Here is a 144,179-nt window from a genome sequence, read left to right on the forward strand (position 1 = left end):
AGATTTAGTTAACTTAAATGTTAAAAGACCCAAATAGTCATATCATTTTTGAAAAGGGATAGATTGATTAGAGAAATAAAATTAGAATGAAGTTTTACAAATTTATACCTTCATGAATATCTTGATTTTATATAAAGAAACAATTGTTTAATAATAGTAACAAAAATAATTCTATTTTATATTACCTTCTAAGACCATTTCCCCTTAATTTTGTTTTCAAAAAATAATTTATTTTCTTTAATTGATTGAAGTATATTAAATCTGTTTTTGCCAACGATTAAAACTAATCACTTGTTTGAATATTTTCTCTTTCCTTTAATAATATTTCCATTTTATTTTAAAAACATTTAATCATAAATGTTCATATTTATAGTATAGACTTTAATTTATTTAAAACAACTATTTTAGCATTTATAATTGTTTAATTTATATTAATATTTATTTCCTCAAAAGCATTATTATATATACCAGGAACAACAGCATCATTTTTTTCTATATGTGATTTAATTTAGTTTAAATATAAATAAATAAAAATAATTTAAAAAAATAAGATAAAGTAGAAACTCTAAAATAAATTGGCAATTAAAACAATTATTCTAAATTAATTTTTCATGGAATTTATACACATTACTTGGATTATCTTATTTAAAGGCAAAATCAAACTTATTATATTTTGCAACTTATAACACCAACATTTAATTTTAAACTAATAATTCTAGAAATTTATTACAGCATTATTAAAAGATGCAGATAAATTTTATATCTAGATTTATAAATATAATCTTAATAAAGTATCATAAATAAGCATTTTAAGAAAACAGTAATTTGTTATAATTTGCTAAAGATTAGGTATCTAATAAATATACTATCTTTCTGTAAGTTCAATTTTATCGGTAATAAAAATTTTCCTAGTAAAATTTTCCCACTGATATCTGATCATCTATTAATATTAACTTAAAATTTACTTAAAAAATTTTCTAGAGGATATAAGAAAAATTCCCAAATTTTTGTTGTTTTATAGCGATTTGGAACGAGAACCCTTTGTTTATAAATAAATCTAAATTTTCAATTTCTTGCAAAACTATATTTTTATAAAATATGTTAATTCCATTGCATATTATATTTAATTGGAATTAATAAACAACATCATATGATGGGAAAAAATGAATTAAGAACAATTTAAAATAAAATATATATTAACCCAACTACTGATGGAAAAAATACGTTTTTAAGAATAAAGATCAAATTATTTTTTAAATAAAATAAATTCTTTTTTAAAATATTTTATAACTATTTTATGAAAAATATAATCTATAAATATTTTGTTGCAAATATCTTAATAACACAGTTTCCTTGCGTTAAAATGGTATTAAAGATTATTTTTTTTGATTTTTTACATCTCTAATCCTAGCCCATCTGAGTTTTGACGGTTATTTATTATTAAATGCAAAAATTAATACTTATCAAAATTAAACATTCAATTGGAAACTTCTTCCAATAATGCCACTTACAAAAAGAAAGTTTATTAATTTATATATTAAATTGTTTTAATAAAAGACTTCCCCGAGATATCTAATTTTCAGACTCTGGATTGATCATTCCATGTCTGCATTAAATATTTATATTTTACATTCTGCTTCAAAATCCTTAAAGAGGGTGATATATTTTTTTTAAATTTGTTTTTTAGTTTATTTATTATCTATATTAATAATTGTAAAACATTTAATTTTAGTTTAGCATGTATATAATATAATATCATATATACCTGTGAAAAAGGAATCTTTAAAAAAAATTTATTATATTTTCAGGGTAAATAAAGTTATCATATATAAGATATTTTTAATATAATTTTTTTAAATAATAAAAGTTTATTTGCAAATTGTGCCAATATTAAAAATCTTTGGAACAAGGATTAAAATATTAAGATTTAACGCTTGCGTTAAAATAGAATAAATGAATAATCTTTTATTTTTTTACATATATAACCCTGGCCATCTGGGTTTTAGGGAGATTATGGGAAAATAAGATTAATTATTTTAAAATTTTGCGAAAATTAATTGGATAGCTGAAGAGCCTATATCTATAGAGCCAATCCCTAATTTTCACAGCAAAATTAATAATATTCAAATGGAAACTTCGTCCAATTATATCACTTGAAAAATATAGTCTATTGGTTTATATATTAAACCTAGAGACTGCGATGAGATAATCTATCCTTCATTTTCGAATCTGGCCTTTTAAATTAAATATTATTATTTTACATTCCTCTACCACCTCCTTAAAAAGAGACCTCTATTTTATATATTTTAAATTTATTTCTTAGTTTATTTATCATTTACATTAATAATTGTATAACCTTTATTTATTCTTTACCATATATATAATATTATATCATAAATACCTGGGAAAAGATCTAGAAAAAAAATTTTGTTTATTTTTTAGGGTAAATAAAATTATTATATATATATGATATTTTTAATATAATTTTTTTAAAATAATAAAAGTTATCAAACTTTGAAACAGGAATTAAAATATTAAAATAGATTTATTTTTGTGTTAAATTTAATTATTTTACTTTTTAATGATTATTTTAAATATTCTTCCTTTGATAAATTATTATAAATATGATATTTAACGTAAGCTGTAGAATTGAATAACGTATAGGGAAATTTTTATATTTTTTAAATTAAAAATGATTTAAAAATAAGATACAATAAAAATTAATAATATATTCAAATAAACTCAAAAATTTTTAATAAAAAAATTGTTCAAAAAAATGTTGAGAAGGTACTTTTAGGTAATGTGTAGATGGATATACAGTATGACTTAATTTAATTTGAATTTAGCTGCCTTAGATAAAAATATATCTTAGAATTTTATGAAATGTAATTTCACACTTTACAGGAATATAAAAGCCTAATTAATAGGAATAATGGAACTAAATGCAAATCAAATTCTTAAAACTTGGACAATTCAAAAATATGACAAGCAATTCCTGATATTAATGTACAAATATATTATAAAAGGATTCAAATTATAAAATTATTCTGGTTCGTAAAGAGAAGAATTGAAATTAGAATGCCCTTTAAATATGCATTTTTTTTAATATTTGGATCTAATAATTGATAGCCTATTTCCCTTTCTACGAAAAATAAAATGTATATAAACTTCTTTAAATAAATAAATATTATTGTTCTTCATATGTATTTGAAACCGAGATATTTGGATAAGCAGCTAGATAGTAATCCTTCCTACTCACTAAGATTATTAAAAAGTAAGTTTAAATTTGTATATAATATAAGAAGATCATAGGAATATGATTGCTCGTCTTCCGACTAAACCATAAATACAGGGTATGGTTGACATTACGAAGTCATAACAAACAAAATGAGATTACACTTAAAATAATGATGATTCGATGACTTTCAAGTTTTCATTTATAAAAAAAAATACAAATAGGCCGCATTAAGAACAGAAAAAGGGTGCACTACAAATCTATAAATAAACAAGGTCTTTACACGTGCTACGACATCCTTGGAAAAATATAAGCTTAAGTTTTTAAAAATAATAAATAACTGGTATAAGAAGTTGGTATAAATTAGTAGTTATGGCTAGAGAGTATTATAATTTGCGCGCTACATTTATATTAATTAATAGCAAATATTAACCGTTCAAATTCTGCTCTTAGGAGAAGGGATAGTAAATAAAATTAAAAATCATATAAATTGCGAACTTGCTAATGGATATGTTGCTCCCACAGCGAGTGGGATAATTGCCCATTCCACATCTTCTACTACAAATTTACTGTTTGAGACTTTTCCTAGACTTGCTGAAGAACCTAAATAGAGTAATAAGATATTTACAATTAATGTCGAAATTATTATACAGATCTAATCAAGGAAGAAAGGCAAAAATGAGTTAGCACATAGAAAAATATTGCTGTAATAAATATTCTCACGTTATCAAGGACCAAAGAATTTACCAATAATTATATACTTTATATAATTTAATATTGAAATTTTTAAATTTATAAGACTTTTATAATTTTGTTAATAATTACTTTAGATAGACAAATGACACACCCAGAGATTTTTTTCTACTATTTAAAGAAAAGAATATTTTAAAGGAAAATGATAGCCCATAATAGCTATTGAATAAAACATTAATGTTCCAGATAAAAGTGCATTTTTTTAAAGCGACTAAACAATGGTAAAATGTAAAATAGAGCTGCTAAAAAATAATTAACTAGAGTTTATTCAATTCTCAAAAAAAGTTTAAAAAAAATGCTAATGAATAAATTACAATGTTTTGCCTTATATTTAGACCCTCGATTTGAATCTAATTTGAACGAAGATGGAAATAATAAAATCATTTATTGATATTATTGGGAACATAAAAAATTTTAGAAAGAAAGTTTAACATAATAAGTTATTCGGGTAAATTTTGTTCTGAAGGAGGAGAGGAATATGACAGGAAAAATTTGTAAGATCCAACAATAAAGGAGAGAAGAAAAAAAAATGATAAAACAATTAAGATGGATGAGACACATTTATTAAATAAATTTAAACGGAACCGTCTGAATCAAAAATTTACTAGAATGCTAGGAATTCAAAATAAAAAATCTAATTTTTGTTATGAAGTGGCTCATATCGCATGCAACCAGTTAAGCTATCTATCCTTTTTGGCAAACAATTTCACATTAACAGTAGGAATAACAAATTTATAACTATTTTCTAGAAAATATCATTATTGCTTCGATAATAAATGTTATAAATTTTATGGTCAAATATAGATAAATGAATAAATTGTCCTGATTTTTAAAAATATATTACCTTAAATATTTTATAGGAAATTCCAAAACCTCTCATAATCTCAATAGGAACTCGAACATTTTTAACTATAACCGAAAGATCAAAATGGATAAGCCAAAATGCTCTTGTTCCAAATCCCCTATTTACATATATTTTATTTGTGATAAATTTTAATATAATATTTATATTAATAAATTATATGCAATGGATTAATTACCTATTCTATAAAGATATGGTGGAGCATTACTTTAATGAATATAAAAGAAATAATGAAACAAATAATAAAATGGCGAAAATATTATAAAATATTTGATTGGTATACAACTTAAAAAAAAATAATATAAGAATTTGTCATCAGGCTATGGTGGACTTTTGATAAAATTTTACTTTTCGGGCTTGATTTATCGTAAAATTGCTAAATTACTTAAAAAAACTAAACGGGCCGGATTTACTGTTCTCTAATTTGTATATTATATTTTTAAAAATTAAAAATAGTTTTTAGAAAAATTAGATAAAGTACGTGTAAAAAAAATAACGTAAAATACAACCACGTATTAATGTTAAAAATAAATAAACATAAAAACTTTAACATTTAAATAATAAAATAAAAAAAATGGTTTATTACCCATTAGAAGAAGTTATAACCAAATTATTGTTTGTACTTTTCATACGACCCATGTCTAATAATATATGTAAAGAATATAAGTTTAGAATAAAATTTCGTATTCGAAACAAGTAATTTTTTAAATTTTGTTTAGATTAATCATTGGGGTAGTCGCATGATGTTGAATCAAATATTCGTAAAGACAAAATACCTCCATATATAAAATAATGAAATAGATGGGATTCCACGTGATATTGAAAAAGTATACATATATATTTTTTAATTTTAAATTTAAACAAAAACGGGATAAATGAGAGAAACATTATATATTATTCCAACTATGACTAACTCTTTAAATTTACCAATGAAGAAAATTAACTGATTGCTTAATGGAAGTTTCCATATTAGTGTAAGTGAAATAATTTTTAAAAAAAAGAAATAAAATAATTAAGAAAATGATATTAATAGGTCATTTCATTATTCTTTCTCTGCATTAAATAATATTGTGGCTTAGATGGTTTTAATAGTTGTAAAATATTCTTCAGAAGAAATAGTTTTGCTTAAATATAAGACCTGTGGATCATTTAAAAAAAATATTTTTGGAAAATCGTGCCATGGTATTAGCTAATTTTTTAATATACAGAGTTTTCCATTGTTTCAAACAGAAGCCACAATATGGGTCATATAAGGCGTAAACAATATTTATTTGCCCAGTTTCATTTTGAACGTCATAGATACAAGAAATCAATATGTCCATACTCCTAATTTTACCTTTCTTTCGAACAAAATCTATTTTAAATTGATTTATTTTACGGTAAGATTATCTACTTATAAATTTATCTTATTGATTTTTATAATTATAAGAAAGCTAAAAAAAATTGTAAACATAAATTATTTTGAGCAATCAGGTCGGACTGCAAAATTAATCTTAAAAATTTTAATTTCATGTTTAATAAAAACAATTAAATAATAGATTTGACAATCAAAGGTGAAAAATTTAATGTATCCTATAAAATATTACAGTATTATAGCATATATATATTATGTAAACCTTTTAAGCTTCCAGTGTCAATTGTTCGCCCCATTGCTCCGCTCCAAGTCCATAAGTTAGCATATATAATTATGGGGATGAAGAATATCCTCATGTTATTAATCCCAAATATTATATTCATATTTTATATATTTTTTTTAAATAAAAAAAAATTTAACAATATATTTTTTTTTAAATAATTAAAATTTTAAATAATAAACTTTTTAAAAAATAATGAAATATATAATTAACATATTTAATAAAAAAATTTCAAACATTATCTATTATTTTGTTTACAACATAGGGCAACTTGTTATATTGTTATAGTGAGCACAAATTAAGTGTTTGCGTTTTTCCGTACATTTTTTTTAAAAAAAACCTAACAACCCTTGTTTTTATCGGATGACTATTTATTATTAAAGTCGATTCAAAATTTTAACCTGAATTATAAAAAAGAATTTGGTTTATGCCATTTTATTTCATTAAATATTTCATGTCTTTTTCTCATTATATATATTATTAAATTTAGAATAAACAAAGGACATTATCTGAGTAACAAGTTATTGTCGGTTTTCAAACCTCGAGTTCTTAGAGTATACAGTGTAGACTAATGTGCAAAAAGTAATTAATAAAAAAGTATTTAAAAAGTAAATCAGTTTGCGTTTTTGAAATGGTATCTAATGCCAATAATTTGACCAATCTGCATGATACCATTTAAACGTATTATATATACGTTTGAAACGCTCAATTTTTTCGCACTATTATTCTTTGAATTAATTGTCTTATAAATTTTTCCCAATTTTTAATTTCTGAAGAATTAATAACAAAAATATGAGCATTTTTATTAAATATTATGAACGTTCAAAATTATATAAAAATTAATCGAATTTGAAAGTGTATTAAAATTATCTTAATTAATAAAAGTTCAAGCTACTAGAAAACTGTTGTTTATAAATTATAACATAAATATGAGATTTAAACTTTTATAATATGTTTACATTATAAATCAATTATAATTTAAAATATTATTCACCTTATGAATAAAAATTTATCTAAATTTCTAAAAAAAAAATAATTCCTTTATTTTTAATTAAAAATTTCTACAAACATAATTTTATATCTTTTTTTAATGCTAATAAAATTCTTCATAATATTTTACTTTAATATGAAAAATCTTTTTTGAAAAAACCTTAAATTCATTAAGGCATTAAATATATTTAAGATAAAACTAATTATTAATATTTTTAAATATAATTTATTTTCTTCTTCATTATAAATATCGCATTAAATAAAACATATAATATCTGTTAGTATTTTGTCAGACATTTTATCTATGGAACCAACAAAAGCAATATATTTCTAGTTTTTTAATTTTTTTATACAATATAAAAAATTTGATTCGGATTGCAAGAGTATTAATAGCATAAAATAACGTTAAAATAAACTTCAGGGCTTATTACTAGGTGCACTAGGAGTTATTATTTAAATTCAATGGCTTGAGGCAAAGGCATATTTTTAAATGGGGTTATAAAATAATATGTTATTCATTTATCACAAACTATTTCGTTTTATTTTAATTAAAATATTTTAATATAGAGTGTAAAATATTATGTCGAATAACCCTTTTTTTCCATTATACTCCTACTAGCTGATAGCCCGTCAAGAATGACGAAGAATTAGAATTTTCTCTCTTATTCGATGATGAATGAATCAGATATTTTTCCTTTAGTTGATAATAAATGATCCAAAAATTTTCCTATCTTAGACGGTGTAATTCAGAAATTAACCTTTATTTTGATGAAGGATATAAAATTTTCCATTATTTTTACAAAATATGTTAATGAATTATAAATTTAGTATGTGTATAATAAAAGATCTTTTCATAGAAATTTTTATTCATTTGTAATAGTAATTTATATAACTTAAAAAAATATATTCTTGCTAGATAAGAATCTTGCAATCTATATTTTCTATTTATTGCTCCACAAAACATTCTAGCAAGAATACATTTTTTAGGTGATAAATTACAAGTACAAATGAATAAAAATTTAGTTTAAAAGATTTTTTATTGCGCATATAAATCAGAAGTATAAAATATTATACTTCATTAACATATTTTATAAAAAAATAATGGAAAATTGTAGAATAACCTTTCATCAAAAAAAAATTAATTTTTGAATCACACCATCAGATTCATCCATATTCAAATAGAGGGTAAATTTATTATTCATCCATCAAAGAATAGGGGAGTAAAATTCTGCTTCAGAGGGCCTAGTATAATAAATGTATATTTATAAAAATAAGTTGATATTTAAAAAAAATGCATGTAAATATTTAACCATATTTAGCTCATACTGGGTATTTAAGAAAATAAATATGGCCTGGGCACTGTTCCCAGACTTAGGGCAGGACCTGCACTACTATATAGCTGAAATACATGTAATGAAATTATATTCTTCATGTATATTAAAAATATATTTTTTTTAAATCTTTTTAAATATAATACTAATCTACGTTAAACTGCATTACCAATGGGTCAATTGTTGCTTAATTTGGTGTTTAACAAATATATTTTATATAAAACCATGTATTTAAAAAAAATTAAGCGGGTTGGGCAACTATTGCCATTTGCAGACCTCTGATATACATTACCCTTATAAATATGAAAAATGTATATTTTTATAGCTATATAAATGTTTCGTACAAAGTGAGATATTAGATGAAGAGAAGAGTAGAGAAGAGTAGAGAAGAGAAGAGAAGAGAAGAGAAGAGAAGAGAAGAGAAGAGAAGAGAAGAGAAGAGAAGAGAAGAGAGAAGAGAAGAGAAGAGAAGAAGAAGAGAAGAGAAGAGAAGAAGAAGAGAAGAGAAGAGAAGAAGAAGAGAAGAGAAGAGAAGAGAAGAGAAGAGAAGAGAAGAGAAGAGAAGAGAAGAGAAGAGAAGAGAAGAGAAGAGAAGAGAAGAGAAGAGAAGAGAAGAGAAGAGAAGAGAAGAGAAGAGAAGAGAAGAGAAGAGAAGAGAAGAGAAGAGAAGAAGAAGAGAAGAGAAGAGAAGAGAAGAGAGAGAGAAGAGAAGAGAAGAGAAGATCTATAAATTCATTTATCGGAGACATCGAGTAGTCGTCACCCTCTTTCTAATAAAGAAATCTTTAACCCAAAAATATTAAATATTTCTAAATTTTACAGTCTTTGTAATAGAATGAATGCAAGTTTGATTAACTTTGCCTGGGGAGTATTTTTCTTCATGTCATATTTTTATTTTATACAAAATGTTAGTTTAAATTTAAAAGCATGATATAATCAGATAAATAGATTTTTATAAAAAATTATGATTTAATCAAATAAATCTATTGTTTTAAAATATTTTTTAATAAAATAATTTATGCCAGCCCTATTTGAGGTAGCTCCTACCCAAGTGTATAGATAAATAACTTATAATAACCACAAAAATTAAAGATATCTTTTGCCACCATTTCACATCCGATGGTAAAAATCCGAGGATCAGTAGCATACACCTCCCATCCTGGATCCGAAATGCTAACCTTCGGGATAACGTCACCTTCGAAGCACCTTTCCCGTTCGACTCTCTCGAATATATACAGGCCTTACAAACCTGTGACTTGATCAGAGATCGCGATTACCTACTGCCAAATGGGGATGACACCGAGATTGGGGAAAAAGGTTAAAAAATGAATAGGATCTATTTAGGATGAAAAGAGTATGGGAGTATTTATAGTAATGAGGTATAAAATGATTATTGAATTAAAACGATTTTATAACTACAATTTGTTTTAATAAGAAAGAAGACCCCCAATATTGACATTTTTTTGTTACCGACATTGACATCTTGTTGGATTATAGTTCCACCTTTGGGCATCCTTAGGGGTCTCATCTTCTCCCTTACATCACTTTCCTCCCAAGAAAGTTTTTTAATATATATTTTTATGTAATAATTTATCATTCCTATAATGGTAATCAGATGGCATGGGCTAAATCGCTTTTGAAATTGATTAAAGCGGAGTTAGAGTCTTATAATGTAAGTCACTATGCTCTTAATTATTTTTACTGAACATATATTATTTCGGTAACAACAAAAGACGTAAATCTTTCAGGCGGCCAAAAGCAAAGACTTTTACTAGTCAGGACGGTTTACCGAAAAAAACTAATTGACATTTACTTATTCGATGTGTCTTTGAGCTCGGTAGATGTCCACGTAGGAAGATACATTTTTGAGAATGTACTGGGACCCAGCGGGGGGGGGGGCTTAAACATAAGGTTTAAAACTGTAGATAAAAAAAAGAGACAGAAAGGCAAATAAATAAACAATCTTGAAATGAAAATATTAGAAAGTTTGAATTGAAAAAAATATTATGTGTTTTAACCTCCAAAACAAATCATCTCGATAAAAGCCACCCATCTTTGATTAGTTTTTATATAAATTTTTATATTTTATCAACGTTCAGACCCGCTTATTGGTTACCAACGCATTCCATTTACTTCCCGAGGTAGACAGAATATTGGTCATGAAGGATGAGATTATAGTTGGGACTTATATGAAACTCTTAGCTAGAAATGAAGGTGTTTTTGCCGAAAATTTAAAAAATTTCATGAGTTCATGAGCGGGGTGGGATGAAACTAACAATGAAACGATTATTTGTGAAGGTCGTTTGTTGAAATATTTAAATTAAATATATTTTATATGTATACACTCATTAATTGATATTATAAGAACCCACGAAAGTATTAATAAGTAAGAAAAAACTTATAATTTTATAAATAAATACAAAATAACCCTCATTTGCACCCAAAAAGTGTTTTCCTATAAATTTTATCTATTAATTTTTTGTAAATTTATTGAGATATAAATAAAATTGGTTCAAAATGGCGATAAAAACAAAATTTCTAAGTCTGTGTATACTAAATAAAATATGGATAATTGGATATACAATCATATATATATATATAGTATGTCCTCTATCATTCTTCGAACATTCATTTTATTTAAAATTTATGTTTATATATAGAAAACACATTATTATTGAAAATGTACTAAAATGAACAAATTTAATATATAATAAATTCACTTTCAATTAAATAAATATTTTTAAATTTAGAGTATCAGAGAAAGAATGTTTCATTGTTTAAAATATTTTAAGTATTTTATGGTATATGTTTTTACAATGTGCTCGATAAATAGTTAACCATCTTTATCATGAATACTTAATTGACTTATTATTATATTTTTTTTAAATTGCCATTTACACCTAAAGGCTTGATGAATAATTCATATGGCGATGTAAATTTTGGCAAAGCGACTCAGACTGCTGCAAACGGAGAGAAGTATAGAATATTAATACTAAACAAGGACTCAACCACATATTTTTAAAATTGTAGCCACCCTTCTGATTTTATTTTTCGTTTCTGTCCAGTTCTTGTTCTTTAAGGTTTTAAACATAGATGATAGGGAAGTAAACACTTGTATTTAAATTGAGTTTTTTTTATTAATCTCTAAAAATGAAGGAAATATCACCCATATTCTTACTATAATTCCCTTTGAAATTTTTTTTGTGGGCTTCTCCTTCCAAACTCCGATTTGATGGCCAATGTATCAAATTAGTAATATGGATAATATTTCCTTCATTTTTATCGATTTTTTAATAAGCTACACAAGTGTTTCCCTAGCATTTATAATTTTAATTTCAAAGTTACCTTAAAAATTCTAGAAGATATAAGCGAGATTCCCAATTTTTAGCTATTTAGAACCTATCCCCCATCTGAATTCCCAAAATATTTACATCTTTCCCATTCGTCATATAATAAACAATAAAATAATCATAAACAAGGGCGAATACCAATGATTCATCATTGCGCACATCAACCACCTTATTGATAAACAATAAGGGCCAGGTTACCTCTAAAACAGAAACCTTAAGAGATTCATTATTAACGGTAGAATTAGGGATCCCTGGTATCGAATCTAGCGGATTGTTCAGTGAAGATTTATAAAAAGAAAAAAGCGATGGTCAACAACTGAAATTTCAGAGACTGGAAGAGTAACGCATTTAAATTTAGGGTATTTTATATTATTACGATACCATTTTTGGGGAGATTACTATATTATTTTATCTTGTACCAAGAGTTGTTTTTCTGGCTAGTCAAAACATAGTATGTATTGACTGACCATATACTATGTGTTAACTGGCCATAATATATTATTTAAGAATTATATTATAAATATGAAATATTACAATATGAAAATTAGTAATATTTTCACCAAGCAAAAAAATGTGTAACATGATTTTTTCAAAAAGAGGTACTAAAAACTCTTTTTTTTTAAATAATTTTTTATTAAATTGCTCTATTCAATAAATGAACTTAGGTAAGGTATATATCATAAATATACACATTTTGACTAATTTTGAGAGAAATCAGCCCAATAGATAAAAAGTTAGAGAGTGGTGGCCAGTCTTCACACATGGCCGCACATTTCCCCTATAATTTTTTATCATCTATTTAATGATGATATTTTATAAATTATTATCTGGATGTTGAGTGAGTTAATTAAAATGTAAAATCTAAAGCAAAGAAATTCTTAAGAAAGTCACCAGGTAAGCCAATTTTACTTAAAGTCATAAGTCATACAAGTGATAACTATTAAGGTAAAAAGAAAAATAATACAAAAAAAAATAATTAAACAAGGTAAAATTAATGTCACTTATTTGAGTAAGGAATATTTAAAGCTAACAACTATAGAAGAAAATTATCACCGGGTTAGACTTACTTTAGGGGGCTATTTAAAGGTAAAAGATAAAGAGCGAATCAAAACGAAAGGAAAAATGGTTAAAGCAAAGAAAATTATTACAATTTTTATAAGTAAAATAATTTTGCATAAGAAAATATAATTACTTCTGTTTTTGTACACTCATGCGAGATCATGTTGATTAGATTAGAACTAGATAACGTGTTGGACATAAAAATAAAAATACAAAAATAAGATATATTACAGCTTAGGTATAAAATAAAATAGCACTAAGATTGTTATATAGGAATATTTGGGATAGAAAAATAATCAGACAATAATAAAAGAATTAGTGGGTGGCGCAGCGTAGCCAAGGGATGGCAAGGGGAAATCCACCCCCCCCCCTTTCAGAAATTTATCATTTTTTGTGAATATCATTTTAAACTAATAAAAAATATATCCCTTAGTCCTCCCCCCACTCCCTGACCCCTAAAATGAATGCATATATCTTAAACAATAGAAAGAAAGAATGTAAAAGTTGGTATTTTTTTTATAAAACTATTCATCATAATTTTTACATTTTTGGAAAAAAGCATTTATATATAAAAAAAGTGAACCAAAAATATTTTATAAGAAATGAAATATAAGCCAAAGATCTTAAGACAAAAGTGAAATGTATTATAATTATTAATAATAAATTCATAAAATTACTAAATAATATAATATATAAAATATTATTTTTTATAAAGTGAGTATTTATAATTTATTTATTTTAATAAAAGTAAAATATAATTATAAAATTATTGATAAAATAAAATCATAAATTAAATAAAAAAAATTAAAGCACAATACTAATAGTGGAATATTATATGTCGGAGATTTACAGTATATTTAATTTTATCAATAATCATATGACAATCAAATAATTTTTACCAATATAGCGAATTATATATTTTACAGAAAACTATAAAATATTGATAAGGACATCAGAAAATATCTTTTAAAGACATTGTGGGATAAATAATATAAATATTATTTTTTAATACTGTTTAAAATAAAAAGATGGCGTTAAATAATTGAATGCAAAATGTTGCTATATTTATTATCAAGAGCATTGATTAGTAAATTTTGTTAAAATATTAATTGTAATATATTATCTAACTGTCAAATATGTCTGTAAAAGTGGAATTTTACCTAGTATTTTTTAACCAATTCTATATAGTAGAGGAATATCAACTATATGTACTTACTTTTTATAAATAAATTTCTTATACTTGTTTGGAATATATTATTACCATGCTTTTATATTAATGTATACGCAAGTAATTTATTATATTTTATATAAACTAATAAAAATTTATTTCATATAAACTACCAAAAATTTACTTCATATTTGTTCCAGGCTTATTTTTTTTTGTTATACATAACCTCTATAGCAAAAATATTTTACGACTATAGACAAAGGTAACCCCGAAGGCCTGGTAAAAGCGGACCTAAGGCCTGGTAAAAGTGGACCTAAGGGAGGCGAAGCCTTCAGAAATTTTTTAATTCCCACCCCCTTAGAAAAATCCTGGCTACGCCTATGGTGGGTGGGAAAAACAGCCATTACTAAACTGTTTTATTTTTATTCTTCTTTTTTTTTATCATTCTTCTTTTTTTTTATCAATGTCTGTTAATGATATGTTGAAAGGAAAAAAAAAATTCCTGAAATCCGAAAGAAAAAACATGAGATATCAGATATGTTCAAATCAAATAACAACAAATAATAATATAAAATGTAATGTACAAAAACGAAAAATAAAAATAATATAAAAAGTAAACAATAAGTTATCTAAAAAAATATAAAAATAAATAATAAGTTATCATAAAACATGTCCAAAGATTAAGACTTAAGAATTGAAATTTAACAAAATGAGAGATAAATAAATATATCACTGGCACAAAGATTAAAATAATAAAAATATAACAACAATTAGAAAGTTATAAGTTACCAGCGTCAAAGGATTAATAAAATGATAGAATATTTTTCAATTTTGGCGGAATAGACATTCTGAAGAAACAATTTATAGTTGATATAAATTACGTATATTTCATTTGAATCCAAGACTTAATAAAATTTCTTTAAGCCTTTGACAATAATATGATCAGTTCCTTATAGAAAGTGTATACGAAAATTAACTACTTAAAACTTCGTATACTTAAGGAATAACATTGTTATTAAGGTGATATAATAAATTTAAAAAAATGTGTGTGCTTATTTCCTCCATTTTATATTAGATACTTAATTAAAAGAGGTAAGATACAAATCTAACTTTAACGTTAAAAAATCTAAGATATTATACAATTTAATTAGAAGTATATATGTGTATTTGGTGACATATAGATATGTTCCTTATCTCCAACTTTAATAAATTATATCTTATCTTCTTATCTCCAACGTTAAATGAGTTTACAGGGATCATGTTAATGTTATAGGAATAGGAAACTGTTAAAATTGAAAATTAATATTTTAAACCTTATCATTTTTAAGGGTTATATTATATAGGGATGGAATAGGAAACTGTTAAAATTGAAAATTAAAATCTTAAACCTTATCATTTTTAAGGGTTATATTATATAGGGATGGAATAGGAAACTGTTAAAATTGAAAATTAATATCTTAAACCTTATCATTTTTAAGGGTTATATTATATAGGGATGGAATAGGAAACTGTTAAAATTGAATATATTAGGGATGGAATAGGAACCTTATCATTTTTAAGGGTTGATATTATATAGGGATGGAATAGGAAACTGTTAAAATTGAAAATTAAAATCTTAAACCTTATCATTTTTAAGGGTTATATTATATAGGGATGGAATAGGAAACTGTTAAAATTGAAAATTAAAATCTTAAACCTTATCATTTTTAAGGGTTATATTATATAGGGATATATATGTCTTTTTTCGTGTAAAAAAAAGAATTAAATCAAAGGAAGGAGGGGGAGGGGTATTTTTAAGAACAATTGTTAATTTTTTATTGATAGAGAAAATTTTTTAATATTTATTATTTATATGGCATCATTTCCTAATTACGTTTGCGTTATATTAGATCCTAGGATTAAGAAAAAATATTTGCCGCCGATTTTAAATGCATCCGAATACGAAAAGTTCAAAGATTGATTTTTTGAATATAAGTATCTGTGTCTAGATCCATTTAAAAAGTATCTTTTAACAACTCTGGTGATTATATATATAAAATAATAATTTGTATAATTCTTTATGAATTTGATTTCTTTTAAATATGATGTCAGCTCTAACGCTCATTGAGCCGCTCGAGTCTGAGCCGTTTTTTACGACTCCGGCTCGAGTTCAGAGTCGGAAAAAATCAACTATTTAACAAGACTAATTGTGAGTTTATAATATTAGCAGTTTTAAAATTTATTGCTCTCTTAACGATTTTATACTTTAATCACATTGTTAGAGTTCAATTAATAACGCTTGACCTATTTTTTCAATATTCATAAATTCTTATGTTAATATTTTGAATAAAACTTTATCATTTAGGCTCTTGGTTAGAACCCAGCAAGTCGCGTCTCGGAATTGGGCTCGGTATAACTAAGTAAAAATTGACCAAGCTTTAACCTAAAAGAATTGGGATGGACAAAAATATAGGCTTTGGCACATTTTGTTCGATTTTTTACTATTTGTTACACCTTGAATAATTTAATACTTTTCTAGGCTTGAGAAAGAAAAACTTGATCCCATTAACTTTAAAAATTATGAAAGTTATTCTGTTTTGAACAAATATGAATTACTGTAATAAAATATAAAAGATGGCTGGCAGTCCGACTCGAGTTCATAGGTAGTTTTATCGTATTCTTCGCTGCGCTAACCATAGCTCTCAACAGAGATAACATTAAATCGGGTCAAGCTGGACTGGCGATAACATATGCTCTTAGTGTAACCCAAGCTCTTAATTTGCTAGTTAGAATGACTTGTGATTTAGAAATTAATATAGTCGCTGTGGAGAGGGTTGCCGAATACTCTGATAACCCCACTGAAGTATTATTTTAGAAAATTGCAAGTAAAGATTCTATAAATTATGTGCCAAGAAAACAATGAATGAAGTTATGTCTTGGAATTATAAAAAGAATATAGACTCATACATTATTGCCTGATAATAAAATTTAAGATTTTAATATATGAAATATCTAAGTCATGTTTAACATTAATTTAGGACTATATAAATGTAAATTAATACAATGTAGTTGCGTTCTCTTATTATTTGAAAATATTGAAATCTCAGCCCAAGATTAATTTTGTTATTATGTACTAGCTATTGACAGATTGGTGAATTCCTAAAAAAAATGAATATCATATAATTTTTAAAAAAATATCTTTGAAGGCACTCTGGATAATTCCTGACCATAAACCGCCTACTGATTGGCCCTCTAGAGGCTCCATTAAATTTTCTCATTACACCATGCGGGATCATTCGGCGATCATGATCGCTTTTGCCCTACCTCCGGCACTCAACGATATATCCTTCCAAGTGCAGGCTGAATCTAAGGTGGGAATTGTGGGGCGCACTGGAGCCGGAAGATCTAGTATAACAGCAGCCCTGTTTCGCATAGTGGAGGCTGACGATTCTTCCACAAATTTTATGGAAAACGAAATTTACAAAGTTTCTAAAACCCCGAAAATATCTAAGATATAGTTTGATGGAATTGATATCAGTAAACTCGGGTTACACGATATTAGGAGTCGGATTACTATAATACCTCAGGTTTTCCCTATTTTAATGTATTTAAGCTTATAAAAACTATGATGTTTTTTTTTTTTAAATCATATTTGTAGGGTAAAATAATTATATACATTATAACATTATATAACTATATACCTTTTGATTCTTTATGCATTTACTTAAATATGTAAAATTCAGTCATCATATTTTAAAAATACATATTTTCCACTATAACTCACTTTATTAATTTCTGACTCATATATTCAAATATAAGGTAACAGAATGATTTAAATTTTTACTTATATATTTTGTTTCAAGAAATTAAAATGGAATATCTCCCAATTTTACATTTCAAAAAAGAATTTAGTTCATTTTAAGTTAGTTATGACTTGCATTCCTAATTTCTTCAATTACCCAAATAAATAGTTATATAAAGGTGAATTTCATAATGCCTTGAGTTCGTATTTTGTACCTTTAATATTATAATTTTAGCGACGTTTTAGACTTCCATTATTAAAACTAATTTTATTTCCAATCTAAAAATTCGAAAATATAAAGTAATATTAAATTTTTTATTACATGAAAAAATAGTACAGCTATGCAGAATCAAAAACATGCTTATTATGTCTAAATATTTTATGAACATTTGCATATTATTTGAACGAAATGTTTCTTTTGTCCACATCTGTAGCAAGAGCTAACAACATCAATACACACACGCTTCCACTCACTTCATTGTAAATTGTATAATATATGAAGGTATAGCAAACAGGGCCATCCTACCCCCTCTCCTCAAACAATAATTTAAAAGTAAATATATTTAAAATATCGGTTATAATTAGGGATGTACCGATATTTTTTATTGGATCGGATCGGGTCGATATTTCACCCATTTTAAAATATCGGTTATCGCCCATTATTGTAAAATTTTCCGATCCGATATAAAATGGCGTCTTTAACAAAAAAAATTTTTTTTAAAAGAGTTATATCTAAAATAATTTATTTTTATAAATAAAATCGAAATCCATTTTTACGTATATTTTTATTAATAATATTAATAAACATTCTGCTATATTGTTATATTTTTTGCGCATTCTGTTTATAAAAGTGTGCGATAATCTCTTCAGAATCAGTTTTTAGTGATACCGTTCGATATATTAATGTTAAATATTATTTTAAATATTTATTTCAAATTTCATATATATTTGTTTATTACTTATTATGTATAAATTAATGTGTTACTTATTATATAAAAGTGATTTAACAATAAAAATATTTTATTGAATTGAATATAAACGATAAATATATTTAAATGACATAAGTTATGGTATAGTTAAATTATAGGTGTTATAATAATAAAAAAGTATATTAAAAATTATAACCATTGGTATCTTTACAGAATATAAAATTAGATATGGAATATCGGATCGGATCGGCCTCCAAAAAGTGGTATCGGTACACCCCTAGTTATAATTTACAAAATTAGAGATAAAACTAAACAAAAAACGAATGAAACCTGTTATATTTGCCTTATTAAAAGAAAAGAAATATATAAATAAATAATTGAACCTGTAGTTGACTAAGTATTTTATTTACTTTATGTAAAAGAAATAAATATCGTGGTAACAAAGGAAAAGCTGGTCACTTTTCTATAGTACACTTTCACTAAAATTTTAATTTAGCATGTTTACCAAACATATTTACTATTTGCTTGAAAAAAACTCTAAAATGTTTAAAAATAACGATTATGACAATTGTCACTTTTCCATAGTGCATCCTAACTGAAATTTTAGTTTAACATGTTTACAAAACGTATTTGTAACTATTTACTTTAAAAAAACTCAAAAATGTTTAAAATAACGATTATGACAATTGTCACTTTTCTATAGTACACTTTCACTAAAATATTAATTTAACATGTTTACAAAACATATTTTTAGCTATTTATTTAAAAAAACTCAAAAAAGTTCAAAAATAACGAATATGACATCACTTTTCCATAGTGCATCCTAACTGAAATTTTAGTTTAACATGTAAACAAAAAGTATTTGTACCTATTTATTTTAAAAAAACTCAAAAATGTTTTAAAATAACGATTAATAGATTTATCACTTTTACCTAAAAAATTAACTATCAAAAGATATATAATAGATAAAGTAAAATATAAATATATAAAAATCATTTTAAAAATATATATTAATAAAAAATATCAATCAAAAAAAAATATTTAAAAAAATTTATTAAAAAAATCATTATAACACAAAAAATAAAAAAAATTAGCGATCAAAATATATATTAAAAAAAATATAAATAAAAATAAAATATTGAAAAAAAAAATATATTAAAATAATATATATATTAAAAAGAAATATATATTTTAAAAAAATATATATTAAAAAGAAATATATATTTTAAAAAAATTTTAAAAAAATAAATATTAAAAAGAAATATATATTAAACAATATATTGAAGTCACATTGCCGCTAACATATATAATCTTTTCTTATATAAATATCTAAAAAATAAATGACAAAAGAATAGTTTTAAAAATAGATCAATATAAAATTTCCATCAAAATTTGCTTCATATTTAAAAATTATTGAGAACATTTTTTTCTAAAATATAATAGACCAATTTGCCAGAGGATATAAGATTTGTAACCTATATAAAATTAATGAAGGATAAGATCCAGATCGTGGTACTAAATAGTCCGGGCTAAAACAAAGAGGTTGGTTAATCAATAAGGTTTCGGTATGAGGTTCATAGGTCTTGAAAGATGGCCTTCACTGTACAAAATGTTTTTTAAAAAAGGTGAGGGTTTAATGTTTTGTTAATGTGCGAAATATTTATAAAAATGGATGCGGTTTATATTACACAAAAATAATGATATTATCAATGCTAATTTCTAAAATAAAATGTTAAGGAGGTCAAGAAATGAAAAAAAAAATCACATTTATTTGAATATCAATTATTCAATGAATAATAAATTTTTAAAACATATAAATTTTAATCAGAGCATGAGTGTGAATTGAATATAATATTTTTAAAAAACAAATTCTTATATCACATGGAAAAATTTAACTTATAAAATGACAAGTTAAAAAAATTCAAACTTGACTTAGAAGGATATTAGGGAACATAAAAATACATTAAGATTTAGAGGGATTTTTAAGAAACTTTGAACTGAATTCGAAGAGTAAAAAAGTTATGATTTGGGAAAGTGAGGTGGTAGATATTTTAGGTGGCACCTTGTGATTATTCAACTTTAATATTACTGTGTTTATTATTAATGGAAATGCTACGATTGGTGAGACCAGCTTCTAGACACATGCTATAAAATCTGCTACGTTTATTTCGCAATAAATTTGAAGGAATATCGAACTCCACGTTTTTCCCGTGATCAAGCACTAGTATTCTAGAATAGTTTAATGGATAAATAAGCGAGTGATGAGATAATATTAGAGAATAATTTACTGAGAATATTAATTCATATAATTTTTCCCTTTCTTTAATAAACTCGGAAATTTTTAAAAAGTAAATTTTTCTGAAAAAGTCAAACAGGATTTTTGATAAAATTTTGCCTAAAATTCCAAATTTCTTTTGTAAAAATTATAAGTAAATAGTTTGTATTTTTATGCATAAAAATCTTATGTTTGAAATCACAAATTTATGATCTTTAAAAAAAATTTCAATTTTGTTGATCTTATATCTTCAAATGAGAATTTGAAGATTAAATTCTGTTAAACTAAACCTTTTTCTTCTCACTCTGCATTCCATTCTTTATTTTCTTCTGTTTTCAATAATATATTTTCTTCTGTTTTCAATAATATATTTACATAAATTCGCATTGAATAGCGAGCTATAAATATCCATGTATTTTGAATCGACCATAATTCTGTTTCTACTTTTATTTCACTACCAATATATACAAAAAATTGTTTACTTATCATAATCGATGACGGTATTTAGTCTGTGAGCTATGGTCAGGACCGTGCAGAGAGAAAACTTTTCAGCAATAGTCTTTTGAATGAGCTCATCCGTTTCCACGTCCACAGCTGCCGTTGCTTCGTCCAGAACGAGAATTTTAGATTTTCTCAGCAAGGCCCGGGCCAAACAAACGAGCTGTCGTTGACCCAAACTTTTTTTTAAAAAAAATGATCAACTAAATTGAATCTTTATATAAAATTTCCAAAATCATGAGTTGGAAGCTAGATGGGCCTGCATTTTTCAAAATTAATTTGGTTATCGGCCCTAAATTTGAAAAAAAAAATCATCATTTTTAAAATAATAATAAAACATGATTTCTCTTCTTTTATCAAAATAAAATAACTTAGAATTTTAATGCAATAAGGAGCAGTGATTTTTCGCTTAACTTAACAAATAGGTTTATTTTATATTTTTTAGTTAAAATTTGTGGGCCAGGTAAAATGTGACGGGGTATGGGTCTAATGGTGAATATGCGATATTCGACTCAACTCAAAATCCTGACCGGTCTGTAAAAGGTGATTAAGAATATATTACAAGCAGGGTTTTATGTTTTTAGGTTAAAATTTTATAAAGGTTTTGTTCCATTTCGGTTATTTAAAAAAAATTCGTATCGGTTCGGTTCATAATTTATAACGGTTCTTTTCGGTTTGTCCGGTTTTTATAAATTTGATTTTAAAAAAAAATTAATCATTAACCATGTATATAATATTAATTTTAGATAAAAAGCTTTTTAATTTATAATTTCTTATAACCATGATAATCTAATAGCTATTTTTATTAAACTTAGTAAATATAAAACAGCCCGCAGCTAACATTATCCCACTTTCCCCTCAACATCTCTAAACTTGTGCCTCTTTTTACTTCAGAAGAAGTGAGGAAAGCTATTCTTTCCTTTCATCGCGATTCTGCTCATGGTCTCGATGGCATAGGTCCCATCTTTCTCCAGGACATCACTTCCCCCCTCTACATGCTCACAAACATCCGTTCTTTCCAAATTAACAAACTTCTGCAACAAAATTTTAAACGGTGATGTTCCAAATTTTGTTTCACCTATCCTCTTTGGTGCTAGGCTAATCGCACTTCAAAAACCTAATAATGATATCAGACCTATTGCCATTGGTTCTACCTTTCGTCGTTTAGTTGCCAAGATGATATCATCTCGAATTATGCATGATTCTTCACGTCTCTTAAGCCCCTTCCAACTAGGTGTTGGGATCCCTGGTGGCAGTGAAGCGGTGGTACATATGACTAGATTATATCTTGAAAATTTACCCTCTAATGAATCCTTAATTAAAATTGACTTCTCTAATGCTTACAACACACTCTCCCGGAACTCTTTCCTGACTTCCTCGAGTAATCTTTTTCCCAGTTACACTAAGTTCTTTTATTCGTCTTATCAACAGCCCTCCACTCTTCAGTTTGATACCTTTAAAATTCCATCCATTGAGGGCATTCAACAGGGAGACCCTCTAGGTTCCCTATTCTTTTGTTTAGGTATTAATGGCATCATTAAATCCATTAATTCGGTCTGCTCTTTATCCTTGCATTCTTGTTAGATTGATGATGGTATCCTTGGAGGATCCAATGTTGAGGTCAATAAAGCCGTGAATATCATCAAGGAGGCCGGATCTGCTATCGGACTCTCCATTAATCCAGAGAAATCAGAATTTATCCCCCTATCAATACTATCGAACCTAATTCAAATAAATTCAAACTAACGACCCTTGATGAACTTCATCATTTGGGAGCCCCTGTTGATGGTAACTTATATGTTCCTTCCTTCAGTCTACTCTAGATACTTTATTTGAGCTGGCAGATTTATTCTCCCTACTTCCCTCTCATAAAGCCTTTTTCCTTGTGAAAATTTCTTTCATTCCCCATATTCTTTACGAACTTCGTTCAACCGCCATATATTTAAATTCCCCATTCCTCTTGGAGTTTATGAAAATGGGATCAAAGTCCTTATCGAAAATATTCTAAATTTTAAATTTGATGAAATAGCATGGACACAAGCCTCTTTACCCACTAAGATGGGAGGTTTCGGTTTCAGATCTCCGTCTGATCTCGTCTTAACAACCTTCATATCCAGTTGTCTTTTAACTAAAAACATAGTAAATTCTAATTCTTTAAAACCCGACTCGTTTTATAATGATGCATCGAATGAAAGACTCGAATTATTGTGCATCACCCTCTTCCTGAATCGAATAAGTAGAAGGACTGGGATAGGCCTATTATTGCATTCTGCGTTGAATCACTCCTTTCCAGAATGCAATTCTCTAACCGTCCCTTATTCTCCTCACTGCTTAATGGTTCAGGACATGAATTTCTTGAAGCTATTCTGTTTATCTGCAATTACAACTAAACCAAAACGAGCTTGCTCAAGCGATCGGCATTTGATTGAATTGTCTAATTACCCATCCCCACACATGTTCAGGTTGCAGTTCTGCCGTTTTGGGTAATGGTAGACATCGTCTTCACTGTCGCTCGTGTAAAGGTCGAATCGTTAGACATATTCTATGAAATTCAATCATCCTTAGAGCTCTGAGATCTTCTCAAATCCCCTCTACTCTTGAACCCTCCGGTCTTTTCAGATCTGATGGGAAACGGCCTGACGGGATTTCTCATATTCCTTGGAAACGCGGTCAATTCTTGGTCTGGGACTACTTATGTATTGATCCACTTGCTCCATCAAACCAAACTTTTAATATTCTTGAGTAGTCACTCAAAATAGCGAAATATTCTGAACTCTCAAGAATATATTTCATTCCCATCATCTCCACAGAAATATGCCTTTTCTTTTTTCAAGGAACTTGGCTCTCACATTCGTCAACTAACCGGTGAACCCCGCAAAGGCTTCTTCTTAAGTCAAAAATTCGTCATAGCGATACACGGGCAAATTATATTAGATTCATAGGTAGTTTCATTCCACAAGATGATCCGTTTTAACTCAATACTTTTTACTGCCCCCCTCTCGTTTTGTTTTTTTCTCCTTATTACTAATATATAAAATATTGTATATTGATAGTTTATATGAAAGTATTAAATATAATATCTTTTTTACTTATACATTTATAAAATCAAGATAAATTTATATTTAAAATGGAATATGTATAATAAAATATATAAAATAATAAAACATTAAAATTTAATATACAAAAAAAAACCAAACACATTTTTTTACATTTTAATAAATCTAATACATATTTATAATAACATAAATATAATATGGATAATTTTATGGAATATGATCATTATTTTTATAAAGTTTCATTAATTTATTAATTTTAAATGAGACTAAATATTCCGGCCAAAATTAATTGATGTATTTGTATTAAATAATGAATTTTAAATATATATATATATCGATATCCTTTTCATTAATTATATATATATATACATATATAATATTTTTAAACTAGACAAATTAATTTTTTTTATTTCATAAATAAGATAAAAACAAACATGCGTAAATACAATGATGAATAAAATAACGCATAAATATAATAAAATGTATACTAACGGATAACTAAAATATTTTATAATATTTCAGGATTTAATTTAGTTCTATGCGCAGAAGAGTATAAACTTAAGGCTAGAAAATACTCTTTCTACGGATACCTGCGTAACTGGAACTGCTAGCACAGTTATAGCTATTATAAAGTTCTGGCATACTATTATTATTTTCCCAATAATTCAAAAGATTAGTATCTTTTTCAAATCTCTCTCTATATTATCAAATGTCATATTCTATTTCTTATTTATTATAATTTTCTATGCCACTTATTAAGACTTTCATGCGAAATCTTCAAAATCATCATCTAAATTATCTTTCGAATGCGAACATGTAGGCATAGTATTTAGAATTTCAATATTCTGATTATTAAGACATTGTATCAAGTTCCAAGTTTTACAAAGATGTTTTCTGGCGATCTCTCTTTCTTCAAATGTTAAAAATATTATTTTAATAATAAATGTTTTATAATGACTTAAATGAATATTAGAATTCTGAATTTAAAAAAACAATATGATTATAAATATATCATTAAAATATTGCTGACCATTTTATTTATTGTCATTTAAATTCTATTATCTAAGTTTTTATAATGAGATAAAAAATAAAGCATATAATACAAAAATGAATGTAAATAGTACTTGATTTCTATTAGATGTTAGTTATTAATAGTAGAATTATTTAATTTTTTACTAAATTTTTAGCAAGTATTATTATAAAAGCTTAATAACTTATATATATAAATAATTTAGCCAAGAATAATTATGCGTGATTTTAAGATATCTTATCTAATTGACAGATAACCTAATCTCTAATAAATTAAGTATTTAAAGAAGAAAAAAAATAAACATGGTATTAATTGATATATAATGTTGATAATATAAAAATATTTAATTCGAAAAGAAATGACCAATTTAAAAAATGCCCCCAAGGAAAATTAAAATTTCAAATTTAGGTTAATAATTTAAAATTAATTATAGTTCATTCCGGTTTGGCGGTTCGGTTCGAAACCCTGATTACAAGAAATAAAAATAAGAGTGGCACATGACTCTCTTAATAAAAAAATAATGTTGTATTTTAAATGGATGGATTTACGAAGTTGCTAAAGGTTGTAGAGAGAAAACGTGAAGAGAAATGAATGAGGCCAAAAGAGAATTTTGTTAATAATCTATTTTTATTTATTCTAAATTTTAAAAAAATGGCAACGTTATTCTTGGACTTATTCATTGTGTTTATTTATTTAAAGGGACGAACCCAAAAGATATATAATGCTAAGGTGAATAATCGACGATGGATTATAAGAATAAAAATTCACAATAAAAAGATATTTTCAGATTATGCATAAGCAATCAATTTAGATTATTGTATGTCGGGGTTAAGTGGATAAAATATTATGTTTGAATGGAAATTTTATAAACTTTTTTAGACAGGTTATGTAGAGTTATCCCAAGAATTAGGTAGAAAAAATTTGTCTCCTCTAGGTATAGATGAGGAATCGGCCACGTTTAACCGACTATTCGCCAACAAGAATTGTCTGAATAGTTGTAATAATAGCCAATTTAAATTATTACAATTGACGTGAATATCTCTGGCTAATAGTTTTTTTTTAGTTATTTCCTTTAAATCAATGAGCAGATTCTTCCATATTTTTTAATTTGTTTGCAAATAAAATTATTCAATTTTTAAAAATTGTTAAATAATATTAATATGTTATTATAATAATTTTATTTACAATTAAATTCAAAAAAATATGAAACACTGTATTTTAATTTTATAATTTTCTTTTATTCACTAATTTTAAAAAAAATTATTCGCCACAGCGATTTAAAAACTGCCTATGGCTATTAATTGTAATCATTTAAATTGCCTATATTAAGTCAGTCGTGTTTTGTGATTAGAGCAAATTTCTTTAATTACTTTTTATAAGCTATGGTTTTAGGCAAAAGTGGTTATAACTTAACCATTTCCCAACTATAGGTTTCAAAAAAAAACCTCAAATTTTCCCCGTATTCTGCAATCTCGTGGTCAATTCCCAGAGGTAAACTAGATACAAAAGTGTGTAGGTGAGCGTTTCTCAAACTTTCCCATATTTCGATGTCCGTTTTTTCGTTGAAAGGGTCCAAGTTAAAGCGCAGAGTGCCAGAAAAAAGCACTGGATCCTTTATAGTCATTTTTTTTAGTATAGATGAGAAAATAATTTATAATATAACATATATTAAATAGTTCAAAATAAGCCAGCCAAATCTGGTTACAAAAATGCATGTTAAGCTTCCATTTCTGGAAAATGGTATTTAAAAATTAGCCATAAATTGTTTTTTTAAAGTAAATTACAAAACTTTGATAAAGGAATAGAATTTATTCTAAAATATAATTCGTGCCTGATCAAGTAGTAGTTCACTTTTTGGTGTATAAAATTAATTATCAACTCAAAATTTTATACGAAAATATTAAAATTTATAATAAGAAGAATAACAAAAAAAAATACTTTTCAAATATGTTAAATCAATATTTATCGAATATTCGTTACTAGCACAGGTATAGTATATTTTGTATGTACAAAAATAATTTACCTTATTATATGACAAAATCAATATATATAAAATTCATAAATAACTTACCCAATATAACCTTATCATCGTATTATTATGTATGTATAATTTGAGTTTAAAATAAGATATACCTGAGGTATGATAGTAATACGACTCCGAATATCGTGTAGCCCGAGCTGACTGATATCGATTCCGTCTATGTATATCCTAGATATTTTGGAGAATGTTTTATGAGCCCCGGAAATTTCGTTTTCATTTAAATTTATGGAATCATCGGACTCCATAATACGAAACAGGGCTACCGTAAGGCTAGATTTCCCGGCCCCAGTGCGACCCACGATTCCTACTTTGGATTCGCCCTGTACTTGAAAAGACACATCGTCCAGTGCAGGGGGAGGGAGAGAAGCGATCTGCGCGGCCGAGCGATATCGCATGGTATAATGAGAAAATTTTAAGGAGCCTCTGGAAGGCCAATCAGCAGGGGGTCGATGGTCAGGAATTATCCAGGGGGCCTGTTATATATGTTTGTTTTGGTTCGTTAATGAAGTGATATTTATTAATTTTTCTTTAGTGATCTTCAATGTCTTGTGTACTTTCCTGACAAATAAATCCGATTTAAATTTTCGTTCAGATTCCAATGGGTTCATTCATATTATTACTTACCTATCACAGGGGACAATGGTAAGAGAAGGTAATTGTATTAGTTAAGATAATTCCTTTCCTAAAATCTAGATCCAGTAATGTTAAAGGGTGACTAGACACGCTCTGAATTTTTTTCTTTGTCTTTCTTTACTTCTCATTCTTATCTTATATAACCAATTTCCTATAATATATATTGTTATATATATATATTCCTATAATTTTTAAACCTATTTTTTTTAGAGCTATTATACTCTTCTATAACATTTTATAAAATAAAACCTCTGTAGGGGTGTATGAGTATTCAGTGACCCTCTCCACAGCGACTATATCAGTTTCCAAATCGCAGGTCACCCTGACTAGCCAATTAAGGGTTTGGGTTACACTAAGAGCGTAGCTTATGGCTAGTCCAGCTTCTCCGGCCTTAATATTATCTCTGTTCAAAGCGATTGTTAGTGCGGCCAAAAATACTATAAAACTGCCTATAAACTCAAGCCGGACTGCTAGCCATCTTGCGTATTTTTGGAATAATAATAATATTATTGTTGTAAATTTATATTTATATTTATATCGTTTAGAGAGCAGATTTTCTCGTTTTGGGCAGATTTTTAAAAACGGCTAACTCAATATTTTCGCCAGGAATATATTGCCTAAAGCCTCGAGATTTGGCTAATAGATGTCCAAACCGTTGTTCCTTCCGCAGACAAAATCTTCAGGCTTGCGTAATATTATTCTAGATGAAATGTTGAGTTAGCCGTTTTTAAAAATCTGCTCAAAAACGAGCCGTTTAACAACACTACCGTAGGAACAAGTTTCTTCTCTTCAAATATAGAAAAAATGGTCAATTAAGAATTCGATAAAAAATATTAATTCAAAATGAGCCTAAATTGGATTAAGTTGACATGATATACGAATAAATATATTTCATATACAAAATGAAAGATTATTATAATACTAGTAGATAGCCCGTCAAAAATGACGGGGAATGATAATTTTCTTCTTACTTTTATGCATGTTACCTGTTATTTGAAAACAATATCCAATTTTTATTCTTCTTACCCCCCTCGTCTCTTCAGGCCAGGTTTAATCCATTAAAACTAAGTGCTATGGTTTGAGTAAAAATAAATTGAAACACATTTACTTGATAATACCAATATTATTTGTTAAATGTTACTGATTACTTATACCTAATATTTAATATTAAAAAAAATTCCCAGGCAAAGTCCAAAGCCATAATAATTATGAAAATTTCTTCCAAGCCCAATGAAAGATCATAATAATTTTGGTAGTTAAGAACTGAAATAAAATAATTAAATAATCATAATGAATTTAAAAATACAATCAAAATTCAGATTGGTTTTTTGATCAGGTCAAGCCCAGGCCTGCAAAAAAATTTGTTTTGGGCCAATGTCTGACCTATAATTAATAATAAAAAAATTCTCAAGCGTCCAAGCTCATAATAATATTGAAAAATTTTTCTCAAGTCCAGCCCAATATAATTTATAAAAATATTTTCCAAGCCCAGCCCAACCCATAATTATTATATAAAAAACTTTTCTCAAACCTGGCCAACCGATAGTAATTTAAATTTTTTTTCCAAGCCTGGAGATAGGTAAATCTCTAAAAAACCATATCTATTTTTTAGTCTATTTTAACCCAGCTCACCCCAAACAAGGCCAACCCATTAAGACTAAAAGTGAATACTATTTTTTTGAATAAAAATATATTTAAATTACATTTTACCTGAGGGCCATATAAATATCCTGTGTTAAATATTACACCTATGCCTAATATTAAAAAAATTCCCAAGCCAGGTCCTCGCAATAGGTTTTCTCAAACCCACAAAAGACCATAATAATTTTGATAGTTGAGGACTGAAATAAAATATATAAAAAGTCACAATGCATTTAAAAATACAATCAGATGGGCCTTGTTTTTTGATCAGGCCTTGCCATGTCTTCAAAAGAAATTTTTAGGCCAATTTCTTGCCCATGTTTAAAATTAAAAAATTTACAGGAATCTTGAACTATAATAATTATGAATGTTTCTCAAGGTATGTCCAAGTCCATATTAATGGTGAAAAATATTTCCCAAGCCCAGGAAAACCCAAATAATTTATTTTGATCCAGAAAAATAGGTCTGATGTAAGGGGTTTATAAGAATTAAATCTGTCACATTTTTAAATTTTGATATTTCTAATACATATAAATTGCAACAATTTTACCTTTTTTACTCTTAAATTTTAATATTTATATAAAATTTATTAATTAATAAAGTATATTTAATACCAACAAACTAAATAATTACCCTTCAACCCATGGTTTTTTGATCAGGCCTATGTCTGCAAAAAAAAATTCAGACCAATCTATAACCCATATTTAAAATTCAAAAATCTTAAAGCACCACTATTTTAAATTTTATTCAATATGATTTCCATCACATTTTTAAGTTTCTAATACATTCTCACAGTATACATTGCAACAATTTAACCTCTTTTACTCTTAAATTTTAATATTTATATAAAATTTATTAATAAAGTATATTTAATACCATACACAAAAACTAAATAATCACCCTTCAACATCTATATAATTAATTGCGTGAAACTTCAATATATATATAATTAATATTTTAAATTTATTTATATTCAAGTTGGTGCATGCGGTAAAGCAGAAGCCTTTGAAACGGGAGGCTCTAGTTCGTTTCTCGTAGAGAGTAAAAAATTAACATTACACTATATAGTCTCCTTAAATTTAAAATACATTAGGGAGATACGAAAAAGATCGTGTTATGATTATGGAGATTATATATATTAGATATATTTATAAATTAAAAGTAGGGCTGTGCCGATATTAAATATCGGATCGGGTACCTGTAAAAAACCGATCCGATCTTTCTACTTTTCTTTTTTTTGTTATTTATTTTATTTTACAATTATAATATTTTCTAAATAATTTTTTAAAATTTTATTATTTTTTAAAAATAGATTTATAGTATTTTAAAAGTTTTTTTTATAAAAATAGAAAGGAACGCCCAAGGTTTTATTTGTTTTAAATCTTTTTAAATAACGCCAATTTTTTTTATTTATACTTTAAAATTTTTTTAAATATGGTATCTGAATTATGCAAATATTTTACAAAAGACAGATAATTTTGCAAAATGCGTTATCTGCAGAATCATCTGAGTCTGCCTTCAGTACGGCAGGAGATATAGATAGTCCATATCGTAGAAGCTTATTCCCAGAAAATCTGGAGGCTCTCATATTTATCAAAAAAATCTAATATAATAATTTTATATATTATTAAATATATATTTTTTAATTATAGTCTTAGTTGTAGAAATAAAAAATTTAATTAAATTCATAATTCGTGCATAAAAAATATTGATCTCTTAATTACATTTGGTTCAAACGGGATGATTAAAAATCAGTATAAATATCGGATCGGTTTTGAAGCAATATTGAAAAATATCGGATCAGATCGGTGAAAAATACGTGGATCGGCACAGCCCTAATTAAAAGTTATAAGAAAAATAAAATTGAATGAAAGCCGAGTTTTTCTAATTTTACAATTTATTATAACGGTGTTAATAAAATTATATTTTATTACAATATCATAATGAATCAATGCTTTAAAAATAAAGGGGGGAAGAAGATCATTTCATTACCTATTAGAAACCAAACTTGGATAAGAACACATTTGATATTCGTCAACAAGTCTGTACGATTCGGTTAAAAATTTATCTGTCACCCCAAAAGCTCGTATAGTCGAAGCCCCAAGCAGAGTTTCCTGAAAATGGGAATATATGGGAGATCTGGATATGGACTCTAACCGCTTGAGCTGGCGAGATGTAGGGATGTAAAATTTCTTATTATTTATATACATAACGATAAATAAAAGAGATAGCTCCTATTAAACCTCCGTAAAATAATATGATTTAAAAATCGAGCCGGGTCGAAATATTATTTATTTCTAACAAACTAGGGACATATTTTTTGAAATAAATTTAAATTGTTGAAAACTCATTCGGTTCTAATTACCAGAGTTGTTAAAGTATCTAGATACAAGTATCTAGATATAAAAATATGGTATCTGTATCTGTATCTAGATAGATTTTTGATTAAAATATCTGTATCTAGATATTATTTTAGACGATGTATCTGTATCTAGATCCATTTAAAAAGTATCTTTTAACAACTCTGCTAATTACCCTTGAAACTATTTGCAACAAAGGGCCAGGTCAGGCCTTAGGTTTAAAAAAAATTTCCAATTTAGATGCCTCTCGGGTTTTAGATAAATAATTTAAACAGAAAATATTCTATGAATGTTTCAAATTAGAATAATGAGGCGTTAGTTTAGTCCAACAAAATAATTTAAACAGAAAATATTCTATGAATGTTTCAAATTAGATGCAACAAAGAGACAGGTCAGGCCTTAGATTTAAAAAAAATTTCCAATTTAGATGACTCTAAGGTTTTAGATAAGTAATTTAAACAGAAAATATTCTATGAATGTTTCAAATTAGAATAATGAGGCGTTAGTTTAGTCTAACATTAGTCACGTCTTATAAACATTAAGTGATTTAGGTTGGCAAAATATCCTTGCTTGTATTTTGTGCAAAGAGTAAGACTAAGAATTTTGTGAAATTATATTGAAAATCGTAATATAAAATGGGGAAAAATCACAAGATCCTCCTAATTCTAACCATAATATTTGATACATTTAAATAATTAATTTCGTTTTAAAGTAATCATATTTTTAAACGATGTGGCATAAGGTGAGGTTGGCTTAAATTTTTTAGTTATACACTGCAATAATTGTTTTCAACTATGAATCAATATAAAATACGGTGAGAGAAATGGGATGGGAGGGGGGGGGGTTAAAATTAATATTTCAAAAAATTTAAAACAAAGTATGAATGAATAGTTAAATTAAATATGATAAAGTTGTATACATACCAAAATGAAGAAGTATATGATGGCAATGGGCACGACCCCAATCAAAAACATGGGGGTGCTCATGCATATGACTAATAATGTAGTGAGTATGCTGTAAAAAGTGGTGATCCATGACCGTATGTTAGAAGGAAGGCCATTGTCTAAAGTGTCCATATCTCTGGCAAATCTGATTTAATTTTATAAATTAAAATCTTTTATAGTGTTCTATTAGATTTTTTTTTCACAATTTATATATACACATATTACATATAAAATGAACTTCTCCGGTAGTTAGAAATATTTATTCATATAAACATTCTCTTATCATTTTATCAAGATAATTATTGTCATAAAGTAATAAAAAGTATACCTATTAACTATCCTCCCAAGAGGGGTACTATCGAAAAATGTCATAGGTGAATGAAGAATGTTCCTGAGTAATTTCTGGTGTAGAGACCTGGAAGCATATACCATTGACATGGCTACCACCACAGTGCTTGCCATTATTGCGATGCCTAATTTTAAAGTGCACTTATTTTGAAAATTATCTATTGCTCGTGATTTAATGTTTTATTGATGCATCAAATATTTCTTAAAACCGAATGTCCCTTTTTTTTTATTTGCAGGGATTTACATGAAATCTTGCGATCACTATGACGAAACAAATATCTCATAAAAAACAATTAGAAAAAATCAAGGAGCGAATTTATTTCTGAAAATAGGGGGTGGCTATATTTATTATAAAATTTTGGAAATCGTCCTTGCCCCCTACTTTGTTTTTTCTTACAATAAAACCTTGTAAAAGTCCATACAGGGCGTAAACTCCCAATCGTTTATTCCTAAGAGGAATGTCTTGATAAGCAGTGCCGTTAATCATAACGAATTTATCATCGCTCCATCGACTTAGCCAAAAATTCCCGGCAGCCGAAAGTGCGTAGTAAAGGCCGTACAGAAACATGACAAGGGCAAAGATGTGGTATTTCAGAGCTTTGAAGTAGGTTAGGTACACGGAAAATTTAACCTTTGAGAAAAATATTTATAAATTTTAAAGAAAATCGCAATATAAAATGTTATTGCTAATGCTAAAGCCAAATAATATTTTAAAACGCTTTTTTTTACCACATCTTAAATAATGCTGGTAAAATAAACGGCTTTACTTTTTTTATAGGGTAACGGCGTTATTCGAAAGATATTAAAGTAACACGTTATTTCGTTACTTTATCTTTTATTATTTTTTTTTTTTTATGTTTATAATGATATAAATTGTTAATATAAAGGCATAATTAATTAACATGTTAAGAATTATTAATCATTTTTGTTTTATTACTGTTTATTGTTTAGGTCTAATATTTATATGGAAAAATTATATAATATTAAAATATCAGTTTTCATTTTCTTTCAGAGGAAGTCATGAATTACATTAGTGAGCATAATATGTGAATTATCTATATCATTTTCTTAAAGACCAAATGATAAAAAAAAGAGTATTTGGGTGTTTTTTGAGGGAAATATTGATAAATTAAGAAATTTGGAGGAAATGAATGCCAAAACTCATTCCCGAAAGAAATTTTTAGTGAGGAAGATATATGTGATGAATGATTAAGATGATATAATTTCAAAATTCTTAGAGAGAAAAAAATATCTTTAGAAAAGAAAACCATTTTCAATGATTAAAATCTTGTTTATAAAATATTGTCATATCCCATTTAACGTTCAGTAGAGCAAAAGCAGAGATATGTGATATTAAAATAAAAACTTGAAAAACAATTACCATCAATAAATTGTCCTTAAATTTATAGATTAATCATGACATATATTTAAAAAAATTCTAATTATTAATTCATTTGAATTTTGGGATTTGTGTAATATATCAATGAAAAACAATTTATTCGTTCATTTTTTATAGTAACGGTTTGATTTTTAAAAAAAATCAAATAATGAAACGACATTGCTAGTTTTGAAGAATATTAAATTAGTGTTGTTAAAGTGACTATTTACTAACTAGTTACTGATAACGATAACTAATTACATTTAAAAAAAAAATTGGAAAATTATAACTAGTAACTGTAACTAGTTATATTTTTTGGAATGTAACTGCTAAATGTAACTAGTTACTTTAAAATATTCATTAAATTATTTTATATTAAACTTATAAATTTAAAATTTTTATCAAATATCCGATTCTATATACAGGCCTTTTTTATATAGTTAATATTGATAAATGAATCAGACAGATACACTGGATTTTGGTAGGGGGAAAGTACTATTATGTGGGTGTTGCCCCATAAATTTTATTGAGGTTATATTTTATAATTTTGCTTTCTACTTTTTTTAAAAAAATTTTGAATTATGGTGGTTATTTAAATTATTAACTTTTACTTATTTTTAGAATTCTTGCTTATAGTGTGATATATTGAATATATTTTGGGGAGGAGAGGGGGGGGGGTCTTAAAATAATATATATGATGACAAATTTTCGAAGGGGGGATTTCATTTTGTCACTCCTATTTACAGAATTTAATATGAATTCTAGGATGACATTCAAATGACTCAAAATATGAAATAGAAATTGTACCATCCATTTCCAAAAGCAAAACAACAGACTTAGATGTTTAAATACCTTAGTCAATCAAAAAATATTTTGAATTTCACATAGAGAAGACTGGTAGTACAGGCAATATTACCGTAAATGTTTCCTGTGTTGTATTGTTAAACGGCTCAATTTAGGTCTAAGAATTTAGCTAAAACAATAGCCTAAAGATTTTGCGCATACTTGGCAGAAAGGTTTGGACCTCTGTTTTGAAGTATCGAGGCTTACATAATATTATTTTGGAGTAGATCCTAATCGTGCCGTTTTTAAAAGTCGACACAAATCGTGCCGTTTACTAACACAACTCCTATGCCTTTGAAAAAATAAGGTATATTTCAGCATCTGAGTCATCCACGGCAAAGCTATGGGAACACATCTTTGTAAGATTATTCCCATATAATAATTTTAAATAATTTTACTAAATTTTAGTTAGATGTACATCTTAACAAGATTTTTTTTAGCTAAATATTATATAGAATTATTAATTAATTTTAAACAACTTAATTAAAACAACTTTTTCTACAATCCCGGGGAATGATCATGTTCTTATCATACATTATACTTAGTAGCAACTCAAGATGCCAAAAAAAATCTTTTTATATAATTATAAGAAAGCATATAACGTTGCCATGTGAAAATGCCAACCTTTGTAGAATAAAATAAACTGGGCCATCATCTGAACCATTTAAAAAGAAATTAAATGATCACATCATTTTATTAAATATAAGGTTGTCCTCACGCCAAGTTGCTCCCGTAGAATGTTTTCTCACTCTAGGGAAGCTTATTTGAAGAGAAATTAAATGATCACATCATCTTATTAAATATAAGGTTGTCCTCACGCCAAGTTGCTCCCGTAGAATGTTTTCTCACTCTAAGGAAGCTTATTTGAAGAGGAAAAAGCGTCCTTTAGACCAAAATTTTTTAAAATAGTTTATTATTAAAAGGCAAATATAAATTTACTTATAAAAATAATCGGTGCATGCATATATATATATATGATATTAAGTTATTTTTATTTTGGTGTAAATATATTCTATTCTCTTGTTTTCAGTTGTAACTATATTTTTATATAAATAAATTTGTATGAATGTAATTAGTTAAGTTTCAAAAGTAACCTTTTAACAACACTAAATATAATCATACTGTTGCAATACAATAAGGATCGCAAAGTAGTCAATAATTTTTAAACGATTTATTTTTCAATATAATTTACCTGAATCCTTACACCTACTCTCCTTCTTTATAGTTGCCTTAACAAACCCAGATGGTGGAATTCGTCCTATCGTTGTTGTTATTTCCTTTAAAAGGGTAGTGGCAAAGATAGTCATCTAAAGGATTAACGTTGACCTCGTCGCCTTTTCTCCCCACCAACTGGGCTTTGCAATTAAAGGAGATTGTGATATTATATCCCATTCCCATGGAATTTATGTCAATTCTAGTAAATGAAGATAAGGTAATCTGCAAGTGAATACGCCTTCAACATTAATAGGAGTGACATTTTCCTTCCTGCTTTCTACTTTTTCCAACTTAATATCCTTTCCTTCTTAATTCTTCTATCTGCATGAGCACCACACGCCATAAAGCCTCGAGAGGGCATTAATTTGGGAAATATTTCACAAATTGTGAAATGAACACTTTTCTACGAAAACACTTATTTAATGTTGAGAATCATTGATGTTTTTAAATAAAAATATGAATGATATAGCTCGGATTCTGATCATATTCTCAAAACGCTAGATACTTGCGTGCTGATTCTAGCTGCTATAAAGATGCCGAAAGAATTAATATATTATATAATTAAAATCTATTTATCAAATTCTTTAGGATGTTCTACAAATCGTATTTCATATATATGCAGCACTTGTTAAGCTCATAAATATATATCTTGTAAGATGAAATTCCTTCCTAATTAATCTGTTATAGCAATATAGATAAGTAATTTAATATAAATAGATGAAATTGTTATTAGCAAATTTTAGTTTCCAGTCACAATATTGAAGTAAATGTTTATTTGATTAATCAAAGGCAAACATTTTAATAGTTTAATTTAAATATCAATTTATTTTACTGATATAAATAGATAATATATATACTGATCACTTTTAAAATATTGACCATTTTAGTGTGTTTATGTATATATATATAATATTAAAAAAATGAATAGTATCTTGATTGACATTAAATTATAACTAGTATGACAAGGTAATTTTAATATGTTACTCTTCCAGTCTCTGACGTTTCGGTCGTCATCCATCTTCCGCCTTCAGCTAATTTACTTTCTTTGACCTCTGCCATTTTGCTTCCTAATCGTCTCCTAACTATATCGGGCGTGTTATCGGTGTCTTCTTTTTTATCCGTCAACTCATTATTGTCGTCCAATCCCGATTCGGGTTTGATGAGATTAGATTCGAGATCAGTGATTCCCAAATCCAAAGATAATAATGAATCTGGTAAGGTTTTGGGCTGAGGAGAAAATTGGTCCCATTTATTTATTAATGAAGTATTCGAGGTGTGAAAAGATGATGAACGGAACTTTATCGTCATTTGTCTGACTTTATTATTGGCGTGTTTTTTTTTAAAATAAAATAATTTATTAGTTTAATATATTTATATAATTGGTGATAATATGTGGGTTAAGGCCTAATTTTATAATAAAACGCGTTTTGTTCAAGAGGAGTAGTATTTAACGCCGAGTTATTTACAAAATCAAGCCAAAAAAATAGGTATAATTTGTAAATACGGAGCGAAATGATGATAACGCAATGATAAAATTTGAAAAAACATATTCTGCGATGCGACGAATAAAATATATGAGATACGATTGTAAAAATAATTGAGAAATCCGATAAAGAAGTATATGATATTTTCTAAAATATAAAGTAAAATATTTTATTCTATCTTTATTTCAATAAATTATCATCGCTAAGATGAATCACAATCCATGTCAAATCGATCAAAAAAGGCACATTTTCGGCCGACCCCTTTTATTATTGTTAAAAATTTCTGGAATTATTTAGATAGGCAAATAAATGAGAAAGCAGTTAATTTTAGCCCGCTAGCACATCTGGTTCCCGAGATAATACCCACCCTGGATGACCCAAAAAAATTTACTATTCAATTTAGATATGTTAATATGCTCTTTATGCCGACAAAAATTAATAAACATTCCTTATACTTCAAATGAAAATGTAGATATCGATTCTCCCCCTCGTACAATTAATCGAGAGGCGGAAACATTAACATATCCCTACAATCAATAGGGGAATCTCCCATTAAAAGAGAACGCTTATGTGAAAAGAAATATTTGAAGAAAAAAAATATCTAGAGTAAAAAAAAATTTTTAACGATTAAAATTATACCAATATCTTCATCAAATGATGAAAACTTCGATGAAATTATAGATACCTTAAAAATCAATTTCTCAAAACTGTCAATTCAAATATAGATTATTAACATTATTACTATCAAATTGGACAGTAAAAAAAATTGTAAAAGAATTTAATATTTCATATATGGAGAAATCAAAAGATTTAATAAAAGAAAAAGAGATTCTTTCCAACACCGAATCCTAAACCCGGCAAAACAATAGATGCCGCCCACCTTTACTGTTGTCAAAGCTTTTTTATAGCAATGACGAATATAGTGGATAGATGCCTGGGAAAAGGGATTTTTGTTTCTATAATAAAAAATGGTGAAAAGATTCAAGCCAAAAAAAAGATTAATTTTAATTAATTTACGAGAGCCATAAATTTAAAGATATTTATTCAAATATTAAAATTGGACTAACTAAATTTTGTTTCAAATATATTTTAAATTATGGAATGAATATTATTTTATCTACATTTCTTTATATTAATAAAAATGAATATTAAAAAAAATTATATGAAAGATAATTATTATTGCAAATTTCTTACATAATTAAGTGGCTAATAGGCATTTTCCCACTATGCCCCTCAGTTTAATCAGTATATTTCATAGAAAATTGGCGCCAATTTGAATCATTTTTTGATAGCCCTTTATAGATTTTTTTTACAATTTGATATATTATATATCTTTTTTACTATAAATAGTTTTTGAGATATTCTAAAAATTTTACAGATTCCAAAGTGGCTCTTTTTTGCACTTTTGAGCCCCTATATCTCGAGAACCAGGTGTAATTTCTCATTTATTCGCCTATCTGAATAATTCCAGAAATTTTAAACAATTTTAAAAGGGGGTGGGCCGAATCGGGATCGATTTGACGCGGAATGGCCCAATGAGCTTTGTATCGATAGCGTTAAATAACGCACCGCTTGAACAAAACGCGTCTACTATAAATTCAACCTAAGATTATAACAATTTTTCATAGGCAGAGCAAATATATTAGAGTTAGACATAGAATAGAATCTCTCTTTATTTAATATGAATTTTAAAATAGAATTTAAATTTAAATTTTTTTAAAAAAAATAGATGAAAAGATAAATCTGGGAAAAATTTTGGACTAATTCAGAACAATATTTTAAGGAAAACTAAATGAAATAAAATTTAATTATAAATAGATTACTGAGCATAACTTTTGTCAAAAACTGAAAATAATATATAGTCTTGATCAATTTATATAGGAATTTAAATATCATAATTTAAAAATTAAAATTCATTCATTGTCAACACTCAATTTAAAAATCTTGGATAAAGAATTTTCGTACTGATAATTATTCCTCTGGAAATAAAAGAAGAATGGGATGGAGGGGTCTAAGGAGTCGAAGTAGTGTTCGAACTATAAAAATTGATAACGTTTGTTATATTCTACAAGGAATGTTATTTGGAGTTTAATAGCCGTAAAGAAGCTTTAAAATATATGAGAAAGAAAATCGAATCGACAAAGAATCTTCATTTTTAAGTTATCTGCCGATTCCAAAGCACTGGTAAGGCTGCCTATCCGATATGATTACAAGAATTGTTCCTCCCTATAAATTCGAAAATAATAACCTTGATTTTCTGATAATCTGATTCGCTTTGCCAAGATTGATGATGTCGCGATTTGAACTACTGATCAAGGCTTCGGGCGCGAGATCAAAGTTTAAAAAAAAAATTAATGATATAAATTTAAATATTTTCTTTATTTTGAGTTGTTATATGAGTTATAACCTTAAAGATATACATTATTTATTTGGAAAATTCGTGGTACAATATGAGATATTCATTGTAAAATAATCATTATAATATTCACAATTATAATTTACTCGGGAATTATTCAATACTGGGAAATCAATATCCTTTCTTATAAAACTAACTTTTTATCTAAAATTACTCAAATAAACTACAATGGAACAATCTACTAACATTAAAATTAGTAGATTGATTAAAAATTATAGCTTCTATCTTATTTTTTATAATATAAAATCAAAAATATATGGCGCGTCCAAAGTCAAAATTTTATTTTTTAAAAAAAAATTGATTTATTATTGAAATCTAAGAAATCGAGTTTGGACGTAAAATGCATAAAAATGTGAGAATCTTTCTTTTTTTTAAAAAAATTTTTTTGAACCCATTAACTGAAACTACTTAGTTGAGTTCATTTAATGACGAAAAATATCGTGGGTTATTATATCAACCCGAAAAGAATTTCTTATTACAGGGAGCGCAAAATTAATTTCAAATTTATGGCAAACCATTTTGGGGAGAAATCTGCTCACTGTCGGTTCCATCTTCCTCCACCCGTGAACTGAGATAATTCCTCAAAATTTCGGAGAAAACGCCTTCACTTTTAGCCGAGAGTTCCGTATAAGTGCCCTGTTCGGCTATGGTTCCGTCCTTCATGACCAGGATTCTATCTACCTCGGGAAGTAAATGGATGACATTGGTCACCAATAGGCGGGTCTGGGAGTTCGAGTTATAAAATGACAATGAACAAATCGTCACTATATTGGTCAATTTTGTGATTGAAGATAGCCGATTCATTCATTAAAATGTACCTTAAAGCGTTTTTGGAAACGAATAAGCTGATGACACGCCAATTTGGCTTTCGATGCATAAATTTTTTTAATAAAATTTTAAAATCTTATTGCAAAATTATTAATAATGAGAAAGAAGAATGGGGTGTCAGTGTTCGTTTTGAGCCTATTTTTAAAAACGGCTAACTCAATATTTTAGCCAGAAAACTATTGTTTAAGGCCGCATTCATAGTGGACCCGATCCGACACGATTTAACAGCTGATCGATTTTTAAAATCTGTTTATGAGATCAATTTTTTTTAAAAATAACATTAATTTTATCTTTAATTCTATACATGATAATAACCTAAGAAATATTGGTTTTAATAAAGAAAAATTGATTCTCATAAACCGATTTTAAAAATCGATCAGCTGTTAAATCGTGTCGGATCGGATCCACTATGAATGCGGCCTAAGGCTCGAGATTTCGCTAATAGATGTCCAAACCTTTGTTCCTTCTACAAACAAAATCTTCAGGCTTGCGTAATATTACTCTAGATGAAATATTGAGTTAGCCGTTTTTTAAAATCGGCTCTAAACGAGCCGTTTAACAACACTAGCGTGTCACCATTGATATTGATTGACATTTTAAATGAATGAAACATTTTGGCGTGTATATATTTTTAATTCGATTCAAAGTTGATGTTTTGCATTTCGAACTACTTTTCATATTTCTCAGATTCCTTTCCTTTCCAAAATTAAATTATTTTTTTAACTTTATGTTTCAGCGCCCCCTTAGGTCCTAGTACATTTTCAAAAATGTGTCTTCCCACGTGGACGTCCACGGAACTCAAAGGATTGTCGAGTAAGTAAACGTCAATCAAATCCTTTCGATAAACTGCCCTGGCCAGTGACAGTCTTTGCTTTTGACCGCCTGAAAGATTGACACCTTTTGCCGCCATCAAAAATAAAATATAATGATATGCGAGTGTTAATTGAGATATAAGAAAAAAACTGAAATAGTTATGACTTTCGTTTGCTTATCATAAAAGCTCTAACTTCATTTCAATTTTTTAAAAAGACCATGCCAGTTGGTTACCCATCATAAAAACTATAATTTAATTTTATAAAATATTAAAAAAAACAAAATTGGGGGTGGGGATAATAAAAAAAGAGGGTGATTCCATATCGGCCAAAACTAGAGTAATAACCGCGACGGTGTCAACAACTGTCATGTCTCAGTAACATATTTCGCAATTATAAAATCTAATTAAATCGATACGATTTAAAGCGTTTTACAACCTGTCATAAATATTCCCCTGCCCTTATTTATTCTAATAATTTCCTAGTCTTCGTTTTTTTATTAATAGTAAAAAAAACCTTTTTCCCCAATCTCGGTGTCATCTCCATTCGGGAGTATGTAATCGCGATCCCTTACCAAGTCGCAAGCTTGTAAGGCCTCTAAGTAAGTGGAAGAATTGAACGGGAAAGGAGCTTCAAAAGTGACGTTATTCCGAAGGTTGGCATTTCGAATCCAAGGCTGTTGAGAGGCGTACGCCACTGACCCTCGTATTTTCATCATCGGTGTCGATGTGCTGGTGAAAGATATCTTTAAGTTGTTTCAAAAAAATTAAATATTGTTTATGGGGGGGAGATTGTTAATCATATAGCCAAAATAAAATTGTATTTGTATAAAAGATATTTACGTCCTCCTTATTCTCTCCCTGAAAATTGAACTCATTAACATTTGTCGATGTGATGTAATTGACTCTTTTCATCTCCCCAAGAAGTGCAGAAAGTAGCGAACTTTTGCCGGAACCCACCGCTCCAACGATAGCCACCAATTGGCCTCTCTTTACGGTAAAATTCAAATTCTTGAGCACTGGACTGTTATAATTAGTAAAATTATCATTAAGACTATTCACTGACTCGTTTAAATGAATCGCGACTTCTTCTATTTTGGGTAATTCAGTTGTTGATTTAGAGTTATTTTCGATTTGGAAACTTTGGGGGAAATCCCAAGCGAAATTGCAGTTTTTCACGATGATCACATCAACGTTAGCTTATAAGAGGGAGGAGGAAAAAAATAAGTGCATGAACGAGCTTAAACAATCTTTAATAATACAAGGAAACTAATGCCTGGTTGCAGTGGCGTAGCTAGAAATTTTTCTTAAGGGGGTCCATACATATAAAAGCCTGAGGGGCGATACCCCCTAGACCCCCTTTAACGGGACTTCGGCCCTTTTGCCTGGGCTTCGGCCGGGTTTATCTTAAAAATCAATAACCATATCTTCGATAATATATAATAAATATATTTTTTAAATGCATCGTAGATTATTCTCAATGACTTTATAATAAAAGTACACAGAATAATTTCAATAGTAATATAATATCCTTTCACAAACATCAAAACCAAAAAATAAATATATTAATGGTATTTATTTGATATAAAGTAACTTTTAAGTCTTTTGAACGTATAATCTAAAAAAAAAATATTTTGCTCTGGGAAAGGTCCAACCCCGAAAACCACCCCCGTAGCTACGCCACTGCCTGGTTGTTTTACATTTACAGAATGGTGGTTAGAAATTAAAAAACTAATCATCAATTGTTCCTGTATTTAATATGTATTTCTTTTTAAACTATTTCCTTCTTAAAATTAATACAGAAATAATTTTTTCATTTACTATCATAAGCATTCAGGGTTTCTCTGATGACACAGTCAGGTTCTAATTCGTCTTGTAATAAAAACGTGCACAGTCGCTTAAGAGACACTCTGGCCTGGCATAATTTTGTTTTAAAATATTTGCGAATTTTAAAAAAAATTAGAATGTAAATTGTTTACTCGATATATTTTAATAATATATACAAATATCATCGTTTAGATGGTTAATTTATAAAATAATATTTTGTTTTATATTGCATGATGAGTTTCAATTTAATCAATAAAAATGTAATTATATTAAATCATTAGATTAGAATATAACTTGTATAAAAAGAATTATTTATAAAAGTACCTCGATCACATGTGTTATAATCATGGGAAGCGTGGACAAGGGGAAATGCAAAAGATTGAACAAAGCTAAAGAAACAAAAGCCTTCTCAGCATCCAGTATATTTTTGGGATTACTTAAAACATAGGTGGCAAAAATCACACATGATACCTATAAACGAAAGAAATATACATTACTAGACTTGTTTCTAATGATTATGTTAGGCATTCATTTTCATGTAAATTGTTCATGAATCAACCTTTTATAAATTATTGATAATTATGGTTTTCCAATATCCTGGATAAAAAAAAAATATTCAAGGAACAACAATTTATTATGGTCAACATTTGTGTATTAAATTTATTAGTTAACCTTAATATATCATCGTTGATAAAATTCATTATGATATTTTAAAAAAACATATCTAAGAGCAGCTAGTGTACTTAACTCGGACCAGTCTTAAAATATTCATCTGAAAAGCCAAAATAATGTATTAGAAGATGTCACACTTGTAAATACTACATAGATATGGGATAAAATTTTGGGCCGGAGCCATGCCCAGGCTGGCCTATGTTGTGACTCGAATTTTTAAAAAAAAAATGATAGGGAAGAAATTTTAAAATAAATATTTAATTTATTATATTCTACATTTTTATTTTTATCTATTAATTTTGATAATTTAAATGATAATTTTATTCTATTTATTACAAAAATATGATAGGAAAATAAATAGTAAATATGTTCCTACCTCTTGATATTTTTAAAACATTTCTTATTTTCTATTTGTAAATTATGATTAAATGTAGGTACAGCCTGAAAGTATATCGAACCAACCCAGCCTATCATTATTTTTACCAAGCCTGGCCTGTAAAATGTATCGTATAAGTTGTCCAATTCATCCCAGAATGATTTTTATCAACGACATTAATTTTGCTAATTATCAGCTCTAAAAATCTTTTCAGAACTTTGGCCTGACTTGAAAAAAAAATTTTGAACAATTTGTCCGGCCCAATCAAATCGTGATATCTAATGAGGTTAAAAAAAATGGAAAATAGGAAGGCAATATAACATAAATATTTTTCAACATAAGCCAGACCTATATTTTATTGGCAATGTTACCACAAGTCGTATTCAGCCGGTCCTGGATAGTTATCTTATTTCGTTTAAATAGATCGGTGAATATGGAATCGACCTTTTATATCTCCAAAAAATCATTTGCAATTAAATTATGGTACAAGTTTGTCGCTATTTTTAACGGTGGCTATTTTCAGACCGGTCGAGATTTAACATTAGGCGCTGATATTTATGTGGTAATACTCAAATGTATTAGAAGCATGTATATAACTAAGAAAGGAGCACAAGACCAAACGAAGGAGGTAACCGCGTTTAGAAGTGCTATTTTTTTGAGTATGGCCACCTCTTTATCACGTATTTTAAGAATCTTATCTTCGAAAGATAGTTCCCAGGCATATAGCTTAATCACTTTTATCCCATTCAAAACTTCGTTCATAACCTTGATACGTTCGTCTTTGAGATTCATTTGACTAGTCTTATTATTTTTATCAAATATCAATAATAATTTTAAATTTGATAATAAAAGTATCCATAGAGCTTTGCAACAAGTCGGCCTCAGGCCAAGCCCTTGAGATTGGGTTAGGGTTATAATTTTATATTCATGAAAATCCAGTTGTATTTAAAACCAGATACCACTTTTTTAGGGATACCCCATATTGATACCAAGTAGAGGTGGGGGGTGTACAAAGTGTTAAACGGCTCGATTTTTTAAAAAGGCTAAACCAATATTTTAGCAAAAAAATATGAATATTATTTTGGCTGAAATTTTAATCTAAAATAGACTACATCAGCCCTTTTAAATAACAAGTTGTACAGCTATTTTTGATGGATTACTCCTCTTTTTAAAAAAATTGTATATCTAAAATCGACTATATCAGCCCTTTTAAATAACAAGATGTACAGCTATTTTTGATCGATTACTCCTCTTTTTTAAAAAATTGTATATCTAAAATCGACTATATCAGCCCTTTTAAATAACAAGATGTACAGCTATTTTTGATCGATTACTCCTCTTTTTAAAAAAATTGTATATCTAAAATCGACTATATCAGCCCTTTTAAATAACAAGATGTACAGCTATTTTTGATCGATTACTCCTCTTTTTTAAAAAATTGTATATCTAAAATCGACTATATCAGCCCTTTTAAATAACAAGATGTACAGCTATTTTTGATCGATTACTCCTCTTTTTAAAAAAATTGTATATCTAAAATCGACTATATCAGCCCTTTTAAATAACAAGATGTACAGCTATTTTTGATCGATTACTCCTCTTTTTAAAAAAATTGTATATCTAAAATCGACTATATCAGCCCTTTTAAATAACAAGATGTACAGCTATTTTTGATCGATTACTCCTCTTTTTTAAAAAATTGTATATCTAAAATCGACTATATCAGCCCTTTTAAATAACAAGATGTACAGCTATTTTTGATCGATTACTCCTCTTTTTAAAAAAATTGTATATCTAAAATCGACTATATCAGCCCTTTTAAATAACAAGATGTACAGCTATTTTTGATCGATTACTCCTCTTTTAAAAAAAATGTACTGGCCGATATTATTAAATTTTTCAATTAGATAAAATAGCTTCTTAATTAAAAAAAAATTTACAGCATTGATATTTAATTTTTTAATATATGAAAATATATTATACTCTTAAGAATAAATTTATATAATTGAAATGATATATAAGCCCTAAAATAATAAGCTAATTAAAATTTGATAGTAGTATTTTTTAAATGATTTGATATGTTTATGGTATAGTTATCCGATATCAATATAATATTTAAAACAGAGGATCAGCTTCCAGAAAATAATATCCATACACTGTCAAGCTGCAGTTCGATATCAACTAATTTATTCTGATGCTTTAAAAAAATCAGATTAAATGATTTAAGCCATGACTTTAAGTTTAAAAATAAAAATACAGCCCTACAAATAAAAAATTGAAAAATTTATTATTATTGTATTATATAATACAATTTTATTTGAATGATCATTGATATCAATATAAAGGGATTATTAACAAGGAGCATTATTTTACTTTAAATATAAATTATCCAAACATTAAAATTGTTATATCGGCCATTTGTATCAGTCCTATGCCAATAACTATCAATATAGATAAGTGGTATCGGTATATCTCTGCTTAGAATCCTATATAATTAAGCGATGATATCCCAAAATACTAACCTTGCCCCATATATTGAACCAAATTTATTTTTTGTAAAATGGACATTATTATACAAATTACTTGAAGATGTTTAATCCTGTTAGCCATAACCCCGTTTAGCGGTATCAATAAAACCATAACCAATAGACCAGAGAGAACGGAAGGTCCAAGAATATTCCATAAAAATGCCATACAAATGGCTATTTGGAGTTGGCTACTCCATAATAAACTAACATATGCGCATACATCTGATACCTTTTGGGTGTCTACCGACATTAGATTCACTATTTCACCAACCGTGGATGTTTTGCGGGCGGAATTAGAAAGTTTTAAGGCCTTTTCAGAATAAGTGAAAACAAACGGAAGTAAATCGGAATTAGATTGATTTGATAATATGTAAAACATAGTATATCATTCAGGTGGAAAAATTAGGCAAAAAAAACAAATAAAGCTATAAATTGGACGAATTTTATGTTCATAAAAAATCGTAGATTTTAAAAATAAAATTTATAAAACGGTTATTAAAATATTTTAAATAATTATATATTATATATTATATAATATAATAATCATACTTTCTTGTAAACGGTACAAATGAGAATAGTTTTGATTCGAATACCTATCACAAATACAATTTGAAAATATTGATGTAAGATGAAGGTTTGGATAATAACAGCGGCTAGCATTGCGACAGCATAAAATACACCTATCCAAATGGGTTGACTTTTGGAGTTCACAAAAGATATAAGGTACCTGAAAATCAAAGGATGTTTTGGAAAAATATATATCATTTTAGGTGTTAAATAAATGTGTAGTTGATGTATAAAATATTGTTAATCGTTATATAACAAAAATAAATAATTGAGATTTAGAGGTTAACTGATACTTTAAAATTTTGTTTTAGACTACTATTCCTTTTTTTCTTTCCTTCTTTCTGCATCTTATCTATGAATAAAATAATTTTTTTAAAAGATTTATCTATATTTATATATGTTTATAAATATAATTGGGAATTTAATATAAATTAAGATACTTTAATATTTGAGGACTAACAAAGGTAAGCATATCATTGATAAGCTTGTAAAGTATGCTTTGATACATCATAGGCTTGAAGCAACCAAACAAAACCAATGCCAATGAAGGTTTGAGTTTAAGTAGTTCGTTATAGGGTCTGCAAAGAGAAAATAGTATCGGGCAGGAGGTTTAAAAAAAAATTCAAGTATCGATCAGGCGGGTTAATAAATAAAATTTAAGTATCAAGCAGGAAGGTTTAAAAAAAAAAAATTTTGTTTTATTTTTACTTGACATATTTTTTGAAAAAAAATATATTATTCAATTATTAATCAAAAATTTAAACGAGAGTTTACCAGTGTTTTGCTTATCTTCACTCCTATTAACCCTAAAATTTTTGTTAATTTCAATATAGACTAAATTAAAACTACCTACTGAAATTATCAGCAATATAAGATGTGCTCGAAGAGAAGAGAAGAGAAGAGAAGAGAAGAGAAGAGAAGAGAAGAGAAGAGAAGAGAAGAGAAGAGAAGAGAAGAGAAGAGAAGAGAAGAGAAGAGAAGAAGAAGAGAAGAGAAGAGAAGAGAAGAGAAGAGAAGAGAAGAGAAGAGAAGAGAAGAGAAGAGAAGAGAAGAGAAGAGAAGAGAAGAGAAGAGAAGAGAAGAGAAGAGAAGAGAAGAGAAGAGAAGAGAAAAGAAGAGAAGAGAAGAGAAGAGAAGAGAAGAGAAGAGAAGAGAAGAGAAGAGAAGAGAAGAGAAGAGAAGAGAAGAGAAGAGAAGAGAAGAGAAGAGAAGAGAAGAGAAGAGAAGAGAAGAGAAGAGAAGAGAAGAGAAGAGAAGAGAAGAGAAGAGAAGAGAAGAGAAGAGAAGAGAAGAGAAGAGAAGAGAAGAGAAGAGAAGAGAAGAAGAAGAGAAGAGAAGAGAAGAGAAGAGAAGAGAAGAGAAGAGAAGAGAAGAGAAGAGAAGAGAAGAGAAGAGAAGAGAAGAGAAGAGAAGAGAAGAGAAGAGAAGAGAAGAGAAGAGAAGAGAAGAGAATCATTTCTCGTGACTGCTTATATTTTTTTATATTATTTTTAAGAGAATAATTTTTTCCACATGCATTATCGTGGTATACAATAGCATAATTTAATCTTTTTATTCACTTTTTTAACCACCTGTTAAAAGTCTAATAATTTATTTTAAAAAATGATTCATGAAAATATAATTTTTAAATTTTTTAAAAGCAATGATTATTCTTTGCGAACTTTTATAATTGGTCATAAATATTTAATAACTGTTTTTGACTTTACGAAATAAATTTAAATCCAATCAAGTATTTTCCTTCAATTTGTATTAAGAATTTATAGTTATTTTTTTTATTATTTATCTAAATTAAAAATTGTTTCCTATATATAGTCTTTTATAATTTATGTCATTTAATTTCTACTAATATACAATTACATTGACCTCCATAAGATAATATTAAATGTAAGAAAGTTATAATAATATATAATTCAAATAGCGTAACTTTTTAAAATATATATAAAAATTCAAATATAACAATATTGAATAAATTGCTTAACTAAAAATTATTGTCGGGAGGGTAGGTTAAAAAAAAAATTGAAACAATAGGCAGGCTTATGAGGGTAAAAACACGGTCATTGCACACTTCTAATTACAACCAAAAATTAGTATTACCCTTTAATATGAGCTTTCTCTCTAAGCTTGTCGATATAAGGATACCAATGTTTGTCGAATAATGGGTAAAGTTTCAGTGATGTATCTTCATCGGCCAGTTGCCACAAATCCGATTTAGTCAGAGGATATTTACTTCCGTATAAGGCTAATCTTTTTTTAAAAAAAACAATATTATCGATGAATATGACATGAGAAATTTATATTTTCTATTTTGTCGTTTTGATCGACATCGAATATTCTAAAATATTTTTAACATCAAAACTCGTAATTATTAGTACAAGTTAATGTGGCTTAAAGAATTTTGCAGAACGAGAAAAATATTAAATCATTTTTCAATCTCTTAAAATAGATTCTTTTTTAAGGGATCTAATGTTCTTTATAAAAAAAATACAAGCAATTCACACACATTGTATTTAATCATTGCATGATATCAATAAGAGCGCTATAAGTCAAAAAAATATTTTTGATTTAGGCTCTCTCACTATGCTCCTCGTCGGACGCCACTGCTTATACTTAATATAAAAAAAATTGGTAGAAAAAGCACTGACATCAGGTTAAATTGATATATCATATTAATAATTTACTTGTTAAACCACCAAAAGGATATTCTTGATAAAAACGATGCGTATATTTCGGGGCATATTTTCTGTAAATTGGTTATTTGTTATTATTTGTAGTAATTGTATGTAATAGGGAAATGGGGAAAAAAAAATTATTCGTTACCAAAGTCTCATCTTTCGATATAGAAGTAAGCTTGATGTTTTCTTCAGGATTTAGAGTCTAAAGTGAAAATTAAAAAAAAAATCATAAAAGTTTTTTTTTAAACATAAGATTTGTATAAAATGTATATGTAAAATAAAGTCGGAGAAAATGTATCACCTTTAATCGCCGTTACTTTTAAAATAAATAACGAGAAAGCTTTTAAAAAAACGATATATAATTTTAAAATACTAACTTTCTTGTCCGAAGAAGAAAGTCGAAATTTTCCGTAACTACCAAATTTAGTTTTTAAAAAATGAAATTTATTGCTATCGAACCCAGATCGACTTTTGCCGTTGAAACAATGCAAAATGATTTGGAGAATAACTATGGTCAATTGCAGTATGTAAAGGGTTAATTGGGAAAATGTTATAACAGCCTGTGTATCAATTTTTTTTTGAGAAAAGAAGAAAAAAAAGGTGCTTATTTATTATTAAATATTAAGAAGTAATATTTTATTATCGTTTTAGATAACGTAAATTATAGCGTACAACACGCTTTTTATCGCTTCAATATTTCTCAGAAAATCTTTCCAATATTATTTACAATATTTTCTCCGTTATATTTAATGGCTTTATGCTTTATTTTTCAACACCCCTTTTCAATTTGATTTTAAAAATGTCTTGAAAGGTTAAATATTGTTTTATTTTATTTATTACCGAGTGTTTCTTTATGGACAAACTTCTCGACCAAATGAAGACGATAAGGTAGCAAGAGCATAAAACCCAAAAATTGAAAGTATAACCCGAAGACCATATCCCTTTCACCCTCTCGTAATACAATATGAACGATATAATCGCCTTTGAACCATATATTTATATTTTTTTTAAACCTCATTAAATAGGTATTAAATAAAGGGTAATTTTTTTTTAAAAAAAATCGTTCAATTCAAATTAATATACGGTAATTGATGGCAAATCAGTCTTTTCTAAGAGCCAAAGATTTTAAGGATGCCTAATATTTTTTTTGTAAGTAGCAAAGAAGAAAACCTATGAAAAGGTGAAATTTTAATCCAATTTGAGTTCATTGGCTTATTATATCCATAAAATAACGTAAATAATTTATGCATGGCCAATTTTTTTTAACAAAAAATACACGAAATTTAACTTCGTTAACCAAAATTTAAAAATAAAAGTAGAAATGTTTTACAAATTAATCGTTTTTTTTTCACTAAATATACGACCTTCGAATCTATTCTACCAAGTCGTATTTCAAATTTTACCGTATTTGAAAGAGGTAATGATGTATAGCGTTGAATGTTATTAATTTTTTTTACGCCTTTTATTAAAAATATTTAAGTAGCGTCATAATTTTATTCTTATGTATAAAAAAATTTAATGTTTTCGAGTAGCGTGTAACCTAGACTGTTAAGTGTGTGCATCACAATCCAGTAGATCTTGATTCAAATCCAGCAAGGAACATTTTTTTTGCTTCTAAAGCTGATAACCAAATCCAAATAATGGAATTTCGTGCTTTTCTTACATAATCCTTGATGCATGACAAAAATAAAGAAATTTTTATAAAGTAGTTTCGTCCTTGGGGGGGGGGGCAGTATATAGTAGATCGGACTCGACCACGTGATTCCGTTCATACATTTTCAAAAATAAATTGTTTTATTGCATTAATAAATTATAGTTGTTGTTTAGCAAGTGTTTATATGCCTATCAGCGTCATACATCATTACCCATTTGAAAGGTAATTAATATTTAATTTACTTGGATTTAAATTTTTAAAAAAATGTATATTTAGAAATTGGGACAATTTTGGCTTAGTTGATTCTCCTACACAACTAGCGCAGCTAAATTTAGGGTTGGGTAACAAAAACACCAAAAAAAAGATTGAATTTCAAAAAAATTAAAGTTATTTTTTTGAATAATTTTTAAAAAAATACCAAAAAACTATTTCAATTAAATCAATTTACCGTCGAAGTCTGTCAAATTATCGCAAAAAAAATAAATTGATAATTATTGGTATTACGATACGAAAGAGATAATAAATCTAAATAAAAGTCATTTTTTGATTTACGTAAGATACAACGAGGAATGTCGGGAACAAAATAGCTGAAACAATAAAGGATTTGGAATCGTCGGTAATTCTTAAGACCAAATCTGCGACCGTTATTAAGCATAACAAGACTGAGAGGATCTAAGAAAGGGGTAAAAAAAATATATGAATTAATAAGGCTAAGTTCAAAGTCTATTTTTATCAAAACTTTTGGTTTGCTACAAATTTATCGAGAAATATCGTTGACGACGTTCTTACCCATTTAAAGTTGTGATGGTTAATATATATAAAAAATCGGGGTCTGGTGTGGTTGGAAACGAAGTTGGCGAGTTAAAGAAGTAATTTTAACAATAATGTTAGGTAAAATTAGCCAAATCTTTCGGGTTTTTTGCATCAGCCTCATATTTAACAAGGTATAATAAATTTTGATATTCAAAAACATAATACTTAGTAAAAAAAAAAGATAGTTTAAAAACTAGAGCAAAAGTATCAAATAGTTTTAATAAATTGTTATTAAAAAAAATATTAGCATATTATAAAACATCGAAAATGATCAAAATTAAGATTATTTAGAAAAAACTTTGGGGTAGGGGAAGAGTAATTAACTTATTAAAAAAGAGGGGGGGGGGGCAACCATTTTGCCGAATAATTTATTTATTTGTGTAAAGGGTTTGATTAATTATTTTTCCCCAAAAAAATATTCTATTTTTGAACTTTAGAAATAAGAAGAATTATTTATCATGGTAAAAATAATAATAATTGTGTATAATCATAATCTAAAAATAGGTCTGGTTTATATTTTAAAATACCTCGTTTCGAAAATAGATAAAAAAAAATTTGTTTTTTTTTAAAGTCATTTGAGTACAAATTTATCTATCAATTATTTTGTATATAATTTTACAAATAAAATATTAGTTAGACTGTCATTAAACTTAAACGTGATATAGGCAGGGTTGCCAGATCTCACGATTTCTTACCTAATTTTATACTTACTCACGTTTTCTCACATTTCACGCTTTTCTCACGTTTTTGGAGTAAATTAAAATAATCACGCCTAGTCTCACACTTTTTCTTACGTTTTTAAATTTTTTCAAATATTTTTAAAAACAAATATAAAATTTTAAATTAATTTTATTTTGAATTTTATATTGAAATATTTAAAAAAATTGTAGTATTTGTTAATGGTTCAACTAACCAATCATATATTTTTTAATTTATATTCATTTTTAAATTTATTTTAACATAGTTTATAATATTAAAATTAACATATCAAATTCATATTCATTTAATAATTACCTACCGACAATACAAATTCAATTTTTGGATAGTTTATCAAGTATAATATGAATTTAAATAATAACTATTTGGATTTTATAAATCATATATTAAAACTAGTAAAATTTTAAATTAAATAAATTAATTATACATACACTCACAAATTATTAGTTTAATTTAATTTTAGATATTGCTAAATTATTTATGAAAATGTTCCTGAATCTAATTAATCAACTCTAACAAAATGTTTTTAGATATTTCATAATTTGATTGTTAATTTAGCATCTAAGTTAAATTAAACTAATTATAATTTGTGAGAGCTTCCTGTATTTTTGATTTGCTAATCCATTCTGTAACAAGTTCAAGAAATAGAAAAATGAGGGTTTAAAAGAAAAATTATAAATTAATTTTACTTAATTATTTCATAAAAATGATCCTGAATTAATCAACTCTAGCAATTAATGTTTTTATATAATTCTTAATTTGTAGGTAATTTATATTCAGTAGGTCAGATTATTGTTTTTAAAAAATGCTAACTTATAATTTGATTTATTCTGTATCTATACCTCATTATCTAAAAATTTAATATAATATCTATTTCTTGAACTTGTTTACAGAATGGATTTGCAAATTCAAAATATTTAAGGAAACTCTCACATATTATAATTAGTTTAATTTAACTTAGATATTGCTAAATATACAATCAAATTAAGATATATCTAAAAACATCAATTTCTAGAGTTGATTAATTAGATTCAGGACAGGAACATTTTTATAAAATAATTAAATAAAATTTTTAATAAAGGTAATTTATATTCAGTAGGTCAGATTAAAATATTTAAAAGAATGCTAATTTATGATTTGATGTATTTATTCTGTATCTTCTTAAAAACCTCATTATTTACAGAATGGATTTTCAAATTCAAAATATTTCAGGAAGCTCATCCTCAACCTCAAGTTATAATTCTCAAGATGAAAAATTGAAATATAAACCAGGAATGTGAACCCTTCGACAAAAAAAACGGGTCAGGGTCCGGTAATAAATTTAAAAAGGACCCGGGTCCAGGGTTCGGGTTCAGAGGAAACATAAAAATAATGACTCAAAATAAGACTTTTTTTCATTCATTTTTTTATTATACTTCAATATATACACATTTATAATTCGAAATGAGATAATTTATATTTTAAATATTTTATTCAATCGCACAATCATGATATCTTCTAAAATATCATCCTTCAGATTTCCACGTAAATTAGTCAACGATGAAAATCCACGTTCCACGCTTACCTAAAATAGATAGTCATTTTTATAATACATAAATTATTGTACTTGTGTCGCCGGTACAGCCATGACGATTCTAGAAAAGGTATATAATTCTGGATATATTGAAAAATTTTCCTCTCAGAATTTTAAAATGTTTGCATCTCTATTTATTTTCATAACTTCCGAGAACTTTTCTATTAAGGATACAATAGATATTTTCTGCACCTTTTTATCAGATGATAATTTAATTTTTTTTCCTCTATCTAATAGTAAAATTTCGAGATCATCAATATCATTATCATTGTTATCGCTACAACCAGTAGATATTGTTGTAACCACCAATGTATTGTAAATAATAGAGTTTTGGGTATGCCATAAATCTTCAAGATGGTCTATAGTCATTTGTTTTTGCTCACTACTTAATAAAACCTGATATCGCGGGTCTAAATATATAGAAGCATATATAACCCTATTTTATAAATATTGTTGCTCTCTTATTTTCGTATTTTCTAATACTTCATTTGAAAAAGAACTTGTTAATCTCCCTAACTCTAATCGACATCTTAACCATATGCCATAAAAATCCGATAAACATAAATGTTCTGCTTGCACTCTTAATGTTGTTATTTTTAAAGGAACCAGCACAATAGTAAGCTCTTTTACTTGATTCCAATCATCTTCTGACATAATGATTTCACATGCTCCTATTATAAAATCATTACAGAAATCTTTCAAACTTAATAATCGCTCTAGCATCATACATATATAGGACCAACGTGTTGTGCAATCTAAAATTGCCATTTACCTTTTCATGGATTTTAATATTCTAACAATTGTGGGACTTCTTAAATATTTTACAACATCCCTTGCTTTATCAATTATAGTTTTAAAGTGACTATTTTTTAGGGAGATTCCACGAAAAAAATTATAAAAATTTTACATTATTTTTTAAAAATTATAAAAATTTTATATTATTTTTTAAAAATTATATTTTTAAATTAATTTAAAAAAAAAATTTAAGTTAAAATTTTTTAGCACCCTGAACCCTTGGACCCTCCACTTTTTAAAAGGGTCCGGGTTCAGCCAAAATACGAGGGTCCGGGTTCACATCCCTGATATAAACAAACCAAAAAGAGGAAAATATATAAGGTAGGTTATAATAAAAGTTGGGAACAAAAATATGAATGGATAAATGAGCATTCAGGATCGACTGTAAAATGTAGTATATGTGCATCATGCTTTTCAATAAGCCATAGTGGGGAGTATGATATAATCAAGCATATGAATTCTAACAAACATAAGCTGGTAAATGAACAATCTACAACCAATACTACTATATCATCATACGTAACCAAATATTCTAAGAATGAGACCTTGTGCGTTATTGCTGAAACAACATTCATATTTTCATGTGGCAGAACAAAAGGCTCGAAAATAATAAAAAATATTTTGGCACCTGAAACAAAGGCAAATATTATAAAAGATCTAAAAAACAATCATCCATTTTCAATACTAACGGATGCATCGAATAAAGGTAATATAAAAACATTTCCCTTATTACTTAGATACTACAACAAAAATAATGGAATAAATGTTAAAGTACTAAAAAAAATTTCGTCTGACAGTGAAACCTCTCAAGACATATCTAGATTTTTGCTAGAAAATTTAAAAATCGCTGGACTTGATATTTCTAATCTAACGGCCTATTGTGCAGATAACGCTTCTGTAAACTTTATGAAAAATCAAAGTATTTGGACAGAATTGAAAAGTCATAATAATAATATTATACCAATAGGCTGTATATGCCATATTCTTCACAATTAGTTCAAAAAGGCCTTAATTTTTCTCAAATATGATATTGAGAGTATAGTAATAAAATTCTAAAATGAATTTAGCAACTCGACAAAAAGAGTTAGAATTTTAAAAGAATTGGTAGAATGGTGCGATTTAGAATGGTCAGAATTACTTCGCCATGTTCCAACACCCTGGTTTACATTAATCCCAGCGATTGAGCGGATGCTTAAGTATTTTCAACCCCTTAAAGAATATTTTTTTATCATTATCAGTAACCCCACCAATTTTGAAAATATTTTTTAAAGATGATTTTGCAGAGGCCTATTTAGGTGTTGTCCTTAACGTTGACACTTTAGTTAATAACATAAATTTACAATTGCAATCTGAAGATGTATTAGCAATATATATACATGATCTTATCCTAAAATTAAAGAATTCATCAAATTTAAAAATTCAACAAAATTTTTATGGGAGCATTTTCTAAAAATATTTTACAACATAATAATGACGTAGAAAAGGCAATAAATTTCAATAATGAATCAAAGATATTTATAAAAAATATTATAGATTATGTAGAAAAACGTTATGATATAACAGATAATATAGGAAAATATCTTAGCCCTTATGACATTGGATAAATGTCCAGCATTTGAGCAATTACAAAAAATTATTATTAATTATAAAATACCAGATATAGATATAGATAGTCTCTTTGAGGAATATTCGCAATTTTATTCGTATTACGAAGAAAAATTATCAAAAAACAATCATAAATGCCCAAGAAAAATGGATGGATTTCCTCTGTTTATGCTTTAAATGAAGATACAATTTCCTTACATAATATTATTATATTATTCCAACGATTGAAAGAAATATACTAGACCCTACTTCATTGATATTTGACCCCTCTTGATTTTTATATTATTTTGATTCTCAAATTCAAATATAATCATTGATCTCTTAATATAATTAAATTTCTAATTATTTTTATGTTTTAAAAAATTGTCACATAAATAAAGTGTTGTTACATGACTCGATTTAACCGATCTTTAAAAAGTCAATATTTTGGCTAAATTAAATTATCCAAATTTGAAGAATGAACCCACTGTTGACGTAAATATTTAGACATCTATTTTGGAAATTTCGAAGCGTAGGTAATGATATTTTGGTTAAAATCTTGATTTAGCCGTTTTGAAAAAAAAATTGTTAAATAGAACCATCTAACACAAAATGGATTACACCCATAAGATCACCAAAATGTTGCATGCTAATATATTTATCCTATTTTTAAGAAAAGAGGTACTAGAAAAAAATTTCTTAAATATCTGCATGCCACTTTTTACCACAAGAATAGACACGGTTCTAAAAGCAAAGGTAGAACAAATTTAATATAGCTGGGAGATAATATAGATATTTTAGCATATATTTTAATATTTAATAATTTAATTTATTTTGATTTTTGTTCATCGTATATATTTATAATAATAAGGATTATGAAAAAAAGAGTGTTCATGATAATTTTTTTAAATTAAAATTTCAAATAAGCAAAAAACTGTTAGTTGATGTATAAGTGGGGTTGTAATTATTAAGTAGGTCCAGGCCTATTTTTTTTAAAAAAAATCGGTGTCAGTTGTTTGGACCTAACATTTTTGTAAAAAATTTAGGTCAGATTAAGTTTATTTTGAAACAAAATTGATATATTTTAAAACAATTTGCCAGAAACAAGGCACCAATATTTTTTGATTTTCAATTATGTTAAATGTGAAAATATAAAAACTACATCGAAGAAAAAAAATTAATTTCTATATTTAAACAAATTTGGGCTGGACCAGGCTGGCAAATAATTTTTATTTGGTTAGGTTATTAGGACAAATAAAAAAAAATTATTCAAGATTGAGCTGGCTTGGACAATTTTTTTAAAAAAATTCTATCTACGGTTGAAAAATTATGCCCAATCCAGATTACTATATGCCATATGAGATCATGATATAAAAGGTTTTTGTTTTATATAATACAAAAATTTATAAATATTACCCAAAAGATTAATTTTGTTTGCAATAAAAATACTGCCCATTTTTTATTAATTTACTGTGCTAAAAAAATACATAGTTTTAAAAAATATATATATATATTGTTAACTAAAAATTATTGTTATCAATTATTATATTTTGTATAATTAGCAAATTTTAATATATTTTGAACAGGCTTGTTAATCGATCCTTTTCAAAAGATCGAATCCCGATAACGATCTTTTGAAAAAAAGAGGATCAAAATACAGTCCAGGATCATTTTTTAAAAAAAGGATCGCGATCACGCTGTATGTATCTATATCTTTTATCAATAAAATGAAAAAGATCATGATTCTCTTCAGAAAAAGGATCTTAGATACAGATACTAATATTCAGGCTTGTTAATCGATCCTTTTAAAAAGATCGTGGGATCAAAATACAGTCCAGGATCATTTTTTAAAAAAAGAATCGCGATCACGCTGTATGTATCTATGTCTTTTATCAATAAAATGAAAAAGATCATGATTCTCTTCAGAAAAAGGATCTTAGATACAGATACTAATATTCAGGCTTGTTAATCGATCCTTTTCAAAAGATCGAATCCCGATCACAATCTTTTGAAAAAAAGAGGATCAAAATACAGTCCAGGATCATTTTTTAAAAAAAGGATCGCGATCACGCTGTATGTATCTATATCTTTTATCAATAAAATGAAAAAGATCATGATTCTCTTCAGAAAAAGGATCTTAGATACAGATACTAATATTCAGGCTTGTTAATCGATCCTTTTAAAAAGATCGTGGGATCAAAATACAGTCCAGGATCATTTTTTAAAAAAAGAATCGCGATCACGCTGTATGTATCTATGTCTTTTATCAATAAAATGAAAAAGATCATGATTCTCTTCAGAAAAAGGATCTTAGATACAGATACTAATATTCAGGCTTGTTAATCGATCCTTTTCAAAAGATCGAATCCCGATCACAATCTTTTGAAAAAAAGAGGATCAAAATACAGTCCAGGATCGACCATTTTTTAAAAAAAGGATCGCGATCCTTTCCTTATTTAAATTTCTGATCGATGCAAAAATTAAATAATATAAAAAATTATGGTATAAATTTATTGTGATTGAATAATATAATATAAGTATAACAAATTAGAATATATTTATTTATAATTAAAATTAGCCTTTAATAATAAAATTTTTTCTAAATTATCATCATTTAAACAACCACGTTTTTCGTTAAATACATGTTTAGCCTTACTAAACAAGCACTCCATAAGAGCGCTTGATGGTAAAGGTGTGTTATATTCAATAAATGTTTTTTTTTAAATTAACATAATTATTAAAAATATTCACTTAATCATCATTAGAATAAAAAAAAGTGACGAGTTTTTCCAAAAAGGGTATTGATTTCATCCATGCATTCATTTGAAGGATCTGCATATGGTTGACCCTGTACATTTTCTAAATGGGCAATTACCTTTTTTTTAGCAATAAATTTTGTGGCAGATTAATAAAAGGCCTATAGAGCTTAAATTTTGGGTGAATTATTGATGCCAATCAGGCGCGTACGCAGCGGGGGGGGGGGGTCTTGGAAAGTAATTTAAATGTGGTTTTAAATGAAATCAGGAACGGCAGACCAGAAATGGTAGAAACTTTGGAATGTAATAACGATGATCGTTTTGATATTGTGGAGAGATCTGTAGTTATCCTCCGAGAATTGAAAGAAATAAAAGAAGTTATTAAGATTATATATCAAGATATAAATAAATTGGTTATTGCGAATAGTAATGGTAATAAAGGCCAAATATGTGGTCCGACATGGTCAAATGGAAAAAATATCTCCGTTGAAAAAAATGGTTTTTCTGGTAATAAGAAAATCTTAGAAGATTTGAAATGTACCCGCTGTGGGTATAAGGGTCACAAGGTAGAGACCTGTGTGGTCAAAAAACAAAATTTTCGTGAGGGATTTCCGTATTGACACTGAATTCTAATGTTAGAAAAATTTCTGGTACCAACACGAATAAATTTGAGGTTCTACAATCGAATTATGGTAAATCCCGTTTGTGTTTTAAATGTAACAAACAGGGACATGTAGCCATAAATTGTATCAAAAATTGACTATATGATTGCCAGTGTAATCATATAGTAAGTAGGAGATCGGGAGGTAGAAATAATAATAAAGTCATGCTGAAATGAGATATGATTCTCGTAAAAGCTGTGGTTTTAACAGAAATTTTTTTTATCCAGATGATAAAAATAAAAATAATGAAGATTCTAATAATTTTAAATGGGAGAAATATCCTAAGAGTATTGTTAAATATTCCAATAAAAGGGATGTTAATACTTTCAGATGGAAAAAATATCCCAGTTATATTGCAAAAAAATATAGGAATATTGTTAATGAACCACTAAATTCCGAGTTGAATTTATGTTCAAATGTGAATTCTCATGAAACTGGTGTTTCAAATGAGATAAATATTGATCAGTCAATTCAAATATATGAAATTTTAATGACTGAGCGATTAGTCGAACCTTGTCCTTGTCCGAGAGTTACTGTAAGAGTTGACTCTAGGAAAATTGACATGTTCGACACAGGGGCTAGCATTTCAATAATGTCTTGGAAAAATTATTATAAGTATTGGCCTGGGGCATACTTGAAAAAGAATCTATGTGCGTCAGACAATTTGACGGGTCGGAAATTGTAGTTTTGGGAAAAACTAAGATGGGAGTAATTTTCCATGATACCATATTTTTCCTAGATTTATGGGTAGTAAAGAAAGATGTGGAAACCATAATGGGGTGGGGATTGGATTGTTCAGTTAGGTCCTTTCAATAATTATTGGAATATTTTTGCCATACATAAGGGTTGGGCCTTAAATGAGACTAAAAACAAAAATATTGCTAATAGTGCTCGAGAAAATATTTATGAAATAGAAGGGACGGGAATTAACCGTAAAAGAAGAGAATTCAACCCTTAATTCTGATAGATATGTAAATTCCACGGAATTAATGGTTGAGGACAATATTAGCATAAATGAAAACCCAATGGTTGCTATTGATAGTAATGAATTACATAAAATGCGCGAAGATATATCTCTTTTAATGAAGAGATATGAAATAATTTTCGAGACCAAGTTAGGATGTCTTCATGATTATCAAGTGGATGTAAAATAAAAAGGTTCATGAGAAATACTCGATTTTATTTTTAAGAATGAATCTTAAAAGTACTAATTAAACGGTTTATATCGTTGTCAGGGTTCAAAGTATTTGGTCATATTTTTATATTGTTCAATTTATAAAAGTTTTGGTGGTCAATTTCGGTCTAATTAATGGTTCAAATTAGACAAGGGTTAAAAAATTGTTTGGTATGAGCTTGTACAAAAAATAAAAGAAACAAATTTTTGTATCTGCCAGATAATAGGGGCAATAAATTCATTTTTTTTAAATGAATAGAAAAGTTTTGTTTTTTTATCTTTTCTTGAATGAATAGAAAAGGTTTTTCAGGGTATTAAAAAGTTTTTGTTTTCAGAGTTGGTCGAAAAGTTTTTTTTTGGTCGTGTTATGTTTGATTATTCACATTGATAAAAATTTATTTTTTCGATCGGCGGTGTCTGCCAGTTGTTATTTTTTTTTATCTGGTTTTATGTTGTAGCCAGACATAAAAGTATATATATATTTGTTGGAGAGAAAATACAATATCGATTTAGTAAATGACTTTTTATCATGGTACTTCATAATGTGTATTGAAATAAGAATCTTAAACATGTGGTAAAAAAAATAATTTTTTTTTCTCTCCCAGCCCTTCTGTTGTATATTTTTTTTTCCCCTAACTTATTTTTATTGGAAGTTGCTTCTAATTTTGTTATTAGTGTTAAGGAATGAATAATACTGACCTGGGGATTCGCGTGACTGGATTAGTTGTGGATAAAAAAAAATTTTGTGGCATAAATATCATTAGTATTTATTTTTTTTCGGTCACTTACGATAATTTATTTTCTTTTATTTTTTTGTGTTTGTATTTCACTTATGTATTTTAATGATTTTGTTTTAAAAATAAATTAATTCTTATAAAATAATAAAAATATAAATAAATTGCCAAAATCACATGTGAAACGTATTCCCCATCATCAGACTCGTGTCAAGTTAATTATCAAGCCAATGCTCATGAATTATCGTTTACTCAACCTTTCGGAGCAATGACAACCAAGCCCCGATTACGATGTATGACGTCAATGTAGACAAATAGAGATCAAATCCTTTTATGCTATGGGCATTTTATTCGGTGGGGCTACATTTCTCTACGTCGCCGCTTTTCACATCTTGCCAGAAACAGGCTTTTCGAAACATTCGCCTCATAATAATAACGTCAATCATTATTCCAAAACTCCACGAAGGAATACCACAGTACCAACAATGATGAATTTAGGCATGAACATTCTTTATTAAGAATGGATATCGCAGACAAAAAAAAAATCGAAGTGGAAAACGAAGCAGATGATTTGACAAAGATTTTATTATCACCGAAAAAACAACTTAATGTTAATGTTTAAAATAATATTAATGACGATTCTGAAATTGGATGTTTCAGGAAATATCTATTGTGCCTTTCGGGTTTGGTGTTTTCCATAGTTATATCCACTATCACAACGGATCATTCACGTTGAAAATTAGCTATTTTTTTGAAATATTTAAGGTAATCCAGATATTATTGAAATTAATCAAATAAAATCGAAGGACTTTATAAAATTTTACTAATCTGTTATAGCAATATGGTAAAAAAAATAAAATGCTCAATTTCCAATAAGATTAAAAAAATCATAATCGGATTTTTAAAGAACCTTTTAAAATACGGTCACAAATTAATTGATCATGCAACACCGTTATATATCGATCATACATTTTTTTTTGGATACATGCCATTGGCCCATAAAGGGGTGGCATGTCGTAAATTATAATATTTTTTTTTATATATATTTGAAATGTCAATCATTTCAAATTAGATTTTTGTGATATTTTTTTTTATCGTTTTTGATGAAAAAAAGATTTTTACTATCATTAATTTTTTTATGAAAAATTATTAATTGAATTAATTTTTGTGAAAAACTTATTGAAATGGATTAATTTTTTTATGAATATTAAAGAAATAAAAGTGTATAAAAAACCCTTACGTTTCTTTGCGATTTTTGTAATTTGAAGAAGTTATTTCTATATTTAGATCTTTGCCAGTTTGGATTGTCTGCTCAATTTTGATAGTTATTTTTATTTAGTTTTCTTTTTTTGTCATTTCAGTTTGTTTTAATTTCGTATTTTTTTTTGACTAATTTCGATTTCAGGTTTTCTGGCGTGATATTTATTTATTATATTCAAATTTTTAGTGGCGTAATATTTATCTACCATTTTTAAATTTCTAGTCAAATAATAACTGAAACTCCTTGTCCAACAGGGAAAAAGAAATTGCAAGTTTGTCCAACGATATAGAGTCTTCGCCATCAAGTAATAACCGCTTTTATGGAGTTAGAAGAGTCGATTATTTGCTATTACTGAAATATCACAATGGGCTGAAAGAAGTATTTCCTCAGAAGCAAGAAAATTATTGGAATAAATGCTCATTCTAAATTTTTTTTCTGATTAGAATGTATTATTTAATTATACAACTATTTTAAGTATTACTTTTCAAAAACATGACATTGACTTGATTAAGAAGATGAGAATAGCGGAGAGCATTTTAACAGAACTCAAGGAAATTAGGGCTAATGTTGATGAAGAATTTCATATTTTATATGTTATTGTTGAGTCAACAGTAGAGTTATACGTGTTTAATATTTGTCTCCTTCGACTTGCAGCAAGGCAAACTCATCGTTAAAACATTAATATGGGATCAGTAGAAGAGTATTATAAAACAAATATCCCCTCTCTTAGATATATTTATAACCCAAATAAATGAATGGTTTTTTTATCATGCAGCACTTACCAATCTGCAGATATTACTTCCACAAAAGCCTTATCAACCTTTTTCAGATGGTGATAGAAAAAAAAATATTTGTTATATTTTATCATGAAGATGTTAAAGTATCTTATGATGCCTTATTAGCTGAATAACTATGTTTATAAAATTAACTATGGTTTGATATAGCCCCAAAAAATGCTATGAATGCTTTTGTAACATTTAAATTATATTCCCAGTGTATTAAAAGGGTTTATATATTAGCCACTCTTCCCATTAGTAACTAATGAGAACATTCTCTTGAATAACAGAGCTCAGCAGAGGTAATTTGCAGGGCACGGCCCAGATTTTTTTTTGATTTTTTACAGCCCGGCCTGGCTTTTTTTAAAATAAAATTTTCAGGCCCGGTCCGAATTTTTTTAAAATAAATTATATTTCTTTTTGATTTTTATAGCTAATAATAACGATTTCAAATATAGGCTGTTTTAAAATATAACCCCAACCCGGGTGTATTTAAAAAATTAAAATAGTCTCTGAAAAACATACCAAAAAGTACAACTTCTGAAAGTAGATTGAAAGGTTTGAATTATTTGAATATTCATGGGAATTTGACGACAAGCAAAGATGAGATAATTGAAAAATTAGCTAAATCCCAACGAAGATTGGATTTTACATATAAATATATAACATACTAAATACAATTATTCCTAAGAAACTTTTTGTGTATTAATTTATATTTCCAACATTTAAATTTTTTATGTATATAAATTTTAAAGGCTCAAAAAATTCAAATTTCTATTTTGGGTCATTTAAGTGATTCATTTATAGTGTGGTTATATTCACTTTATATTTTATAATTCACATTTATTTTATAGTTTTTCTTTACCGCCAGTTGTATCCGTTTAATATTTTTAATTCACAAGTTTTTTATATAAGACATATATTTTTTTATAATTCACATTAATTTAAAATTGTGTATTAGAAATAGTTATTAGTTCTAATAAATTTATGCCTGATATTTTTAAAAAACAATATTTCTTAAAAAATTTTATTATCCCGCCCCACAGACAAAATTCCATGCGGCCTGATGCCAATATATTATTGTCATCATAGAGTGAAGGAAATCTATAATTTTTATTATATGCATATTATTATGATCTTAACAAATAATAAAAATTGTATTTTTAAAAGAATTAAATACTTCTAAATGCCTCCTTAAGTTTGAACTGCTAATCTTTGAAGAAGATATTTTGTTTTTGCATAAAGAGCATTTTGCATAGATCATTGTATGGTACTTCCATCCATTTAACATAAAGTAAAATACTTACTTAAATTATGAAATGGTAAAAGATTCTCTTTCTCACTTATATCTGCTGTCACATCAATAGAAGTAGATGTATCATCTTCTAAATCTATAATGGAGGACCAAATTAAAACCTAGAATTTATATTATAATATAGTTAATAAATAAATATAACTTGTTCTTACAAAAAATTTGGTTAATGGTTGAAATATAAAATCTGGTGGAATGGTTAAAATATGATGTAGATAGATTTTTTTTTAAAAATAATATTTAAATTTAATTTTCAAAATTTTTATTTTATTTATTGCTTTTTAAGTAAAAAAATAATTTTTAAAAGGATCAGGATCAAATATTTAAAAAAATGATCTTGATCATGACCCACAATTTAAGGTCAGGATCTTAAATCCAAGAAAATTGACAAATTTAGGATAATCCAGGATTGGCGATCTTTTGATTGGATCCTTTAACAACTCTGATTTTGAATATAGTAAATTTAAATATATTTTTTAAATTAAAATATATTTCTAGCATTTCTATTTAATGTTAAAGTGAATCATTTATTATAAAATCTACATTTAATATACAAATAATATAATATATGAATTATTAGGTTTATATAATCATCTAAAATATAATCTTATAATTTATGATAGAATTAATTTATAAAAATAATGATTGTAAAAGTGTTCGCATTTCTTTGACCATGTCTATAATTTAATTGTATTTAGTGAAAATGTGATGTTACTTATTTCTCTAAATCAAAATACTATCAGGATATGTATCAGAGACCTTCATTAAACTCAGTCCCTGGCAAAAATTATATAATTTTAGCAATCTAAACCAAAAAAAATTATTAGCTGATTTTTTTAACTAAATTTTATATTTAATCAATTGAAAAAATACTATAATGGAGTGTTTAATATTCATTCACTGCTCATATTTTCATTAAGACTATTTTAAAAATAGAGACATAATAATTTTAAATAAAAACATTTTAAAATCCCAAAATTTGGGCAAAATTGGACCTGAATATAAATTTTTTTCCAAATCTTGGCCATGCTTAAAATTTTGATCTCTGTAGATCTCTGACATATTGATTATTATTTCACATGGTAATAGTTTACTAGGATTGATATTGAGGTGGCAAGATAAAAAATTCCCTACAATTTTATAAAAAATATTTTTTTATTCATTGGAAAGAGGGAGGGGATTCCTCATTCACCTTAATGTCATCATGATTAAATAATATAAAAATAAATATAACTCACTTTACCCATTTTCATGAACTCAAATAGCTATTTTTATATAATTTGTTTTTTAAATCATAAAATATTTGAAAATAAAATGACATAAATTACTATTTTAAATAATGCCAAGGCAGTTATGTGATAATGTCTATGAGTTTTGCCATATCTATATAGGTATACCAAATAAAATGGGAATGAAAATAGAATATAAAAGCTAGGCAAAAATGAAAGAACAGAATCTTGAAAGCATTTTGTTAAATCTGGATATTTATATATGGTGAAATTTGTATCCTATTTATAAATAATGTTTAAAATATTATCTAAAATAATAAATACCCATAATAAGGAATCACAAAACCTTATTCCTTCTATTTGCTTAGACATTTCAAATGCAAATTATCACATTTGTAAAAAATAGTATTCGTACCAATGACATAATGTCATTGATTCGTACCGTTAATATAATTAGGTGTTTTGTCGTGATACATTCCGACGAGCATAGCAAAATTCAGTAATAAATATTATTAAAGGGATATAGTTCAAAAACTATAAATAAAGCTTCAAAAAATTAGAATAATAGACCTAATATATTTAATGATATTATATATCATTGTATAATACATATGCTTTCAATTTCAACCCTTATAGGCATAGAAGTTTTATCTGTAATCTGATCCCATTTCAAATAAGGGTGATTGCAAGGGGGAAGCTAGAGTTGCAGAGCGTCTCTATGAGCTGGGAAGTCATTTAGGGTTTGCATCCAAATATTTAAGGGGGTTATACATTTAAAGATGGTAGTCTAGGGGTAAACCAGATATTGTTTAAATTTATTGGGGAGTTATCTTTTCAATTTTTAGATAAAAAGGCATAGCATATACCTGTAAAATCTTAATAATAATTTTATTATAGACCAATTATAACATACAATGATAATTGCTAAATATAAATTTATGTATTGCTTACAAAAATAAACATTATTTTTCAGATAAAACTTATTACTGGATAATTTCCAGCTACCTTTTTAAATATACCGCATCCGTTTAATATTTTTAATTCACATTTATTTTATAGTTTTATATATGCCAATTTATATATTTAATTTTTTATAATTCACATTAATTTTAATTTATATATTAGAATATTAGTCCTAATAAATTTATGCTTGATTTATTTAAATAACAAAAATTTTATATTATAAAAATTTAATAATACCTCCCCCTCTCCTCCCCAACAACAAAATGCTGCGTACGCGCCTGAATTCCCGTAATTTAACAACAATTTTTGAGGTATAACCATGTATCTCTGCATATTCTATCCACTTTGAATAAGATTCCATCACCAAATGTATGATTTTTTTTCTAGATCAAAGAAATCGATATGGAGACGTTCCCATGGTTTCTTTGATTTGGGCCACATTTGACCTACTTCTTTACAGAACATAGATTCACAGATATTATAGGGAATACATTTCCTTATAATTTTTTCAATATCATTACCTATACATACCAGGCCACCATACATATTTGCCAAGATTTCATTATATCCCGACCCTAATAGTAATAAATCAACAATTTTACTACGTAATTTAAAAGGAATTAAGGCTTCTATTTCCCCTCACTAAACAAACACCCACCACGGACAATTCTTTTTATCCTTAAAGTATTTAACTCGATCCCAAAAGGATAAAATATCGAACGAACAATTTTCTTTGCTTTAACGATATATAATTTCTACATTGAAACTTCCCACTAATAACAATCAACGTTGTAATCGTGTAGATAACAATAATTATCAAATATCCTTTTTGAATAAATTAATTAATGGTTTATGATAGGCGTAAATTACAAATTTCGATTAAATATTCCCGACAGGTTAAACCAAAAATGACAGCTAGCGATTCCTGTACAATAACAGAATATCGCGTTTCCACTTCTCTGAAAACTCTTGAAAAAATTAATATTGGTCTTTCCAAACCATCAATTAAAAGATAATCGTGCTCCCCCCCCCCCTTGACACATTTGTTAGATGCATCAAATCAACACCTTACATCAAATTTATTTGTATTGATGCCTAATTTTTTCTCACATTGGAATTTTCTAATACGGATATTCTTAAGGGAAAACCCATTCGGAAATTCTGTTCCTTCGCCATACAAGTTTCAACCTTGTGTCCTTTATAACCACGACGGTTACATATAATATTATTCAAAATATTTTCTGCATCAATATTTTAACCAAATATTTTGTTTTTTGAAAAACCATTTTTTATTTATTTGCCACAAAATTATTATTCATATTAATCAAATTATATATATCACAATATATAATTTTGATTATATCTTTCACTTCTTTTACTTCTTGGAGGAATAACTACTGATTTCACCTCACATTCCGGAATATCGCACGGATTATCCTTTATATTATTCTGATTTATCCTTCTTGATTTCATTTAGAACTTCTTTTAAATTAAAATATTCTTTTTAAATAATTATCTGACACCACAGTGTCTTTCTTTAAATTATTATCTACCCTTATTACTATATCGGTTAGTGTAATAGAAACAATTAGCCTCAAAGGCAATTAAATATATGATGAATTTTAAATATATATATTATTAATTGTGTACGATGATTAATTGTTTGTTTTGTAAAATATATATATACTGCGATACAAAAGGTAAAAAGTTGTTAAATTTATAATAAAAATTGATTTCATCACAATGGCGCAGTCGTTTCAAATGGAGAAATATAATATAAAGTAGTGCAATATGGAAGTTTATTTATCAAAAATGGAATTCATATTTAAAATCGCAAAAATAGAAGATAAAAAATTATTTTTATCAGCGAATATTGGATTAGAGATTTATTCTAAATTATTTAATTTGTGTTTGCCAAAGACATTAGAGGAAATATCATATGATGACATAATTAAACTTTTAAAAAATTATTATATGAAGAAGACAAACTTCCTATTAGAAAGATATTATTTTTTTAAAATGGAACAAGAAAAAGATGAAACCATCGTAGAGTATATTAATAAATTAAAGATAAAGGCAAAGACGTGTGAATTTAAAGATGTGTATAATACAGTATTGCGGGACAAATTAGTGTCAGGAATTAATAATGGAAAAATATTAATGAAATTAATTAACACGCAGGACTTGACATGGGAAAGTGCAATACAATCGCGACCGCAATGGAGACTACAGAAATGATGTCGTATGAAAAATTATCTGCAGGGAAGGAGATAAATAAAATCTAAAAAACAGTAACAAGGGAGCAGTATGACAAGTACAAACCAGTACCAAAAATTATGTGCTATTGTTGCGGAGTAGGAGATCACATAAAACCTAAGTGCCCTAATTTGAATGCCATCTCATAATTGTGGGATAAAAGGACATTTACAAAAAGTATGCAGAAGGAATCGTGGAAAAAAAGAATATATTCGAACGATAGATGTTCCAGAAAATTAGCGAGAAAGTTTTGAGGATTGGGAATTTCCAGAGGAGTCTCGAGAAAAATTTGAGGTGAAATTATTGATAGATAAAATTTATATTAAATTTTTAATTGACACAGGATCGGCAGTCTCCATTTTGAATATAGAAGACGTTTACCGTTTAAAAATACCAGTAACAAAAACGGATATTATTTTAAAATCTTATAATAATGTAATGATCAATATTAAAGGTAAGTGTATATTACCCGTTAATTATATGAATAAAGTTATATATCATGAATTTATTATTGTAAACAATGGGATTAACTTGATAGGTAGAAACCTAATAAACAAATTAAAATTAATAAAAATAAATCAATGTAATATAGTTAATGAGGTTTGGGAGGATAATATTGTACATAAATTTTCCTTATTATTCACTAAAAAATTAGGTTTACTAAGAGGTTTTAAGGCCAGTTTAGCCGTAAAATCTAACCCACAGTTTCAATGTATGAAAAGTAGACCGATACCATTTGCGTGGAAGGCAAAACTCGAAACGGAATTACAACGACTGGAATCCATGGGAGTTTTAGAAAGACTAAAATACTCGAATTTCGCTTCTCCGATTGTACCCGTATTGAAGAAAGATGGATCTTTACGAATTTGCGGTGATTTCAGACAAACTGTTAATGCAAATATTTTGATAGATAAATATCCTTTACCCAGAATTAATGAATTATTAGCCACACTAGGTAATGGGTGTAAATATACAGTATTAGATTTATCCGAAGCGTATTTTCAAATAGAGCTAGATGAGGAGGCAAAAAAGCTGTTAGTAATCAACACGCCTAGTGGATTGTATCGTTTCACACGACTTCCGTTTGGGGTAGCCTCAGCGCCAGCGATTTTTCAACAAGCAATGGATTCATTATTAAAGGGATTACCTGGAGTAGCGGTATATTTGGACGATATAATAATTACGGGGGAATCAATTGAGAGTCATAAGAAAAATTTGATAAATGTATTACAGACTTTAGAAATAAACGATATGAAATTAAATCTAAAAAAATGTGATTTTTTTAAAGAAAAGATTGAATTCTTAGGTCATACCGTTAGCGAAGAGGGAATTACGACAACAAATAAGAATGTCAATGCAATTTTAGACGCACCATTACCAAAAAACGTCAAAGAATTACAAGCTATTATCGGTATAATAAATTATTATCAAAAATTTATAAACAATTTTTCGACTATTGCCGCTCCATTATATAGGCTTTTAAGGAAAGATGTGCCATGGAAATGTACAAATAATGAAACAATTGTGATTAATAAATTTAAAAAATTAATATCAGAAGCACCAATTTTAACACATAATAATCCGGAAAAACCGATAATTCTAGCTGCTGATGCGTCTCAACATGGAATAGGATCAGTTATATCTCATATCATTAACAACGAGGAAAAACCGATTGGATACGCGTCTCGAACATTAAATGCTGCCGAACGAAATTACAGTCAGATAGAACATGAGGCTTTAGCAATTATATTTGGATTAATTAAATTTAAACAATATTTAATTGGCAGACATTTCATTATCATTACTGTCCATAAACCCCTAATATCGTTACTTAATCCACATAAAAGAATAACAGATATGTCATCAAGATTAGTAAGATGGTCATTACTACTAGCAAATTATGATTATGAATTGCAACTTCGAGGGACGAAAAAAAATAGTAATGCGGATATGCTTTCCCGGTTTCCAATTGACGGTAAACCATCTGCTTGGGAAGAGTTAGATATTAATTTAATAGTATCGAATGCTCCACAATTTATTTCAGCGTTAGATATAAAAGAACACACAAGAAATGACCCGATATTATCAAAGGTTTCACGTTAACTTACAACTGGATGGGTAAAGATGATAGAGGAAAATCTTAAATCGTTTTTCCACCACCGAAATGAACTCACGATGGAGGCAGGGTGTATATTATGGGGCTTAAGAACCATAATTCCAAAAAAAATACAAGTAAATATTTTGTATTTTTTACATATGGGGCATCAGGGTTATACTAAAACAAAATTATTGGCACAAGAGAACGTTTGGTGGCCGAATATTAACGAAGATATCGAATTACACGGTAAGAATTGTGAATTATGTCAACCAAATAATCCTGGCAATAAAACGATCATAGGGAAATGGCCCTCCGCAAATAAACCATGGGGAAGAATTCATTTAGATTTTGCCGAACCAATTAACGGAGATATATACCTAGTAATAATAGATAGTTTTAGTAAATGGCCTGAAATACAAAAAATGACGACGAATAATTTTACTGAAGTAAGAAAATTGTTGTTAAGACTTTTTGCTATTTTCGGTTACCCCAATACGATTGTTACGGATAATGGCCCTCCATTTCAAAGTAGAGAATTTAGTTTATTTTGCAAACAATTATCAATTAAAAATGTATATAGTGCCCCATACCACCCTAGAACCAAAGGAGATGCAGAGCGATTAGTACAAACTTTTAAAAAATTTTTTAAAAAAACATAATAATTATAATAAAATACAAGATTTTTTGTTTAATTATCAAAATACGCCACAAATAACCACAAAACAATCACCAAGTTCAATTATGCTTAAATTTCAACCCATAGGACCTTTACAATTAATAAAACCAGTTTATCCTCATCCATATATACCTCAGTTACCAGGTTTTTTTAATATAAATGAAAAAATATATGCAAAAGATTTTAAAAAGATAATTGGATACCAGGTATCATTGTTAAAAGAACAGGACCAATGACGTTTTTAGTTGAAACTAAATTAGGGATATGGAGAAGACATATTAATCAGTTAAAACATAGGTTCGACAACTCAGAATTAAAAAATAGAGAGGAGGGAAGAGATGAAGAAACGATGCAAACTACACCACAAATGAATGAAAATGAGCCCATACAAAACTCAATGACTAAAGACATTGATCCTATACACGAATTGGTGACCAAAGACATTGACCCAATACAAGACTCAATAAACAAAGAGACCATCATAAATGATAAGATGAAAATCGACAGTAATGAGCAAACGGTGGTAGAGAACGAAAGTACAAGCAGCCGTTATTCAAAACGGATAAGAAAACAATTTATACCGTTTCAAATCGAGAGTCCAAAAAAGGAGAGAATAGATGTAATAGAAACAATTAGCCTCAAAGGCAATTAAATATATGATGAATTTTAAATATATATATTATTAATTGTGTACGACGATTAATTGTTTGTTTTGTAAAATATATATATACTGCGATACAAAAGGTAAAAAGTTGTTAAATTTATAATAAAAATTGATATCATCACAGTTAGGTACATTTACTTATCAGAAATTTCAATGTAATGAATAGCACATATTAATAATATCGTAACTAACTGATTACTTATATCTAATTGGTTAAGTTCTTTATACAAAATTTGATAACCAAAATCCTTATAAATAAAACTTTATCAAAAATATTAGGCCTATGATTAATTATCAAAATACAAACCCATTTCATCTATATTATAATTTTCCGATGTCCTCACTACGTCATCGTGACGTCATGTCATCATTACGTTTTTATTTTTATTTTTTTTATTTGTTGATTTTACTTATTTTTTTTTTTACAAACAGATGATCCCATAACTTAAGTTTTATATGCAATTGTAGGATACCATATTTAAACCTTAAATATTCCTATAATTTATCATTACAAAATTTTAACATTGGATGTCAAAGTAATACATTAAATATATCTATTTACAAAATATTACAAATTATTAATATTTTATATAGATATATGTTTTATATAATCAAAATATAATTATAACTATTGAAGAAGGAGAAATTCAATTTAACCTGTACGTCAGAGATAAGAATTGTTGCAGTGAACACAATTTAAATCCATATTTTTCTCCATAACTTAATTTTAGGAGTTATCTCCAATAATACGAGGTAATATTTGTTATTTCTTATAATAATATTAAGGCAGACCTCATTTTGTCATGATTCTCTAATAACTGGTTTGCCCAGGCTTTCCCAGTTTCCCTTATTACGAATCACATGTTTTTTTGCATATATAACTAGGAGTTAACTCATAGACTAATTGGTAAATCAGAGATTTCCCATTCATTAATTATAAATTTATTATCTCCAGGCTTGGGAAAATTTTTTCAAAATTATTATGGGTTGGAATGTGCTTAAAAAATATTTTTCAAAATTAATATTGGCTTGGTTTTCAAAATTATTAGGGATTGAGGTGGGCTTGAGAAATTTTTTTAAAATTATTAAGATCTTGGATGCTTGGAAATTTTTCCCAATAATACAAAAAATGTCTAAAAATCATTTAGCATTATTACTCAAGAAGCTGCTATTAGTGAAAATAATTATAAATGTACATAATATTTTCATTATATCATATATTACAATATTCATGCAAGTATTGGATATCAAAATAATACATTAAATATATCTTATTTACAAAATATTACAAATTATTCATATTATTTAATATTTTATACATTTACTCAATAAAATACCAACAGTCTTAATTTATTTTTAAATAGTATTTTTTTATAAAAGCATTTTATAAATTTATAAAATCAAAATATAATTATTTTTCTAACCTTATTTTCTATACTTTTTTATTCTTGGATTTTCTTAGAGTCAAATACAAAATATTTTTTAACACTTCTTTATTTTTCTTTATTATATATATTTTTCAGGTTAATGATGCTTACTACCTTTAGGTACTACCTATTAAATTTGAATTTTGTTCATTTTTCATTTGGATAGGCACTACCAAATATATTTATAATATATATTTGAAAAATCGTGATTTTTGAAAAGCCTCTATGGCCTAGTAGGCAAGAGCTTGGTTTACTGATCCCATAGTCCCGGTTTCGAATCCCGGGAATGGTCATGTTTTTTTTTAATCTAACTTGGTGGTTCCATCCTTGGGGGATAATATATAGGAGGCTGGACTCGACCACGTGATTCCGTATTAATATATTAAATAATAAGGATCTTATTACATTTTAATAAATTTTGGTCGGTATTTAGCAAATTAGGTTGGTATTTAAAATATTTCCATACATTCACTTGGTAGTAAGCATCATTAACCTATTTTTCACGATTTTACAACAAAAAAAGTATAATCGATAAACACCGATTTTTTACAAAATATAATATATTTCTTTTTTAATATTATTTATTTATCAATTATTTTTTATATAATAAATAAATATTATTATAATACAACATGTACCCCCTTTTTCAAATGACTACATGCCACATTTAACCGTAACTATAATTTAGGAATATATTTTTTTTTTAGATTCTTTTGATTCAAAACTTCGTATCATTGAAATTCTCTTGATATCGACGTTGAGCGAAACTTCATATCGTTCATATTTTCTTGATATTATTGTATCGTTCATTTCCGACGTATGCGACGATTTGATATTTGATTAAACGATTGTTTTGGTTGTTATCAAAAATTATCCTGATTAACGAGTCATAGCTTGATTTATCCATTGCATTATTGGTCAGTCATGATCATTCTATTTTAAGCTTGGCATCCTTATCCAGCATTTTAATGTATCATAGATCTATTACATCATTGTAATTTATTGAGTGAGCATCACACAAAGTAAGCAAATCAAATTTTTTTCTTAATATCTTTAACAACATATTCACAATACCCCTATTTCTTTTTACATAATGAACCATTACACAAAACAACAACCTTATTATTTTAATTTTATTATTTTTTAATTTACATAATGAACCATTACACAAAACAACAACATTATTATTTTAATTTTATTATTTTTTAATTTAAATAATGAACCATTACACAAAACAACAACCTTATTATTTTAATTTTATTATTTTTTAATTTACATAATGAACCATTACACAAAAAAACCTTATTATTTTCATTTTATTATTTTTTTTATTCTCTTACCCTTATATTTCCAATGATTTCTCTATTTCACTACCAGTTGCTTTTTCGTAATTAACGTTTCTTCTCTTCTCAATACCGCTTACAATTTTTATAATCTTCTAATTTTACTTTTTAATTTCTTTAATAATTAACTATTTTTTATAACAAACAACTTTATATTAACGAACTTATTTCCCAACTCCTATAAACATTTTATTTTCAAACTTTCTTTTGCCAACTATAAATAACAAAATATAATATGACCCACATATTATACATTAATATAACATTTTTTAAAAAACATAAAACAACTGCACGTGTGTATCTAATTTTTACAATTTTCTCATTAACAATAACAATCAAATTTTGCAATATTAAAATTTAAATTCCACACGACTATCAAATTTTTAACTCATCTAGCATTTTATAATTGAACTAATCGATCCATAACCGTTTTACCCCATAAATATTAAATATACTATTCCATAATTCCTCCAGATAACAAGCATTTATTATCAACCCATATATATATTTCTTTTAAATTTTAATAATCAATTATATCCTTGTTTTCAGCTAATCTCGATTTTAATTGATCTCGATGTCTAGTTACCTTACTATTATCCTCCAATCTAACCTTAAATATTTTATTTCCCACATTATCACTCCTTTCTCTCATTTTCTAGTTATTCCATATATTCTAACCCATACTAATTGATTAATCACATATTCCAAAATAACGTTATCTTCAATTTCAACATCCTATCCAAAGGTTTCAACATGTCTAAGAAAATATTAATTTTTCTTCCCATCATTTTTTCCGCAGGTGATTTACCATCTTTTCCCACTGCACTATTATAATATAACTGAGCTATCCACAACTCAGCTTTCCCTTCCTTATGTTTCTTTATCCAACTTTTTACAATGGCTACCATTCGTTCAGCCTGTCCATTCGAACTTGGATGATATGGTGGTGCCATTATATGTCTCACATTCATTTTACAACATAAAATCCTTGAATAACGAACTCACAAACGCCGGCCCTCCATCCGACATCAAAATACCTGGAATCCCAAATTTCGAAAAAATTTGCAATGTTTTATAACTATTCCGGAGAGGGTATCCCAGGTTGAATCAACCAAAATTTTATTATACCCAAAAACATTTTATCACTTATGGTCAATGCTCAGATATCTGCGATGTTAATCATCCATTTATACCAATTTGCCTAGTAGAAATTGTATTAATTAAATTATAAACAATAATTATTTATTTTCCATCCTAATTTACTAAATAGCCTAATCCCTTCTCAAGCATCTACTTCTTAAGTTGAAGATGTTAATTAATCTTTAGTAAGTCTCCATTATATGTTTCAATATAGATATTTGAATTATAGTTTATATTCTAGACTCAATAATTGCTTGGTGAGATGGTATCCCTCATTCTTGCCCTAATTTATTAATAATTTTATTTTTTGTTATTTGATATTTCTTATTTTATCCTGACTAAAATTTATCTTACTAAGTAACTTTCATTCTTTATGGAAATGATCCTTAATCTTCCATTATCAGACTTTAATTGACACCTTGCTCAATTACCCGCTAAACTTGGTGGTATCGACCTTAGAATCACTCTCCCTATCTCTTTTTATCTCTAATCGCCTTTCGCTCAATTCCACGATCTCATCTTTCATAACCCTTAATGACGATCTCTTAACATTAGCAATCGAAAGATGGAATCTACTAACCCCAGACGGTCAAACATTCCCAACCGAAATTTTTAATAAATCAATCTTGGAAACCCCTTATAAAGAAACTACAAAATAGTCTTAACCCTTCCAATATCAGCGATATACAACTTCTTCAAATAAACCATAAATACGGCGGGCATGAATGGCTAGAGGCACTTCCAAGCCTAACCCTTGATGATCTCTTAACCAATGACCAACTGAGAGTTATCATAGGATTTAGACTTGGATGCTCGCTTACACATTCACACACTTGCCACATTTGCAACCTACCCGTTCAACCAAACACATGACACGGCCTAAACTGCTCCCACAGCCAAGGTCGCCACCTCCTGCATAAAGCTATAAATAAAATCATCCATAACGCTCTTAATAAGGCTAAAATACCTAACATCCTAGAACCAAGAAAACTCTCTTTACAAGATGGTCTCAGACCTGACGGTTTAACCTACACCCCATGGTCTAATGGGAAATCCCTAATTTGGGACGCAACCTGCGTCTCTTCCTTTCCCTCATCAATTAATTCAAACCCTCTTACTAGCGGGGAAAATAAAAAAATTAATAAATACTCAATACTAAATAACTTTATTTTTCAGCCCATACTCATTTCAACTAATGGCAATTTCTCACAATCAACATATTTTTTTTTTAAAATTTTAGCACGTAAAATTTTTAACATTACAAACGAAAAACGCGAATCAATTTTTCTTAAACAAAAACTCCAATTAGAAATTTTTAAACATAATTATACCTGTTTTTTAGGAACATTTTTACTATAAGCTCTTTTTAGAGTCATCGATATTTTTAAAATATACATTCACTTTTAATATGTATATATTCATTTTTTATTTTTATATTTTGTTTACATGTTTTAAAGAAAAATATATAATTTGTCATTTCATTTCTATATAATAAAAATCTATACTATACGAACCATAAATGAGCCCATAATTGCTAATAAGTGGAATTAATCGCCATTCAAAAACACCAAGTTTCTTCGGTTCCCGTTCAAATCGCTAAAAATTGGGAACATGGCTTATATCTCCTAGAAAATTTCTAAAGTAAATTTGAAATTAATATTAATAGATAGGGACTAAACACTTGTATTTAAATTGAAAATTTAAAAAAAATCGCTAAAATGGAAGAAATATCATCCAAAATCCCAAAAATTTTCTAGGAGATATAAGCCATGTTTTTAATTTTTAGCGATATTTTTGTTTTAGCGATTTAGAACCTATCCCGTTTCTTCAACCTCAATTTAACCTATACATCTCAATATTATGAATATTATTAGTGGATTGATGGATTTTGCTTCTATTCTGAACCCTCCTATCTTTAAATATGAAAATTAATAAAATATTTGATATTTAAACCAATTAATAAATAAAAATTCAAGAGGATATGTTTAATTTATGTTTTATATATTCACATGATTATATATTTTAACTTGGTCAAGAATTGTTGTTAATTTCTTAAAAAAATCATTAGTAATCAATTAAAAGCTTTCCCTATCAAACCTCCCTTTTTTTTATTCATCTCTCGTCATCAGTAAATATGAAGTGATGATTATAATAAATTTTTAATTTTGATATTAATTATATATTTAATTTTTTAAAGATTCACTAGTGTAAATAATTTTTTAAATATCATTTACAAATTTTTAAACAAGCTTACGTGACATTTTTATATTTACTTTTTTAGCATTTTTATTTTGCTATTTATTATATATTTATTCTCTAATAAATTTTTAAAGATTCACTAGAGCAAATATTTTTTTAAATATCATTTATTACGTGATAATTTTTAAATATTTTTTTTTAAAAGATTAATATTTATCATTTAAAAAAATTTATTATGAGTCTGTAAGACAACTATATAACATTTTATTTTATTGATAGTATTGTAATATATAACTTATAATTAATAATTTTGGATTTCATAAATAATTTAATATAACTATATAATAACCAGTCAAGAATGACGGGTTTGAGGTTAAATTGTGTATATAGTACTAAATATACTTTATTAATATATTTTATAAAAATGTTAAAATTTAGGCTAAAAAGAGGAAAATTTGTGAATCACTCACACCTCATTTCTGATTCATCTATCTATGAATAAGGGAGAAAAGTATGATGACCCATCTTTCTTGAAGGGTAAAATGAAAAATATAATTAAGAGTGCCAGAGCTCTCATAAGTTAGCATTGCTTATTTTATAAAAAATGACGGGGAATGAGAATTTCCTCCTTACTATTATGATAGTTGTTACCTGTTATTTGAAAATAATATCTAATTTGATTCTTTATAACCTCCTCCCACCTCCAGGTCAGGTCCAATCCATTAAAACTAAGTTTAAATACTATGTTTTGAGTAAAAATATATTTTAAACTTTACTTAATACCCATATCAATATTATTTGTTAAAATATAACTGATCGTCTATGCCTATTATTTAAAATTAAAAAAATTCCGAAGGTAGGTCCAAGGCCTTAAAAATTTTGAAAAAATTTCCCCAACCAAAGATCATAAAAATTTTGATAGTTGAGAACTTAAAACATCATAATGAATTTAAAAATACAATCAAAATCAGTATTTATGAGCCTTGTTTTAATAGTTTTAAGTGAATGTCTGATCCATAGTTAATAATAAAAAAATTCACTTGTGTCCAAGCTGATAATAATTTTAAAACCCCAAGCGTAGCGCTTTGCTATTATATCCTTGTTTATACAACCTATTTACGAGGATGTGGATATAATCGAATGTTTCGGCCTTTATGGCTTTGAAATTCCTAAGGCTTTATTTAGTTATCAAAATCGAATTCGACAATGTATGGTAATATGAGAAGTTGAATAATAATACACAAATATGATCGAAAAAGACAATAATGAAAAATAATTAGTTGCATATTTACAATTCGTTCTTTGCAATTGTTCATTGTTTTTGTTGTAATTTGATTTTGGATTCTTAGCCTCGTACATCTTCTGAGTTGATGGAAATGTTTTCAAGATTATAGGTTATCGTTGATTCGCTGCTACCTGGTAGTGGGAAACCTGAGATAGACGGGGTCCCTTGTGATGATTGTAGCTGTTGTATTGAGGGGATGGTTTCCTTACCGAACATTGAGACATCTTGCTCGTGTAATTATACAGGCCCATGTAGTATCGCCTCTGAAAAAAGGTCCCGTTGTTCTCTCAGTTATCCCCACCATAGATGGTTTATCGGAAGGGCTTTCGTCTGTCGGGACCCATAGATATTCTGCAATATAGCCGTTGAAGTTTTTTACGAGACTGAGCTTAAGCAATATTTGGGTGATCACCTTTATGACATGGGATCTGGATCCACCTTTTCTAAATGTGTAGCACGCAATTGTGGTCTGTAAAGATCATGGGTGTTCTGTTGTCCTTATATATTGCCATTATAGCACCTATACCGAGAGCTAGTACCTCCTTTGCGTTAAAATGTTCGATGATGGGACCTTGAACAAGAGGCAAGCTTCTTGAACTGACATGTCGTTAAAACCCCTAAAGGATATATCGATATGAGATCCAGACGCATCAGTATATTCTGGGTCGTGTACATGATATCTGACCTTCAAAGGCTCCTTCAATGCATTAATAATGGCCGCCGCCTTTTGGAAGGTGTCGATAATTGGGGTTAGCGGGTCCATATTCATGGTATTGTAAAAGGGAGAAAATAATCTGGACATACAAGTTATAGTGTAAGTAACTACTTCTAGTATGTTGGCCGCTAACAAACGTCCCATCTAGATGTTGATATGGGTGCTGCCTGATGATCTCTTGACATTTCTCTAGTCTTCTTCTTGTATTGGTGTCGGCGCTAATCGTTTTTGTTTCGAGGTCGATAAGAATCCCGATATAAGCGATACGAGGGGTTTAATACTAATTTTTCTCTAGAAATTTCAAGCCCACAACCTTCCAGGGTGCATTTTAGTGATCTTGTTGACCATTTACCCTCGTTGTATCCATAGATTAATATGTCATCAAGATAGATATTGTAATTTGCTCTTATGACGATCTTTGCGAGCGCATCGAGAATAATTGACTGTAGACAATAAGGGCTGAAAAACGCACCCATAGGTAAAACATTGTATGCATAACGTGTTCTGTTGATGAAGAATCCGAAGAATCTCCTTACTTGTTGTGATAGAGGTATCGAGAAGAATGCAGATTTGATTTTGCATATGATCTTGGACTTTCATGGTTACCTGACATCAGTGGAATGGATTTGAGCCGGAAGGGGAGAGAAATCACTGATAACTCTACGGGAACCATCAGCCTTGGGTATTACATACAAAGGAGAACAAATTTGGTTAGAGTTGGTGGGCTTAATTATGTCTGCTTTCAACATTTGACGGACAATGTCTCTGTATCTATTGGAGATAGAAAAATTGTTGCGATGTCGGAAATAATGTTTATCATTCCCTGATTCTAAGATAATCCAGTGTGAGACGAAAACCTCTTGTTGCGACCAGGGTTTTAGTCTTGTTCTACTAATATCTAAACTGCGCAGCGCGTAGATGTTCATTCGTGATGCCCGTGTTTTCGTTACCGATACCATTGAGGATACAGGGCAAGTTTGGCACAGCGATTGACCCCACCTGGGGCATAACAGAATCATCGTCGTTGTTCGAAAATGGATTTCAAGGTCAAAGAATATGGAATTGTCACCACTATCACCGCTGCTGCTCGAGGACCACGACGTTGTGGTCGGTAGGATCCACTATTCGAAAATCCCGAATCTTCGGACTGGAAGGAAGGTCGTCGGACTCGGAGTCGACTGGCAGGCGATGGATCCGGGTCTTTGTGAATGGAAAGTTGATTATTGTCATTTATGAAATTATTTTTCAAGCCCAGACCGATCCATTATAATTTAAAATAATTATTCTTAAACCTGGACAACCGATAATAATTTTGAAATTTTTTCAGCTTCTAATTAAAAAATATTTATCAAGCCCAGCCAGACCCATATAATTCTAAAAATTCTCAAACCTGGCCAACCGAAGAATAATTTTGAAATTGTAATCCCAACCCTCGTATTCTTCTGTACTGAAGATTTTCCTATGCTTTTTAATGAATTTTGAAATAAATAATAAATAGAAAATGAGTTAAAAGGTGTGTACTAACTATACTATTACGAACTATAATGAGCCCACTTAATTTATAAATATCATTCGGAATCATATTAATTTCTATTTATTAATCCTGAAAATTTGTCAGATTATAAAATATAGGGTTTTAACTTTCCTAAATTTTTTTTATTAATATCTAAAATATAAATGATCAAGTTTGTAAATATTTTTTATCACTTTTAAAGTACATTTTCTTCTCAAAATATTTAATATTTTTCAAACCTTTTTTTGAGCATCACGTTAAGTTACTATTTCCAGTTTTATAAAATATTCACTTAAATTATAAATTGGAGTGACCTACCGATCCTCTGTATTCAACGTACCCTAGTCTCCACTAAATAATCATAAGTGAGATAAAGCCGCATTCAAAATCACAAGTATCATCAACCTCAATTTAACCTATACATCTCAATATTATGAATATTATTAGGGGATTGTTGGATTTAGCTCCTATTTTGAACCCTCCTATCTTTAAATATGAAAATTAATAAAATATTTGTGATTCATATTTAAACCAATTAATAAATAAAAAATTTAAGAGGATTTGTTTAATTTATGTTTTATATTATTCATACGATTATATATTTTAACTTGGGCAAGAATTGTTGTTTATTTATTTAAAAAATTCTTTAGTAATAAATTAAAAGCTTTTCCTATCTAACCTACCTTTTTTTATTTATCTCTCGTCAGCAAATATGAAGTGATGATTTTAATAAATTTTTTAATTTTACTATTTATTATATATTTATTCTCTAATAAATTTTTAAAGATTCACTAGAGTAAATAATATAATTTTTAAATTTTCTACCAAGCCTACGTGACTTTTTATATTCTTACTTTTTTAGTATCATTTTATTTTGCTATTTATTATATATTTATTCTCTAATAAATTTTTAAAGATTCACTAGAGTATATATTTTTATAAATATCATTTATATATTTTCAAACAAGCCTACGTGATAATTATAAAATATAATTTTTTTAAAGATTAATATATATCAGTTAAAATTGAACCCTCTTATCTTTAAATATGAAAATTAATAAAATATTTAGAATTCGTATTTAAACCAATTAGTAAAAAATAATTAAAGAAGATTTTGTTTATTATATATTTTACATATTCATGCATTTATTATAAAAATTGCATGATTTCTTGAATGTTGTGAAAAGAGAGAAAGCTGAGTAAAAAGGTGTGATGATTTAATTAAAGAAAAAGAAAAATTGGAAATTGAAATATCTTTGATTTACTATTAATTAAAAGAAAAGAAGTAATTTAAGGAAGCAATAAGGTTGTAAAATTTCCATTAACAAGGGGAAACTAATTTTGAATTTGAAATTGGCAGTGATGTTAAAAGACTCGTTGTGACCCGATCTATAAATTCTGCTAACTTAATATTTTAACTAGAAAAATATTGCATAAGCCTCGAAATTTTAGCGAATAGACGTTTAGAACTATGTGTGCCATATATGAGCAAAATCTTCTGGCTTGAGCAATATTTTTTTTGGATAAAATATTGAGTTAGCCGTTTTTAAACGTTTAAAAAACACTAATTGTTAGAATTAAAGGACAATTATGAGTTTCAGAAAAATTGTAAATTATGTTAACGCACACGTTTAATTATATATTCAGAGAAATGATATATTTTTTTAGAGAGAAGAAAATGTATTTAATGGTGTTGAAGTGCGAAAAATATTTTTTTTGGGGAATGCAAGGTTAAATGTAATATTTGAGCGAAAGGTTGTCGAGAAAATTAAAACCATTAGGTTTGAAAAAAAATATTTTAGTATGTTTTAATTGTTTTATTGAGTGTTTGTAAAAATATTTATTTTGTAGTTTGTTTTTCTAAAAAAAAGGGGAGAATTATTTTAAAATTAATTTTTTTTTAAATAAGGTGGGTCCAGTTATTTTGTATAAATCTCATATCAATCTTAAAATGGCAATTTGACTGGATATATGAATAAAGTAATATGTGCTTAATTTATAATTTGTATTTAATGGTGTGAAAGTGGGAAAAATAATATTTTTGCGGAATGCAAGGTTAAATGTAATATTTGAGCGAAAGGTTGTCGTAAAACCATTAGGTTTGAAATAAAAAATTTTGATATGTTTTAATGAGAATTATTTTAAAATTAATTTTTTTAAAAATAAGATATGGTCTAGTTTTTTTTATAAATCTCTTTAATATCAATCATAATATGGCAATTTGACTGGATGATAAAGTAATATGTGCTTATTTACTTAGATTTAATATGTTTATATCTTTAATTTCGTTAATTATGAAACACTTATTTGCTCACAAATTAGTAAAGATTCACTAGAGTAAATATTCTATTTTACATATCATTTATAAATTTTTTAATAAGTAGAACGTTTAAATTTTTATTTTCATAAACATTTTAAAATATTTTATTTAAAAAAAGATTTAATTTTTATCATTTAAAAATTATTTATTATGAATAAATTATTTGGACTCGATAACGCTATGATATATGTATTAGCAATCTGTGCGATCATTTGGACATTTAATGGTGCCATGGGGATAAACATTCATGAGAGACCAATTGACGGTATATATATAATATACATACAATTTTTTAAATATTTGATAAACTTGTATAACTTACACAAAGACCAGAAAATTGAATGGTCGTCATTATTATGTATAACAAATTAAAAGAATAAATTTATGTAATTCGAAATTTCAGGCGGCCTTAAATATATTAAATTAAGTAACACACACAGAATTATAAAATATACAAATTAATAGTAATCATATTAACTAAAGACAGAAAAATAAAAAAAAAAATAGTTTTAGATAGCTACTTTTTTTGTTATCTTTTATCCTGATAGGCTTAAATACTCTAGTATGGCCCTAGCCTTGGTAGGTTTTGATTCTATTTTTCTAACTATCAACTATATGCCACATTCAAAACTTAATTTTACTAATTGTTTTTATCTATATAACCAAGCCTAAAATAAGAATTTATTTTTTTAATAACTTTTGTTTTTAGATTTCTTTTTATTGGACATAATCGCACATTACATGAGAATAAAGTGATTAATTCATAAGTTTATTAACAAATTAAGAGTTTCAGCAATAAAATGGAATGGAATTATAAGAAATATTTTAAGAGTAAATTTTTGAAAACATTTCCTTTAACTCAGCGTTAGTCAGTAAATTTTTTAAGTACATCAAATGGATACAGTTAAATAATAAAGCTTAAAGTTATTTTGTGGTAGTTGAAATTAAAATCTTTTTCTATAATTTTAATCGAACTCAAGATTTTATAATTTGTTTGTAAAAAAAATCTTCTAAAGGGCAAGGATCTTTGAAGATATTTTAATTTTGGGCAAATTTTTAGGGTATAGCAAATAATTATAGAAGTTTCAATTTTCTTATCATAAATATTTAATATTTTTATAAAATTTTATATTTTATATCAAAATAGACTACTATTTGAGACCCCATAAAACAAGTTAAAAATATGATATGCGATAAATTTTATTAAGTTTCGTTTTTATAATTCTTTGTTTCCTGTTATTGATTACTTACTTATATAATTTATCTTAAAGTTTATGGTTTCATCTTATTTTATTTTTTTTATCTTTAAAATTCAAAATATCATTTTTGAATAATGATTATTAGATTTAAAAAATATGAATAAATTTCCACTTTTACTAAAGTTTAACCTTTTGCCAAAATATATGATAAAAACCAAAAATTGATATTCTTAATATATAGCCGAATTAAGAATACAAATTAAGTCAATAAAACAAATTATTTTTTAACTGATAGACAGAGATCTAATTGTCAAGCTATAATAAATATGTCTGGATAAAAATACATATTTACTGAGTTTTGTTAACATATTATTATTTATAAATTTGTATTTTTTATAAAATGCCAATTTATCCCAGTTAATTTAATACCTTATATATGGAGCTTTCCAACACCTTTTCTTATCCTTAATAATAGACAAAAATACAATTTTCATTTCTCAAGATTATTATCTATAAAATAATTTTATAGTTTACATTTTGAATATACAATAAAATTTATAAAAATAAATGCCAAATATAAACATAATTTTGAAGATTATACAAAATATTCGGTTCTTTAAAATTTTTTTTCAGAGACCTGTAGACTAGGGATTTAATTTTAGGAATACCCGGACAGAGTATAAAATTTTTAAAAAATAAATTACTGGGCCCAGGTATATTTTAAAATAGAATATTTTAAATCGCCATTATTAACTATAAAAATTAAAAATATTTAAAATTATTTAAACAGGGATGTGCAAATTGTACCACTAAAGATTTCTGATTATGTTTCTATATACTATTACAAAATTTAATATAAATAAGCTATAAAATAACCCTAATATATATAAATGAAAAAAGAAAATTTGGGAATAATACATTAGATGTTCAAAATACCATGGAGCAAGCTCCGTCATTAGTATAGCAATCACAATTAAAACGATATCTGGATCAATGATAGATCTGGATAAATATAAATAAAATCTTATTTAAGAAAAAAAATTATATATAATCTAGCTAGGGTGTGTAATAACATTACAAATGTATTTTCAGTTTTTGTTTAAAATTTTTTTCTCATATTCTGATTATAATAGCAAAATTATTCTCATTATTTAATACAAATATAATGATTATCATTTCAACCCTTTATTTTTTATTATTATTTTAAATAAATAGGGGATTCAGGCAAATCAGGTCTCCGATTTTTATATAAATGTTTTTTGATTTAAGGGTTTTTAACTTTATTATAAATTATTTTCCTTTTAACATAGTTATATGATATCATATATTACAATAAAAAGCTTTATAAATGTAAGGAGAATAAAATATGTAGTGTATAATTAAAATTAAATAAACAAAATCAGAATCAATCTGTGCAGTTAAGGTACCTAATAAATGTAGCGCATAATATTTTTTAAAGTAGTCATAGCTAGAATGTTCCGATCAGCCGTGTTTATGGTCACGTTGTAAACTTAGATGAAAATTAAAAATCTTAATATGAGTGATTTTTATATAACACGTAGAACTAAAATGTGATGAGATAAGTAATGTCCTATAGTAGATATAAGGGCCGCTATTCATTAGTTAGATTATTTGTTTATCAAAACATTATTAGCCTAAATTATATATAACTCAGCTTGGGGTTAGTAATATTAAACAGGTTTCGTCAGTCTTTGTTTAAAATTTCCTTAATTAGGATTATAATACTAAAATTATTTTTATTATTCAAATCAAAACAATACTTATTATTGGTTTAATCCTATATTTTTTCTAATTTAAAATTACGAACAATTTAGTATTTCAAAGCATTACAGGTTTCCGATTTTTATATAAATATGCATTTATTTTTGACTTATGGGTATGGATTTAATTTTATTATTAATTATTCCCTTTTAACTAAGTTATAGGACATGTAATTATTAAATACGTTTAGTCAGTCTTTTTAAATTTTCTAAATTGGAATATAATATACTAAAATTTATTTCATAATTCAATTTAAATATAATACTTATTATTGTTTGTATCCTATATTTTTTTTATAATTTAAAACATATACAAACATATTTAGATTTTCTACACATTACAGGTCTCCTAACTTTATATAAATGTGCATTTTATTAATTTTTATTAATGGGCTTATTTTATTATAAATTATTATTATCCTTTTAACTTTGTTATGATACTTTAATTATAATAAAAATAAATAAACGTAAAATTACATATAACCTAGCATGGGGGTCTGATTTTATTAAATATGTTTAATCATTCTTTGCTTTAAATTTCTCTAATTCCTAATAATAAAACTAAAATTATTCTTATTATTTAATTTAAATATAATATTTATTTTGTTTTAATCATCTATTTTTTATTCTAATTTTAAAAATATATTGTTAAACCTAAATGACAATTTTGATGAGAAAAGAGCCTTAGAATTAAGTAGTGATAACCTTTATTTATCAGTTTGCTTTCGCTATAGGTGATGAGAGACTTCAATCACATCTAATATCAAGGTTGTTTTATCAAAAAATAATTTGTATAAATTTTATATAACCCATTTTGAGGGCTTAATAGCATAAAATACGTTAGTCAGTTTTTGCTATAAATTTCCCTAAATCTTAGTAATAATATTAAAATTATTATCATTATTCAATTCAAATATTATAATTATTATTGTTTTAATCCTCTATCTTTTATATTAATTTTATATAAAGGAAAACATGTCAATACAGGTCTCAGATATTAATATATTTTTTTTTGATTTATAGGTTTGGATTATATTTTATTCATCGCCGTGGATAGAGATATCTTTAAATAATTTATTATGAAACTCTATTTCTCCTTTTATTCTTTTAAAATAAAATTAAGCATAATTTATGAATAATATAAATCTGATATTTAAAATTTCTTAAACGTAAAAAATATGATCAATCAGTAAAGAAGAATAAGAAAGAAAGAAAGAAAGAAAGAAAGAAAGAAAGAAAGAATGAAAGAAAGAAAGAAAGAAAGAAAGAAAGAAAGAAAGAAAGAAAGAAAGAAAGAAAGAAGGAAAGAAAGAAGGAAAGAAAGAAGGAAAGAAAGAAGGAAAGAAAGTAAATATATGTATAACAAATAAGGAAACTACAATAGTATATCGATTTAAAGTTTTGAGATTTCGCCTTTTTGATCAATTTATAAAGGTACCTAATAAATGTAACGCACTATATTTTTTAAATAGTCTAGCTAGTACTGCATTTTGGTCGGCCGTGGCTTTTTTTGGCCAAGCCGAAAACCCCGTCTTTTATAAAAATTACCCCGGCTAGCTGCTGATTTTAATATTCGCTCTTTATTCTTATAATTTGTCAACATCACTGTTATATCACAATAATTTTGTCTTCATTTTAGAATTGAATCAATCAAAAATTCCATTACTTACCATAATTTTACCTGTATTTAAAATGGAGACCGAATTTTAGAAAATGATTAGGGCATAATTATATAATCTCATTAGAGTGGATATTATTAAATACCTTTTGTTGAAAATATTTTCAATAGAATAAATTTTTATTTATTTAAGCTGCAGAGACAGAATTTGAGTTCGAGGCAAATCAAAGATAAATTAAGTAGGATTTATTTAAAATCATGCTTGAAGGAAAATCTGAAGCAAGTAAAAATTAATTAATAACTTTTTGCAAAGAAATTGGAATCACTATTTCAAACTATAAATCAGAACTAATATAAGAACCATTAAACAGTTGAATTAGTATGATGATATTATGCAGTAAAAATAGCGATGGAGAATCAAGAGTAAATGATATTCAAATTATTTTACAATATTAAAAAATAAGCATTCAACAACAAATACAAATTTTGATTCCTCTTTAAGTCATTTAGCTATCCACCAGATATGGATGTTCTAGATTTCCAGAGAGAAAATAGGATCTAATTTCATTGTTTTTCCACGCTAGCTATTAAAATCTCTTTGTGTTCAGGCAACTAGCACACTTACTTTAAGAGTTTCAACCGCTTGGTTAATCTCGAATTCAAGGGATCATTATTTTAGGAAATTTAAAGAAATTATTTTTAACCATGATCATTAAAATCGATTTTGAATTTATATTAACTTTTCAATACAAATCTAAAAATATGCTGAGATATCTGTAGTGGAGCGTTTATTTTAATTTAATATTTTTAGAAAAAATTAATTAGCAATTAAATAACATTTTATAAAATATTTATAACAGTGCGCCGATTTACGCTGCTTATTTTTTCTAGCGGTATAAACCGATATTTTGAAAGCGCAGAGAGCTAAAATTAGCTACTTATTTAGATATATTAAAAAATAATTTATATAAAATGATAAATATAATTTATTAATTTAATTTTTATATACATCACCTATATTAATTTTGCCTTAGAAAGAATAGAGTTACATGGCTATCTTTAGCTATAATTACTCAAATAAAAAAACAATTAAATGTTTATCATATGAACAGATTAATTGAATTAAATAAACATTATATTTGAGCAAATTTTTAAACCTGTCCTATGTTTATTCATTTATTTATAACTTGTAATCGAAATACACGCATCTTATCCATAATCATGAATAAGATTTAAAATTTATATATTTTATTTACTACTTTTCACAAAATTAGTAACTATGGCCTTCCATTTTTTTCATAAAGTAGCTTTAATGTAGTTAAGTTTATTTAGGGGGAAATATATTTGTGGCAGTAGCACTAAAATTAGCGTTAAAAGCTATTGTAATTTTAAAATACTTTAAATGCTCTTGTCTCTATTTTATTTAAAACTTTTTATAGTTGAAAAATAATTATTAAAACTTTAAAAAGTTTATTCGATTTTACTTATTTTTCTCTATTCCAAACTTAAACTAATTTATCTGTTTAAAATATACTTGTTCTTTACATAAATTTTTATCAAAAAAAATTATTTTTTGAAATATTTCGGTAATTATAAGTTTGTTTGAAGTAACGGGGCTTCAGATACAGGTATTTGGATCCTAATATCAATTACGGTAATAATCGCTTAAGGATCCTCTAAACCATGAAATCTGGTAAGGGTCAAGATTAACTCGATTAATTTTATTAAACCACAAAAATCAATTAATATAGACTTTTATAAAATACAATAAATTACATCTATAAATATATTTTAAACTCAATATTAATAAACCGCAAAAATAATAAAAATTTTTAAAACTCAATTAATAATTCATGAAAATTTATAAACTAAAATATAAGATGGTGTATAGGGAAGAAGAAAAATGAAGGTTGGAAGAGGAGTTGTATTAGTTTTATCTAAAATTAATAGGGTTAAAATCAACCTCCCTATACCATTCAGAATTCTAATTATTCCTCCAGATTAAGGACGATCTCCGGTATTTAACTATCTACTTTCTACTAAAGAATCCAAAAGTAAGACCATAATTAAAAGAAAACACAATAATCATATGTTTTACTTTTAATGTAATTAAATCAAACAAAAGAGGGACTTTAAAAACTATATCTATTTTTTATGTATTTATGGCGAAACAAATGAGGGATTAAAAACGGAACTAGTTTAAAATATATATTTCAACAGTTACAATTATCAAATTTCAAAAATGACGGTTCTTAACGATTCAATGCATAATAAACATAGATTTACTTTTTCGTATATGAGATATTTAGAAATATTCTAATACATACACTGTAATGAATGAGCTCCTATTTTTTATTTACCTATTCAAAATAAAATAAAAATCGTTTAAAATAACAAAGTAGCCTATTCAGTTCATAATTTACATATATTTTACCTTTTTGAATATGCGATTTTTAGAAATATATAATCGAAATAGAATTGGAGTGCTCCACTTGCCCTAATGTTTAAAATGAAAAAATCAACATTTTTAAAATACAATAGAGGAAAAAATTATTGATCAATTTTGACAATAACTTTGACAAAAATTAATATTTTTTAATCTAGTTTTTTTTTATATATTGGAAATATATATGTTATTATCCACTTTTTACTCAAAAATTTTGAAAATGTCAAGGGGAGCACTCCAATTCTAGATCGACGATATATATAAACTGTAAAGGATTTCTTAATATTTATATTATAATATATTAAAAAATATTTTTCTATTTTGTAGGCATGGCTATTCCTGGTAATTATAATAAATATTACAATTGTGGATTATTTATAAATTTCAAGCAATTATTAGAGACAAACGATGCACTAAACTGAACCGGCTAGCCCATTAGAGGGTTCGATATTAAAATTATAAATAAAAATAAAGGTCCGAAGACCCATGGCCATATTTCCTTACTATTATTTCTTGCCAGATTGAATATCACAATTATACTCTGATATAAAAAACAGAAAAGTTGGATAAATAATCAGAAAGTGGGAAATTCATAATACTTTGTAAAAAAAATAGATAAAAGAATTATGAAATACTTATTATATTTTTTTATTATAAAAATTTTTTCTGTAAATTAATTATACCAAAGTATTGTAATTGTAAAAACAATAAGAAAACTCTTGTTGAATTTATCAGAGAACGATGGATATTTTTTTCTAAATTTAAGCGATATATTTAAATAATTTACTATATATGAAAAAGTTTTTCTTAATTTTTATATTATAATAAATTTAAAAAAATTTCTATTTTGTAGGCATGGCTCTTCCTAATAATTATAATAAATATTTCAATTGTGGATTATATAAGAAATAATTGTATTAATAATAAAACAATTTAAACTACATAAAATTTCTTATTGTGTGGGCTGATAGATTGTTGCACATATGAAGGCTTATTGGTTAAATTATTTTTAAAATTTATTTATTAAACTATTATATCCAGTTTTGTAATTGTAAAAACTCATGTGGAATTTATCGAAAAAGAGGGATATATTATTCAAAATGGCGCATCGCTGTGGATAGAGATATCTTTAAATATTTTACTATTAAACTCTATTTCTCTTTATATTCTTTTGAAATATAATTAAGCATAATTTAAGAATAAAAATCTGATATTTAAAATTTATTAAACGTAATAAATATGATCAATCAGTAAAGAAAGAAAGAAAGAAAGAAATAAATTTTTTAAATAAAATATATGTATAACAAATAAGTAAACTACAATAGTATATCGAATTTAAAGTTTTGAGATTTAGCATTTATTTTTATCAATTTATATCAATGTCAATTAATTAAATAAACAATTTAGGAGAAAAATAAAAGCATTTTAAATAAAAAAAAATGATAGTTAATAGAATTTTAAAAAAATATTTTCTAATAGAATTACTATTAAATAATTATATAGTAACATATATTAAAATTAATTTGCATATATAGGAGAAGCTGCTAATCTTCCAGGTACTTAAAATTATATTATATTCTTATAGCAAAATAAATAATTAAAATTTTAAACGATTCATAAATATAAACAATCAATAATCTAAGAAAATATGTCAAAACAATTTGATAATTTGCATCGATATAAGAAATATAAGGTTAAAGAAAATTATAAATCGATAATAGAATTTTTATAAAAAATATTTTGGAGGAAAAGGGAAACTCTTATTAAACTTTATAAATTATTAATTTTCATTTATATGAAGAATATAAAAAATTGCTCATATAAGGATTATTATGAGGTTGAGTTTTTAACATTCTCTTGTATGAAAACTGTTTTTTTAATAATTTTATAAAAAAATCGCATTGCTTGTAAAAAATATATCATTTGAACCACTAATTAATTAATTTTTTTTCATTAGAAATGAGAAATATTTATATATTTGAAATCAGCATTCAATTAGGATTATAATGATGTCTGCGATATATTATATTTATGGAAAAAAGTTTATAAAAAGCAAATTTCTCATTTATGATAAAAAAAAATAGTGATTCCTATTTAGTGCTTAAATGGCACATGTATATTTTACAAACAATAGAAATTTATTTTAAAATTATATAAAAATGAAAGTTTTATATGAGAATATTTAATCATAGTCTTTAATAAAGCATGTTAAAAATTTTCTCCACTTATAAACAAAATAAAATAAATAAAGAAAAGTTTTATACGAGAATGTTTAAAAACATAACCTCGTATAAATCCTTTGATCTTGTTTTTATTAGTTGGTGTGCATTCGAGTCCTAACAGAGTTTATTAATTACGATTAAATATATATGTATTAAACACTTATAGGAGAAGCTGCTAATGTTCCAGGTACTTTTTGAAGCAAAAATAATAATTAAAATTTTAATCCATACATAAATATAAACGATCAATACACTTAGATATAATGTCAGTACAATTCGATAATATATATCGTTAAATGCTAAATTGTAAAAAACTAATTTTAAAAGTAGCAAGCTACTGCTATCGCAATTTGTAAAAAAAATAGCATGCTACAGCTATAGCTTACCCATCAAAAAAAATTAGCGCGCCATTAACTACTATTTTTTAAAAGTAGCTTGGGTTACTCTTTACGCTACTTTTTATAAAAAAAAATTAGAAATAAATTAGTCTTATTTTTTTTGCTCATAATGTAATTCACAGTATAAAATATATACATAAAAATCAAAATAAAGTTAGGTTTGATTATGAAAAAAAGATTATTATTTATATAATTATAAATAATAATATTCATTTTTTATTTATTTTATTGCATTTTAATAAAAAATTTATATCTACGATCAAAAAAAATAAGTTTCGCCTTAGTAAATAATCTCCACTTGAATGCAAGACAGTATTTAATTTTGTGTGCATATTTATACATAAGTAAAATTATGAAAAATACTCCTTTGTATTAAAAAGCGCTTCTAGGGGATTTTCTATTACATTAGTATTCTATATTTGAAAAAGGTTATCAATGGAAATCGTTTTTATGGTTCTAACTATTTGTTTAATATCTCAATCATTAGTATCTGGCGATAAACTATTGTTGTATCAAGAGATAGAGTTTTGATTATATTGGTATGTCTTTGATGTGCAGGACCTAATTAACAGAAAACTATTCAATTATTTACTTGCTCGCAACTGTGAAAATCATTTTAGTCTCAATGACCCGTTTGTTTTAATGTGCAGCCAAATTATTGTCTTCGCCGCTCATTAGTATACCAGTTTCACATTACATATACCCACAAACTTAAAAAAAATATTAATTACTTGCAACATTTGTGCAAAATATGTTAAAGGGACAAAGGCCAATCTTTTATACAAACATAGGTACAAAGGGATTACATGTTCTTCCTCTCAAAAAGTTTCAAATAATAGAATTATATAATATTTAAACCTTTATAAAATATTACTGAGCTTCATCGTCAAATATTAACATTATCTTAGACCAAACTTGACATGCCTAGCCAATATATCTAGAAACCTAATTTCAAATTTTTTTACAAACTAATCTAAATAGTCAATGACAACTTAAATTTCTTAAAATTATGGGAAGACTTACTATTCTGCAAATGTCTTATGTATCCTGTTAACAAATAGACCTCATGAACAAATAAAATCCCACATATTTACCAAATATTAAGTAAACTCTATAAAATTGAAATAGATGATACAACAAACAAATTGAAAATATATCAATTAAAATAGATCGAAGTGGCATAGGTGGCTCAATTAAGCTTTTATCTTCAGATAACCATCTTTCTCCTATTAATATAGAAACTATACAACATTAAACTTTTATCTTTAGATAACCATCTTTCTCCTATTAATATAGAAACTATACAACAGACGATCACATTTCGAATCATCTTGAACCCACAAATTTATCAGAAGGTGATGTAAGGTCTCATGGTATGACAACTATACCTTGGCCTCTTGGTAAATCTTTAATTTGGTATTACACATGTCATTCTTTATTCCCCTCAAACTTAAATATCAACCCACTAATACAGGCAGAAACTAAAAAGATTAACAAATACAAAAATTTTAATAACTTCATATTCACTCCAATATTGACTTCAACAAGTGGTCATTTTTCGTCATTATATAAATTTTAAAAAAAAACAGGTAATACGAAGCCAAAGAATTTTGCCATAAATAGACATAATTATGGTTCCATTTTGGGAACTTAATTATAAAATTGTATTTTTAATTATATATATATTTTGTTTAAATTTTTATAGTATTATAATTTAATCTAAATTGTAATTTATTTTACAATTAAAAAATTATTAAAAATAAAAATTTCATATGAGAATGATTAAAATAACAATATCGTATAAATTCATTGATCTTTATTTTTTTTTATAAGACCAAGTTAAATATTCTCTACTCGTATAATTAAAAAAATTATATTAAATAAAAGTTTTAGAGAAAATGTTTTAACACAACCTCGTATAAATTCTTTGATCTTTGTTTTTATACGAGGTGGTATACTATGGAGTCCTTAGGCACATTTATTATTTAATAATTTATAATAAAAATTATATTAAATTTATAGTAGAAAATGCTGCTCTTCCAAGTACTTAAAATTATATTATATTCTCCAAGCATGAAAAAATAATTAAATTTTTAATCCAATCATAAATATAAACCATTATTACACTAGAAAAAATATCAAAACAATAGGATTATTTATATTGTATAAGGATAAATCAGACTAAAGAACATTTTTAATCGATAATAGAATATTAAAAAAAATATTTTAAAAGATGAGGAAGTCCTAAGTCATTTAGGAATTTAATTAATTATTTACTAACTTTTATTAAAATTAAATATATCTATAGATGAAAATGCTTTAGTTCCAGGTACTTAAAATTATAGAATAATTTATAAGGCAAATATTACGTTTGTTTTGATTTGCAACTCATTTAAATTTAAAGTGGGAATATTTATCATCTCGGACATATGTAGGATTAGCTTGCAACATATGCAAATATCATCGTGTATTATTTGTAGATGGCGCAAGGAGAAGTAATATGACAAGTTACCCTACAATTAAAAATAACCAAAAATTGTAAAATCCATCTTTGTTTATCCTAAATCAAAAGAAATATTTTGTATTAACAATGTGGTGAATAACTGCACTAATGGCGAAAATACCTTAAAACAAGTATTAAAACTTGAACGGCGAAGGTCTAAAGGAATATATAACTTATTGTCTAATAAAAAAATAGTTTTAAATGGAGGGGGGGGGGTTAAACTGTTTAAAAAGCTGTAAAATATGGAAACTGAAGTTCATTAAGATCATGTAGTAATCCTTATATAAGGATACTATATTCTCTCTATTTGTATATTTCAAATAAAGTTATTGATTACATAATAAAACTTAGAATTTTTTTTTATTATATTGATAGCTTTATTGTAAAATAAGGTTTAATGGTGAGATAATTGTTTGTGTTGATTATAAAGAGTTATAAAAATTTTGGGGCTGTTAATATTAGATAAATTTTTTATATAGCAAAAAATATTTCTATTTATAATTCTACCTTCCATTAGAATATGGCAATGGTAATATCAATAAATGAATTTAAACCTAAACCAAGCCATCTTAGAGTTATTTCGAGTTAGGTAACTCATAATTAATTAAAACTTTGCAAAATTCCTCTTAGATACTATTTTAAGCATAAAAATGGAATATACATAATCGGTTTATTCATGCTTCATTCCATCCCAAACAATTTATTAGTTTTCATTTAATAAATTAGAAATATATATTTTTTAAAATTTTACATTAAAAGTTGAAAATAGTAAGTTACTTGATTAAATTTTTTCCAAAATTTGTAAATATTCTATTTTTTAAAAAATATTTATATAGTGATGTTTCTTAATCTTTTATTTTCAGATTTAATAACATATAAAACAGTATATAATATTATCAAAATTCTTTCTTTAATGAATTAGGACTTATTATTTTACATAAAAATTTATATTTCAAAAAAAAATTGATAAAAATGGAACATACAATATCGGTTTACTTATGCTTCATTCCATCCCAATCAATTTATTAGTTTTCATTTAATAAATTAGAAATATATACTTTCTAAAATTTTACATTAAAAGTTGAAAATAATAAGTTATTAGATTAAATTTTTTTCCAAAAATTTGTAAATATTCCATATTTTTAAATTTAGTTATATAGTGATGTTTCTTAATCTTTTATTTTCAGATTTAATAACATATAAAACAGTATATAATATTTTTAAAATTCTTTCTTTAATGTATTCGGACTTATTATTTTACATTTAAAAAACTTATATTTCAAAAGAAAATTGATAAAAATGGAATAGACAATCGGTTTACTCATGCTTCATTCCATCCCAAACAATTTATTAATAAATATATATTTTTAAAATTTTACATTAAAAGTTGAAAATAGTAAGTTATTAAAACTTATTTATATAGTGATGTTTTCCATTCTTTTATTTTCACATTTAATAACATATAAAACAGTAATTAAATTAATATTTTTAAAATTCTTTCTTTATTGCATTCGGACTTATTATTTTACTTTTAAAAAAGTTACATTTCAAAATAAAATTGCACTTTTTATTTAATGTTAAAAGAAAGTGAAAGTATTTTTGATTTGGAAGATTTGCAAATATTGAATTCACCACTCTTTTTACATTATTTATTCCTACCGTTGACATCTCAATCATAATTATTTTTTATATTTAAATTATAATCCTAATAATTATTTTTTATTTTAAAATTAGGAAAAAGTTATTTATTAAATGATTTTCGATAATTTTAAAAATATTTTATTTTTCTAATATTTCTATTTTCATTTATTTTCGAATATTATTTTAAAATTTTAGATAGTAAGTAGTATATGATATTTATTTTTGTAATTGTTCTTAATTTAATATTTATATGTGTCATATGTGTATTATATATAAAACATTAAATTGCACCTTATTTTAGTCCCACAAAGTAACACAATAATTATAACTCTGAGTTTAATGAATTCAGTGGAGGAAGAGGTGAATGTGGGGTGAAGGAGGGGATTTCTAAGGAAAAATCCCTCAGAAATTTGTCAGTTCTCGTAAATATCATTTTAAAATAAAATTCTTGCATATATAAACTATTCCCCTTCTCCCACAAAAATTAATAAATTTAATAACTTTTTAAAATAGCGAGGATAAACCAAAATTATTTTTATTAGTTATAGGCCAAGGCTTACAATGGATTTAAATATCCAATAATTTTATGGGTAAAACTTATCTAATAGTAGCCACTTCAGCAAAACCTAGGTTACGCCTTTTATTTTCACACCTTTTCTTTTTTGATTTATTTTTTTCCATTAGGAAGTTTTTGGGAGAAACTCTGAAGGGAATAACGTTCTCTTTATTGTAAACAAATTTATGCCATTGAAATTTGAATAATATATAATTTTAATGAAAAATTAAATTTAATCTTTTGAATTACTATTATCCCTGAAAATAATAAAATTATCCATTTATAAAAAAAATATTAATATAAGTATCTAAGAATTTTATGTAGAAATGTTATAGTATATATTATGATATAAGGGGTATTTATTTTCCATTTTCCCTTATTAAAAAAAATAATATAATATAATTAAAAGTAGTAAAAAATTCATTCGAAAAAGAAAAAAGGTTCAATAAAAAAAGAAATATGTATTAAAATAGAAATAAAAAAATATAAAAACTTATACATTTCAATAAAGAAAAGGTATGAGGTAAAGGAAAAATAATATTGGCAAACAATTAAAAATAGAAATAATGATTCAATTCAAGAAGGAAATATTCCAATCATTGACCTTTTAAACTGCACTTAACACCTACCACTATGACTATTACATTTTCTGATCAAAATAATTTTTATTTAATTTTAGAAATTTAATCTTAACCTAACATAACTTATAAATGATTATATCCGTTGTAAATCAATTTATATCAGTGAAATAACGAGTATTCAAAATTTACATTTAGGATGCATTCTTATAGTTTTTAGATGATAATCTAATCAGAATTATACAAATAAACTCTGTATAACTGAATAGATAAGTAAAATATTACTAGGGTTAAAATTATAACATAATTAATAAAAAAGATTAAAATATAACAGAAAATATGATAAAAGGGAAAAGTTTTGATACTTGAGAAAAATTCAAATTAAGTTTTAATCTTAAAACAAATTAATAGATAACTTGATTAATCATATGCCTTACAATCTGTATAATTTGTCCAGATTCAAAATTATATTGTGCGCAAGTTTCATCAACTTCTGATTTATCAAATTATAAATAATAAAGAAGCAAAAACATATTTTGTCACTAAAACGATTATATTTCGTAGAAATCAAATATATATGCATAATTTAAGAAGAAATAGGTTTAGAATGTTTACAAAAATGTCAGACGAGAGCATTTGTATTGATATATAATTTATTTTATTAGCTCTAACCAAAACCAAATACAATATTACATCTTATAAAATTTTTATTATTTTTGAATGCCTTTAAAATTTAGATCCAAGTATATATATAATAATTATATAAATTATAGTAGTTAATTTTATTTTCAGAATTTCAAAAATAAATTAGATATAATTTTTAAGTAAAACTAATTAATTTAATTGATTTACAAGTATTTGTAGATATGAATGAACGTGAGAATAATATACTTTATGAAAAATTTTAAATGTCATAATCATAAAAATAAATAGCAAAATTAAGTGAAAAACAATTAAAAGAAAGAAAGAGAAAAATAAGGGAAATAGAAATTTTAAAATATATTTATTAAATGTAAAACAACTATAATTCAAAGAAAAAAATATAATAAAATTCATTTTTTATTTAAAAATATTTACAATGAACCATTTGTATTCATTTATCTGATCCAGATGTTAATGGTTTTAAATTAACTACTGACAAATATCAAAACGAAATTTGTTTCATGCTAAAATCTGGTTACCTTAAAAATGCATATAAACCTGTAAATGGAATAATCTCAAATAGAAATAAACTATAAGGAAAAAAAAAGCAACAATAAAATATTTGATAAAAAATATTTACGAAAAAAATCGGAAATATATCTATAAGAAATAATAGTTTAAACAAAGTATTTCTCAATATATTGTAAAATATAGGTACTTAGGATTTAATGTTATGTCTTTATTTGCAACTCATAAAAATTAAAATTTAACGTGAGTTTAATATTTATAATCTAGGACATATGTAGGATTAGCTTACAAAATATAATAGGCAAATATATCATGTATATTATTTGTAGATAGATAAATGAAACTAGATGACATGTTATTTACCCTAAAATAATAAAAATTGTAAAATCCATGTGTCTTTTGTATAATATAATCAAAAGAAATTTTTAGTATTAACAAGACCATTTTTTGTGGTATATAACTGCTGGAATAATGGCGAAAATACCTTAAAATCAAGCAGAAAAACTTTAATTAAGAAAGTCTAAGGAATATATAACTTTTTTATTATAAAAAAATAATTTGAAGGGGGAACGGGGAGTGGCTAAGGAGGCTAAACCAAAAGAGGTGTTAAATATTTTAAAAATGCGGCTAATTGAGATCAAGGGAATAATCCTTAGGGATAATTTAAATTGTTGCTTGCATTTTTGGGTGGTATAAGTGTGCTATATTTTCTCTATTTGTTATATTTCAAATCAGGAGATTGTTACTTAATAAAGGGACAAAATATTGTCTCATTACTATGTTGATAATGTAAAATAAGGTTTAATGACGAATTAGCTGTATGTGTTGAATATGCAAGGGTACCAGAAATTTGGGGCTGTTAACATTATAAAAAAAATCAAAATTATCCCAAAACATGTATTATTATTATTCCTACCTTGCATTACCATATGGCGATGGAGATTAGCTCCTCTTAATCTTATTGGTAATGTCAAAAAATTTATCTGAAGCTAGGCAAAGTCTCAAAAATATTTCATAAAATTATAGAAAAGTTACATAGACACTATTTTAAGCAAATATATATGGAATATACAAATTATTTGTTTACATTTATAATTTTATATTAAAAGTTGGAAATTGTAAGTTATTTTATTAAATTTTTATAAATATTATATTTTTTTAATAAATGATGTTTCCAACTCTTTTATTTTACATTTAATAACATTAAAAGCGTATATAAATTACTTATTACAATTTAAGATTTACTATTTTATATTTAAAAAATATATTGTACTTTGCTATTTAGTCTTAGAAGATGGTAATAGTATTTTAGATTTGGATTATTTACAAATATTGACCATTCTTTTTTTATGATCATATTTGATATATATCCAAAATTAATTTTACATAATTTATTTTTACCTCTTGCCTAGTGATCTGCATCGGGCCTAATTTTTCAAGCTCGGCCCTGCCCGAAATTTTTTTTAAAAAATTATTGACGGCACGGCCTGGCCCGAATTTATTTAAAATAGAAATTAATTTTTTTAATTACTCAAAAAAATACATATGTTATATGTAATTTAAATAAAATCAAATATTTTTATATTAAATAAAAATTTCAATATAAAATTTATAAATTTAGATATATTTAAAATTCAAGTTCCGACCCGACCTGGCCCAGATTTTTTTAAAAATATTAGGCCCGGTCCGTCCCGAACCCGATTGGTTTAAATAGAATCAGGCCCGAATCCAGCCCGAAGCCCGTTCGGGTACGGGCCGGGCTAAACTTTGCAGATCTTTACTCTTGCCATCTCAATCATAATTATTTTATAATTTTTTTAATTTTAAATTTAGGGAAATGTTATTTATTAAATGATTTTCTAAGATTTAAAAATATTTATTTTTCTAATAATTCTATTTTTTATTTATTTTCGAATGTTACTTTAAAATTTTAGATAGTAAGCATTTTTAAAATTGTATCTTAATTTAAAATTTTGTCATATTTTTATTATATGAAAATCATTAAATAATACATTATTTTAGTCGGGCCAGGTAACATAATAATAATAACATCCTTAAGTTTACTGTAGCAATAGAAGGAAGGGGGAGGTATTTAGGGGAAATTCCAGCAGATATATGTTCTAGTAAATATAATTTTAAGCTACTAAAATTCTTACCCCTACATAAAACTCCACCCCTTTAGGGAAACCAGGGAGATATCGGTTTACACTAAAATAATTTGCAAGAAAAATTAGTTAAGTTAATAACTTTTTAAAATAACGACTATATGTGAAAAAAAGGATTTTCAATAAAAAACTAAATATGCATAATTAAAAGAGAAAAGAGAAAAAATATAAACTATAAACTATACTCTGAAGAACTGATATGAGAAAAGTGAATAGATGAATATCTTATTACTATACTTTATTTACTAATTCAAGTTTTTTATGACATTTAAATTCCAAAGATATAATAGTTGATTATAATTTATTTCAATTTTTCTCCCATAAGTCAAAATATTTTTATCAAAATTTTTATAATATTTTATTCAAAATTTTAATAATATTTTCTTATTTACATTATTGAAAATATCTTTCACAAAATATTAATAATATTTTTTATTATTATATTATTAATATTTTTAATTATTATATTATTAATATTTTTAATTATTATATTATTAATATTTTTAATTATTATATTATTAATATTTTTAATTATTATATTATTAATATTTTTAATTATTATGTTATTTTATTTCCGATTGTTGATTGAAGGTTTCCTTAATATCCTAATATATTATATGGCACCAATATTTTGGATTCGTCAAACATTTTATTAACTAATATACCAAATTTTAGCAAAATCTGAGATGGTTAATTGTAAATTGATTGATATTATGTGTAATGACCTACATATATCTAAAAAATGACATAAAACTGTAACATGCCACTTCTTTATTAGGGCATTCATTAGAAACAAAAAAAAATATTATACATAATATATAACAAAAAGTATATAAAAAGATTATAAATTAACTAGATACTAAATATATAGAAAATTGCTATATAAATAAATATTACAATAACATGAAGTTTTCCCATAATGTCTCCGTGGTAAGCATCCCTGGAGCCAGTACCATTTTAAGCGTTCTTTCCTTAGAAAATTCATCATTGTCTTCATATTATACACCATTTCAGGACTATTATGCTGAGCCATCTCCTGCGCGATACTCAGTGGAGGACTCCCATTTATTCCCTGCAAAGTGGAGGCTCTCTAGTTATCCCTGTCTATTGACGGTCTAATGCTATCCACGCATGGGTTAGCCGTTATGTATGCCCCTTTTAACTTTTGATTCCACTTCCTTGGTGTTTTCCAATGATTAACATCTCTTGGATGCATCATGAACTGACAAACCAAATGATAGTCCGCATAAATAGATACTTATCTAATTAAAATAAAAAATTTTTTGTAACATACACTATAAAACTTGCATGTTCAAAAGAAATTATTTAATGATAAAATTATCATTATAGCCTATTTTAACTATCACCAACATAAGACACTAATTATTCTCATCCTCTGATAATCCTAAACCTAACCAAGGTTAAACCAACACTATAATTAAACAATCCATACCACTATATTAAAATTTTTATCACATAAATATTACTCAATCCTATGTTTTATAAAAATATTTTTATTATAAGTCAGCCTAGCTCGCTTGCTCAATAAATTTAAGCAAAATAAGGCTCAGTATTCTGGCTATATCTAAAATATTTTGCTCTGACATAAAATCACGCCTTCCATGTCTGGTAAAACCTAAGTAGATCAAATATAAATAATTGAGGTTTGAGCACTCAGTCAACTTCCCGTGAGCTATCTTAAATAATAGACAAGATTAAACAATCATCAATCATTTTAAATTTAATAATTCAAACATTCTTTCTAAGAAAGATATCCAGCTAGATCCTAAAATTTATTGTCAGGATAAACAATAGAAAATATAATCTACATGTATTCTAATTTAATTTTTGGAATTATGAATTCTGTTCATCTTTTCTTACCAAAAATATATTAAAACACTTGTTCATCATTTTATCTAAAACTCTTTCTTCATCCCAAATATTTTACATGCTTTTATTTGACAATTTTTATATTCACATTATTAACATAATACGCGAGTTAGATATATTTTCAATATTTAAACTATGTTTAGATACATCCCACAATAAATGAAGCTTATCTATGAAAACAATAGTAAAATTTTGTTAATCTTTTGAACGTACGATAATAAAACTTAAAAAACACAGATTTCTTAAAAAAAAATATTTATTATGCAGCCACTACATAAGGTGGGCTTAATTCTAGATCAGAATTTCAAAAGTCGTAAGTTTTTAATAAAAGAAGAAAATATTATATATAAAACACCCTTAAAAAATGCTAAATGATATAAAATAAGATGATATGCATAAATAAATGCAACTATCATTTATAACTTTTCAACTCATAATAGAGCGTATATTCTTAATGAAAAATTTACAGAATTTCTAGATGATTCTAAAGAAGCATCAACAACGATGAAAGCTGTGAGGATGAACATAAAAGTCTCTCATAAGACAAATAAAAAGACAATATTTTGAAGTTTTATAAGCAGGAATATTCATTTCCTTTTTTGATAAAATTAGCCATTAAAATTTTGTCCACCCTGTTTTGAAAAATTCGAAAACACCTTGAATTTTCGGGCGTGAATCAAAATATTCAGTTTCTTGAGCAGGCGGGTCGGATCAAAATTTAGTGGTATATGGGCGTGATATTTCTTATTGACACCTTGAGATATAATTTTAATTCCTTATCAAAACTCAAGATTATTAAAAAAACTTATAAAACACTAGCATTGTGTATTGATTATTAATTTTTTTTTATCCTTACCAAAAAACAAATCCAACAGTACATTAAATTAAATTTTTCATTATTTTTAAATGCCTTTTAAATTTAGTACATGAAAGTATATATATAATAATAATTATGTAAATTATATTGATTAACATTAAAAAAATCAATTAACAATAATTTTTTGATAAAACTAAATATAATTTAATTTATTTACAAGTATTTGATGATATAGATCCATGTAATAATATTTTATTTCACGAAAAATTATAAATGATATATCTTAATCATGAAAGTAAATTGCAAAACTAAGTTATAAAGAAAGAAAGAAAGAAAGAAAGAAAGAAAGAAAGAAAGAAAGAAAGAAAGAAAGAAAGAAAGGGAAATAAAACAGGAATTGATATTTTAAATATATTTATTAAATGGTAAAACAACAATAAATAAAAGAAAAAATATAATATAATTCATTTGTTAAATATAAATATTTACACATGAACCGTTTGGATTAAATCGAATATAAACTCTCATTTATCTGATCCAGATAATTAGTTATAAAATAATTTTTTTATAAACCTAAATAAAATTTAATTTATTTACAAGTATTAAATGTGGATCCAAGTGAGAATATTTTCTTTATAAAAATTTATAAATGATATATCTTAATCATGAAAGTAAATTGCAAAATTAAGTTATAAAGAGTAAAAAAAGAAAGAAAGAGAAAGAAAGAAAGAAAGAAAGAAAGAAAGAAAGAAAGAAAGAAAGAAAGAAAGAAAGAAAGAAAGAAAGAAAGAAAGAAAGAAAGAAAGAATAAATTAAAGAAAGGGAAAAATAAAATAGGAATAGATTTAAATATATTTATTAAATGGTAAAATAACCATAATTAAAAGTAAAAATTATAAAACATATTTTTAACTAGAAAAATTTACAAGTGAACCGTTTGGATTAAATCGAATATAAACTCTATTCATTTATCTGATCCAGAAAATTAGTTATAAATTAATTAATGAAAATAATCAAAACGAACCATGTTTCCAGCTAAATAAAAATAAACTATAAAAAAAAATCCAACAATAAAAAAATAGTGAAAAAAATTGAGGAAAACAATTGGAAAATAAATCCATAGGAAATAATAGTTTTAATAAATTAATTCTCAATATATTGAAGGATAATTTTAAGGTCAACTATTACTGTTTGTTTTTATTCGCAACTCATTAAAATTTAAGGTGAGTGGAATATTTATCATCTCGGACATTTGTTGGATAAGCTTGAAACATAAAAAAACATATCATCGTGTATTATTTGTAGATGTCGCAAGGAGAAGCAATATGACATGTTATTTACTCTACTATTTAAAAAAATCAAAAATGCAAAATCCATGTGTCTTTTGTATCCTAATCAATAAAAATTTGTATTAACAATGTGGTCGATAACTGAACTATTGGCAAAAATACCTTAAACTCAAAACCTCAACCCGGCATCTAAGGAATATATAACTTCTTGTACAATAAAATTGAATGGAAGGGGGGGGGTTAAGGGGCCTAGACAGTTTAAAACAGGTGTAAAATATTTTGAAACTGAAACTCATAAAGATATGCACTTTTCGGTAATATAAGGATACTACTTCTCTCTATTTGTATATTTCAAAATAGGTTACTGATTTTATAGAATGTATTTTTTATTATATTAGAGCGTTATTCTAAAATAAGGTTTACTGGGAACTAGCCGTTTGTGTTGATTTTGATAGAGTTATCAAAAATTTTGGGGCTGTTATTATTAGAAAAATTTCTTATTATCGCAAAAAATATTTATATTATTATTTCTACCTTCCATTAGAATATGGTAAAGGTAATGTCATAAAATGGATTTATAGCTACGCCAAGCTGTCTTAGAGTTATTTCGAGTTAGATAATTCATAATTAATCAAAATTTGGCAAAGTTCCTTAGATACTATTTTAAGCAAATAAAAATGGAATTTACAAAATCGGTTTATACATTCATTCCATCCCAAACAATTTTATAGTAAACATTTAATAAACTAGAAATATATTTTTTTTGCATTAAAAGTTGAGAATAGTTATTTGATTAAATAATATTCTATTTTTTTAAATTTATTTATATAGTGATGTTTCCCAATCTTTTATTTTCACATTTATAACATATAAAACTGTATATAATATTTTTAAAATTCTTTCTTTATTGCATTCGGACTTATTATTTTACATTCAATAAATTTATATTTCAAAAAAAATTGTACTTTGAATTTAGTTATACCACACGGTAATAGTATTTTGATTTGGAAGATTTGCAAATATTAAATTCGCCACACTTCTTTATTATTACAATAAATATCCGAAATTTACATTTACATTATTTATTCCTTCCGCTCACATTTTAATCATAATTATTTTTTATATTTAGATTATGATATTAATAATTATTAATTATTTTAAACTAGGGGAAAATTATTTATCACTTTTAAATATCATTTTAAGCTAATAAAATTCTTCCACCCCATATTTAACTAAACCCATACTCCCCCAAAAATTAGTAAAGTTAATAATTTTTAAAATAACGAGACTCAAAATTATTTCTATAAGGATTTATAGCCCAAGGCTTAGAATATACACCTAAATCTCTAATAATTTAATGAGGTAAAACTTATCTAATAGTATCAACTCTAATAAATCTAGGTTACGTCTATTCTTTATTCACAATTTTTTTTTGATTGAATCTTTTCCTTTTTATGATCGGAAATTTTTTTGTTTTTGGATAATCCTTTAGGGAATAACTTTCTCTATATTGAAAACAAATATATACCATCGAAATTTTAATAGTTTATAATTTTAATTTAAAATTAAATTGCAATCTGTTTGAATTGGACATATCCCTGAAAATTTAATAAAATTATCAATTTATAACAAAAGTATTAATAAAGGTATTTAAGAATTTTATATAGTAATGTTATAGTATGTATTATGATATAGGGGGTTTAATTTTTCCATTTTTCTTATTAAAAAAAGAATATAATTTAATCAAAAAAAGCAAAAATCCAATCGATAAATAAAAAGATTCAATAAAAACTAAATATGCATAATTAAAATAGAAAAGATAAAAATATTAACTATAAACTATATTCTGAAGAACATATATGAGAAAAGTGTAGATGAATATCTTACTCCTGTCGATATTCAGTAGACGACTTCCATTCATTCCCTAGAAAGTTAGGGCTGTCTGGTCATCCCTATCCACAACGACGGTCTAATGTTATACTCCACGAATTAATATTTCATAGTTGTTTTCCAATGATAACATCTTTTGGATGCATCTTGAACTGACCCAAATGATACTCCGCATGACAGTTGACAGATAAATAAATAGTTAATCTTATTAAATATAAAAAAAATTTTGCTACTTACCCACTTTCAAACTTGCATGTTCAAAAGAGATTATTTACTGATAAAATTATCATTAGAGACTATATTAAATATCACCAATAAGGCACCTATTATTCCTCCAACCTCTGATAATTCTAAACAAATAACCAAGGTTATACCAACACGATTTAATTAAAAAACCGTACATCTATGTCAATATTCATATCACTTAAATATTACTCAATCATATATTTTTAAAAAATATTAATAATATTAGTCACTGGCTCGCTTGCTCAATAACTTTAAGCTAAATTAGGGTGAGTTTACTGACTAATAATATCAAAAATATTTTGTCTTGATATAAAATCACGCTTTCCTTATCTGATAAAACCTAAATAGATCGAATTTAATATAATTGTGGTCTGAGCACTCAGTCAACTTCTCTTGAGTTATACTAAATAATAGACAATATTAGGCAATCATCCATTTTAAAATAATTTAAACATACTTTCTAAGAAAGATATCCAGCAAGGAGATCCATTAGATCCTAAATTTTTTTGTCAGCGCAGAAAATAGAATCTATATATAGTATTCTTAAATTTAATTTTTGGAATTTTGAATTATGTTCATATTTTATAACCAAAAATATATTAAAATACTTGCTTTATTATATATTTTATCTAAAACTCTTCTTTATCACAAATATTTTACTAGCTTTAATTCGCCAATTTTTATATACACATAAAATATTATTAAAATCATTAATATATCTAAAAAACACTCGAATCCATCTTAATTTGAAAAATCTTAATTTCTTTGGATCCAAGTTGCTTTTCATCAGAGCACTATATTCTAGATCTTCCCTACCCATATCACAGCAATTTACATTTTCAGGAAATTTTTCTATCTCATATAGCAGCCTATGATTTCTGGAGCAGAAACTCCTTTAGAAACTCATATCCAAATCTTATAAAACAGATATTGGATTACTTTTGCATAGAAAACCATTCAAGGTAAATTCTCATTTTCCTTATCCACCTAAATCTATCTTACAGTCTATTTAATGGTAACAATAAAATTCCTTTACCAGCCACATGGCACCTAGGCTATGAATGGTAAGAAACAAGAGGTAGTTATAATTTAGATCTGTAATTAGTAATAAAATATAGAATTATTATTTATTTAGACAATTAAATTAAACCATGCAAACATGCGCTCTCTATAACACTCATGCTATGGTTTCCAGTTAAATTATTTCTTTAAAAGAAAAACTGTTAAAAGATTGTTTATAAATTTTTAATCTGCCATTGTAAATTTTATCATTATTAATTATTTTTATTTTCTCACTATTTACTTTAGTAGCTGATCACGTTCTTCCAGGTAATAATATATATTGCTGAGGAATAAAAATTAGATAATATAATTTTAAAATTGAAACTGAAACTTAAATTGGGCATAACTCAAATAATTTTTGTTGGCACCTATATTTTAAAACATGATTAAAAAATTTCTCCAATTACCCTGAAGCAATTAATATTAAATATAAACCAAAGCTATTCATCAGATTCAAAACAGCATTTTTTTTATCTTTAGCATAAAAAAATAATCATATGTTTGATGGATATTAAAAATATGGGAGGTCAAAGTTTTAAATTTTTAACAACATCCCTAAATTACGTGATACGTGATATATAGCGCATTCGCCCTCTAAACGTTGAATACACAACAGAGCAACGCTAGGTTTTCCTCATTTCCATCTAATTGGAATTTATTAATTTGGGGGAGAAAAAAATATGAGGAGCCCTCCACACGTTTGTGGGCAAGCCGCACGTACTTGTACGCACAACATTTCTGAGAAATGTTATTAAAACGTCTATAGGCTTAGAGGAAAAGAGCCGGACCAAAAAATAGCCTATACCCAAGAACTGCTTTTGAAATTAATTACTTTAAAGGTGGGAGGTGGATAACTTAATTTAAAAAATTTTACTGTATTAAAGCAAGTTGGTAAATTAAAGAAAAATACTTTCGAGAGGAATAAATCCACATGAGAAATCGAAGAAGAAAAATAAGAAAAAGGTATGTGAACGAGAGATCCCAGGAACAATTTTCATCTGAAATATCTATCTTTGATGCGAAAGAGTTTTAGACCTTTTGCAATTATTAAGCTTTATAAATTGTTTCATGTTTACATTCAGCTCCATCACGTCTTTTATAGCTTTATAATACCATAACGATTTGTATTTAGTATACTGCTTCCCTTTATGTGTATATAACCAAACGATAGCATCATGTGCAAGGTTGTGATCTGAATTCCTTATTATATGGGCTAGAAACTGTATCCGACGTTTTTTTAACGTAATATTTATCGGAGTGTGGCTAGATTTCCTCCAGAGGTTAGAGTTAGAGATGACTCTGGGATAAAAAATACCATTTATCGTTCCTAGACAATTATTTATAAAGGTTTGAATGCGTCTTAAGTCAGTCTTGTTAGCTTCCCATATGTCACCTCCGTATAATAAAATGGGGATAATAGTAGAGTTGAATAGCCTCAACCTCGTAAAAACCGATATTTCCTTAGACTTCCAGATTTTCATGTACACATAGAACGCTCTTTTGGCTTTTTGAAGTTCACTTGAAAGTATGGATAGATAAATATAGTAAGATTGGCAGGAGTCTAAGGCACATTTTAAAACGATTAATTAATTATTTATCAACTTATACCAAATTAAATTATATTTTTAGAAGAAAATATTGCTGCTCAAGATACTTAAATTATTTTATATTCTCGAAGCATGGGAAAATAATTAAAATATAAAATCCAATCTAAAATATAAACGATAAATACACTAGGAAAAATGTCAAAACAATATTATATCGCTAAAAAGGAAAAATTAAGCTAAAGTAAATTTTCAAACGATAGTAGAAATATTAAAAAAAAATATTTTCGAGAAAAAGGCAATAATCAGAATCTCTCCTTCTACACCTATAGTGTTGTTAAAAAGACTGATAAGGGTCTATTTTTAAAACGATTAAGATTTTAGCCAAAATAATCTTTAGAAGCCCGAACCCTCTCTGCCATTCATGATCTAAATCACCAGGCTTGCACAACATTATTTTGGTTATAATTTTACCCGAATCTGAATTTTTACCAACACCCAACAATCTACATAATGTTAAAATAACAACTCTTTTACCAGTCACATGGCTTCTAGGCTATGAATGGTTAGAAACAACAGTTATTTCTATTTTCGATCTTTAATTAGTAACAAAACATAGAATTACTAATGATTTTGACTATTAAATTGAACTATCGCAAACATGTAATCTCTATAACAATCATGCTATTACTTATCCAGAACCTGCTAAATTATTGCCTTTAAAAGAAAAACTGTAAAATACGGTTCTCAAATTATTTATCTACCTTTATAAATTTTATAATTAATTATATTTATTTTCTCGTTTTCATTTTAGTGGTTCACGGTAATAATATATATGACAGAAGAGTAAAAATAAAATTCTTTTTTACAATCATTAATATTACATGATAAAATTTTAAAATACAAATTGAAATTTAAATCGAGCACAACTCAAAAAAATATTTATTGGTACCTATATTCTATAAAATGATTAAAAATATCTCTCCAATTACCCTAAAGCAATTAATGTCAAATATTTATGAACCCCACATCTGCTTCAAAACACAGCATTTTTTATAATCATAAATTTAATGTATATTAAAAATACAACATCCCTAAATTGAATTTTTCTTTGAAGAATGGATTGAACCATATTAGTCATTAACATAGTTATTACGCCAAGTCATCTGGGTCAGATTTCGGAAATGACCCCGATTTGTAAATATCGTCGATTGGCATTCAACAGAGCAGATTTAGAATAATGATAAATTTAGAGAATGATTAAAGTTGGAAAATCAGTATTTTGAAGAACAAATTTAAACAATGTTGATAATTGGTAAATATACAATGAAAATCTCTTCTCAGAATATTATATGCATTATTAATTGTATTATATATTTTTTAAGCTTATCTTTAGATATTAATATCATTATTTTCACCTTTTTATTTCATAAAGTAATAGATCCTAGGTTGCATGAGTCAAATTAAATATATTTCACGCCCTGAAATTTATATCATTATGAGAGAGATATTAAATCATAAGTATAAAATAAATGGTAGAATGTGAGGAGATAATAGTGTTCCAAAGTCAAAATTCTATATATAATTAATTTATCATTGAAATTTACGAAATCGAGTTAGGAGGTTTAATATATATTATAAAAAAAATTATGTTCAGATAAAAAAAGATTGAAATATTTATAATAAGGATATTAGACTTTTACAAAAAAGGACGTTAGCATTTTTAGACTTTAGTCCTAGCCTGATGTATTGACAGTTATGGTTACACTCTTTAAATAAAAGGATCCTTACTTTTCAAATTTTTATAAAATTTTATAAATTTGATATCTTAGAATAAAATTAGAATATGCGATAGAAAAATCACAAATATCATATAAATATTATTTTATAGATAGGTATTTATTGATAATTTAAATATTTTTCAATAAATTAAATTTATTAAAGGAAAATAAAGCTTATCCTATAAATTTAAAATTTTATTTAGATTTAGACATGGAAGGTATATTATTAATTATTAAAAATAATTTATTAAATTATTAAACAAACTGAACGCTAAATATTTTAAAAAATATTATAATATTGATTTCATTTTTATAAAGTAATATAAAAAATATATTCAAGGAAAATACAGCTGATCCAATTTAATATAAAATTAAAATTTTTATTTTAGACTTGGAAGGTAATATAAAAAATCAATATAAATAATTTATTACATTATTAAACAAACACACATTGCAACTGTTTAAGCTAATCTATATCCAAATATCATATTTTTTTAAGCCTGTAACATTTATATATAATTTTCATTTTAATAAGCAAAAAATTTTCCTTTTTTTTTTGCAATATACATCGATAATTTTAATTGATTAGAGAGAGTATGAATACTCGAGATCTGTAATGGGCAACAATTTTTTTAAGTCTACTAACGTGTTTTTATAAATTTATATACTTTAAAAATTTATTAGCTATATTTTATAAAAATTTTCGAAGAAATATTAAAATATGAGTAGAAAATAAATAAATTTATTTTAATAAAAAACTATTTAATATAAATTAAAATTAGTTTAAAAGTTTAAGCTAGCATATTCATGAAAATAGGCATATTCTATTAAATAAATAAATTTATTTCCGTTAAATTCTAATTTTTGGAAAAATTTAAAAATAAAACTTATAATTTACTTCCTTGAGGATTTTGGATTAGCCCTTATTCCATATTATATACCCATAGGAATATTATATTAATTAAGAAAAATATATAAAAACAAATAAGAAGTTGAGAATTAGAATAAATTTATGAACAGTAAACTCATAAAGCATGTTCTGGCATATTTTATAACAGTTAAAAATTTGAAAAAAAGTTAGGAATGAAGGACGAATTCTTATAAATTCTAATTTTAATAAATTAAAATTTTTAAAAAGTTGCTGATGGAGTTGCTCCTAGTAAGAATATTTGTTTTATGAAAGATTACAAAAACATATTTTATTTATATATATCTCCTAATTAAGAATATAAGAATAGATAAGAGTTAAAAAGAAATACAACTTTAAAATAAATTTATAGATAGATGGTATAATTATAGTGCTCTAAAGTAAAGCCATTAGTTACCATTATCTAGAGGTAGCGCGTTTTTTCTGAGTAAAGGAAAGGCAAAACGTTACTTACTTAAACTCTAATTATAAATATTGGAAAAACATTTATTTATGTATTAATTTTAAAACTTTATAAATTATTTAAAGCGAGTTTTAAATCCATATTAAGCCCCAATTATTTTAAATTTTCGTTGTTAAATTTTTGTCAAGATTATTATTCTATTTAATATTGAATCAATTAATATATGTTATTTCTTCATTTTCTTTAGATCCTTCTCTTAAATATGAAACTTTATTTTACACTAATGAAGAAAACATCTGATTCTCAGTCAACTCCCCTTGTTTTATCTTTCATAATACACAAGATTAGTAAATCATCAATCAATTTATAATAATTCAAACATCCGTTCTACATTATATTGTCAGGGCAAGCAATCGAAAATAAAATCTCCATTAATAGTGTTCTTATATTTATTTTTTGGAAATGTGAAATCTATACATCTTTTCTAACCTTAATAAAATGAAAAATATATCAAAATACTTGTTTATCTGACATCTTCTCTAACTCTTTCTTCATTCCAAATATTTTACATAAAATATTGTCAAAACTTGAATATATCTAATAAACACTCAATTTCTATCTCATATAGCAACCTAAAATCTCTGAAGAAGAAATTTCCATAGAAATCATATCCAAATCCTATAAAACAGATACTGAAATTTACTTTTTATACAGAATTAGGTTTAAAATATGGAAAACGGTTCAAAAATCCCCATCTCTCCTAATCCACCTAAGTCCTACCCACAGCACACCTAATGGTAATAATACATCTATTTTACTAGCCACATGTCATCTAAACTATGAATGGTTAGAAACAATAGGTAGTTCTAATTTAAATCTCTATTTAGTAACAAAAAATTAGAGATATTATATATTTAGATCATTTAATTGAACCATTGCAAACATGAACTCTTTAACACTCATGCTATGGTTTATATAGAACTTTCTAAATTACTTCCTTTATAAGAAAGACTGTTCAAAGGCTGTATTAATCTACCTTTTTCATTAATAATTATATATTTTTATTCACTATATAATAGATGCTGCTGTTGGAAGTAACAATATATATATGATAGAAGAGTAAAAATTAGAGAATTCTTTTTAACAATCATTAATATTACAAGGTAGATAGAATAATATAAGCTAGATTAGCAAATTTACTAGGTTAAGCCACACCTGGGTTAGTTTTCGATAATATATGACCCCGATTTGAAAAATCGTCGAACGGCATTTAACTGAGCAGAATTAGAGCAAGTAATTGATTGATAATTTAGAAATGGATTATAAAAATCAGCATTTTAACAATTTAAAAAAAAACTGAATATAATTTAAATTTCAAAACTTGACTTATACATTATATAATATTCTTGGATTATAAGAAATTAAAAAAGAATATATTAACCATATTCATTCTTAATTAAAAATAATATTATAAAATTTAACTTTAATTACTAGTCAATCCTTCAAAAATTTATATAAAATAGAAATTTTTATTCTATTTTTTAAAATTAATATCTTTAAAATTTAACTAAATATAAATAATAATAAACTATAAAAAGACTAAGATGATAAATAATAAAAATCGTTAATTATATTTCCAAAAAGGAATAACCAAAAATATCTTTTATTTAGTATACAAAAATTCATTGACATTGATTGCAAAGTGCCTTATTTTGTAGAGTATTTTGTCTAAATTAAACTAATGTTGATATTATTAGTTGGGTTCACAATAAAATTATTAATATTTTTCATATTGTTATTTTTTTTTGATCAGGTCCCTATAAGACTCCAGTTAATATTTAAAGTGAATAAAGATCCACACATATATTCACTAATTATTTTGAGGGATTGGTGGACCTTTTTTAAAAGTTAGCCAACTTATGGAAATAGATTTGATACTTATATTAATGAAAATGCAAAGGCAGTTTGCACCCTGTTTCTCTATGAAGTCTACATAAAATTGCATCAGACAAAGGTCTATTATTAAATTACTACTGTAATAAACCAATGAACAATTAATAAAAATGGGATAATCTATATATGGGTAGGGCCAGATTATATTAAAGTATTTGTTCAAATTATTTCGAAGATATACATTTATTTCTTTTTCTAATAATTCGATTTTTCTCTTTATTTTCCTACATTATTTTAAAGTTAGTAAGTGTATAATTTTATATTTATAAATAGTAATAAATATCATTTGTATTATATATAAATTTTAAACATCTACTTTTTTTTAGTCCCGTCAAGTAAGACTTAACATAATATCTAATCGTTAATTCTAGCATAATCATGATTAGAGGTGTGCATGGTGTTTACCTAAAGAGCCAACGTACTCTTTTTTGAAAATTTTTTAACCCCCCCCCCCCCACCACCTTACAGATTGGTTCACCTAACCCATTGCAAACCTCGAGTCATTATTATAAAAAACTATTTATTTCATCGTGTTGATTAAAAACCAAGCGAATATATTATGATTTGTATTTAGTTATTTTAGTATTACAGGGGTGTAAGTTTTCAATTATATATTATCATCTTTTTTTATTGTATTTTAGGAATGGCTCTCTACTTTTTTTTAAAAAATTGAAGATTTTAATAAAATAGTTTGTCATTTTAAGATTCATAAATATAATAAATAAAGTTAATTTATTATAATTCTTTGGAGGATAAAATATTTATAAATAGCGGCATATTTAATATAGATTTTATAGAAGTGTTCTATTTTTTTTGTTTAACATTAATATCTTTTTTCATATTCGCGATAGAACATTTAAATAAGAAGCAGTCACCTATAGGTTTTTTTTTTAAATATAGTAAATTCTTCCTTATTTATAATATATTTATTTATAAATTATTTTTAAGAGTATAATGCTGGAATCCGATATTAATATCCATTATGTTATATTATTCACATATTCTAAATTTTAATTGGGGAATTATTAAAATATATTCAATATTTATTCATTTGGCTAAATGAATTGTGATTTACTTTAACTATCTGGAAATTTTTATCACATAAGATATTATTGCTATAAAATGTTTATCTAAAAATTCACTTCGTAATTAATGGTAGATGATATAGATATAGTTCCAATAAATGAGATTGATCTTAATAAAAAAAATTTATATCATATTTCTTAACATATTCTATATAAAAGAAACAAGTAAAATTTAAGTTGTATTTTGTTTTAAATAAATTTTATTTCTACTTTAAAAAATAAAATAATAATAAATTATCATATGTATATCATCGACGGTATATATACTGGTATATGTAACAAAACATTTAAATTAATACTCAATAAATTATTTTACAAATTTGAATAAACAACACAATATGTAACAAAACATTTAAATTAATACTCAATTAATTATTTTACAAATTTGAATAAACAACACTATTAACATTCCCCTCCTCGACAAAGCATCAAGTTGCTGCTAAGAAGGCGCATAAGTCTGTCTGATGGCGTGAGTCCATACGTTTTTGTAGGTTAGAAAAGTTGCTGTACGTTATCATTATTATAAGGATCAAATTTGAATATGGAATAAAATTTTGGAATAAAAGAATTTGGAATAAAATTTTTGGAATGTAGAATAACATAAGAATGATAAATCAAAAAATTATATAAATTTCGCGTTTTTTTTTTTTAAATTTTGCGTTTTATATTTTATTAGTAGCGTTTTAATATTTAATTAGTTGCGTTGTAATATTTAATTTATTTTTATTTATTTTCAATCTCCGAGGTTAAAATATGCAAATATTATGCACATTTCCCTCTCTTAAAAAAAATTTAAATTTCACACAATATTTTTCTAAAATAATGATATTTAATTTTTACATAACCTTTTGTCTTCAAAAGCTTTATTTCAAAAACATTTTTATCATATTAAGTATTACTTATAAGGGTTATGTAAATCTATCATGTGATTTAAACCTTTTAATTCATGTTTTAATTACATTTTAATATATTTAAAATTAAAGTTTTATCTTCTTGTTTAGGAATGGTTTATTTTTAATTATATCTAAAAATTCATCTTTATGTTTAGTTAATTTACAAAAATTGGTCATCATACAAGAAATTCAAAAAAAAATATCAATATTTCACTAAGAAATTAAGTAAATAATGTTTTAAGGCTTTTATGTGTTCAAATATGTCCATTATTATTTTTACATTTAAGTTATTTTAATAAGTAAATTTACAACATGCCTTTATCTCGGCATAAAATTTTAATTTCAAATAACTTTTCTTCTTACGTGGATTAGAATAATAAGTGATCATCATTGGTCTCACAATATAGAATTCATAACCTAACGTCCAACTTCCATATTGGTTCTTTCTATTGTCACATTAGGTTAGGTGCTGGTTATCATATTCCAGTCCAACATCCAAAGCCAGGACACCATGAAGAAAGAAGCTTTTTGCATGAAAGTGCTAAGGTTTGCTAGTCATCTCCATAGATTAAACAATCAACACAATAGGTAGTCATCACAATAGGTAGTCAAATAGAGTCATCTCAATGGATTAAGCAATCGTCACAATAGGTAGTCACCACAATAGGTAGTAATATAAATAGAGTCATCTCAATGGATTAAGCAATCGTCACAATAGGTAGTCATTACAATAGGTAGTCATATAAATAGAGTCATCTCAATGGATTAAGCAATCGTCACAATAGGTAGTCACCACAATAGGTAGTCATATAAATAGAGTCATCTCAACGGATTAAGCAATCGTCACAATAGGTAGTCATATAAATAGAGTCATCTCAATGGATTAAGCAATCGTCACAATAGGTAGTCACCACAATTTCGAATTTAATTTAATTTAATTTTTTACTTTTTTATTTTAATTTTAGGCAAATTTTATATATTTTCTTCTTTTTTTTAACAAAAACGTAACGGGGCGCCATAAAAGAAACAAGTATTAATTAAGTTGTATTTTGTTTTAAATAAATTTTATTTCTACTTTAAAAAATAAAATAATAATAAATTATCATATGTATATCATCGACTGGTATATATACTGGTATATGTAACAAAACATTTAAATTAATACTCAATAAATTATTTTACAAATTTGAATTAACAACACAATATGTAACAAAACATTTAAATTAATACTCAATTAATTATTTTACAAATTTGAATAAACAACACTATTAACACTATATAAGTAATTGTAACTGCAATTTAATTAAATTCAAACATTTTCTTTTCCGATTTTCACCCTTACCAAATTTACTTTCAAATCGTTATTTTAAATTAACTTTTTCATCTTTCTTCAAATAATCAACTAAGGGTGGATAATTAATAAATAGGATTTAAAACATTTTTTCAATATATGTATAAATTATAAAAAAAATATTTTATTAAGCTAGGCATGGCATATATTGATCTTCTATCCAAACAACATAATAGAGACATATATTTTGTTAAAGTGAAAGAGCAATATTAGATGATTATTTTTACATTTTATTGGAGAATTTAAGACCCACATAATGTAGACATTTTGCAGGAATTTTTCTTTTAATAATTTTTTTTATATTTAAATCTTTTAAATAATTTAAAATAATAGCATTAATGAAATTTTTTTTATAAATTGTGCACATTATTTGTAAATAGGGGGTGAAGGGGGCTGGGGTGTAGGAGAAAGGTATAAGTTATTTTAATCAGGTATATGGAAGGACATGTTTCATTTAATGTTCACGTTCTGCCAACAGAATACGAAAAATATTTTTATTTCGGAAAAATTCCAGGACATTTCCTTATAATTTCGAAAGATATTATTAAGATTTTTTTAAATATTACACATAATATTATAATTTGTATTTTAAATACAAATATTAAAAGTTTCAAATTTTTATTGATAATTATAATACCAAATTAGCGTTGAAAGATTTTTTTTAAATCACAAATTTTAATCTAAACGTGTCCCCTTCCTGTGGAATCCGTAAATTGGCTTTTACAAAAGAAAATAAATTCTTGTATACATATTTAAAAAAGACATGTCACAACAGGCTATCTATAACTTATCTTCAACATTATCACATTGTTCTAGTATTTATTTCAATTTGTGGCTTAATAATTATCCCTCCGCTGCCACCATGATATTTACACGGAAGGCTGGTAAAGAGAAACCAAAAAAAATTTTCATTAATATTTTTATTAATTTAATTTTATAAAAATACTACTGAAAATCTTTACAATTTTCACAGCTATATATATTAGTATGAACGCGTTCGTAAACGAAGTTCGTTTTTTTGAAAAAAGGTGATGAACGGCGTTCCTTTTTTTTGACGAACTTTGAACGTGAACGCGTTCCTTTTCTTTGATGAACGCGTTCAATTTTACGTTCGTTCAATTTTAAAAATACTTTTTATTTTTATTTATTTGAAAAATTAATATTAATCCGCTTTTTTAACAAAAAAGTCTTATATTTTTATTAATTTGAAAAATTAATATTTAATCCAATTTTTTAACAAAAAAGTCTTATATTTTTTAATCAGCTGTTTTTACTTTTTCATCATTCATATTGTAATTAACGTACCATAACGTGCTACTGCTATAGAAAATAAGATTAAAGTTTATTAATTTGAATATTTTATATTTTAATTTAATAGATTAGGATTTGCGGATATAAATATTTCATCATCAGATTCTGAAAATAAAAATTCAATATTAGATGAATTAGAATTACCATGGCCCTATCAAAAATATTTCACTGTTTTAAAATCAATTCCGAGATATCCTTTTTTTTTGACGAGGAAGAAGAGGGCAGATTGGAGGATGATAACATAGCTCAATTTTTTGAGACAATGGATAAAACATTAAATGTTTTTAATAAATTCCCCCTTTTAAAAGAATTGTTTATCAAGTATAACACCGCAATCCCTTCATCTGCCCCTGTTGAGCGAGTTTTTAGTATAGCTAACGCTGTATTAAGTGCCAAGCGTTCATGCCTATCAGATGAAAATTTTGAAAAGCAATTATTATTAAAAATTAATAAGAAAATTTTTTTATAATTTTATTTTTTTATCGCTCTATTATATTATTTATAATTATATTATCAAAATAAAACTTTTATTTTTTATCATGGCTAATATATTGGGTTGAAAAATATAAGGCATTTATTTATATTAAATTAAATTTTAAAAAAAATTTATCATAAAATTTTGAACGCATGAACGCGTTCACGAACTTGAACGCGTTCCTTTTTTTGAATTTGAACGTGAACGCGTTCGATTTTTGTCAATGAACGTTGAACGCGTTCGATTTTTTTTAAAATGTTTACAGCACTAATATATATACATAAAAGATATTTAGAAAAAGGTCAAAATAAAAAATATTCAAATTATAGGTCATCAAAAAAAAAGAAATGATTTTTATAAAAAGTCATAAGTTACAAAGTAAAAATATTCAAATTATACATTAACAGAGATCCGTGATGGTTATTGATTATATCTACATAATAAAAAGAAAGAATATGAAAGATATAGGTGCTTTTTTTCCCAATTCATCAAATTTTTGTGTAAATAAAATATTTTAAATCAGATATTTATTTTGATGAAAATAAAAATATATCATTCCTCCGAAAGGCTACAACGTTGCAAAATCTGTCTCAACTAAAAAAAACGGGCCAAAATTGTGTATCTAATCCTCGATGATATTATTCTCAGGAAATTTTAAATGGAATCCGATATTTAAAAATAAATACCATCAGAAGATACAGAATTAAAAACAAAATCTCGATCGTGTATTCCACTACCTGCCAATATAATTGAATTTATATCAACAGGTAATTTCATCATCATCATTTTAAAATGATGTTTAAATTTTAAAATATTTTAAAAATGAATGTACAAAAATAGGGTAACCATTAAAATAAGGCTTTGACAACGTTGGAAAGACCGACGAGAGAATAATAATTTTTGTCGACATCGTTGTAAATTAACAAACAGATGGATTTAGTCAATTAAATGTTATGCTCATACCTTATAAATCATTTGTTATAATAACAATTTAATGTCTTATAAAAATACAATCAATATTCAAATAATTTTTGAAAATTCTAGTAGAATAAAGAGCTAAACATTATTCAGAAAACCCCTATGTTGATTATGAAAATGGAGGGGGGGGGGGGGGCTATCAATGATATAAAAAATGATTTGGTAAGTTTTTAAACCTTTTTTAATTTTGTCATTTATTTAGGGCCTATGGAAATCCACTGGTGATTCCATAGCCTATCGCACCATCGCAAAATTCAAATATTAGGTCAAGAATTATACTATCACAATAGGTCACTAATTTAGCAAATCCGAATCAATTGATGGATTAGCCTTTATCAGAAGAATATATGTAATCGGCGATGAACTATCCTAAATCCATATCAATTTAGAGAAAGGATCTAATGTATTTGCACAAATTCATTTGAGAATAGGAGATAATATAAGCATTGTTGGCATGCAGTAATGAACTTTAATAAGCATGGGTTTCCATTGTATGAAGAAAAAAATATCTATAAAATTTAAAAGTTTTAATTAAAAAAACTTCTTTTTTTATATTATCTTTATTGGTATTTTTCTTTATAAAAAAAACAAGATAATTTTTTTTTATGGATTTTTGGAGTTTTTAATTTAGAAATAGCGGCTAAATGGGAATAAAATTTATATCGTTGACTGTTTAAATTTTATTTTTTTTTCTTATTGTTATCATTTTTCACTTATCTTTTTCATTTACTTATCTTTTTCATTTTTCGACAATATCTTTTTATTATGTTCATTTTATTAAATATGTATGTTGCTGTTTATAACTTTTTATTTTATTTATTTGTAATATGTATTTGATAAATTTTTAAATATATCTTTACCTATTTTTATTTTGATCATAAAATATCTTTTAAAAAAAAATTGAACAAAAAAATATGATTTTAGGAAGCAAATTTATGGTTTATAATTTAAGCAACAAAATATAAAAAGTATATGTATATAAGAATATCGGAAAATTGAATACTTTATTTGTATATTGATATATATAATTTAAGAGGAAATATTACCAATATGGGTAACAGAGTAACATAGGGTATTATTTAGATACTATAAAAAACACTAATAACTTACATAAAAACAATGATGTTAAATTAGCTATTGAAAGTAGCGTTCTATAATGACGTGATAAATTTTTTTAGATTTTCATATAAAGTAGCTAATTTTTTATGTAATTTATGCTTAAAATTAGATACCAAAAAAAATATATTTTATATAATAAATATGTAGATAAGATTGTTAGTTATATTAACATTACATACAAACTCGCTTTATATATTTTTTTAATAATATTCATAAAAAGGATAATAAATATAGATTTTTTTTTTGATCATCATTATCATAGTTTACAAAATTTAAGGAGCTCCTCTTATGAAACCATCTTTTTATATAATATTTCTATATATTCCGATATAGATGTGTGTGGGGATTAAAGTTAAGAAGCTTCTGAAGATATTCTTTCCATTTATTCATTATTTCTTTTTCCTTTATTATCAATTTTATATCTATATTCTTGATTATTTTAGGAGTGGAATGTAGATCTTCGTACATGTCAATGCCATAGATTTGGCCCTAGCCACCGCCTTTGTAGCTATTCTCTTATTTGTATAGTGATTTGTACCTCCTTATTCCACCACCATCATTCTTTGTATGATTTATTGCCTCCTCTTGTCAAGCCTAGTGTCGATTTGGCAGGGTCTATTAATCTGGATGAAAGGTCTGTCCACAGGAATCTATTGTTTCAATGTTGCATTGATTGCAAAGGCATCTCTCATTGTTATAATCCTATTTAATGCATGGTTCCAGTTTTATCTTGTTTTGAGTGGATTTATTTGAGATGTGTAAATCCATGACTAGTAGCTTGTGTTGTGCGGCTATATCTTCTACTGGATGACATTGCAGTCTATTACATCTTTTAATCTTCTGAGGGAGATTAGAATGAATGTATCTGTGTTTTCCTTGTACCACTTTCGTTTGTTATTAAATGAATGTTTTTTTCCTATAGGTGTTGTTTAAAGCAAAGTCGAAGGCTTGCGCAAATTTCGTGCTCTCCTTCACATTTCTTTCTCCATATCCAAAACCACCATGATGTCTTTTGTAGCTATCTCTTGCTTTCCCCACATGCCATTTAAGTCACCACCAATTATGACTAAGTCATCCTTAGGGATTTCCATTACAGCTTCATCAAGGATAGCACTAAAGTCATCTTTCTTTTCTTCCTTGCCACTCGTTTGAAGAGAATATACTGATAGGATGTGTAGTATTAATTGACCATTGTAGAGTTTTTATTAGTCTATCTCCTGTTTACTTATTACTGAGGAGGTTAGATCTTGACTGAATATTATGCCGACACCGTTCCTATGGCTAACAATTCCATTATAGTACAATTTATACCCATCTCCAATCATCAAAGTCTTCTGTCCTTTCCATTTCGTCTCTTGAATGCACGCTATATCAACTTTTCTCTTGTTCAACATTGATGCCAATTCTCTCGTCTTACCTTTAAGCGTCCCAATATTCAAACTTGCTAATCTTGTCTTCTTTGCTTTGAGATTTACTTTACTTTTCACAAGATGGAGGTCTACACCCTGTGCGTCGCTTGGAGGGAACGCCCTAGCTTTTATATTCATATTTCTTTTTAATTCATTCATTTTTTTTATTGGACTGGTATCCTTAGCACCCGGCTGTCCAGCGATGACCGGGGTGTTATCTCTAAGCTCCGAAATTCATCATACCATATGTCTTTACACATCAGTCATCGAAGAAATACTTGAAAGTTTTTATTTACCAGGATTGAACTTGCGTCCTTGTTCGTACTTCTGTTTCCAAGCATACATCTAACCCATATGGCCACCCCGACGATTCCTTATTATGAATATTATGATTATATAAATTAATGTTATCGAATTTATTGAATGCAATATTGTCTAATTCAAATCCTGATCAACAAGTTTTATAAGTACTAAAACTTTAAAACATATTTATCCTTTTAAAGCTTATTTATTGGTTTTTAGAATTAAAAAATTCTCTCTTCTTCCATATCCATTAAATTCTTTAATCAATTTAAATAATCTATGTCTCAAATCTATCTCAGTCTTTTAATAAATGGGGTGGTAAATAATCTCATATTAAAAAAAATATCTTAGATGCAAATTCATATACTCTATTTTTAAGAATAAAACTACTACTGTTAAAAGAATGATAAATAAGATCACTTTTTTAACATCATTTTAAAATATTTTTTTTTAAAAGATTAATATATCATTAAAAAATATATGTTATGAGTCTGTAAAACAGTAGAGACTATGACACTTGATTACATTGTTGATATTGTAATACATAACATATAGGGGAGACTGGGGTTAGGTAAATCCCGGGGCTAGGAAAACCATTTAATCTCATTTTAAAATTAAATATACCAGAAGGTTAATATTTTATCCTAATATAGTTTTTATTTATTACATCTATAAATAAAAAATTTTATTTAATTATTAAAAATTTTATTTAAGAAATAAAATTTATTTTTACATGACAGAATTTTAATTTTTATTAAAATATATAATCCTTTACATGTAAATTAAAATTTTATATCAAAGTTTAAACACTCTTCTATAATTTGGGAAAGTTTTATGAGTATTTATTATATTATGATTTATATCAATCATAATTTTTCATTTTAAAGCTATCGAGGCATGTTAAACCATACACATCAATTATGGAAGTTTATGATGAAAAAAAATTAAAATCTTAAAAAGCCAATTATATGGCTGTTTTATTATTGGATTTAGGATTTATGCTAAGTAATCATAATTTCTCCTTAAAATCCTTATTTTTTTATGTAAGTTTCAATTTTTACAGATGATATAATCAATTTATAAGTATATGATATTTTGAACAATAAAATTATTCCATACGTATCATTATTAATAAATAAAAATGATTTTATTATGGCCTAAAAAAACCGTTGGTTTTGGAAGCTCCATGAAGTGGTTTGCCTTACCCTGCTATTAGGGCTTGTTGGACAAAATTTTTACTTTTACAAAAAATAATTTCACAAGAATGACTATATTCCTAAAATAGTTTATAAGGCACCTTTATAGAGTATAGTTTTAGGTATCCAATCATATATTATTATTTATATTATCTAAAAAAAAAAGAGTTATAACCAATTTTTTAAAAATCGGTTTGACTAACCCCAGCCTCCCCTAATTATTAATTTTGGAATTCCTAAATAATTATATACAACTAGTTAATAACACGTCAAGAAAGACAGGTTTAGGGATAATTATTTGTGTATATGGTACTTAATATACTTTATTAATATATTTTATAAAAATATTAAAATTTAGACAAAATAGAGGTAATTTGTGAATCACAACTCATAAGATATTTTTAATTTCTGATTTATCTATCATCGAATAAAGGAGAAAAGTATGATGACCCGTCTTTCTTGAGGGGCAAAATGAAAAAAACTAAGAGTACCAAAGCTCTCGTTAGTTAGCATTGCTGAGTCTATCAAAAATGACGGATAATGAGAATTTTCTCCTTACTCTTATAGTTGGTACCTGTTATTTTAAAATAATATACAATTTTTATTCTTCATCTCCCACCTTCAGGTCAGGTCCAATCCATTAAAACTAAGTTTAAATACTATGTTTTGAGTCAAAATTTATTTAAAGGTTTTACTTAATACCTATATCAATATTTGTTGTTAAAATATAACTGATCATCTGTGCCTATTATTTAATATTAAAAATAAATCCCAAGCAAGTTCCAAGGCCATAATAATTTTGAAAAAATTTCCTCAATCATAATAATATAGGTAGTTGAAAACTGGAATAAAATATAAAAAATCTTAATGAATATAAAAATACAATCAAAATCAGATTTTATGGGCCTTGGTTTAATTGTTTTAGGTATATGTCTGATGCATAGTTAATAATAAAAAAATTCACAAACGTCCAAGCTGATGATAATTTGAAAAATTTTTCCCAAGATATCTTAATATACCAAGATTTTAAAAAAATTTTCTTAAAACTGGCAAACCGATAATAATTTTGAAATTTTTTTCAGCTTCTAAAAAAAAAATATTATAGAAATATTTTTCAAGCCAAGACCGACCGACTATAAGGCCAACCGATAATAATTTTGTAATGGTTTTCCCAATCCTGATGCTTCCTAAAAAAAATTAAATTCATATATTTAAATTAGTAGAATTGTATTACAAAATTTAATATAGCAGGGGGGTGACTGGAAATAAAGTTTGTTTATCGAACGTTATGTCAGTGGTTTAAATCTCGTTGACGTATAAAAAAAAATTTTTTAAAATCTCTTTTATAAAAAACTAATTCAACATTACAAGTATCTAGGATGTTAGTAAAGTTGATACCAAAAATAAATATAAGATGATAAGAAAGTTGATACCAAAAATAAAAATTAACTTTAAGGTTATACGAAAACGTTCTTTTCTTGATAAAAGCGATTATATATTTAGATTTTATAAATAATTTTAAAAATAAATGAAAGTAATGAATAATATATGACCGATTGGAAATTAATTTTGACCCATTTGCCCCCCCCCTCCCAAATAAAAAAATGAGCAAGTTTTAAGGCTTTTATTTATTCTTCTGTACTGATTTTCCTATGCTTATTAATGTAATTTTGAAATAATAAAATGGAAAATAAGTTGAATGTTGTGTACTAACTATACTATTACGAACCATAATTGAGCCCACTTAATTTATAAATATCATTCGAAATTATATTAATTTCTACTGAAAATTTGTCAGATTATAAAATATTGGATTTTAACTTTACTAAAATTTATTTATTAATATCTCGAATATAAATGATCAAGTTTGCAAAATTTTTTAACAACTTCTCTGATACTATATATATCACATAATTATCATTATGTTAATTATTCCAGTCTTATAAAATATTGGCTTAAATTATAAATTGAGTTACCTAACTAACCCCTGTATTCAACATATCCAAGTCTCCCCTAAATAATCTCTAATAAGTGGGATAAATCACCATTCAAAAAAATCAAATATCGTCAACTTCAATTCAACCATCTCAATATTATGAATATTATTAGGGGATTGTTGAATTTTGCTCCTATTCTGAACCCACCTATCTTTAATATGAAAATTAATAAAATAATTGGGATTCATATATAAATCAATTAATAAATAAAAAATTTAAGAATTATTTAGTTTATGTTTTATATATTCGTACCATTATATATTTTAACTTGGGCAAGAATTGTTGTTAATTTCTCTTAAATTTATTTAGTAATCAATTAAAAGCTTTCATCACCCTTTTTTTTATCCATCTCTTATCATTAGTAAATTTGAAGTAATGATTAATATAAATTTATATTTTTAATATTTATTATATATTTTTTCTCTAATAAATAATTAAAGATTCACTAGAGTAAATAATTTTTTAAATATCATTTATAAATTTCCAAACAAGCCTACGTGACATTTTTATATTCTTACTCATTTAGTATCATTTTATTTTGCTATTTATTATATATTTTTTTCTAATAATTTTTTAAAGATTCACTAGAGTAAATATTTTTTAAAATATCATTTATAATTTTCAAACAAGCCTACGTGATAATTATAAAATATCTTTTTTTAAAGATTAATATTTATCAGTTAAAATATATTTATTATGTGTCTATAAGACACTAGAGACTATGGCACATATGATTGATTGATAATATTATAATACATAACATATAATTATTAATTTTAGAGTTCCCAAATAATTATATATATTTATAAATATTATGTCTATAAATAAATTAATGATAAATATATGACTGAGGTTTTGGGATTAATTTAAGATTATTCTTTATTGAAGATTTTCCTATGCTTTTTGATGTAATTTTAAAATAAAAATAAATAAAATGAGCTAAAATAATGTGTCCGAACTATACTATGATGATACACTTAATTTATAAATATCATTCAAAATCATATTTATTTCTATCTATTTAGATTTTAAAATATATAGTTTTAACTTTCCTAAAATTTATTTATTAATATCTCAAAAATAAGTTTGCAAATATTTTTTATCACTTTAAATTTGTTAAACCACATTTTATCTGAAAATATAAAATATTTTTCTAACCATTTTTGGCATGTATGACGTAATTATCTATTAATGGAATATTTTCATTCTTATAAAAAATTGGCTTAAATTACAAATTGGAGTGACCTAATGATCTTCAGTAACCTTAATGTCCCCTAAATAATTGCTAATAAGTGTAATATATCGCATCAAAAACACTAAGTATTATCAACTTCAATTTAGTCTATACATCATTTTCAAGAATTGAATTTTTTATATAAATCTTCATAATTATGAATAATTTCTTGCAAATATTCCAAATGTGGCTTAATTACGACAAAGGCCATTTATCGATTTTACTTCTACTTTGAACCCTACTATTTTATATAGTAAAATATTAAAACATTAAAAATCCATATTTAAACCAATTAGTAAAAAAAAATTTAAGAGGATTTTGTTTATTATATATTTTTTATATTCATGCATTTATTATAAAAATTGCGTAAATTCTTAAATTTGTTTTAGGTGGGAAAGCAGTGAATAAAAGAAATTGATGTGATGATATAATAAAAATATTAGAAAAATTGACGATTTAAATGTCTGATTTACTACTAAAAGAAAAGAAGTAATTTAAGGAAGCAATAATCAAGGTTGCAAAAGTTTCCACTAACAAGGTAAAACAAATTTTGAATTTGAAATTCTTCGTATTATTTCTAAACAACTCGTTGTGACCCGATCTATTAGTACGGCTTACTCAATATTTTAACTAGAAAAATATTGCCTAATGTCTCGAGATATTACACGTTAAGACTTATGTTTGCCATATATGAGCAAAATCTAACACTAATTGTTAGAATTAAATGAAAATAATTATGTGTTTGGAAAAATTGTTAATTATGTTAATGAACTCGTGTAATTATATATTCAGATAAATGTTTTATTTTTTTTTAGAGAGAGGAAAATGTATCAATAATTTGTGGATTTAATGGTGTTGAAGCGTGAAAAAATAATTTTTTTGGGGAATGCAAGGTTAAATGTGTAATATTTTGAAAATAATTTGGTTTGAAATAAAAGATTTTGGTATGTTTTAATGGTTTTATTGAGTGTTTGTCATAATATATTTTGTGTAGTTTTGTTTATCTTTAAAATAAGGGAGAATTTTTTTTAATTAATTTTTTCATAAGTAAGGTTTGGTCCAGTTTTTTATAAATCTCTTTAATATCGATCTTTATATGGCAATATGACTGGATATATGATAAATTAATATGTGCTTATTTACTTAAAGTTAATATATTTATATCCTTAATTTCGTTCTTTATTATATATTTATTTGCTCACAAATCAGTAAAGATTGACTAGAGTAAATATTCTATTTTTAAATATCATTTATAAATTTTTAAATAGGTAAATCGTTTACATTTTAATATTCTTAAACATTTTAAAATATTTAATTTAAAAAAAGATTTAATTTTTATCATTTAAAAATTATTTATTATGAATAAATTATTTCGACTCGATAACGCTATGATATATGTATTAGCAATCTCTGCGATCATTTTGACATTAAAGGGTGCCCTCATTAATGAGAGACGAATTGATGGTATTTACATATTAAATTCATACAAATTTTCTTTAATATTTGATAAACTTGTATAATTTAGGCAATAGCAAGAAATTGAGTGGTAGTCATTAAGAAAAACAAATTAAATATATAAATTTATGTATTTTGAAATTACAGGCGGTCTTAAATAAATTTAAATTAAGTAAAACACCTATTATTAAAAAATATTCAAAATAATAGTAATCATGATAACTAAAGGAAGAACGATAAAAAATTTTACTGCAAACGCTCGATAAATCCATTTAAAAGATAATTTTAGATAGCTACTTTTTTGTTATATTTTAAGATAGGCATAAATACTCTAGTATGGCCCTAGCCTCAATAGGTTATGATTATGTCTTTCTATATATCAACTTATGCCACATTCAAAACTTGATTTATCTAAAAAAAATTTCTAAATCACTAAACCAATAATAATAAATTTTTTTAATAACTTTCGTTTACATAATCGGACATTAAATGAGATTAAATGAGAATAAAGTGATTAATGCTTATGTTTATTAACAAATTAAGAGTTTCAGCAATAAAATAGAAAGAAATTATAGGAAATATTTTATGATGGAATTTTGAAAATATTTCCGTTTATAACTCAGCGTTAGACAATTTTTTAAAGTAAAATGGTACAGTTAAATAATAAAAAGTTTATTTGTGGTATTTGAAAATAAAATCTTTTCCTATAATAATAGACCTCAAGGTTTTATGAGGTTCATTTGTTCTAGCAATGGTTTTATTCTTCAAATAAGCATTTGAAGATTTTTTTGCCCAAATTTTGGGCATAAAATTCTTGAGGATCGTATAAAAAATATTGAGCAAAATGAAAATCTTTTTCTGTAAAACATTGAGTAATAATCTTTGAAGATTTTTGAATTTTTAGAAAATGTTAAACATTGGTTTTAGCATATAATAATAGAAGTTGCAATTTTCTTATCGTATCAAATGATAAAATTAGAAGATTATATAATTTTTCTAAAATTTTTTTATTTTAAAATTTTATTTATTATATCAAAACAGACTCACCCATAAGAAGTTAAAAATATGATATATGATAAATTTTATTATGATAAGTTTATAATTATTTGCTTCATGTTATTGATTACTTAGTTTTATAATTTATCTTAAAGTTTTAGGTTTCATCTTATTTCATTTTTTTTTTAAATTTAGAATTCAAAATACCATTTTTGAATAATGATTATTAGATTTAAAAAATAAAAATAAATTACCAATTTAATGCTAAATTTTAAAAATATCATGACCTTTTGTCAAAATATATGATAATAACTAAAAATTGGTATCGAAGTATTCTTATGATAGTCGAATTAAGAATACAAATTAAGTCACTAGAATTACTTATTTTTTAACTGATAACAGAGATCTAATTGTTAAGCTATAATAAATATGTCTGATAAAAAAAGATTTTTACTGAATTTTGATAATATATTATTAATTTTTTTAAATTTTATTTTTTATAAAATGTCAGTTTATCCCAATTAATCTAATACCTTATCTATGAAGCTTCCCATCACCCTTTCTTATCCCTAATAATAGACAAAATATCATTTTCATTTCTCAAAATTATTTTCTCTAAAATACATTTATTGCATCAGTGGTGTCACTAGGGAGGGGCGCGCAGGGGTCGAGCCCCCTGAAAAATTTGAATTACCCCTTGAAGAAAAATTTTTTTTTAATGACTCCTTAATATCCCCTTGACCTAAAAATAAATTTTTTGATTTCCCCTTGAATGATTTCTTTTATAATTTTATTAAGTAAATATAGATTTAATTTTATATTTAGAAATTAATAAGACTATCTAAATTTTTATTATGTAAATATAAATTTAATTTTATATTTAGAAATTAATAAGACTATCTATTATTTTTATTAAATAAATACTATTTTAATTATAGATTAATACATATAAATTATATTTTCACTATGTCAGCTTGCAATCAAATTTTGTTAAAAATAGAATATCAATATCGCTCATTAAATATTAATTTAGTTTTAACTTGAAGCTTAATTGACATTTATTATTTAAATTATTATATAGTCCTAATTAAATAAATATAATCATTTACTAATTTAATATTGTAATTAACCGAGTTAAAAATAACTAATCAACTCTATTTAAATTTAATTATTATCCTTTTCCTAAAAAGGAGATTTCTTTATAAAAATTAAGTACACATATAGTTTATAATCCTACATTATATATAATTTAAAATATTAGGTAAAATGCCACTTTTACAAATGTATTTGACAGTTATATAATATATTTCAGTTAATATTTCAATAAATTTTGCTAATATATGCTCCATCTATTTAAAAATATTTTTAAAACTAAACTTTTTATTAATCATCTAACAATAGATGTAATATATTAGATATCTTTTCTTCTCTTTTTTACGTGTTAATAATAAAGTTATCTTTTTATTATTTGAAAAACAGTTATGTTAAATTTTTAAGAGTATATTTTTGATATTATTACAAATTACTATTATTTTAAGATATAATATACCAACTAATGGTGGTGCGACAATAATTATAAAATCTTAATAGCTTTCATTATATCACTCTGGTTCTTATTTTGTAGTTAATAAATGTTTCATTTCTAATATGGCATCCTTGCCGTGTAAATAACTTACGGCTTCAATATATTAGCTAAAGATTATAGGTGTTTTTGTTTTATCAATTTATTTAACATAATAAACTCTGATATGAGTTAACATCGTGAGGGTCATGCTGGAAATGCATAATAAGCATCTATTATTTGTGTGACTATATAATTTAAGATTATTACTACAGCTGCTGAGAGCATATGATTGAATATTTTGGATAAGCAATAATTGCCAACTGTGTAGTCGTTTATATATCATTAAAAATAAAAGATAATCTTTTATTAATTAATATCTCACAATAATTTTCTCGATTAATTACCTAGCTTCCATCATGTAAAAAGGAAGCTCTAACTACCATATAGTTTTATGATTTGGATTGGTCGTTTATCTCTTCTTCAAAAATTGTTGATTTGGTTTAGGCCTACAAATTTTTCCTTATTAGTCCATTCTATAAAACATTGTCTAAAATGGTAACAGAGAATTATATTAGTTTGATAACCTCTTGTCAATGTAAGTTGCTAAGATTATGTTTTTAGAAAACATTTTCAATTAAGGCATATATATGTTATAATTAATTTATTACTTTTAATTCTTTAGACACATAATTTTTTATATGAGCAATTGAAAATATTTTATTTTGTAATAAATAGATTTTGTATACAAAAATATTATTTTTAAAAATTTAATATATTGTTTTCTTTATTTATATGCTAGTTTATTTTGTATGCATAATATAATAAATGAAAAATATGAAATTCTGAATAATTGTTCAGAGTTAGCAAATTTTTAAAAAAGTTTAATATATTAAGATAAAACCCGGTCAAATGGGGCGCGAAGCCCCTATAAAATATTTAATTGAGTCCCCTGAAATTGTAAAGGCTAGCAATGCCCCTAGTTTACATTATGAATATACAATTAAATTTATAAAAATATAATGCAAATATAAACATAATTTTGACGATAACATAAAATATTTTGTTCTATACACTTTTTTTTCAGAGATCTACAGACCCCATATTTAATTTATTTTCAAGAATAACTGGACTGGGTCTAAAGTTTTTAAAAAAAAATTACCAGGGCGGGGCCATATATTTATAAACTAATATTTTAAATCGTCATTACTAGCTATAAAAATTAAAAATAAATGTAAAATATTTTAAAAAAAGTGTGAGCCAGACCATGATAATGGTACCTCTAAAGATCTCTATATTTTTATATGCCATCAAATAATTTAATATATGTAAGCCATAAAATAAATATAATATATATATCAAAAAAAATTAAGAATAGTACATTTATTATTAAAAATACTCTGGTTTAGCAAGTTCAGTCTCTACCTTTACCAATCACAATTAAGTGATATCTGGACAAATATTTTTATATCTTATATAATAGCAAATTATTTTTAAATATTTTCTATGTATAAATAGACTCTCAAATTTAATATTAGGACAAAATTAAATATTCTTATTGCTTATATTTAGAATATAATTTAAAGTTAGCCACACCATATAATCTCCCTGATCTCCCCTATCGCCTTCTGTAAATTTTTTTGAATATAATTCATGAAATTCAGCAGCTAAAATGTCGTAGTAAGAATTATCATTTACTTATAAGAGTTTACAGATCCATATTACTATCCATTTATAATAATTAAATAATTAGTTAATTTAGACAAAATATTATTATGATATAAAAGTAGTAAAAAAAGTTCATTGCCAATTTTATATGTTATATAAGGGATAAATGACTCAGGTGGCCTTTACATTCATTTATCATATGGGCTGGTTATTTAAGCTGAGACAAATACTTGATATTTGATGACTATTATCACAGCTATAGCCGAAAACGCCGATATAAATCAAAATTCCAAGATCAAGTGATTTTTATATAAATCGCTGAATTAAAATTTCAAAATATTATTGTACTAAATTATATATAACCTAATTTGAGAGCCTAATAAAATTAAATACGTTAATTCAGTGTTTGTTTTAAATTTTCACAATTTGAAGTATAATATTAAAATTATTTTCATTAATTCAAATATAATACTTATAATTGTTTTAATACTCTATTTTTTATTCTAATTTTAAATAAATACCAATTTATTTTTATATAAATGTGCATTTCAATATTTTGGATTTATGGGTTAATTTCATTAAAAATCATTTTCCTTTTAACTTAGTTATAGGACATGTAATTTTAATAAAAAGATATCTGAGTGTTTGTAGAATAAAATATATAATGCATAATTATATTAAACTAACAAAATCAGAATAATTTTACGCAGTTAAGGTACCTAATAGTACACTATATATTTTAAAACCATAGTTTGACATGTGTTTCGGTCTGTCGATGGCCGGTTATTTTGGGCCAACCCGAAAACGCCGCCTTTTATGAAATTTAAAAGTTTAAGCTCAACTGATTTCTATATAACTCGCTGAATTAAGATGTCAATTTTATATGAGAAAAGTAAAATCCCTCAAGCTGATCAGAGAACCTTAATTTATGAGCTTGCTTTAGTAGGTGATGAGAGACTTTACGTCTAATATCAAATGTTTTATCATATAACCCAGTTTAGTAGCCTAATAACCTTAAATACGTTAAGTCAGTGTTTGTTTTAAATTTTCACAATTTAAAGTATAATATTAAAATTATTGTTGTATTAGGAAAATTATCTAAATTTAAATTAACTTTGAAATTGTAACTTTTAAAATTGTATAAATTATCACTGTGGGATATTAAAGATAAAAGGTTATAAAATTTGAACATTAACTTTAAAGTATCTTGTGATTATGACTTTAGGTTGTTAAAGTTTAATTTGTTTTTATAGATATATATAGTCGTGTTTTTTTTGTTAATATTTAGAGTTAGTTGTAATATTATTTAATAAAATAAATATTGAATAAAATACGTTACTCGTTTTCAAGTTGTAAATTTATCGAAACAAATGTCTTAAAATATATAAAAATTCACTTAAATAATAATTACCTTCCGTATAAATTATTAATTATTTTCATTAATTCAATTCAAATATAATATTTATTAATGTAATCCTTTATTATTTATTCTAATTTTAAATAAATACAAACATATTTAAAAGCTCGAAGAAATGCAGGTTTCCGATTTTTATATAAATGTACATCTCAATATTTTTTAAGATAAAATCTTAATATTTTAGATTTATGGGTTTTATTATAAATTATTTTACTTAAACTTAGTTATGAGATATTTAATTTTAATAAAAGATTTATGTGTTTGCAGGATTACTTAAACTTAGTTATGAGATATTTAATTTTAATAAAAGATTTATGTGTTTGCAGGATATATAGTGTATAATTAAATTAAACTAACAAAATCAGAACAATTTTGCGAAGTTAAGGTACCTAATTAATATGGTACATAATATATATTAAAAGCCAAAGTTAGACATGTGTTTCGCTCTGCCGTTGGCCGTTATTTTGGGCCACCCCGATACTCCGCCTTATAAAAATTAAAAGTACAAGCTCAAGTGATTTCTATATAACTTGCTGAGCTAAGATGTCAATTTAATATGAGGAAAGTAAAATCCCTGAAACAAGCTAATCAGAGAACCTTGAGTTTTATTTCGCTAAAGTGATGTGACACTTTACGTCTAATATCAAATGTTTTATCAAATCATTATTGTCCTAAATTATATATAAATCCAGCTTGAAGCCTAATAACATTAAATACGTTACGGAATGTTTGTTTTAAATTTCCACAATTTAGAGTATAATACTAAAATTATTCGCATTATTAATTCAAATATAATACTTATTATAGTTTTAAATCCTCTAATTTTTATTATAATTTTAAATAAATAGGAAGAATTGTTTTAGCACCAATCCTAGGGATAGCTTGTCTCTGATATTTATATAAATGAATATTTCAATTTGATCTATGGTTTGGAATTTTATTTAAAATTTTTTTCCTTTTACTTTTTTATAGATTCATTTAAAATTTTTTATAATTGGATGTAGGAGAATAGAATATCCAATGTATAATTAATTAAATCAGTATCCTGAGCAATTAGGATACCTAATAAATGTCGCGTATTATATTTTTTAAGTAGCCATAGCTAGACCTGTGTTGCCTTTGGCCTTTTTTTTAGCCAGGCCGAAAATGCCGCTTTTTAGGAAAATGATTTTCATATGGGCAGCGAAGGGCCGACATAATTTTTTTTATATTTATATTAATATTTTATATTTTTATTCAAATGATTGGTCAACATCACTATTGAAAATTTTTTATAAATGAAATCAAAAAAATTATAGCTCAGAAATAATTTTTCTAAAGAAAAATATGCTAAAAAATTTTTCGTTACAAGTAATAAAATAAGTAATTTCATTATATTGTATTCATATATATACTTTATTTTTTATTTTAAAAATAATTTATATTTTGACTTCTCTTCTACACTCAAGATTTGAAAGGTTGAAAATTATGTCAAAGCATATAATAGATCAAAATTTCTTAGCGGTGGAATATATTATAAAACAGAGTATGATATTAGGGTAGTAAAAATAGTGACTGAGAATTAATAGGAAATAATTAATTAAAATAATTTGATAAGATTAGCAACTAAACATTCAACAACAAAAACAAATTACCCCTTTAAGTGATTTAGCCATTCACATGATATTGATGTTCTAAATTTCTGAAGAAAAAATAGCATAAAACTTCTCTTTTTCCAAGCTACCAATAAAAGTTTTGTTCCGTAAATAAGGACACTTGCTAGAACTTGAATTCAAAGAGATCATCCTTATTTTAGGATATTTAAAGAAATTATTTTTATCCATGATCATTAAAAATTATGTAATCGATTTTAAAATTTAAATAACTATTTAATACAGATCTAAAAATATTTTTATATATCTGATAGTGGAATGTTTATTTTAATTTAATTAAAAATTTTTTATAAATTAATTTATAACGGTAGGCCGATTTATGCCACTTATGTATTCTGGGGGGGTAAAATTTGGTGGGCCGCTAACCACCGATTTTATATTTGAAACTCGCACCGACAGCCGATTTTGCATAAAGAGAGCTATAATTAGCTACTTATTTAGATACTTAAAAATATAATTATTAATATTAAATTCAATTTTTATATTCATCGCCTATATTAATTTTGCCTTAGAAAAAAATAGAGTTACATGGCTATCATTAGCTACTCAAATAAAGAAACAATTAAATGTTTTTTTATTTGAACAGATAAATTGGATTAAAAAACATTATATGCACAAATTTTTTAACCTGTCCTACGTTTAATATTTTTTTAAAACTTAAAATCGAAATACACACATCTTAACCATAATCATAAATAAGATAATTTATATATTTTATTTAGTACTTTTCAAAAATTAGTAACTATGGCGTGCTATTTATCTAGTAGGTAGCTATAATGTAGAGAAGTTAATTTAGGGGGAAATATAGTTGTTGCAGTAGCGTTAAAATTAGCGTTGCAATGGAATTAATTTTAAAATACTATCAATGCTCTTGTCTCTATTTTTTTTAAACTTTTTAATATTGAAACATAATTATTAAAACTATAAAATGTTTATTCGTAATTTTACTTATTATTCTATTCCAAACTTAAATTAATTAGTCTGTTTAAATCATGTCTGTTCTTTACATATTTTTTATCAAAAAAAAAATTATTTTTTGGGATATTTTGGTAATTATAGTTTGAATTAACGGGGCTTCAAATACAGGTACTTGGGTAATAATATCAATCACGGGAATATTCGCTTAAGGTCCTTTAAACCTTGAGATCTGGTAAGGGTCATGATTAACTAAATAATAATTTTATTAAACCACAAAAATCATTTAATATAAACTATAAAATACAATAAATTACATCAATAAATATATTTTGAACTCAATATTATAATAAACCGCAAGAATAATAACCTAATAAAACGCAATTAATTAATTATAAAAATATATAAACCAAAGTATAATATGGTGTATAGGGAAATTAAAATGCGCACAATTATAAATTAAAATTAAGTTGGCCAAATAGAAAAAAAGGAAGGTTATTGGAAGAGGAGTTACATAGGTTTATCTTACATAATTGGATATAAAACCAGCCTCCTTATACCTTTTGAAATTCTAATTATACCCCCAGATTCAGGAAAATCTCCGGTAAAGGATTACAAAAATATGAAAATCCCCTAATTAAAAGAAAACACAATAATCGTATGATTTACATAATCAAACAAATGAGGGACTTAAAAACTATATTTAATTATAATGTATTTATGGCGAAACAAATGAGTGATTAAAAACGGAACTAGTTTAAAAACCATGTTTAATAGTTACATTTATCAATCAATTTAAGAGAGATGGTATAGATATTACTTTTTCGAATATAAGATTTTTAATATTATAAAATATATATACTGTAAAAGAACTTATATTTAATATATATTATTTTCTAAATAAAATGTAAAATTTTATTTTCTAATATGAAGACTTTATACCGGGTATTTATAATAAATATATGTATTATAAATAAATTTCAAGCATATTATTGACAAACGCGCTAAAGTTCTGAACCGCTGGTCCATTAGAAAGGCTAACGGAAAATTATAAATAAAAAAATATAGGTCCGATGACCCATGTCTAACATTAATTATATATTTCCATCTTATTTTCTTATTTCTTGTCCGATGATTAGGTATCACAATTATACTTTGAGTATAAAACAAAAGAGTTTTATAAATAATTAGCATGTGGTAAATATTTACTTTTCATTTTCTCATAATACTTTATAATAAAAATAGATAAAGTTTTATTAGATTACCGAAATTATTTCTCAATATTATAATTTAAATGAGTAATATAGAAAAATAAAATAAATATATTTAATTTTCTTTTTATGCCTTTAAATATTTGGGCGGTAGTGTAGTTACAATCTAAAATATGCCGCATGAGGGTTAGACCTAAATTTTTTGTAGATGACCGCGATATAATAAGAAATGAGTGTAATAATAATAAACTACATTTTGATTCCTTATTGTGGGGTCTGATAGATTGTGGCATATATGAGAGCTTATTGTTTATATTATTTTCATTAATTTTTTATAAACTATTATATCGAGCTTTGTAATTGTAAAAACAAATTAATAAGAAAACCCTCGTAGAATTTATCGAAAAAGTAGCATATTTTATTAAAAATTAGGCTCATCGCCGTGGATAGCTATATCTTTAAATAATTTACTATGAACCGTTATTTCTCTTTTAATACTTTTATAAAATTAAACGAATAATAAAAATCTGATCTTTTCTTAAACGTAATAAATATAATCAATCAATAAAGAAAGAAACAAAGAAAGAAAGAAATTTTTCAAATAAAATATATGTATAAAAAATTGAAAATTACAACACCTAGTATATAGAATATAGAGTTTTGCGATTTAGCCTTAATTTTGAATAATTTATATTATTG

The 144,179-nt window shown here is 25.7% G+C and overlaps 2 protein-coding genes and 1 long non-coding RNA gene across 3 annotated transcripts; 2 read left to right on the plus strand and 1 right to left on the minus strand.

Annotated features, from left to right (window-relative positions):
• Positions 1 to 20,392: 20,392 nt before the first annotated feature.
• On the minus strand, positions 20,393 to 68,981 carry LOC135923134 (multidrug resistance-associated protein 1-like). The gene is made up of 30 exons (XM_065457725.1): positions 68,900 to 68,981; positions 68,675 to 68,854; positions 53,742 to 53,861; positions 52,376 to 52,516; positions 51,913 to 52,095; positions 51,681 to 51,737; positions 51,542 to 51,603; positions 50,958 to 51,107; positions 49,304 to 49,441; positions 48,846 to 49,023; positions 48,352 to 48,606; positions 46,366 to 46,569; positions 45,045 to 45,191; positions 44,715 to 44,808; positions 43,737 to 44,092; positions 43,411 to 43,639; positions 42,807 to 42,979; positions 41,770 to 41,977; positions 41,087 to 41,156; positions 38,339 to 38,666; positions 34,324 to 34,549; positions 33,899 to 34,043; positions 33,550 to 33,715; positions 32,259 to 32,458; positions 28,875 to 29,103; positions 28,085 to 28,465; positions 27,397 to 27,563; positions 21,850 to 22,044; positions 21,182 to 21,321; positions 20,393 to 20,692 (listed from the first exon to the last, which is right to left on the minus strand). The coding sequence occupies exons 1-30, from the start codon at positions 68,945 to 68,947 to the stop codon at positions 20,667 to 20,669; spliced, it is 5,196 nt and encodes a 1,731-aa protein (XP_065313797.1). The 5' UTR covers positions 68,948 to 68,981; the 3' UTR covers positions 20,393 to 20,666.
• A 5,069-nt stretch (positions 68,982 to 74,050) lies between these two features.
• Positions 74,051 to 75,220, plus strand: LOC135924534 (uncharacterized). Its single transcript, XM_065459594.1, has 3 exons — positions 74,051 to 74,420; positions 74,572 to 74,712; positions 74,760 to 75,220. The coding sequence occupies exons 1-3, from the start codon at positions 74,051 to 74,053 to the stop codon at positions 75,218 to 75,220; spliced, it is 972 nt and encodes a 323-aa protein (XP_065315666.1).
• Positions 75,221 to 86,978: 11,758 nt separating this feature from the next.
• Positions 86,979 to 94,771, plus strand: LOC135924955 (uncharacterized). Its single transcript, XR_010571463.1, has 5 exons — positions 86,979 to 87,091; positions 87,371 to 87,439; positions 88,322 to 88,348; positions 94,546 to 94,560; positions 94,608 to 94,771. It is a non-coding gene; the product is annotated as an uncharacterized LOC135924955 (long non-coding RNA).
• Positions 94,772 to 144,179: the final 49,408 nt, after the last annotated feature.

Source organism: Gordionus sp. m RMFG-2023, chromosome 2 (genome assembly GCF_954871325.1).
Source record: "Gordionus sp. m RMFG-2023 chromosome 2, tfGorSpeb1-WG-v2, whole genome shotgun sequence".
Taxonomy (NCBI): Eukaryota; Metazoa; Nematomorpha; class Gordioida; order Chordodea; family Parachordodidae; genus Gordionus; species Gordionus sp. m RMFG-2023.

Excerpts from the sequence above, each read along its gene's own strand:
- LOC135924534 (XM_065459594.1), top strand. The coding sequence starts at position 74,051 with ATGGGGCATCAGGGTTATACTAAAACAAAATTATTGGCACAAGAGAAC. Across the intron at positions 74,421-74,571 it reads TAATGGCCCTCCATTTCAAA|ATTTTTTGTTTAATTATCAA; the intron begins GTAGAGAATTTA and ends ATAAAATACAAG. Across the intron at positions 74,713-74,759 it reads ATATATACCTCAGTTACCAG|ATAATTGGATACCAGGTATC; the intron begins GTTTTTTTAATA and ends GATTTTAAAAAG.
- LOC135923134 (XM_065457725.1), bottom strand. The coding sequence starts at position 68,947 with ATGTCTAAGCAAATAGAAGGAATAAGGTTTTGTGATTCCTTATTATGG. Across the intron at positions 44,093-44,714 it reads AACCCTGAATGCTTATGATA|CTAACGTTGATGTGATCATC; the intron begins GTAAATGAAAAA and ends CCCTCTTATAAG. Across the intron at positions 42,980-43,410 it reads CACCGAGATTGGGGAAAAAG|GTGTCAATCTTTCAGGCGGT; the intron begins GTTTTTTTTACT and ends TGGCGGCAAAAG.